Source organism: Dasypus novemcinctus, chromosome 27 (genome assembly GCF_030445035.2).
Source record: "Dasypus novemcinctus isolate mDasNov1 chromosome 27, mDasNov1.1.hap2, whole genome shotgun sequence".
NCBI lineage: Eukaryota > Metazoa > Chordata > Mammalia > Cingulata > Dasypodidae > Dasypus > Dasypus novemcinctus.
The window spans coordinates 20855640-20999818 of record NC_080699.1 but is presented as its reverse complement, the minus strand read 5'-3'; the positions used below and the strand labels follow the sequence as shown (position 1 = coordinate 20999818).

The 144179-nt window shown below is 38.1% G+C and overlaps 3 protein-coding genes and 1 long non-coding RNA gene across 10 annotated transcripts in view; 2 read left to right on the top strand and 2 right to left on the bottom strand.

Annotated features, from left to right (window-relative positions):
- Positions 1–27609: 27609 nt before the first annotated feature.
- Positions 27610–44538, top strand: LOC101427332 (NXPE family member 4-like). 2 transcript variants are annotated; one of them, XM_058289009.1, is made up of 8 exons: positions 27610–27704; positions 27819–27894; positions 29640–29885; positions 32595–32700; positions 37993–38726; positions 39186–39247; positions 40621–40827; positions 42181–44538. In XM_058289009.1, the coding sequence occupies exons 4-8, from the start codon at positions 32605–32607 to the stop codon at positions 42714–42716; spliced, it is 1635 nt and encodes a 544-aa protein (XP_058144992.1). In that variant the 5' UTR covers positions 27610–27704; positions 27819–27894; positions 29640–29885; positions 32595–32604; the 3' UTR covers positions 42717–44538. The 2 variants fall into 2 exon arrangements, with proteins under 2 accessions (XP_058144992.1, XP_058144989.1); XM_058289006.1 differs by having other exon boundaries at positions 29637–29885.
- LOC131276225 (uncharacterized) lies at positions 29864–87462 on the bottom strand. Its single transcript, XR_009183729.1, has 4 exons — positions 87357–87462; positions 37971–38103; positions 35593–35761; positions 29864–32086 (listed from the first exon to the last, which is right to left on the bottom strand). It is a non-coding gene; the product is annotated as an uncharacterized lncRNA (long non-coding RNA).
- A 154-nt stretch (positions 87463–87616) lies between these two features.
- LOC101436615 (NXPE family member 4-like) lies at positions 87617–115132 on the top strand. 6 transcript variants are annotated; one of them, XM_071212338.1, is made up of 8 exons: positions 94140–94299; positions 95549–95576; positions 96919–96960; positions 97256–97364; positions 108409–109142; positions 109602–109663; positions 111533–111739; positions 113187–115132. In XM_071212338.1, the coding sequence occupies exons 3-8, from the start codon at positions 96950–96952 to the stop codon at positions 113720–113722; spliced, it is 1659 nt and encodes a 552-aa protein (XP_071068439.1). In that variant the 5' UTR covers positions 94140–94299; positions 95549–95576; positions 96919–96949; the 3' UTR covers positions 113723–115132. The 6 variants fall into 6 exon arrangements, with proteins under 6 accessions (XP_058145091.1, XP_058145092.1, XP_071068439.1 ...); XM_071212340.1 differs by lacking the exon at positions 96919–96960; XM_058289109.2 differs by lacking the exons at positions 94140–94299; positions 95549–95576; positions 96919–96960 and adding an exon at positions 87623–87712.
- A 28942-nt stretch (positions 115133–144074) lies between these two features.
- The window catches only part of LOC101426897 (large ribosomal subunit protein eL15-like), a 950-nt gene continuing 845 nt past the window's right edge, over positions 144075–144179 (bottom strand). The window contains exon 1 of the mRNA XM_012528093.3: positions 144075–144179. This exon is cut by the window's right edge and continues 845 nt beyond it. The gene's annotated coding sequence lies outside the window, so the exon portion shown is untranslated.

Here is a 144179-nt window from a genome sequence, read left to right as displayed (position 1 = left end):
AAAGTATGTTCTTAAAACTAACTCATTCCTGTGGGAAAAAAACTATTATAAGTAGGACTTTTTGATTAGGTTACTTCAGTAAGGCATGACCCAGGGCAGGTCTTAATCCTCTTACAGGAGTCCTTTACAAACAGGACAAATACAGAGAGAAGAAAAACCACAAAAGCAAGAAGCTCAAAGCAACAAAACCCAGAGAAGAAGGGAGAAGCCAGCATATGCCACCATATGTCTTGCCATGTGACAGAAGACTCCACAATCACTGGCAGCCAGTCTTCAGGAAGAAAGAATCACCTTATGATGCCTTGATTTGAACGTTTTTCTCAGCCTTGGAACTGTAAGCTTGTAAGTAAATAACTTTCCTTTGTAAAAGGCAACCCATTTTATGGTATCTGCTTGAGCTGCTTTATCAAACTAGAACAATGCTTTGAAACATTTCAATTATCTAAACTTCAGCATAATATACAGGAAATCAATACAAGATGTGCATGATTTTTTAGAAGATGAAACCCTTCCAAGGAACTTTAATGTTATGGAAGGGCCTTTTTTTTTTTAAGCAATGCCCACAGATCCTGGGTTAAAGTTCATTCCTCTCTGTCCGTGGAATACTTTCACAGAGATGTCTGAGCTAAAATCAGAGAAAGTTCCCTGGTACAAATGCAGAGAAAACTGAGAATTTGTGGGAGTATTACCAGCACCCCGTGGGAGAGGTTGCCCTGACCTCATGAACATGATTATCCAGTCTGGTGACAGTGGGGGAAGAACTCACATTTGCTTTGAGGCAGAACATTAACATTAACAACCCACTCCTGGTATTTCCTTCCATTTTGAAGGACATTAATGAATTTTCATAAGAACACACTTCAACTGCCCTGCTTCTGCCTCTACGAGAAAGGTAAGCTTTTCTGCTTCGGGGATTCAGCATTAGAAAGACCACTTGCCAACAGATATAAGCCACATTCTCCAATCTCAGCTCTTTTATACATAAAGAGAATTTGGGGGGCATGGTTCCCCATTCGCTTACTCTTTTCTAATCTCTCAACTCACTCAAAACTTGGCCTGGAAGAGGGATGGTATTTATTAGAATCCCTTCTAAAAAATCAATAATTTTTTTTCAATACTCAACTATGTGCCATCAATTACACTTGCACTTTTTGTTCATCTTCTCATTTAACTCTTAGAAACTTGGAAGGTTAGGTTATTATCCCCATTACATAGATGGAAAAGGGGAGACTTAGAGAAGTAAAATATTTTGCTTTTCCCTGGGTCTGGGTCCAAGCCAGGGGTTAACAAACCATGGTCCATGTGCCATATCTGATTCATGGCCTATTTTGTAAATAGTTTTTTTGGAACACAGACACTCCCACTCATTTACATATTGTCTTTGATGGCTTTGGTGCTACCACAGGAGTGTGGAGTAGTTGCAAAAGAAATCACATGGTGCACCAAGTTTAAAATATTTTCTATCTGGTCCTATAAAGAAAAGGTTCACCAACACGTGGTCCATGCAATATAACAAATTTTTGGGTCAGTAAAAGTAAAAAAAAAGTGTGTGAACTGCAAGAAGAAAAGGTGGTTGTGATCACAACGAGAGGTAATGAGTTGGCAGGGAATTTATGGTTAATGACAAGTTGTTATGTTATCCATGGGTCTGATTATCTAAAGCGGTGTAAAGGAGAAGGTCACCAGATTGAGGAGAGACAAAAAAATTATGAGCATTACGGTGCCAGATGAATCATCCACCTGGCCATTAAAAACACCCAGGATGAGGGTAGGATTTGGGGTGGGGAGAAGGTCAGCAGCTAAATAAACAGCCAACTGTTTTACAGTGTAGGGGAGAGGTTGACAGATGGCTTACAAAGGAGGGTGGAGACGACTATTAGAAGAGAAGGAGCCTCAAAAAGAGGAATTTCATAGAAGAGGGTTGAGATTTCATTGTGTGAAGTGGCTCTGCTGATGACAAACCTTGTTTTCCACTGGCTCCTTGCCACTTCTGTTGAAATATCTGACACCCGGTACTGACTTTAGGCTATTGTAATTCAGACTGGTCGGTCATTTCATATGTGCTTTTATAACACTAACAAAATTTCTAGGCATTCTGATTTAAATTATTGTTACACACCCTTTGAAAATCTCTCAATTTCCAAATACATCTATATAGCATATAACTTTCTGCATAAAAATGTTTATATGACACTGGTAGAAGATAACACGATCCTTTCCTATGCCCCAGTCCCATGGTGAACCAACCTTAAATTCCAATCTCAGAAAACTGACAAGTGACAATCTGTGATAGATTTTGGGGGTTATTTGGGTATAGATGGAACAAAGAACAATTAACCGATGGCAAGAACTACTGTAGCATTTCTCAAAGTGCATTCCATGGAAACCTGTTCTCATTGCACTGCACACTCTGGGTACAAAAGATTCTGCAGTGAAATAAGGTCAGTAACATTCTAATGCTCATTACTATGTAAATGGTTCTGGGAGGATTTTCAGAAAACAAACTTGTTTCACTTTGTATAACTGAACATTTTATAATGTGGTTTGACCAAAGAACTGCCTTTTCTCCCGCAGAGGGAATATTAACATTTTGGGGGATATACTTTGAAAAAGTCTGATAAACTGAATTTGGTTGTTTTTCTCATCAAGCACTCCTGTGGTTTCTCATAGAGGGGATATAATAAATCTTTTCCTAAAATCCAGAGAAGGCCTCACACAAAGCAGACTTTTAAACAAGATTGTTTCTTATTAGATAATTCATTTAAAACTATTGTACTTTCTCTACTTCATATTTTGTACTCTCCAGCTATAGGCAGAATGTACTGATTTTCCCCTCAATTTGTTCCCAGCATGTGATCCATTCCATTATTAGAACATAAATCCACGAAATGGTGATTCATTTCTTTGTTTTTAACAACTCTATAGAGTTATACCATACATACCATAAAATTTACCTGTCTTGAGTGTACAATTCACTGAATTTTAATAAATTTACCTAGTTGTGGAACCATCCCCACAATCCAATTTTGGAATAGTTCCATTATCTCCAAAGGCTTCCTGGTACTCATCTGTAGTCATTCCCCATTCCCCCTCCAGTCTCAGGCAACCATGAATCTGCTTTTGGTTAATATAACTTTCCCTTTTTTGGATATTACTGATAAAATAGAATCATACAATATGTAGCCTTTTCTATCTGGCTTCTTTCAGTTAGTATGATGTTTTTGAGGTTCACACATGTTGTAGCACAAAGTACTTTATTCCTTTTTATTGCTGGCTAATATCCCACTGTATTAGTATACATTTTATTTGTCCATTTATCTTTTGATGGACATTTAGATTGTTTCCACTTTTGGGCTATTATGAATAAGGCTACATGAACATTTAAGTACAATTTTTTATGTGTTTTTATTTGTCTAATGTATACCTTGTAGTAGTAATGTCAGGCCATATAATAACTCTATGTTTAACAATTAGAGAAAGACCCCAGCTGTTTCCCGAAGCAGTTATTTTATATTCTACCAACAGTATATGAGAGTTCCAATTTCTCCACATCCTTACCAACACTTGCTATTACCTGTCTTTTTCATTATAGCCATTTTAGTGGAGCAAAGTGGTATCTTATGTTTCTGATTTTCATTTCCCTAATGACTAATGATATTGAGCACGTTTCCATGTGTTTATTGGCTATCTGCATATCTTCTTTGGATTAATGTCTGTTCTGATACTTTGTCTATTTTTTAACTGATAGATTTTATTTTTAGAGCAGTATTAGGTTTATAGAAAAATTGAGCAGAAAGTACAGAGCTCCCATATTATCCCCTTTCTCTGCACATATTTCATCCTATTATTAACATCATACATTAGTGTAGTGCATTTCTTAAAATTAAAGAATAGTGATACATTGTTATTAAGTAAAGCCCATAGTTTACATTAGAGATCACTGTTTGTGTTGCACAGTGCTATGGGCTTTGACAGATGCGTAATGCCATGTATGCACCACTCAATATTATACAGAAAAGTTTCACTGCCCTAAAAGTCCCCTATGTTCCACCTATTCCCTCCTTCCTCCCCCTGCCCCCACCCCAAATCCCTGGCAACCAATGATGTTTTATTGTCTCTATAGTTTTGGCCTATCCAGAATGTCATATAGTTGAATGATATAGTATGTTGCCTTTTCAGACTGGCTTCTTTCACTTAGAAACATGTAATTAAGGTCCCTCCATGTCTTTTCATAACTTGATAGCTCATTTATTTTTATGACTGAATACTATTTCATTGTGTTTACTTACCTCAGTTTATCCATTCGCCTATTAAAGGACATCTTAATTGCCTCCAATTTTGGCAATTATGAAGATAGCTACCATAAACACTCATACAAAAATTTTTGGATGATCATCATTTTTAATTCATTTGGATAAATACTTAGGAGTACAACTGCTGGATTGTATGGCAACCTGATATTTGACTTTATAAGAAACTGCCAAACTATATTCCAAAGTGGCTGTACCATTTGCATTCCAACCAGTAATGAAAGATAGTTTCTGTTGCTACATCCTAGCCAGTGTTTGGCATTTTTAGTGTTTTGGACTTTAAGCATTCTAGTAGATGTAGGGTATTTCATTGTTGCTTTTATCCATTTCTAAACAGAATTATTTATTTTTTTATTACTAAGTTGTAAGACCATTTTATGTATTCTAGATACAAACCCTTTATTGGGTATATGAGTTGAAAATATTTTATCCCATTATATAAGTTGTCTTTTCAACTTATTGATGGCATACTTTAAAGCACAAAGTTTTTATTTTGATAAAGTCCAGCTTATCCATTTTTTTTCTTTTGCCACTTATGCTTTTGGTGTCTTATCTAAAAAGGCTTTGCCTAACCCAGTCACAAAGATTTCTATATATTTTTCTAAGAGTTTTATAGTTTTTAGCACTTACTTAAGTTTAGGCCTATGATCCATTTTGAGTTAATTTTTGTGTATATTCGGAGAAAGTAGGGTCCAACTTCATTCTTTTTCATGTAGATATCCAGTTGCCTCAATTGCATTTGTTGCAGAAATTATTTTTCCCCCATTCAAAGGTGCTTGCACCCTCCTTAAAAATAAATTGCCTATAATTGTAAGAGTTTATTTCTGGACTCTCAGTTCTAGTCCCAATAACTAAGTAACAGACACACTACCCATCTGCCTAGACTTACCCGCAATGCCATTTCTAAGAAAACTTCCTGAACATATTTCTTCCTAGTCAAGGCTGGGGTTCTTCTTTGTATACCCATAAAACCTCAGTCCCACTTGTATTATTTCACCTTTCACAATTTTTGTGTTTGCCTGCTTTTCGGGTATTTCAAAAAAGTTCCTGACCTTAGATCAAAAACTGTCTCTTACTTCTGTTGCCTCTGTGTATTAGTTATCTATTTCCGTATAAAAGATCACTCAAAAATTGAAAGGCCTAAAACAAGACACATTTATTATCTCACAATTTCTGTGGTCAAGAATTTAGTAGCTTAGCAGGTAGTTCTGGCTCAGGGTCTCCCACGAGGCTGCTGTTGAGATGCCAGGCAAGGACGCGGCCGTCTGAAGGCTTGAGCTGCACGATGGCTTACTCCCCTGACTGTTGGCTGGAAGCCTCAGTTCCTTGCTGTTTGTTGACAAGGCACCTCAGGTCCTCACGACGTGGACCTCCTCACTGAGGATCCTCATGACATGCCAGCTGGCTTCTTCCAGAGCAAGCAATCCAAAAGAGAAGCCAAGGAGGAAACCACGCCGCTGTCTATGACCTAGTGACACACCATCAGTTCTGCCAAATTATTTGCATTAGAAGCAAATGAAGTTCAGACCCACTCAGAGGAGGGGAATTAGACTTCACTTCTTGGAGGCACGAGTATCAAGGAATTTATGGATATGGTTAAAATCCACCACACCCTATCCCTAGCACAGTTTCCTAATTTGTAAAATGTAAAGAATGAATTAGAAAAGTTTGGAAAGATCCCTTCAAGTTCTAGAAAAGCAAAAACAACTCCATCACTCTCTGTCAGTCAAGATCTGGATCTTCATGTAAATACTGTTGGACACTTAAATAATTCATTGGACCGTATGGCATCACAGCATAGGTAGAAAAGCCACGAGTACAGAGTAGATGCTCAATAAAATTTTGTTGAATCAATGAAAGAATGAATACATACATACTTTAAAGGTAAGGTGCTTAGATTTTTTTTTTCAGCTTTGTGTTTGTTTTTCACAGGTGTGGGTATGGGTGTGATGTGTGTGGGTGTGTTTATGTATGTGTTCTTTATATAGAAGTATGTATATTGTGAATAGGATGTTCTATTTGTTTTATCCTTCAGTAATTCTGTCTGTTATGACTGAAACAAGAATTCAGTTCAAGCAAAGGCTATAAATGCATGGAAAACAAGTGCTAGCTATTATGTTTTATCACATCCATGTACTAGCAATCTAAAGTGAGGTTTAGGTCTCAAAGACCCATTAAAAATTAATTGTTAAACCATGCCTGATTTTTCATAGTGAGAAGCCAAAGTTCAAGTGGCTATATGATTTTCATAAAGCTGTATAACTGATTATAAATATATTTATGATAAAACAGGTCTCTTGATTACCAGCCCAGTGAATTTCAGTTATACCATGGTATTGTTTCTGAAAGAAGAAAAAACAATTATCATTTTTTGAGAGTACATAAATAACTTCTAAAACCAGTTCACTACTGATCTCGGGACATACATTTTAAATCTTGACAACAATAATTTAATTGAATTACCTTTAAGGAAAAAAATATTCCTCCCTCCCCAAATCATGCATAATTATAGAAGTGCAGTGCTTTCAGCGTTAAGAAGCCCTAGGCCCAGGCTAGCAAGGAATGTTGTGAAAAGGGAAATACTGTTTTATATCCAGGAAGCCAATATCGTAAAGAAAAATGAACCAAAGTGTGTAAGTTCCGAAAAAGTAAAGAATAGAAAAATGTCAGACAGGGCGCTAGAGAGCAGGGACCAGCCTTTCCTGAGGTCTAGAATGTGCTGGAACTCATAAAGGGAGGAACCAAGGCCATGGAAAGAGCAGCCTGGCTGTCTGAAGATATGAAGAGACTCTTCAGGAGTCTGGATTGTGCATGAGCCAAATAAGCCTGAGAGCTGGGCGGTTTCTAGAAGATGCAGGGGAACCAGCAGGAGCATTGGAATCAAAAAGTTGTAGATTCAACTCCTACCACTAGCTGAGTCCCCTTATTTATAAGATAAGAATAAGAATAACTGCACAAAGATTATTCATGACAACCAAATGCTTAAGAGCAAACAAAGGCTAGTGCCTTGTAGGTTGTCAGTTGGAACCATGTGATGTAAGAAGGAAAGTTCCACGGAAGAACTCCTAACCTCCGTAGTATTAGAATTCTGAGTCCCTGGATTCTGACCTTGATTTTATCTCCGTACCTTTTCCACCTGCACAGACTGTCTTTCTGACTCATTCCACGTTATCAATGTTTTTCTAAGGTGCTGAACTATCTTCCACCTACATCAGCTCAAAGCAGTCAGTTCTGGCTCTCTGTCCCGTCCTGCTCATATTTGATGCTAACTATGTGGGCTTCAAGAAGTTGTTCAAAAGTTGAAAAAGGTACATGATTCCTTGCATGCTTGCGAATCATCATACTCTTCAAACCCCTTCATTTTTAGATGGATATATGGAGTGATAGTGTATGGGTGATTTTTATCAAAAGATCGTTGGTATTTGAAACATTATGATGTAATCCTCCATAAACAATCACTGCTAATGGGATAAAATACATGTACTATATTCATAAAGTTTTAAAATTTTGGACAAGGTTCAGGACATATATTTTTGTTAACAGGTTATCAAGACCTAATGTGCTTAATAACCACAACATTCTAATTTGAGAGACTGTTGGGAAAATTCAGTACTACAAATTTATGTTTACCACATAACTGAATGAGAAATTTTTTTAGGCAATAACAAACATTCTTTTAACTTATCTTAAATAGATATTATGTCCATATTTTTCCAAGGTAATAAATAGCATCATCATAAAGAAAATGGGAAAGGAGTAGGGAAGTGATTTTGTATATCTGTAATGAAATCCTAACGTATGTTTTGCTTGGAATATGGGGATATATGGTAATATTTGATGCCAAATATTCAAACACATATGTGTATGTCCCTTTAAGGGAACTCCTTTTTTGGGGGGTGTACAGAACAGTCTGACAGAGGACAAATATGGAAAATGACACTGTCCAATTTTTTTTAAGTCAATTTATTGAGCCATGGTTTATATACAGTAATATGAAACTTTTTAGCATAAGTTCTGTGAGTTTTGAAGTTAGTGTAACAACCACCATGATCAAGGTAAAGAACAGTTCTATCACCCCAAAACATTATTTCACGTCCCTTTGTGGTCAATCCTCCCCCCTCCCCCCAACCCCCTCTGTTTGCTTTGGGTTTGATTTGCTCTTCTTTTTCTAGTTTCTTAATGTGAAAACTGAGGTTATTGATTTGAAATCTTTTTTTCCTTTCTAATGTAAGTATTTAATGCTATAAATTTACCTCTATGTACTGTTTTAGTTGCCTACCACATATTTTGATATACTGGATTTTCATTTTCATTCAATTCAAATATTTTCTATTTCCCTTTGTCATTTCCTGTTTGTCCCATGGGTTATTCAGAAGTGTGTCATTTAATTTCAAAACAGTTGGGATTTTCCAAATACTTTTTTCTGTTAGACCATTTGATATTGATCCACACTTTTGGATATTCTGTTCTGTGTTTTGCTTCATTCATTTTTCATTTTATTTCAGTAAGGCAATTTCCATTGACATATCTTCAAGTCATTGTCTTTGATCTTCTTTGTCAAGTCTACTAATGAGGCCACTGAGGTCTTACTTCATTTCTGTAACTGTTCCTGACTGATTCTAGCATGAGGGTCATCTCTGAGTCTGATTCCATTGACTGCTTTGCTCTTTACCATGCATTGTTTTCTCTTGCTTTCTGCGTATGTCTCATAATATTTATTGTTGGACATACTGTTTAGAACACTAGAGAATGAGGTAAATAGTATTTACACATAGAAGAAGACATACCTCTTTCCTTCTAGGCCCTTTGTGTAGTCTAGTTAGCAGCAGAGCTGAGCTTGAGTTTTTATTGCTATGACTACCTACAGTTAAGCATCAGGTTCAAATTTTTCTGGAGTCACTCTGTGCCGAGGGAGGCACGTTTTTACGAAAGATTTTTTCTCAATGTCGCTGCTTTACCCTTAGCTGAATCCTTCCCTTTGTGCCTGTTTCAGAAAGAGTCTCTGTCCGTATTCTGACCCCTTCTCAGAGACAGACTGCCATCAGTGTTATTTGGAGCGGGCTAGCCTAGGTGGAGACATGGAGTGGGAGTCTATTGTTCTGGGTCAACCTAGATACTAGGTAGGCCCTGCCTCTCTGGTTTTTGGAGGTCGGGATGTTCACAGTGATCCTGTCCCCCTCACCACAGCATGAGGTCTCTATTCGTCTGGGCCCAGGGTGTTTCCTATCCCTCCCCAAGAGTATACGGGCTTTCTTTCTCTTCCATTTCCCCAGCCCCAGTGGGCCTTCATAGGTGCTCTGCGAGTGGCAGTGTTTGCAGCCCTTCCCCCAGTGGCTTAGGGCTTTTGCTCCTGGGGAAAGAAGGGGGTAGACCAGACTGTGCCTACACCTTAAGGCAGCTACCCGCCCCCACCCCCACCCCAGGCCTGTACCATTGAGCGAGACTTTCTCCTTCTCCTGTCTTGTCTCCAGTCTTCCTGAGAGTCTCCATGGAGATACAAAGAGAAGGGCCTGCAGGTGGGTAAAATGGACTTTATGTCTGTGCTCCCAGGAGTTCTATACTCTCACGCTAGCCCACCCTCAGCTTAGCAATTCATTAAACATTTCAGTGATTCTTCTTACCAATTTGTATGGGAGTATCAGATTCTTCCCCTGATCACTCAAAGTTGAGTGTTCATGTCCCTTTTGTTTTGGGAGGTATCTGTCCTTCCTTCGATATCAGTCCTGATGGTTAGCCTGCGACTTCCATGCTCTGAGAAGTTAACAGAAGTTATCGGTAGATAATCTAGCTTTTTCTTGTCATTAGTGTGGGAGTGATGATGCTCTTTCCAGCTCTCTACATCCTAGACTAAAACTGGAAGTTATCCAGTATTTATTTTAAAGTAAACAAAACTTATGTAATGATGTTTCAATAAACGTACAACTTCTCTAATTAAAAATATGTGCTAATGTTTGCATCCCAAAAAAAAATTATGCTAGGGATACAATCCAGGATCCATTGACCAAGAAGACAACCCTAACTTAAAGAAAGCACATGTTCAGTGAGCTAACTGGTGAGCATTATTTGTGTGTTATATTCTCCTTTTGGTTAAGAGATATAGTGATGTTAAATGAGACAATGAGAAATTTGGGTCAGAATGTAAATTTGTGGCTGGAGGCTGATGTTTAACTTAAAAAAGTTTGTTTACCTAACTGAGTAGAACTTTAAGTACATTAAAAAGATATTGGGGTCTAGCTGATTAAAACAATTTTGTTTAATCATTTTTTGTTAAAGATATATATGTAAATAGAAGTATACATATACATTCTGAGAAAAAGATAAAGGCTGTGGTTATTTGTGATTATAATCATTTAAAAATTTTATTCTTTTTTAAGTTTATTTACATGGTCTTTATTTTTCCTGCATAAACATGTAGAAAAAATATTTCAACTTCGAAACTTTCTATTAAGAAGATAATGAATAACTATCAATAACTAAAAATGTCACTGTTAAATACAGAAGTTACCTTTAAGGTAAATAGTTGATAAGTGAGTTAAATGGGATTATATAACATTACCAATTCAAACTCAACAAGTGTTTATTGAATCTATACTACATAGAAGCACTTTGCTTGATATTAAGATTCAAGGACTAAGGCATGAATCCTTTTCTTCCAGAAACTTCCAGTGTAGCAGAAGAGATAAACATATGTATCAATAACTATATCACAAGGCAAACTGGGATAGATGGAATAATGGAGACACAAAGCACTATATGACTATGGGGGAAGAAGGAATTAATCTGGACCAGGAAATGTCTGGGAAGGCTTTTAGAGATAGACAAACAGCTGGGCCTTGTGGGACTTGAAGACTTTAGCCAGATTGTGTGGGGATGGGGTGGGGATTTCAAACTGAAGGGACTTCACTTCATTCACATTCATAATTTCATTCACTTACTCATTCAGTTTATGTTAAACATCTATCACAGACCAGATTAAGATGGTGCTAGCCCAAAGAAAACTGAGGTAATAGACATTTTCAGAACTCAAAATGACCTCAGAGAGTATTTCCTGCCTGGGGGATTGGGAGGAGTGAAGCAAACTATTAAAATATGCTATGGTAAGTGCTAAGACAAGGGTCCTTAACCTTTCTTTTTCTTTCATGGTATAAGGACCTTTTCTCAAAACAATGTTATTAAATGCAGGAATTAATATATATGGGATTACAAAGGAAACCAAGTATATTGCATTATAGTTTTCAAAGTATTTTCATTATGACACAGTAATACATTTTCTTCTTTATTACATGAAATAAAAATATCTAGTGGGGGATCTAACAACAACTATAATTCTTTAGGGGTGAGAGTAAATGATATTTCATGATATTTGCAACAATTGTAACACAATACAAAATATTTTTATTTCTATGGGTACAAATCCTAGATATTTATAATACTATTGAACTTTATTACCTACAATCAAATTAAAAAAGAGAAATGCTGGATTCCAGTTAGATATTAGTGAAAAGAAAGAGGCAATCTTTTATCCCTTCCAAGTTCACAGATTCCTCTGAATTCTGTCCATAGATTCCCCCTCAAATTGAGTTGAATGAGGAATTAGTAGAGTTTGACAGGCAAGGGAAATTTCAGGCAGTAGTAACAGCATCTGCAAAAATCACACAGGTGAAGATGAGTGTGGTACATTTTAAGAACTGAAAGGAATTTGGTATTTTGAAATACAGCTACTAATATTACTAAAAAATATCATTTATTGAGGGCTTTTTAGATATATTAAGTATATTATAAACATTCCTCAAGTAATTAAGTCCTCACAACATGATTTTGAGGGAAGTATACTTCATCTCCACTTTAGAATTGAGGACATTTGGGTCCAGAGAGCTTGAACAACTTTTCAAGGGTCAAGTCACCTGTATGTGGTGGAGCATTATATAATTCCAATCTGTTTCATTCAAAGTTCATGAGGACCTTTATGTTTGTCTCAGTTTGTGTGGAAAGCAGGGATTTCAGTCCAGAAATAATCAATGATGAAGAGCCTTGTACCCATACTACGGTGAGTGAACCCACTTTACACCTTCATCTCCTGCCTCTTAACCATCTTATAGCACTATTATTCCCAAACATAATTTGATCTTCTTTCCTCTGTGCCTTTGTACATGCTATTCCCTCTGGCAGGTGTGCCCTCCCACATTCATCTCCTGGCTAATAAGAACACATCTTAAGACTTCCAGGAAGACGGAGGATTAGAGAGGCAGAGAGATCACTTCTCTCCCAGAAAAAAATAGCTAGAGAACAGATGGAGAATGTCTGGAGGACTTCTCTGGGACTCAGAACAACAGGGGAAGGTGAGACACTACCTGGGAGAGAGAGGGACAAAGAAAAGAAGTCTTGGCTGGCTGAAAAATCCCATAAGTAAAGCTGCAAAAGCAGCAGCAGGCACCCATTCCCCCACCTTCAGAGCAAACAGCAGTCTGAGGACTGCAGCAGATGTGGACTGCAGTGGCTGCAGACCGAGGGAGTGGCAGGGGTGGTCTTCCCCAAGAAAAGGAAGAGCGAGGGATACAACCTACAGCAAATTCAGCTTTTGGCCAGCAAACTCTGTCTACTGCATTTGTGGGGCTGCACATTTCTAGGCCCAGTGTTTGTACTGAGAGCCAGGAGAGAACTAAAGATAATTCGCCCTCTCAAACCCTCCCTACTACCCTGGGCTGGTTGTTAAGGAGGCAGAGGGAAGGAGGGCCCAGCCAGCCAAAGGCGGAGAACTGTTTCTTAAAAATGTTTATTTGTGAGGCTTGGCCAGCCCTGAGGACATTCCTTCTGCTTGGCCTGCCCTTCTGCCTACAGAATCAGACTGAATCCATTCTCCCTAGCACCTGGGGTCTAAGCTGAGAGGTCTGCCAAAGAGCACCGTCTACTGACTAGAACAGAAAAGTGCACAAAAAAGGAAAAATAAAAGAAGAAAGCAGGTGCCTTTACTGTCCCCCTCTCCAAGGTCCTTAGAAACTGGCCTGCACCCCATTACTAGGTCCTTAGCACTGGTTTGAGCAGTTAAACAGGGGCAATCCTAAATATCTAGAACAAGTTGAACCAAGAGTTAAAAAACAGTGGTAGCTACACAGTTATTTATCAGTAAATCCCTAGGCAAGAGAGAGAGACTGAACATAAGAGTAAACTCAGCATCAGAATCAGATGCCTAGACATCAGCAAAAAATTACAAGTCATACTAAGAAAAAGGAAAATATGACTCAAGCAAAGGAATAGATCAAGGCTCCAGGTGAGACACAGGACTTGAAACAGCTAATCAATGAAGTTCATACAAATCTCCTAAATAAAACCATGGAGTTGAATGACAACATGGCTAAAAGAGTAAAAACCATTAAGATGACACTGAGTGAACATAAAGAAAAAATTGAAATCTTGGATAGAGAAATAACAGTCTCTATGGGAATGAATACATGTCCAGGAAAAACAACATACTCCAATTAGAATAAATCCAAATTAATAGAACTACTCCAAGACACATAATATTCAGAATCCCAAATTGCAAAGATAATAAGAAAATTCTGAAAGCAGCAAGGGAAAAGCACAACCTCACATAAAAAGGACATCCAATAAGACTTAGTACATATTTCTCTTCAGAAGCAATGAAGGTGAGAAGACAGTGGTATGAAATAATTAAGGTACTGAAAGAGGAAAACTGCCAGCCCAAAATTTTCCATCCAGCAAAACTGTCTTTCAAATATGACAGTGAGTTTAAAATATTCACAGATAAGCAGAAACTAGGAGACTTCATAAACAAGAATCCAGATGTGCATGAAACACTAAAGGGAGTTCTGTAGCCAGAGAAGGAAATAGAAGAAAGCAAGGGTTGGAGTAAAGTGTAGAAATGAAAACTATAACCAAAAAGATAAAAAGATGGACAAAAATAAGATATGACATATGAAAGCCAAAGGATAAAATGGCTGAAGTAAATAATGCCCTTCCAGTAATAACACTGAATATAAATGGGTTAAACTCTCCAATCAAAAGACAAAAACTGACAATGGATAGCAAAGCATGAGCCATCCGTATGCTTTCTGCAGGAGACTCACCTTAGACTCAAGGACCCAAGTAGACTGAAAGCAAAAGGTTGGAAAAAGGCATTTCACACAAAATAGTAACCAAAAGAGAGCAAGGGTAGCTACATTGGTGTCAGACAAAATAGTCTTTAAATGCAAAAAAGTAATAAGAGATGTAGAAGGCCAGTATATATTAAGAAAAGAGACAATCCACCAAGGAGTAATAGTCATAAATAATTATGCACCTAAACAGGGTGCCCCAAAATACACGAGGCAAAACTGAAAATATAAAAAGACATCTGTACAATAGTAGGTGGAGACTTCAACACAACACTCACATGAACAGATAGAACAACTAGATAGAAGATCAACAAGTAAACAGAGAACTTGAACGATATGATAAATGAGCTGCACCTGACAGACATATACAGAACATTGCACCCCAAATCAGCAAGTTATACATTCTTCTCAAGTACTCATGAATTTTTCTGCAGGATAGATCACATGTTGGACCACAATACTGCACTCAATAAATTTAAAAAGATTGAAATTATACAAAGTACCTTCTCTGATCACAATGGAACAAAGCTGGATATCAATAATAGGCAGGAAAGGGGAATTTTTGCAAATATATGGAGGTTAAACAGCACACTCCTTAACAATCAGTAGGTCACAGAAGAACACACAAGAACATGACTTATCAAAACTTATGGGATACAGGGAAGGCAGTGCTGAGAGGGAAATTTATAGTCTTAAATGCCTATATTTTAAAAAGAAGAAAGGAGTAAAATCAATGATCTAACTGAATAACTGAAGAAACTAGAAAAAGAACAGCAAACCTATCCCAAAGTAAGCAGAAAGAAAGAAATAACAAAGATTAGAGCAGAAATAAATGAAATTGAGAACAACAACAACAAAATAGGGAAAGCCATCAAAGCCAAAAGCTGATCCTTTGAGAAAATCAATAAAACTGACAAACCTTTAATAAGAGTAAAAGAGAAAAAGAGAAAGAAGATGCAAATAAATAAATTCAGGAATGGAAGGGGGGATGTTACAACTGACTCCAAAGAAATAAAATGGATCATAGGAGGATATTATAAAAAACTGTATGCCCACAAACTAGACAACCTAGGTGAAATGGAAAAATTCCTAGAAATGCACCAAAAAAACCTACATTGACTTTACAAGAAATACAGGAACTCAATAAACCAATCATAAATAAAGAGATAAAATCAGTCATCAAAATTTTTCCAACAAAGAAAAATCCCAGGACCAGATGGCTTCATAAGTGAAGAATTAATTCAAGAATTAATACCAATCCTGTTTAAACTCCTCTAAAAAAATTGAAAAAGAGCGAAAATTACCAACACATTTTATAAAGTCAACATCATCCTAATACCACAGCCAGATACAGATACTACAAAAATAGAAAATTATAGACCAATCTCTCTAATGAACATAGATGAAAAAATTCTCACCAAAATACTTGCAAATTGAATCCAACAGCATATAAAAAGAATTATACATCACGATCAAGTGGGTCTTAATCCTGGTGTGCAAGAGTGGTTCAACATAAGAAAATCAATTAATGTAATAAACCACATTAAAAAATCAAAGGGAAAAATCTACATAACCATCACAATTGATGCAGAAAACTCATTTGACAAATTTCAACATCCTTTCTTGATAAAAAACCCTTCAAAAGATAGGAGTAGAATGAAAATTTCTCAACATGATACAGAGCAAATATAGAAAACACACAGCCAGCACTGCACTCAATGGGGAGAAGTTGAAAGCTTTCCCTCTAAGATCAGGAACAAGACAAGGATGCCTACTGTAGCACTGCTTTTCAACATGGTGCTAGAAGTTCTAGCTAGAGCAATTAGGAAAGAAAACGAAATAAAAGGCATCAATATTGGAATAGTAGTGTTTCTAAATACTAACAGTAATGAGCAAACTGAAGAGGAAATCAAGAAAAAAATCCATTTACAACATCAACAAAAAGACTCAAAAATCTAGGAATGAATTTAACCAGTGTGTTGGTCAGCCAAAGGGGTGCTGATGCAAAATACCAGAAATTGGTTGGTTTTTATAAAGGGTATTTATTTGGGGTAGGAGCTTACAGATACCAGGCCATAAAGCATAAGTTACTTCCCTCACCAAAGTCTCTATTTGGAGTAAGATGGCTGCCAACATATGTGAGGGTTCAGGCTTCCTGAGTTTCTTTGTTCCTGGGGCTTGCTTTTCTCTGGGTTCAAGGTTTCTTTCTTCCTGGGGCTGGCTTCTCTTTCCTCTGTGTGTTGACTTCCCAGGGCTCCAGCTTAAGGCTTCAGCATCAAACTCCAACAACAAAACTTCAACATCAGAAAACCCTGAACTCTGTTCTTTGCCATGCCTTTTTTCTGTGAACCCTCACCCACCAAGGGGTGGGGACTCAATGCCGTAATCATAACTCAATCATGCACAGGTACAGATCAGATTTCAAGCATAATCCAATATTTCTTTTTGGAATTCATCAATAATATTAAACTGCTGCAACCAGGAATGTAAAGGATCTGTATTCAAAAAACTATAAAACACTGCTGAAAGAAATCAAAGAAGACCTAAACAAATGGAAGGATATTTTGTCTTCATGGATTGGAAGACTAAACATCATGAAGATGTTTACATCTACAAAACTGTAACAAAACTGATTTATAGATTCAGTGCAATATCAATAAAAATTCCAACAGCTTACTTTACAGGAATAGAAAAGTCAATCACCAAATTTATTTGGAAGGAGAAGCAGTTTTGAATAGCCAAAAACATCCTAGCAAAGAAGAGCAAAGTCAGAGGACTCATGCTTCCTGAACTTCAAGTATTATATATCTACAGTGGTCAAAACAGCATGGTATTGGCATAAAGATAGACACATTGATCAATGGAATCAAAGTGAGGGTTCAGAAATAGACCTTCACTGCTATGGTCAACTGATTTTTTAATAAACCTACCAAGTCCACTTTTCTGGGACAGAACAGTCTCTTCAACAAATGGTGCTGGGAGAACTGGGTATCCATAACCAAAAGAATGAAAGAGGACCCATCTCACTCCCTATATAAGAATCAACTCAAAGTGGATCAAAGACCTAAACATAAAATCCAGAACCATAATACTCCTAGAAGATAATGTAGGGAAACATCTACAAGAACTTGTAGTAGATGGGGGTCTCTTAAACCTTAGATCCAAAGCACAAGCAACAAAAGAAAAAATAGATAAATGAGACCTCCTCAAAATTATACACTTCTGTACCTCAAAGGACTTTGTGAAGAAGTTAAAAAGGCAGCCTACCCAATGAGAGAAAATATTTGGAAATTATGCATCTGACAATGGTCTAATATCCATGATATATAAAGAGATCCTACAACTCAACAATAAAAAGACAATTGACCTGATTGAAAAATGAGCAAAAAACCTGAATAGACACTTTTATAAAGAAGAAATACAAATGGGGGGAAAAAAACCACACATGAACAAATGTTCAACATCACTGGCTATTAAGGAAATGTAAATCAAAGCTACTGTGAGATACCATTTTACACATACTAGAAAGACCACTATTAACAAAACAGAAAACTACAAGTGTTGGAGAGGGTGTGGAAAGATAGGAATGCTTATTCACTGTTGGTGGGAATATAGAATGGCACAACAACTATCAAAGTCTGTGTGGCGGTTCCTAAGGAAGTTAGATATAGATCTAACTATATCTGTATCTCAGAAGAATTGAGAGCAGTGACACAAACAGACATCTGTACACCAGTGTTCATAGCAGCGTTACTCACAATTGCCAAAAGATGGAAAGAACCCAGGTGTCCATCAACTGACAAATGGGTAACCTGTGATAAATTCACATGATGAAATAATATTCAGCTATAAGAAGAAATCATGTGAAGCATATGACAATGTGAATGAATCTGGAGGACATTATGTTGAGTGAAGCAAACCAGGCACAAAAGGACAAATATTGTATGATTTTGCTATTATAAGCTAAATATAATGAACAAACTCATGGAGTTAATAGCCAGAACATAAGTCACCAGAGAATAGGATGTGGTTAGAGAATAGAAAGCTGAGGTTTATTCGTAAAAAGTTGTTTGAAAATCAATAGAAATGGTGAAGGCACATCATAGGATTTGTAATTAGTAGCACTAACATATGGGTATGATAGTGGTCTGATTTTGTTTTCTTTTTTTTTTTGGAGTAATGAAAATGCTCTAATATTGATTGACTTTATATATGCACAACGCAGTAATTATACCAAATTTCATTGGTTGTACACTTTAGATAAATTGTATGGTTTATGAACAAAAAAAAATAGGGTGAGTTGGGGGGAAACTACACTAAATGTAAGATGTGGAATATAGTTAGTAGTAATACCTTGATGATGCTCTTTCATAATTTGTTACAAATGATTCTCAACAATGCAAGTTATTTGTGATGGGGTGATGTATGGGAGCCTTTTATGATGTTATGCATGTTTGGTTTGTAAATTCACAACTTTTACTATACACTATGTGTGTTCATGTATGAATGATATACTTCAATAAGTTGTTTTTAAAGTGAAAAAACATATACGTCCTTCAAGACTTCACTCGGAGTTCCTCTCTACTTTACAAAAGTAGATGTTGTCTCTTGTTTATGAAATCTGGAATCCCTGATTTTCCAGAGGCAGGTGGGAAAGAAAGCAAAATAAAAGCAGTCCTAACAGGAATAGGGAAGGCAATATAGAGAAAGAGCAACAAAGGTTAAAATAATGTTAAAGTTGCCATAAATGAGTATCTACTTGTAGATATTATTTTTCCTTCTAGAATCAGAAAAATGTAGTCAGAAGAGAAATACGGAGGAAAATTAAATCGTCTGTTTCCTGCATAGCAAGATAGTCAAGCTTAGAGGGAAAAATAAAGGTAGCATAAGCTAACTGACAAAACTGCTGCTTCCTTAATCAACCCTGCCTGGAATTTAGCCCTATATAATATGTTTATGATGTTTAAGTTTCTTCTTACATCTCTAATCTTAGATTGTTAAATATAGGAACAGGAACATTATGTTTTAAATTTCCTTTCTGTAAACTTTTTTTTTAGGCGGTACCAGGGATTGAAACTGGGACCTCAAACATGGGAAGCAAGAGCTTAACCACTGAGCTACACCCACTCCCATCTCCAAGCACTTTTATAAGTTAGTGTGGGTATATGTACTTCATAGAAACTTTTTTTCAAAATTCCAATCTTTCAACCAGCATTTAATGAAGGCCTAAAATGCGTAAGGCACCATGGGATGATGAATTATACAGCAGTTGAATCTGACACATAGGTTGTAAATTCACACCTCACAGTTATATTTTGTTTACTTAAGATGTTTTTAACTAGAATTTGTCACCAATATTAAAAATTCAGGTTCCACAAAAAGTTAAACATAGAATGACTGTATGGCCTAGCAGTTCTTCTTTTGGTATATCCCCAAAAGAGTTTGATTTAAAAACAAACATTAAACAAATAAACAGCTCAAAAAACTTTCAGGAGATTTCACATAATAATCTGAATTCTGGCTTCTATTGAAAAAATGATGAATTGGCCCTACTGGGCTGCATTCCCAAATGGAATGGGCTGGAGCTGAATGGGATGCCTCTTACAGACCAGGTGTGTTACAGACCAGGCACATGCTTTCCAGTTCACCATGGGTACCACCACTCTGCCAACCTCAGTCTCAAAATGTAGAGCCATTTTTTACTCTTCTTTCTCATACTTTATATTCCATCAGTCAACAAGTCAACTCAGTCTCTACAATAACCTTCACCTCCATCTCCTCTTTTCCTTTCTAATGTCAACTATGATTCCACAGCTTAATTACCTCCTGATGACCTCATAACAGAGCTTTGAGACCTATTCCATCATAATCCTCATCTTACAGTTGAGAAAAATGAAGCACTAAAAGCTTAACACACCTGCCCAAGGTTGCAGTCTACAAGTGGTGGAGTCTGAGTCTACAGATGGTAATCTTACCCTACAAATCATAGCCTCCATAGTTTCAAACTTGGATACAAATAGCTCTAGTGCCCATGAAACCATTTCAAGTCGAAAGGAATAGATCGTTTTAAGGGACTAATTTCCCACTCTAAATCCTCAACTTCTAAAATCTTTCATAAAATGGATCTCTTGCTAATTCAGCTGAGGTCTAGGAGAATCCCTTATTTTTAATTCCCTTCTCTCACTACTTACCCTCACCCATTTTGGTTATTACAATGGGGTATTGCCACAGGGTAAAAACACTAGGCAGTGACTATTTGAGACTATGTGAAATATTGATGCAGGTGTTGAAAAAATGAATGATTCTATCCATTGCGTAGCAAAACCTTTTGAAATTCAATTCAGATCCAACTGCCACATCAACCTGAGATGCAGAAAGCTGGAGTGTCACTGCTATCCTAGCAATCCCCTTATTTTTTTTTTTGCTATTATTATTTCCAGGGTACCACAAGCTTTAATTAGGGTAGGGACTGAGATGTGAGTTGGTTTCCCCTCGGTGTTCCTACTTCTTCCTCAGCTCTCAGCCCTTTCTGCAGATCACCAGTCTCCTCCTCCATCAGCAGTAGACTGCTGTTGTTACTTGGTGCTGGGCTGGAGGGGCGGGAGGTGGGGAAGAGGTTCTCTGTTTTCCTAGTCCCGCCTGTGGGATAGGCAGGTCCTCTGTGCCTCACAGGAGGCTTTCTCAGAGTTCCTGCTCCACCTTCCCCTGGCAGTCACCCCTTACCCTGTGTCCATAGTGGGTCTTGGGTGGGAATTGCCTGCCTGCCCCTCTCTATAGTAGCAGACTTCTGCTCAGTATCAGTGTAGAATCATAGATTTCAGGTGGTTTCCTGCTCCTCCCTTATTGGTAGAGGGGTTATCCATCTACCTCTTTCCTTTGCCTGGGCCCTGGGAATAAGAGTGTTTGCCACCCCTCCTCCAGCAATTTAAGGATTTTGCTTAAGGGTAAAGGGAAGGAAGTCCACTGGGCTTTATGCCCAACCCTTAACTGTGGCCAATAGCCTCCTCAAGTCTTCACCAAGCAGGGTGCCCCATTCAGTCTCCTGAACACAAGTAGAGAACACTGGTAACAAACTTCTTAGTGACTGGGACCTCACCCTTTCTCACACCCCAACTGCTCCAAACTGGGACAGTCATCCACATCCAACCTTTAATAACTTTAACATTTTTGCTGGTTTGTTCTTTCCTTTAGCACTTTTCTATAGTGCTCTCTTGCTTGTGTTTTGCTAAAGATGAAATGGTTTATGTATTTTTTCTCTTCTTGGAAGGGCCTGTCCCTCTTCAGAATTCAGGTTATTTGGTTGTCTTGTAACTTCAGGCCTCTAAAGTGTTCAAGACATTTAGGCTTTTGTATACTATCTGGGGGAATTGTGGGAAGATGGGCATTGGAGTAGGCAGGCAGGGCCCAACGGGAGGCAGGGCCCAACTCTCTCACAAAAACAATAGAGAAAGAGCCAAAACCTGTCTGAGGGACCTGCTTTATGGGTCAGCAGACCAGGAAATTGCTACACAACTCCCAGGAGGGTGAGGAACAGTGAGACAAAGAACGTGAAACAACAAATATGAGCACCAAACACCTGAAGCAGACAGGAAGTCTCCCCTCTCCCACCATCGAGATATTAATATTAAACTGGTGTAAACAAAAGAAAACAGAAAAAGAAAAAAAGCTGGTGTAAAACTCCTGGTTCACTGCAGCTGACTGAGGGGAAAAAACATCTTCCTCCCTGTCAGCTGTTACAAAGGAAAAGGGAGGGGGAGTCGGGAGGCTTCTCTTCATTGAATTTGGGCAGCAGAGCCCACTTTAAATCTTGGCTCTGATGAGACCACAACACAGGAAGGCAGAGACTGAAACACTTCTGTAGAAAGGTGTGCCTACGAGTGCCATCTGCTGGCAAGTCTGGAAATTGCATGGACAAAAACTGCTTTTGGGGAAACGGACTTTGGCCCAGTGGTTAGGGTGTCTGTCTACCATATGGGAGGTCCGCGGTTCAAACCCCGGGCCTCCTTGACCCGTGTGGAGCTGTGCTGATGCGCGCAAGGAGTGCCGTGCCACGCAAGGGTGTCCCCCGTGTGGGGGAGCCCCACGCGCAAGGAGTGCGCCCGTGAGGAGAGCCGCCCAGTGTGAAAAGAAAGTGCAGCCTGCCCAGGAATGGCGCCGCCCACACTTCCCGTGCCACTGACGACAACAGAAGCGGACAAAGAAACAAGACGCAGCAAATAGACACCAAGAACAGACAACCAGGGGAGGGGGGGAAATTAAATAAATAAATCTTTAAAAACAAAAAACAAAAAAACTGCTTTTGGTTCTCTCTGTATCCTAGGAGAAAATCTGCACCTCATTAGTGAGTCCCTAGCCTGATTTTGATAACTTAAGCTGGGCAGTTTTAAAGACTTAGAACAAGTTGAACCAAATATCAAAGAAGAGCTATGAAAAAAACAAACAAGAGGCGACAGAGAAATTGGCCGTCAGAATAACATCACCCAAGTATTCAGATGCCTAGACATCAGCAAAACTTACAAGCCATACTAGGAAACAAGAGGAGATAGCTCAGCCAAAGGAACAAACCAAATATCCTGAAGAGATATAGGATTTAAGATAATTAATCAGTGATAATCACACAACTCTCTGAAATCAATTCAAAGAATTGAAAGAAAATATGACTAAAGAGTTAAAGGATATTAAGAAGACACTGGATGAGCATAAAGGACAGTTTGAGAGCCTGAAAAGAAAAATAACAGAGCTTATGGGAATGAAAGACACAATAGATGGGATTAAGAATATGCTAGAGGACCAATCCAGTGTCCACATAGAAGAGGTGGCATTGGATTGGGAAAAGTGGACATAATGGACAAAGGGTATGGGGAAAGGCAGGAAGAGATGAGAGGTGGAGGCGTCTTCGGGACATGGAGCTGCCCTGGATGGTGCTTCAGAGGTAATCACCGGACATTGTAAATCCTCACAGGGCCTACATGATGGAATAGAGGAGAGTATGGGCCATGATGTGAACCAATGTATATGAGGTGCAGAGGTGCCCAAAGATGTACTTACCAAATCCAATGGATGTGTCATGATGATGGGAACGAGTGTTGTTGGGGGGGGGGGGGAGGGGGGGGGTGGGGGGGTGGGGTTGAATGGGACCTCACATATATATTTTTAATGTAATATTATTACAAAGTCAATAAAAAATAAAAAAATTAAAAAAAAAAAAAAAAAAAAAAAAGAATATGCTAGAGGGAAGTGGCTGTGGCTCAAGCAATTGAGCTCCCATTTACCATATGGGGGACCCTGGTTTGATCCCTGGGACCTCCTGGTAGAAAAGGGAAGGGAGGGGAGGGGAGGGAGGGGAGGGGAGGGGAGGGAGGGGAGGGAAGATGTCCCAGACCTGCATGGGGAGGTACAGGCCCCGCACAGCAAAGCAAAGCACCAAAAAGATGATAACACAACAAGATAGGGAAAAAAAAATACATTAGAGGAAGCAGATTCAGCTCAGTGGTTGGGCAGCCCTAAATGCTAATCAGAACAAAAATTCTCAGTGGCAGGGGCCCCACCCCCAGGGTGGGTAGAACCACACTCAAGCAGTATAAATTTGTTTCTCTTCTCGGTGCAAAGTGGGGCATGCAAAGCTGCCATCCATGGACCCCACCCACAGCAATTTTCAGCCACCCCAGGAGACCAGCTGATGGGACTTCATCCCCTGATCTTTGGACATTATATGCTATATAAAGGAGATTTACCCTTTCTGGACTCTATTCTGTTCAATAAAGGGATCATATGCTGAAAGTTTCTGTTGTGCCCTGAACCTATGTTCCCATGAGGCACCACTGTAACCACTCATTCCACAACAGGATTATTAGTTCTGTTTAAACAGTCAAAAGTTTTTTAAAGAAACACATTTATCCTTTCTTGTGTTCTATTTTTTTTAATTCATTTTTTAAAAAAATATTACATTCAAAAAATATGAGGTCCCATTCAACCCTACTGCCCCCACCCCCCACTCCCCCCACAGCAACACTCTCCCCCATCATCATGACACATCCCTTGCACCTGGTAAGTACATCTCTGGGCATCGCTGCACCCCATAGTCAATGGTCCACATCATAGCCCACACTCTCCCACGTTCCATCCAGTGGGCCCTGGGGGGATCTACAATGTCCCGTAGTTGTCCATGAAGCACCACCCAGGACAACTCCACGTCCTGAAAATGCCTCCCCATCTCATCTCTTCCTCCCATTCCCCGCACCCAGTAGCCACCATGGCCACCCTTCCCACACCAATGCCACATTTTCTCTGTGGACACTGGGTTGGTTGTGTCCATTGCACATCTATGTCAAGTGGGGTCTTAGATTCCACATGGATACTGGATGCAATCCTCCTGCTTTCAGTTGTAGGCACTCTAGGCTCCATGGTGTGGTGGTTGACCTTCTTCAACTCCATGTTAGCTGAGTGGGGTAAGTCCAATAAATCAGAGTGTAAGAGCTGAAGTCTGTTGAGGCTCAGGGCCTGGCTATCATATTGTCAGTCCAGAGATTCAAATCTCCTAAATATATCTGAAACCCTAACACCAACTACAATTCCAGTAAAGTAGCTTGAAAGTCTTGTGAAAAGAGATCCCATCTGAGTCCAGTTCTATCACGCAGAAACACCAGCTCCAAAGAAGGGCCATCTGACATGGCAGTGAACCCCATCTGCCATGACCATAGAACCCGTGGGTCTCTTTATCCCTCAAAAGAACCAATACCTGGGGTTGTATCTACTTTATCTGTCTCTGAGTCTCTGCTCAGGTGTGCATAAGCGCAATCCTTCTGACAACCTCTAGACTCTTTTTTAGAGACTCGTAGCCATATAAACTCATTTCTCCTTTCCATTTCCCCCTTGCATTAGGTCAAAGAGCATTTTGAAGTCATGTTATTATATGTAGACAGGGATATTCTGCTGATCCACATTGACCCTTTAATTCAAGGTCATTTTCTAGTTGCATCTTCAGCTGGTATTTGGTAGTGATCCCTCAGTGCCAGGGAGGCTTATCCCTGAGTGTCATGTCCCACACTGGGGGGAATGCACCGCATCTACATGCTGAGTTTGGCTTCGAGAGTGGCCACATTTGAGTAACATGAAGGCTGTCAGGAGGAAACTCCCAGGCACAATGCTGCTCTAGGCCTTTTTCTTATTGTTTCTTGTGTTCTTTATTCCTCTCACAGATGTAGTATTCATATGGTATCATATGGCATTATATGGTATCATATTGTATTGTTTCTCTTCTAAAGAACTTTTTTTAGTATTTCTTGGTGTGAGCATCTGCTGGAGATGAATTCTCTCAGCCTTTAGCTGTAAATGGTATAAGCTTTAAGAATATATTTACTAATTATAGACTCCTAGGTTGATAGGTTTTGTTTTCTTTTGCTTTTTGGGTTTTTGGGGGGCTTTTTTGTTTTTTGTTTTTGTTTTTGGCGTTTTACAAATGTCATTCCTTTGCCCACTTGCCTCCATTCTTTTTTGTTTTTTGTGTGTTGGTTTGTTTGTTTGTTTTTTGATGAGATGTCAAGCATTCATGTCTCAGGGTATTTCCTTGTATTTTAGTATGTCTTTTTTCCTTGGGCTATTTTTAAGATTTCTAATCTGTGTCTGTGATATAGTGACTTGTAGAAGTCTTTGTATTTATTGTTCTAGAGTTCATTGAGCTTTTTAGCCCTTTAGTTGATGTCTTTTATCAATTTTGGGAAATTCCCAATCATGATCTTTTCAAATATATCTTCTGCCTCTCTTTTTTAGCCTCCAATTATTTGTATGCTATACCAATACCCATTGTCCTACAAAAATTCTGTTCTTGTTTTTTTTTTTTTTTTTCACTTTTTTCTTTTGGTTTTGTTTGGATAATTGCTATTAACCTTTTGTCAAGTCTGCTGTTCTTTTCTTTTTCTAGGTCTAGTCTTCCTTGAACCCATTAAATTAATTTTTCATGTCTGCATCATTACTTTTTCCCTTCCTGAATTTCCATTTCGGTTCTTTGTAATAATTTCAATCTCTGCTGAAATTCCCCATCCACATTGTCCAATTTTTCCACTACATCCATTAACATATTTATCACAGTGATTTTAAGGTCTCTGTCTAATAATTTCAACAACTATTCCTCCTACCCAACTTACTTATTCAATTTTTTATTTTTATCTGCATGGAATTATGATGATTTGTTTTATCCTATGGGATATATTCTAAAAATATTATTTATTTTATAGTTCAAATTGTTCCAACCTTGGCTATTGGACCCTTTCAGGTGAGCTTCTATAACATTTTGACATGTTCTTAGCCCATTTTTTAGCAATTCCTAGCACCAAAAGGTGCCACAGAATCATCTTGTATTTCACCTTGCCAAAACACTGAAATCAGCCACTTATCGAAAGAGCTCTTGTTCCTTATAGAGGAGAATGATATTTAGAACCAACATCTGGGCACTAGTATCATTAATTCTAGGGTCTTTTTGGTGGATAGCACTTAGAAATAATATATATGTGTACATATTATTTATATATACTATTGCATTTTTATTTCCACACCTATCTATCTGTATATCTATTAAAAAACAAGAACATGAGTTTCAACTGGTAATTCCATTCCAGTCAAACACAACAAGATTCATTCTAATATACCCATTTTGCTATTTGTAATTTATTTTTCCTAAAATACTTGCTATCTGCCTCCTTACAGAAAAGATTGACCCCTAGTTTAGACCATTCAGATTTCATGTGACTTTTCATATATTTAGATTAAAATCTATCTTGATAGCTGTTTTATATTTGTTCCATTTCTTTTTTCTTTCCTCTTTCTGTGCCTTTTGTTGGAATAATTGAGCATTTTTATGATTCCACTTAATATTCACTATTTCTTTATGATTTATGCCTCTTTTTAAAGGAATGTTTAGCAGTTGCACTAAAGGGATACACCTTTAATTAATCAGAGTTTATAGTCAAATAATATTATACAACTTTACATACAGTGTAATTGTTTGTTCAAGTTCCTCCCTTCCACTCTTTATTGTTAACATTTTACTTTAACATATACTCTAAATACACAATATAGTTCTAGTAAACTACAATATAGTTCCACTTTTTAGAGCAATTAAAAATATGGTAAATGAATTTTATTATACTTGTGTTTATCATACCTTCATTTATTCCATTTCAGCACTCTATATTTCTTTGTGAGGACCCAAGTTTGTCTCTGGTATATTTCCCTTTGCCTGAAGAACTTCCTTTACTATTTCTTTGAGTGTAGCTCTGCTGTGCTGGTAATGAATTCTCTGTTTTTGTTCATCTAAAAGAATATTTCTACCTAATTTTTCAAATGTATTTTCTCTGGGATAGAATTCTGGATTTGCAGAGATTTTTGTTTTTCCTTTTAGGACTTCATGAATTTCACTCCATTGTCTTCTCTTTCCATGGCTTCTGATGAATAGTCTGCTATAATTCTTATTACAGGTAAGTGTCCTTTATCTCTGGCCACCTTCGGGATTTTTCTCTTTTGTCTTTTCAACAGCTTGAATGTGACATGCTTCTGCGTGTGTGTTTATGCATATAGATTGATATAGATGTAGAAGTAGATTAGATTATAGGTAGACATAAATGTAGATACAGATATAGATTATAGCTATAGGTGTAGATATAGATACAGATGTAGGTTATAGATGGATGTCAATGTAATATAGAGAGATAGAAAGAGAGAGAGAGTATATGTTATTCTGTTAAGTGTTCCCTGAGCTTTTTGAGTCTATAGTTTGATATGTGTCATTGATTTTGAAAAATTCTCAGCCATTATTTCTTTAAATATTACTTCAGATCTGCTCTCTCTCTACTCTTCTTCTGGTATTCCAATTACAAATGTTGGATGATTTGATATTTTCCCATAGTACTTGGGTTGTTTGTTCTGTTTTTTCCTCACTCATTTTTTCTCTTTGGGTTTCATATTTTGTCATTTATATTGGCATATCTTCAAGTTCACTGATATCTTACCATAACTGTATCTAGTCTCCTGATGAGCCTCTCTAAGGTATTCCTCTCTGTCATTGTGTTTTTCCTTTCTGTCATTTCCATTTAATTCTTCCTCATCCACCACTCTGCTGAAATTACCTATCTGATCTTACATGGTGTCCACCCTTTTCGTTAGAACATTTGCCATATTAACCATAGTTATGTTTAAATCTCTGTTAGATAATTCTAATACATGTGTCATATCTAAGTCTAGTTCTGTTGATTTCCTACCTCATAGAAGCACACCATCTTTTTCTGCCTTTGAGTATGCCTCATAATTTCAAGTTAAATTTTAATATCTTGTGTATAACAGCAAGATCAAGGCAAATATTTTAATGCTTTTAAATAGGAATAGCTTTCCTTTCCTTCTGCTAGGCCAATTGGGATAGACATGAAATTTGTTGTTGCTTTGGTTGTCCTCAATATACCAAAAACTTCAAATTCATTTAGCAATATCTCATGTTTGGAGTGGGACCTAATGTATCATAGGATTTTTCTCAATATCTATTCCAAACTGAACTTTAGATCTTCCCTTTGTACAGCATCTCATCGAGGGTCTGACTCTTTCACCTTTTTCTGTGGTATTCCATTGTCATTCATTACTCAATACCTGTTAGCCTGCTAGTAATGGTGGGTATCTAGAGGTGGTTTCTGGATAAGTCTCAGGTAAGTTTCATTCCATTTTGCCCTATCTCAAGCACAACTGAATTCTCTGCTTTCAATTTCCCAAGCACAGCTGAGACAAAGCTATAAATTTCATCTACCATCAGTTCAGAGATAACAGAATGGAATACAAAATGAAAAAATAATTTCTAAGTTCTATTAAATGTTGCTATGCTCAAAGACCCTAAGCCCAAAGTAGACTTGTTGCATCCATCACTATCATTCCTAGGAACAAACTTATTCTCCAAAATAATGAGATTGCAAGATTCTTCTTAACTTTAACTCCAGGTCAAAGTGACACATAGGGTCCCAGGGAGGTAAGAAAATTACTTACCTCCAAATTCATAATGCCTTATTAGTTCTCAGTTCTTATCTTAGAAGTGCTCTCTTTCTAGGATAAATGACAATGGGACATACTCCCATGTAAAATTCAAACCCCATCAACAGGAATCTAGTTTGTCCCCTGGCTCTTAAGAGGCAATTACACAATGATCTATCTTTAATACATTTCCAATTACTGCTTTATTCAGTAGCAAATAATACCAAGTCATGGAATTCAAGAGCCCAATCTCGTTTCTGCTGAGTCAAACCTAATCCAGTCTTCAAGTCTCTGTTGTGGCCAGAAATGAATGGGGAACCAGGCCTGCATGTCTCTCTTCTGATCATCAAGATCTCTATTCACAATCAACTGTGAACAATTGCTTAAATGAGAACAGAAACAACCCAAAAAGGCAAGCAGCAATTTATGTGCATGGAGCCATTCAACAATGTATTGAGAGGTAAGATTACCCCCAAAAAAATAAGAAGTCCTGTAGAGAAATGATGCAGTTTAATGTCACATCTATTTATTTATGAAATGGAATGCTTTTTCTGAAACATCTATATTTAGGTTGTTCAACTTCATTCATGTTTTCCCGAAGAACAAGGGATGTATTCTTGCTTTATAATTGTATATCTAAAAAACCCTTGGTGGTAGGGGAATTCCAGACCATCAACCTTGAAGTACAAGTCTGCTTGCAATTTTAAAGTAAGTTTTTCCTCATTATATGTTTGGAGATAAAGTCTGAGCCAGGCAAAACTGTTACATAGAGTTTGACCAAAAATTTATTGGGATGGATTTATGCTTCATTAATATGTATCAATAAAATTGATTTGTTAAAAAAAAAATTGAATGGATGACCAGATGCCCATATTCTCCTGTCAAAGTTGTGCAAATCCAATAAAACTGTTCTGGAAACCAACCACAACCTGTTTAAACAATCATGCTCGTTCATCTAAGAAAACATCAGGCACCTATTGTTAGTTTTAAGGTGTCAAAATCACATGTGTTTGAACAGATGGTCATGGATTTCTTGTGTTTTATTTTTCTTCTTGATGGATATTGTTTTGTGCTGCGGTGAACAAAAATGCAGTGACTTAGGCTTACAGTTTTTGTAGCTGGGTTCATGGAAAGTCAACAGTTTTTCTCATTTTAAAATCCTATATGAAAATTTGGGGATGAGATAAAATTCTTCCTCCTACATTCTTAAATACTGCTGAAAAACTGGAAGGGTCTATAGGACATGAAGCTGCTCTAGTGAAGGGTTTGAGAGCACTTCAAGCAGCAGGCATGAGTCATTGTTGTGCTCCACCACTGCAGGACTCAACTACTTTCTGCCTCTGTTTCTCATACTCTCTCTCTTAACATCTAACTAATCTATACTGTCTCTCTACTTCATAGCTGCATTTACTCTTTTCCTTGTCAGATATTTATTGTAGACTTACCAGAATTAGACTAATAAAAGACCTTAAAATCTTCTAATCTAATACACAGAAGCACTTCTCCTTCCTACTCTGTTTCAACTGTTAGCTATGGTTTGTGATCCAGGTCCCTCCTTAAGGTGCAGCTGGCTCAGCTGACATTTTGACCTTAGTTGACACAAGAATAAGGCTGTGAAGCTCAGCTAAAAATATCCAGACTGCAGTTTACAGCTCTGATTTGTCTTGGTACAGAGGGCAGGAAAACCAGTCGCACACTTGGCTTCCTAACAAAGCTGCAACACCAGCCTACCATACTTCCTTTGTATGGGGTTGAACAAAGACTTTAAATTAAAGGTATGAAAAATTGTAAATTGGGCAGATGGGGGAAGGGGTAACATTTATTCTTGGATTCAGAAACATATAATACCTGTATATAAACAGTGGATCCAGGGTAGAAGGTGTTTCTAGGGGAGATAAACTTTGAGGGATATAATATTTAGAAGGGCAGTAGTCAAGCAGTTTGATTTTTAAAGATAGCTTGAAATCCCAGGACAAAGACCAAAAGTAAGATGTAGACAAAGAAAAAGATTGACAAAGCCTGGAAATTTGATTTTATAAAAAGAAATGCGAGGGAAGCAGCTGTGGCTCAATTGATTGGGCTCCTGTCTACCGTATGGGAGGCCCTGGGTTCATGTCCCAGGGCCTCCTTGTGAAGGCAAGCTGGCCCTGCCCACGAAGAGCTGACGGCCCATGCCTGTGGAGAGCTGGTGCAGCAAGATGATGCAACAAAGCGAGACAAGCAGACACAGAAGAACACGCAGTGAATGGACACAGAGAGCAAACGGCAAGCCACAAGGCAGTGGCGGGATAAATAAATAAAAAATAAATCATTAAAAAAAAAGAAGAAATACAAGTTTTAAAATAATTTGTTCAACCTTGAGGAGTGCTAGAAAGGCTCCACACATTAGGAGACTTTCAAGGAGGAAGCTGGAAAATGGATTTACATTGGAAAAACACTGTCACACTGTGGTTCTCAGTGAAATTATCTGCTGCAAGGTTTTCTGCCTTCGTTTTGTGTTGGAGGGAGGCATAGGTCACATGGAGCCTGGAGATCTCACTGAGACATCCTTGAGCACTCAGCTGCTCAGTTTCTTAGAGCCCACCATGGTCTCCATGGCTCAGGCCTCCCTCTTCTGCAGAATGTACAAGCTGGTAGCCAAAAGATGGCCAGAAGATGAGGCTAAAAGAGAAAGGAAGCATAAAATTTTCTTGCTGATAATGACAATTTAAAAAAAAAATAGCTTCTGGGTTTTCTCAGAACCAATGCAAAAGCTGGAATCTCTGCGCTAGCGTGGAATCATGCCGCAAGCATCCTTTTTGGGAAGTACCTATCTAGGTGCTCGGCCCAGAAAAGCCAAGAAAGCCTCTGGTTAAGCACGTCCAGCCCAATTAAAAATAAACCCCTGCTTACCCTTATCCCACCCCTACAAAACTAACAGGTCCCTGCTCCAATCAACAGATCTTAGCTCATTTCCTTCCCATTTATAGAACTGCCCATGCTCTGGAAGCTGCTTTCGCTTTTGCAAGTGAATGGTTTCCTTGCTGTAGCAAACTTGGTGTCCCTACCAAAATACTGCAAACTGCAACTTGACCCCAACTTGTCTTTCGGTGGTGTGACCCTGTGTATGTTTTTTTTTTCTGTTTTGTCCTGTTGTGCTGTGTGTTTATTTTTGTCTTGTCTTTTGTAGGATCCTCATCATGAAAATAAGTGCGGCAAATCGCAGGATACTGCTGGTCCTCTTGTTTATACTAGCCTCCTGGATCATTTTTACAGTTTTTCAAAACTCCACAGAGGTAAGAACTGCTTTCCTTCAGTGTTTTATAAAAACCTAGCCTCGCTTAATCTCTCATCTGTTCAACATACAAGACCTGTATATTGTAGGAGCGATGCCAACAGCTGATGCAGGCTTTAAGAGCCAAAGTACCTGTGCATCACTGAAAGCAAATGGGAAAGGGTAATGTTTTATGTGCGTGTAAACATAGGCCTCACAGCTTCCTTTGCCACGTGCACATGTGTTGTAATTATTCTCTCCTAATTTTTAGCGTGGCTTTTCACTTTCTTTAAGGGAGCTTCAGACAAAGCTTTTTCACTTTTATATAGTAAAATTTTTTTGTCCTTTTATAATTAATGCTTTTTGAGTATTGTTTAAGAAACCATTCCGATCCTTCCCTACTCCAATGTCTGGTTAATTACTGAAATATTTTACAACAACTTTTAACATTTGCTTTTGATAAATAAACCTTTCATATATCTAGATTGGGGGAGTTTGCTGGTTTTTCTTTTATTTCGACATGGATAACCACTTTTTCAGGTCATTTTATTTTATAGTCCCTTCTTTCCAAGCTGACTTGTCATGGCACTTGTGTGATATAGTAAACTTCAAATAAACCTGACTCACTTTCTGGGCTCTTTGTTCTGTTCTACTGGTCAATTTGTCTTTCCAGTGCCAATACCACATGGCTGCAATTAGTATAGTTTTATAATTGGTCCTGAAAATGGACAGATCAAGTTACCATTGCTTATTCTACTTCAGAAGTTTCTTAGGTATTTTACATTTTAGAGTCAGGCTATCAAATTTGATGAAAAGCTCCAGTTAGATTATATGTGCCTTACTTTAACTTTGTATTAATAGATCAAATTGGAAAAATTGATGTTTATAGTATTGTTTTTCTCCTTAGCAACCTAAAATTTCCTCTTGCTAAGAAATTGTATGGTCTTTCCATAAATTTTACAAATTTTTTGCTATGGGTCTTATGTATCTTTTGTTAGATATATATCTTAGTACTTTTATAGTCTATGTTGCTATTGTAATTGATATAAATGTTATTGTTTTTTAAATTACATTTTCTGAATCCCCGTTGTCGGTGTAGTGGGATGCAATTGACTTTTGCATATTAAACAGCCAAGATTTAACTTTCCAGGATTTCTAATTCATTATTTAATGGATACAATAACTTCAAGTATCTCTCTGCGATTAGAAAGTATACTTATTCCAAAGTTCTATTTTGTCTTCTCTATTAGTTCTGTTCCCTTGAGTGTCTTCTCTTTATTGAAATTGATACCTCTCTTTCATGAATTGGCTTTCATAAAAATTGGTCTAATTCTTGATTGTATGCACCCCTATATTTGAGATTCCTTTGTAGCCAGTCTGTGAATTCTGTTATCTACTCATTCCAGCTTCTTTGTAATATAGGTACAAAAAGCACTTTGAGGCAATAAATGTTCCCCATATGTCTTATGTGTTGCCCTATCCCACCTCTCCAACCTAAATACTTGTAGGTGTTACTCCCATCTGTTACCAATTGCCTTGTCCTGGGCAGGTGAGAAAATAGGGAAGCAACAACCTGCCTGGCTTGTCCTGTGGACTGTCTCTTCACCCATCTTGCTCCAGTTATCTGCTTCCTTTAGGCTTGTAGCATTCCTGGAGAGGCTTCTGTCTTCTGCAGAACCCTCATCTATCTGTGTTTGGAGTTGTGCTTTTCATTCTTGATATAATCTCAGCTGTCTTTCATTTTTTAGTGGTCCAATTAAGGTATCTCTTCCTGTTTCCCAGAAAAGTTCAAGATTTTTAAAGTTCTTTCCTGTTTTGTTTTGTTTTTTTAAAGATTTATTTATTTATTTCTCTCCCCTTCCCCCCACCCCCACCCCAGTTGTCTGTTCTCTGTGTCTATTTGCTGAGTCTTCTTTTGTCTGCTTCTGTTGTTGTCAGCGGCACAGGAATCTGTGTTTCTGTTTGTTGCATCATCTTATGTCAGCTCTCCGTGTGTGTGGCACCATTCCTGGGCAGGCTGTACTTTCTTTCGCACTGGGCGGCTCTCCTTACGGGGCGCACTACTTGCGCATGGGGCTCCCCTACGCGGGGGACACCCCTGCGCGGGGGACACCCCTGCATGGCATGGCACTCTTTGCGCGCATCAGCACTGTGCATGGGCCAGCTGCATACGGGTCAAGGAGGCCCAGGGTTTGAACTGCGGACCTCCTATGTGGTAGATGGAAGCCCTAACAACTGGGCCAAGTCCGCCGCCTCTTTCCTTTTTTTATAGCATTTGGTGGTAGGAATTTGAGGCTGCAATATGTGCTTAGTTCTCCTTTGGGAGACAAATTTTTCCTATTATATTTCTATTAAGAATTTTTTGCTGAGAAAATTATTCTTCCATTCTAAAAGTTATTTAAAATTTTCATTTAATGTTGTAGAAATTGAGAAAACTGGCATTGTAGTGTAGTGTAATAGCTAAAGGTCAATGCTATAAAAGTGTTGTTCAATCCTCTAAGTCCTTCCTGATTTTTCTCTCTAGTTACTGTAGTAACTACTGAAAGAGGAGTTTTTAAATATCCATTAGTAATGGTGGATTTTTTTATTTCTCCCTTTAATTATGCCAACTTTTACTTCATACATAAGTATATGTGTATGTGATCACATACACATATGACTGCTGTATTTTCTGACAATTTGATCCTTTCACCATTATGAAATGATCATCTTTATTTCCGGTGATATTCTTTGTGTTAAAGTCTAGTTTAAAATTAATATTAGTTTCTTTGTGCTTACATGGTATATCATTTTCTATCCATTTACTTTCAATTTATCTGAATCTCTATACTTAAACTGCATTCCTTGTAGACAGTAAAATAGTCTACATTTCTTTTAAATGTCTGCCTTTTAATGAAGAATTCAACCTACTTACCTTTAATGTAATTTTTAATATGTGTGGTTTTAGGTTCACCACTTTGTTTTATGTTTGTTTCCTCTGTTTTTTGTTCCTCTGCTCCTCTCCTGCTTTCTTCCAAGTTAGTTGAATATTTTTAGAATTTCTTTCTTTTAGCTACAGCTTCTTTTTTAAAAAGTGGTTTCTCCTGAAATTATGACACACATCTGTAAGTTTTAGAGTTAATATTGTACCCTTTCAAGTAATGTGCAAGAATTCTTCAACCATATAGTTCCATTTACTCCTGATCCCATTCTTTAAGCAATAGTGGTCATATCATTTCAAAATTATAATTATACTTTAAATAATTATATGTATTTTTTCAAAAGATTTATTTTATTTCTTTCTACCCACTCATTGTTTGCACTTGCTATGTCCATTTGTCTTCTGTGTTTCCTTAGGAAGAATCAGAAATCGAACCCAGGACCTCTAATATGGGAGAGAGGCACTTAATCACTTAAAGCCACCTCCACTCCCTGCTTTGTTGTGTCTCTCATTAAGTTTTCCTCCTGTTTCTTGCTGTGTCATCTTGTCGCATCAGCTCTCTGCGTCTGCCCATCACACCAACTCCCTGTCTTCTTTAGGAGGCACTAGGAACTGAACCAGGGACCGCCCATATGGTAGGCGGGAGCCCAATCACTTGAGCCACATCTGCTTCCCCCTAATTATATGCATTTTAAAGAAATTAAAAGTAAAAACAGATAGGCTTTTATATTTATCCAGATATTTACTATTTTCAGTGCTTTGTACTCCTTCCTGAAGATCTGTGTTTCCATCTGGAGTAATTTCCTTCAGCCTAGAGAACATTTATTAGCCCTTCTTACAATGAAGCCTATTGCTGGTTCCTCTTCCAGGCAGAGATTCTCTCCAGTTTTTGTCTGCTTTTGATCACTCTCCAGTGCTCTTAGAGCACTGTTTATTAAATTTTTGTCCAGAATTGATCATTATTATTTGCAGGAGAATTGGTCCAATACAAGCTATTCTATCTTTAACAGAAATTCCGAGATATTATTGTGAATAATATTACTATTTGATGATTTGACATATTAAAATATTTTAATGAAAGCACTTATTTATCAAATAATAGAGATAATAAAAAAACTCTGAGTATGTGTTAGGTACCATTCTAAATGTTTTTCATACGTTAACCCATTAATCCTCACAATAATTACATGGGGTGTTTATTTTTATGATCCCAAGTTGTATTTGATAAAACTGGGTCATGAGAAGTTAAGAAATTTGACCAAGGTCAAATTTGACCAGGGTAACAGGGCCAGATTTCAATTCCAGGCAGATAATTTTTGAAAATGAGCAACCCAGTGTTACAAATATACACTATGATTAGGATTCTCATTCAATGCTGGTTTAGTGTAAATTGGCACTACATTTCTAGAAAATAATTTCATATCATATATCAAGGCCTTTGACAATGTTATCACAATTTACAAATAATTCTGTCTTGATCTTCTCAATAAATAATATGAACTACAAAGAAAGATTTATACCAAAAATGCTCTTTATAGGAAAAGCAGGGAGCAATAATATCCAAAAAGATCAGAACAAGTAAATTATTGAGCTATATCCATAGGGTGGCTATTATCTGAGCCTTTAAAATAAGGTGGAGAGTTTTTAATGACACCATTTAAAAAATCAAACTTCAGTAATAAATATGCAACTTATTCACAATCAAGTAAAATTTAAAAATATATTAACAGTAGTTATCAATGGTTGGTGTGATTATGGGTGTTTAATTTCCTATACAGATTTCACACTATTTTTATTAATAAATCAGTGTTCTTTCATTAGAATATAAATATCTTAATAAACATATGCTTCTGCATCTCTTAAGTTTATAAAATCAATCTGACAAATACCAATAAATTTTATAGAATTTTTAAGCAATGTATAAAGATGAAACTGAAAAAATAGATGATTCGTAGTTCACATGAACGTCTCATGCATTTAAACACTTTCTTAAGTATTTCTTTAAATGACTGAATTTGAGTTTTATGGTAAAAAAAATAATAGAACAATAAATATTGCTTCTATGCTATGCAGTGAAAACATATTTTCTCAAATGGTCTTCACAATTGCCCTGTAAGGTAGATTTTATCACCACCATTTTAAGGAAGAAGATCCTAAGGTTTTTTGAGATTAAATGGTTAGGCCAAAACAAATTAACAGGTGGGAAGTAAAGTTCCATCACCAGAATTTCTCAGAAAAATCATTTTGTCTATGAAACATATATGATCATAAAATCTCAGTATCATTTTATTGTATTTTTGTACCTGCCATTATTCTATAAAAGAAGGAAGATGGCTAACCCTCCAAAAATTAAATAAGAACATTTACTATACCTTCTATTCATTATCATATCAGTTTTGGACTGCCCTCAAGTTGCCCATCTCCCTCCATCAGTGGAATTTCATCATGAAGTCCCCATGTCCTGAAGCACCACTGAGACCAGTGATATCACCAGGAGAGAATGACCTGAGAATAAAGGAGATCACGCAGAAGCTAGACCAGCTGATCCCGCCCAGACCTTTCGCCCACCTCATCCTCACCACCAGTGCAGCGCACAGCAGAGCCTCCATCCTCAACCCCCGAGACCCCTACTGCAGGGGGGAGCAGCTCGACGTCCTGCTGGAGGTGAGGGACCACTTGGGACGCAGGAAGGACTACGGCGGGGATTTCCTCAGGGCCAGGATGTCTTCCCCAGCCCTGCAGGCAGGCGCTTCAGGAAAGGTGACAGACTTCAACAACGGCACCTACCTGGTCAGCTTCACTCTGTTCTGGGAGGGCCGGGTCTCTCTGTCTGTCCTGCTCATCCACCCCAGCGAAGGGGCGTCAGCCCTCTGGAGGGCGAGGAACCAAGGCTATGACAGGGTCATCTTCACAGGCCAGTTTGCCAGTGGCTCCTCTCATGTCAATACCGATTGTGCCCTGGTCTTAAACACAAGTGCTGAGCTGTGCCAGTACCTAGATGCTCAAGATCAAGAAGCCTTCTACTGCGTGAGGCCTCGGCACACGCCCTGTGCTGCACTGACCCACATGTACTCCAAGAACAAAGAAGTTTCTTATCTTACCAAACAAGAGAGGAGCCTCTTTGAAAGGTAACTATTTCTGGAGACCAAGTGGGCAAATATGGTAGTGATTTGACCTACAAGTCCTTTGAGTATACCAACTTTGGAGCTCTTCTGAAGAGCCATTGAGAAATATCCTTGAATTCAGTTGTGGACAGCAGTCCCCAGCCTTTTGGGATATGTAACCCTTATTACTGAAACAAAAAGTATACACAGAAGGAAGACTTTAAAGAGAATAAAAATATATGAGCATGTTTGTGCTCTAATATTATTCTTTCTGCATTTCAATAATCCATCTTGCAAACCTGGGTATCTGTATCCTGAATACTAGTAAGTAAAGAAATGAAAATTTAGTAAATGGTCTGAAACTTTGGGCACAGTGGTCAACTTTTCACCAACAAATAACTAAAGCACTGGATAATCTGGTTTCTTACTTTTCCTGGTCTTTTGGGCCACCTGCAGACTAATTTCTGTATTTGTTTATTTAAGGTCAAATGTGGGTGTAGAAATTGTGGAAAACTTCAACACCATTAACGTCTCCACATGCAACAGTAAGTTCTCTTTGTGTCTGATGGGTGGTGCTTGGTACAGGACCTCCTCAAGGGCTTTCGCCTTTCTGCTGGGCTTGTTCACTATTATCAGTCCCACAGGCTCCAGGCCAATATAGCAAGATACAGTTATGTAAGTGAGGGAATGGTTAGAATCATAAGGATATCTTCAATCTGTGTTACTGACTGTGAGTCTCATCATCGATCTATGTATCAGGCAACAGATTATTTGCCCATCTAACATAATATCTTTCAAATATTGAAACTCTTTCTCAGTTCTTTGCCTAGTTTCCTACCTACCCACACCACCACTGCTCACACTACTAACTCCACCACCACTATCCTCACTTCCTCTCCATCCCTCCCCACACCATATCAACACCATCACCACTTCCCATATCACTATTGGGCCAAGAATCACCATCTAGAGGCTTCCAATCTGCCATCCAGGAGTTGAGTCATTAAACTTTTCTCCTCGTAGACTTTGCCTACTTTCAGTTTTAATGTACAAAATAGTGCTACCACAGTTAAGTTTACAAATTTCTCTTTAATATCTTTGACTCCAAACAGCCTAGGAATTACCCACCTAACACGATTTAAGGTAAGATCTTTTATGACTCTTTTATTTCACCTCTAAAGCTTGCTAATCACTAATATTGTCTTTACACTAAACTGTAAATATGAACGTAGAGGTGGAAATGACTTGTTTTCATAAAGAATACACGGGCACACTCATATCAATTGGAAAAATAGTAAACTTCCCTTTGTTTGTCCAAGCTCCCCAAGGGCTCCTTACCATTCTGTCCACATCAGCCCCTTAGAATCTGAAAATCCTCTTAAACCAGTGATACTCAGTTAACACCAGGCACATGTTGGACCTCCAAGACCCTGCTTCAGCCAACAATCATATCCATGAGAATTGGCCAGTTCCCAAGCCAACTAGTTGTTAATATTTTTTAATATCACCCTGAGTATAACTCAGAGGATTTAGTTTGATGATGGCATTTAAGTGTAGCAGTGTAACAACTTGGGAGTAGGATGGACTAAAATGATAAGATAATTGAGCTTTCATTTCTCTGCAAGAATGGATAACTTGACTTTCATAGGAAGGTGACCAAATATTTTAAATTTGCCCAGAAGATCTTTTTTTTCTTGGAGAAAACATCTGTTCTTATTAATGGAAACTATTTAGAAAATTCACTTTAGAGAATAATATTACTAAAAAATAGGTATTCCATTAAGAGGATGCTTCAATAAGACTTTTCTATCACTGTTATCATCCTTGCCTCCCTACTTATAAAAGACAGTAGGTTCTGAATAACTGTTTGTGGTTAATTTGATGTTTTAGAAGATCCTTCTTGCTTTTTTTTTGGCAGAACAAACAGTTCGAATGAAAAAGAAATGCAAGCTTGGAATGACATCCAAAATACCAAGTGGGCATGTCTGGGAGGACAGCTGGATTCCCACATCCTGTAGTTTGATTCCAATCGAAATGAAAAAGTGCCTGAGTGGAAAGTTCATATATCTAATGGGAGATTCCACGATCCGCCAGTGGATGGAATACTTCGTAAAGAATATCAACAGTATGCCTCAGTCTAAACTATTATTCTCATCCTTTTCAGAAACTTTTTTCATTCAAAAAGAAGAAAGAAATAAGGGGAAGTCCTCTTCTTTTTCATATTCTTTAACTGGAACTCACTGAAACTTTTCATGAGACATTCTTATCTTTCTAACAATGCATTTATCTGACTGAGAGGGAGCCAGAGTAGCAAAAGGTTTATCACAACCCTCTCACCACAGAGTCCACATTTCAGTTTTTACCCACCATGCTCAGGAAATCATTGAAACAGCTGAAGGTAATTTAAGAGTTACCAATCATCTTTAGCTAATTTTTTAAGTTGTGTGTAAGGAAACAACTGTTTCACATCTTGTCAAAAGTCAAATTCTATGGCAAGTGTGTGTTTTATAGAAGAGAACTGAATTTGGAAGCAGCATGAAGAAAATAGCCCTGCCATTTTCCTCCTCCCTCTCTTGTCCCTTCCATATTCAAGGCTCACTGGGTTAGGATTTCAAATGTAGCCCTTTAATTCTAAGAGGGTACGTGCTAGAAAGCATTATTAATCCTTTCCTAAATATATTCCTCAGAAGATGTAGCTATAAAGGATCTGCCCTTGATATTTCTTTAAGAGTTTAATTAGTACAATGAAAAATGGGAGCATTTCATTTTATGCTATTCATTTCATGCTTCTTTTCAGAAGTGTTAACATCTGGTAGACTATTTTCACAAGAATTGGAAAGAACTTCAAGTTAAAGTGCTGGTTCTGTCACTTACTGGATGTGTAGTGTTGGGCAGGTCATTTCCTCTTTTGTTTCTCTGTTCTATACCATGCCAATGATGTAATACAATGCTATAGTATAGTAATAATATAGTTATATATATATATGTAAAAGTATATCTGTGTGTGTTTATATGTGTATATATATATACATATATACATATATATGGAGCTTTGAGGTGCTCATCAAATAAATACTTTGTCAACTGTAAAATACTTCTCAAATGAATAGTAATACCATTATTATTTTAGGTGATATATTCAGTACCATTCCAGGTACGGGAGTAGCAAATGCAGAAGTATAGAATGCAATCTCCCTCATAAGGTGATTTACAGAGTGGTTGGGGAAATAGGCTTACTTGTTTTGATGAATGTAAAGAGGATCAATTAGTACATTTATCCTCAAAATCGCTTAGTCTACAGTTAGGAATATGTACAGAAATAATACCTATAAACCTGACCTTATCATCCCTCAATGAAGTTACCTCAATGATTAGCTTATTCAACTATAAGCTCCAAATCTTCTCTTCTATCTTCATGACCAGTCAATCTTTGTAACTCTATTCTCCTTTCATTTTGGGGTTACACATCCATCATCAGCACTGAAGTCAGTGGATCTGCATGAATCTGGAAAACTTCGACACCAACTTGCTGTGGACTTGGATAGGAATATCAACATCCAGTGGCAAAAGCATGGCTACCCCTTGATTGGATCACTGACCTATTCAGTCAAAGAGATTGAGTACATCACCCGAGTCATTGACAGAACTGCAGGGGAAAAAAATACCATCATTGTTATTTCTCTGGGCCAGCATTTCAGACCCTTTCCTATTGATGTTTTCATCCGAAGGGCCCTCAATGTCCACAAAGCTGTTCAACGTCTTCTTCTGAGAAGTCCAGATACTGTGGTTGTCATCAAGGCAGAAAACACCAGGGAGATGTACAATGATGCAGAGAGATTTAGTGACTTCCATGGGTATATTCAAAATCTCATCATGAAGGACATTTTCCATGATCTTAACGTGGGCATCATCGATGCCTGGGACATGACAATTGCACATGGCACAAATGCTGTGCACCCACCTCAATCTGTTGTCAGAAATCAGATAAATACACTGTTAAACTACATTTGCTAGATAATGCGCATCTCTACAAATCATTCACTTAATTAAAAGCATTTATTGTGTTTGCTAGCATGTCAGATGCAGAGTTTGGCTCTGAACTCCCAATTAGCATAAGGGGATAATCCGATCCATGAGCCACTAAATCAGCCAAATTAGTTATTTCTAATCTTAGCTTCCAATTAAAAACAAAAATGAAAATATTCGTGAAAAGGACCTTTCCTTCTTGACCAGAGCCATGCATCTCCTCACAAATGGGAAATTAAACAATTTAAGTTAAATGCGCTCCACTCTGATGCACAAAAAGTCACAGCAATAAAGAAATTGCAAGATTAATACTTGGAGAAAGCAGTCCCATTTCCTTACTTTTTCCACTAAATCTAAACTCAAGATCATTTCCAAGTGAGGAGAGGTGGAGCCTTGTGAGGCCATTCTCCATAGTCCACAGGCTGGAGGTGGGGGTAGGGGCTGCAGAGTCCCAGGCAAGGCCACCTGGGTCGCGGAATGCTCTGACTCTTCTCTCCTTATATAAGCTCAACTGCTAAGAGCTAATCTGATCCTATAGCACTTATCCTTCAAGAATGTAGGATAACACAAGCGAAAATACATTGCACCAGAAGTTGGAGGGAGCTAGGCTTTATTCCTTCTCTGTGAGCAATTTTAAGACATTGGATTAGTCACATCAGCCAACTGTGCCTCAGCTTCCCAAATGAAGTGGTCAGTGGAAAAGTGTTGATTTTCAAACCTTGCCCCGTGCAACTTTGGATGCCTCAGATAGGACTTGAGATACTGATTTGGGGCACAGGAGTGAAAATCAGTGCCTTGTGGACAGGGTACACGTGCCTGTACCACACCTTCATTCAGAATATCAGCCACTTTCACTTATCTGTGTACTGGACTTCTGGGTGAAATTTTATATTATTTAATTTTAAAAGATTATATTTTCAAATAGTATAAACATTTTTCAATTACTTCGTGAAAGATTCATGTGAAATAGCCATGATAAGTAACATGTTATTTTTAGTTAGGGAAACAGAGGGACAGGAAATGATTGTCTTTCAGGAGTAAAACAAAACACTGTACTATCTTGGCTATTTCCTGTGAATCTGTACTTATTTTAAAAGAGTTAAAAAATATTTCAATTGATGCCCAAAGCACCATAATTATGGAGAACATGTAGCCCACTAATTAGTACTTATACAATAATCTAAGTACCATTCAGGAATAAAAGGAAGAAAAAAATAACATCTTATGTGGATTGCATATTGGGGAAAGATTCTTACAGATACCTATGGCCCATCGATCCTAGTCTTTTATTTCTACCAACCAACGATCCCTGCCAGATACACATCCCTGAGAACTCAGGACAACTGGAAAAAATTAAGTTCTTGGGGTATAAGGCAAGTTTGTTTTCATCTTGTCCAGCATTGCACATTTTCTGTCTTCGGAGATAAGATTTGTATGTGCAGTTTCAATATCTAGTGTGTCTTTTACCTGAAATATGATCATTTTCTGTAACTTAAAATACTATTCGTGTGAACTGATACATTTTTTTCCTTATTTCATATGAAAATACTGCTGGGGTATTTAGATTTCTGTACCTGTTGTAAATACTTTCAATACCTGTCAGTAACCCTAGTTCTGACAGTATTCTGATATTTTACTCATTAGATGTTTTAGTGTTTTTAGTATTTGCAGCTGAACACATGAGATAAATGATTGGAACTAAATAAATGAATGAATAAGTTAATAAGTATCCTGTGACTGATGTGGGGAGGAAGTAAAATTTCAGAAAAGTGAACTGACAGATAAAGAGAAAAGTAAAGGATTAAAGCTTGAAGACGCGATCATTATTTTATCTCTCTTCACTTTATTGCCTCTTGTATTGTACATCTTTGGTTTTTGTCCTGCCCAATATGCCATCTGGTAACAGAGCCCCTCTTTTCCTGGAGAACTGTACCTTTCCAACTTTGTTTCATACTAGTCTTAGTCCCAATTACGTGACCCTGCCTCTCTCCTTGGCTCCTACTTTTCAACAAAGCACTCTTCCTCCACAAAGTGATGGGTCCAAGGAGAATCATTTGGGAGGTGTAATTTTTTCTGTGATTTAATACGAATTCTGAGAGGAAATTGTCGTTTCTCTTTTTTTTTTTTGGACTTAAGTCACCAGTGATTTTATTTCTTAGATGGCTGATTACATCTACAATCAACCAAGGAGAATGCCACCAGCAATTAGTGATGTTTTATCCAATCATTGAAGGTCTTAAAAAAGGAAGTGATTCCAGCATTGAAAGAGAATTTTCCAGTTCAATATCAGACAACCAACTTCTCTTGGAAACTCATCAAGAACCTTCATTGGACAGGTGACATATGGCTGACAGGGAGCTATACAGGGCATATGTCCAGGGTGCATGGTAATGTTTGGATATACTCATAGGGGCAACAATTAAAAACTACAGCTGGGGGGATACTGGGTTCCTGGCTGGGGGTGCTCTGTCGTGGTCCCTAGGGGAGCAGCAGCAGTCCCCCAGGTGCAACGGTAAGGACCAGGAAGGAATGAGGGTCCAACAGTGAGCCCCTGATACTAATGACTATGCTTGTGAGCCTATACGCCTGAAATAAGAACAAGGCCTAGAGCAGCACTGTGTCTAGGAATTTCCTCCTGACAGCCTCTGTGTTACTCAAATGTGGCCAGTCTCGAAGCCAAACTCAGCATGTAAATGCAACGCCTTCCCCCCAGCGTGGGACATGACACCCAGGGATGAGCCTCCCTGGCACTGAGGGATCACTACCAAGTACCAGCTGATGATGCAACTAGAAAATGACCTTGAATTAAAGGTTCAATGCGGATCAGCAGAATATCCCTGTCTACATATAATAACATGACTTTAAAATGCTGTTTGACCTAACATCAGGGGGAAATGGAAAGGAGAAATGAGTTTATATGGCTACGAGTCTCTAAAAAAGAGTCTGGAGGTTGTCAGAAGGATTGCCCTTATGCACAACTGAGCAGAGTCTCAGAGACAGATAAAGTAGATACAACCCCAGGTATTGGTTCCTTTGAGGGCTAAAGAGACCCACGGGTTCTATGGTCATGGCAGATGGGGTTCACTGCCATGTCAGATGGCCCTTCTTTGGAGCTGGTGTTTCTGCGTGATAGAACTGGACTCAGATGGGATCTCTTTTCACAAGCCTTTCATGCTACTTTACTGGAATTGTAGTTGGTGTTGGGGTTTAAGATATATTTAGGGGATTTGAATCTCTGGACTGACAATAGGATAGCCAGGCCCTAAGCCTCAACAGACTCCAGCTCCTACAATCTGATTTATTGGACTTACCCCACTCAGCTAAGATGGAGTTGAAGAAGGACAACCACCACACCATGGAGCCTAGAGTGCCTACAACTGAGCAGGAGGATTGCATCCAGTATCCATGTGGAATCTGAGCCTCCTCTTGACATAGAGGTGCAACAGACGCAACCAATCCAAGGTCCACAGAGAAAAGGTGGCATTGGTGTGGGAAAAGTGGCCATGGTGGCTGATGGGTATGGGGAATGGGAGGAAGAGATGAGATGTGGAGGTGTTTTTGGGACTTGGAGTTGCCCTGGATGGTGCTTCAGGGACAATCACCGGTCATTGTAAATCCTCCCAGGGCCCACTGGATGGAACGTGCGAGAGTATGGGCTATGATGTGGACCATTGATCATGAGGTGCAGAGATGCCCAGAGATGTACTTACCAAATGCAATGGATGTGTCATGATGAAGGGAGTGAGTGTTGCTGGGGGGGGAGTGGTGGGGTGGGAGTGGTGGGGTTGAATGGGACCTCATATATTTTGAATGTAATATTTTTACAAAATGAATAAAATTTAAAAAAAAGAACCTTCATTGGAGCCCCTAGTTTGCAGCCTGCCTGCAGAATTTGGACTTGTGCATCCCCATGGTCATATGAAAGAATTTTATAAAATCTCATACTACTTACAGATATCTACAGTTGATTCTGTTTCTCCAGAGAACCCTCACTAATATAGCTCGGTACTGGGAGCAGGGTCTTGAGGAACAGAATTGTAAACATGGGATTTCTGGAGTGGTTCTGGGAGTTTTGAATTGGCTCTCTACACTAACTGGACACAGAGGTACTAATGACTCCCTTCCCAATAATCACAAGGCCACTGACAGTCCATGGCATGAGTTGCCAATGGAGATACACAAAATGCCATCACTGGATTCCCCTATTTCCATGCTTTTAAGAAGCAAGGATATAAGTGAGAGTGTTTTCAACACCTTAACAGAGTTGTTGGGGTTTTTTTTCCCACTTTTGCTTTTTTTTTTTTTTTTTTCAAATTCTACTCAATTTATTCATTTTTTAAAAAGATAGTACATTAAAAAAAATGAGGTCCCCATTCGCCCCCACCGCCCCCACCCCACCACTCCCCCCGCAATAACACTCTCCCCCATCATCATGTCACATCCATTGCATCCGGTGAGTACATCTCCGGGCATCGCTGCACCCCATGACCCGTGTTCCACACCACAGCCCACACTTTCCCATGTTCCATCCAGTGGGCCATGGGAGGACATACAACTCCGGCAATTGTCCCTGGGGCACCACCCAGGACAACTCCAAGTCCCAAGAATGCCTCCACATCTCTTCTCTTCCTCCCCTTCATTCCCCACACCCAGCAGCCACCATGGCCACTTTTTCCACATCAATGCCACATTTTTTCGACATTAACCACAATAGTTCATGAATAGAATATCATTAAGTCCACTCTGATCCTTACTGTATTCCTCCTTCCTGTGGACCTTGGCTTGGTTGTGTCCATTCCACATCTATGTCAAGAGGGGGTTTAGATTCCACATGGATATTGGATGCAATCTTCCTGCTTTCAGTTGTAGGCACTCTAGGCTCCATGGTGTGGTGGTTGACATTCTTCAACTCCATGTTAGCTGAGTGGAGTAAGTCCAATAAATCAGAGTATAGGAGCTGTAGTCTGTTGAGGTCAGGGCCTGGCTATCATATTGTCAGTCCAGAGATTCAAATCCCCTAGATATATCTTAAGCCCCAGCACCAACTACAATTCCAGTAAAGTAGCATGAAAGGCTTGTGAAAAGAGATTCCATCTGAGTCCAGTTCTATCACGCAGAAACACCAGCTCCAAAGAAGGGCCAACTGACATGGCAGTGAACCCCATCTGCCATGACCATAGAACCTGTGGGTCTCCCCAGCCCTCAAAAGGACCAATACCTGGGGTTGTATCTACTTTATCTGTCTCTGAGACTCTGCTCGGGTGTGCATAAGGGCAATCCTTCTGACAACCTCCAGACTCTTTTTTAGAGACTCATAGCTATATAAACTCATTTGTCCTTTCCATTTCCCCCTTACTTTAGGTCAAACAGCATTTTAAAGTCATGTTATTATATGTAGACAGGGATATTCTGCTGGTCCGCGTTGAACCTTTAATTCAAGGTCATTTTCTAGTTGCATCATCAGCTGGTACTTGGTAGTGATCCCTCAGTGCCAGGGAGGCTCATCCCCAGGTGTCATGTCCCACACTGGGGGGAAGGCATTGCATTTACATGCTGAGTTTGGCTTTGAGACTGGCCACATTTGAGTAACACAGAGGCTGTCAGGAGGAAATTCCTAGACACAGTCCTGCTCTAGGCCTTGTTCTTATTTCAGGTGTATAGGCTCACAAGCATAGTCATTAGTATCAGGGGCTCACTGTTGGACCCTCATTCCTTCCTGGTCCTTACCGTTGCACCTGGGGGACTGCTGCTGCTCCCCTAGGGACCACAACAGAGCCCTCCCAGGCCAGTAATCTAGTACCCCCCAAGCTGTTGTTTTTAATTGTTTCCACTATGAGTATATCCAAACATTTCCATGCCCCCTGGACATATGTCCCGTATAACTCCCTGTCAACCATATATCACCTGTCCATAACATCCCATACCATTATTCCTCCGCTGCCATTGTTGAACCACTCTGTGATCCAAAACTTCCTGAAAAGTGTAGCCCAATATAATGTCAGGTTCCCTTACTAGTAAAATGGAATATAGCGATGAGTTTAAAGGTTAGATATAGAATACATATTGATTTGGGAAAATTCTACATCCTATCTTTTTCTTTTCTTTTTTCCTAATTATTGAGCTTCTCTTCACAGGAGCCCTAGATCACAGTAATTCATATATACAATATACAGTACTCCCACACATCCACCATAAAACCTTTTTCCTTCTACAGCGATAATCTTTTAACTTATTCATATCATATTTACTGAAACTGATGTACAGACTCCGAAACAATAGCTTTCAAACAAGGTGACATCTGTGCTTACATTGTCTTCCATACTTTAGGATATACAGTTTTCTAAATTTTTTTAGTTATCCTATGTTTTACATTATGGTTTACATTATTAGTCTGTTGTCCCCTGTTTTTGGTGTAATATTACATGTTTTATATTCATCCTTGTGTACTCTCGCAAAACTCCTCTCTTGCCCCCACATTTACCGTGGTTCCAGCCATTCAACATCCATTTTCCCCTCCCTGTGTGGCCCACAGCGACAGCCAATCTCCATTTCCCAAGGAGCCACGTCTAGAGATACTTGCAATAATGTTCAGGACCTGACTTGCTCAACTGCCCTAATGCCCTGGGAGCCACCCTTTCTCTCGAGAGATACAGTTCCCTCTATTTGATGGCATTAGTCCTCCCCAGGATGTGGGTCCACCCCCACTCTCACTACTTGGGTCTCTACCCAATGGTACAACCCACCCTGGCAAAATGAGCATTCAGACATTCCCCAGGAGTCCGTCCCGTGTCAGACCATCCCCTCCGAGCATCCTAAACAGGTAACCCTCCTAATTATATTTTGATACGATTTTCTCAGCATTTTACTCTCAACCAACACCTGATACTCTCCTATGTTCATATGTTGCCCCTCCCTCCCCCCAATTTTTTGGGCAATATTACCCCTCCAACCATCCCCAGCCCCCCTCAAACCCACAAGGCCCCACCCAAAGGCAACCCCTTGCCCCCATTTTTACTCTTCTTTGTGCTCATACTTACCGCCAGCTCATCATAGATTCCACCCCTGCAGACGTCAGCTCACATCCTTCCTCCACCCCCTGATTTCCTGTAAGCCTATCTTCCAGTCTCTAGCTCTCTGACGCAGCTTGCTTATTTCATATCATTGAGGTCATGTAGTATTTGTCCTTCAATGCCTGGGTTGCTTCACTCAACATAAGGTTCTCAAGATTCATCCATACTATCACGTGTGTTTGTAGTGTATTTGTTCTTACAGCTGAGTAGTATTCCATTGTATGTATATATCACATTTTATTGATGCACTCATCTGTTGATGGGCATTTGGGTTGATTCCAACTTTTGGCGATAGTGAACAATGCTGCTATGAACATTGGTGTACATATATCAGTTTGTGTCCTTGTTTTCAGTTCTGCTGGGTATACACCCAGCAGTGGTATTGCTGGGTCATATGGCAAATCTATGGTTAGTTTTTTGAGAAACTGCCAAACTGTCCTCCAGAATGGTTGGATCCTTCTGCATTCCCACCAGCAGTGGATGAGTGTTCCCCTTTCTTCACATCCTCTCCAGCATTTGTATTCTTCTGTTTTTTTCCTAGCTGCCAATCTTATGGGAGTAAGATGGTATCTCATTGTAGTTTTGATTTGCATTTCCCTGATAGCTAGAGATTTGGAGCATTTTTTCATGTGCTTTTTAGCCATTTGTATTTCTTCTTTGGAGAAGTGTCTGTTTAAATCTTTTTCCCATTTTTTAAATGGGTTGTTTATCTTTTTATTTTCAAGATATAGGAGTTCTTTATATATGCAAGTTATAAGTCACATATCAGATATATGGTTGCCAAATATTTTCTCCCATTGTGTGGGTTCCCTTTTTACTTTCTTGACAAATTCCTTTGAGATGCAGAAGGCTTTAATTTTGAGGAAGTCCCATTTATCTATTTGTTCTTTTGCTGCTCATGCGTTTGGTGTGATATTCATGAAGCCATTTCCTATTACAAGGTCCTGTAGATGTTTCCCTACACTGCTTTCCAAGGTCTTTATGGTCTTGGCTCTTATATTTAGGTCTTTGATCCATCTTGAGTTGATTTTTGTATAAGGTGTGAGATGGTAATCCTCTTTCATTCTTCTACATATGGATATCCAGTTCTCCAGGCACAATTTGTTGAATAGGCTATTCTCTCCCAGTTGAGAGGGTTTGGTGGCTTTATCAAATATTATATGGCTATATATATGAGGTTCCATATCAGAACTTTCAATTCAATTCCATTTGTCTGTGTGTCTCTCCTTATGCCAATACCATGCTGTTTTCACTACTGTAGCTTTGTAGTATGTTTTGAAGTCAGGTAGTGTGATTCCTCCAATTTCGTTTTTCTTTTTCAATATGTCTTTGGCTATTTGGGGCCTCTTTCCTTTCCAAATAAATTTCATAGTTAGTTTTTCTAGTTCCTTAAAGAAGGCTGTGTTGATTTTTATTGGGATTGCATTGAATGTGTAGATCAGATTTGGTAGGATAGACATCTTAATATTTTGTCTTCCTATCCATGAACAGGGAATATTCTTCCATTTATTTAGGTCTTCTTTGATTTCCTTGAACAGTCTTGTATAGTTCTCAGTGTATAAGTTTTTTACATCTTTAGTTAAATTTATTCCTAAATATTTGATTTTTTAATTTACTATTGTAAATGGTATTTGTTTCTTGATTTCCTCCTGATCTTGCTCATTATTGGTGTACAGAAATGCTACTGATTTTTGCGCATTGATCTTATAACCTGCGACTTTACTAAACTCATTTATGAGTTCTAGAAGCTTTGTTGTAGATCTCTCAGGGTTTTCTATGTATAGTATCATGTCATCTGCAAATAGTGAAATTTTGACTTCTTCCTTTCCAATATGAATGCCTTTTATATCTGGTTCTTGCCTCAGTCCTCGAGCAAGTACTTCTAAGACAATGTTAAATAGAAGGGGAGACAGTGGGCATCCTTGTCTTGTTCCTGATTTTAGGGGGAAGGGTTTTAGGATTTCTCCATTGTAAACAATGTTGGCTGTAGGTTTTTCATATATACTCTTTATCATGTTCAAAAAATTTCCTTGTATTCCTATCTTTTGGAGTGTTTTTATGAAAAAAGGGTGCTGTATTTTGTCAAATGCTTTTTCTGCATCTATAGATATAATCATGTGATTTTTTCCTTCAGTCTGTTTATATGGTGTATTACATTGATTGATTTTCTTATGTTGAACCATCCTTGCATACCTGGAATGAATCCCAGTTGGTCGTGATGTATAATTCATTTAATGTGTTGTTGAATACGATTAGCAAGTATTTTGTTAAGTATTTTTGTGTCTAGTTTCATTAGAGAAATTGGTCTGTAATTTTCCTTTCTTGTGGTGTCTTTGTTTGGCTTTGGTACTAGGGTTATGTTGGCATCATAGAAGGAGTTAGGCAATGTTCCTTCTGTTTTGATTTTTTGGAATAGTTTCAGCAGGATTGGTGTTAGTTCTTTCTGGAATGTTTTGTAGAATTCACCTGTGAAGCCATCCGGCCCTGGGCTCTTCTTAGTTGGGAGGTTTTTAATGACTGATTCTATCTCTGTACTTGTGATTGGTTTGTTGAGATCATCAATTTCTTCTTTCATCAATATGGGCTGCTTATGTGTTTCTAGGAATTTGTCCATTTCTTCTGAATTGTCATTTTTGTTGGAATATAGTTTTTCAAAGTATCCTCTTATGATAGTCTTTATTTCTGTGGGGTCAGTGGTGATATCTCCTTTCTCCTTTCTTATTTTGTGTATTTGCCTCTTCTCACTTTTTTTCTTTGTTAGTCTCGCTAAAGGTTTGTCAATTTTGTTGATCTTCTCAAAAAACCAGCTCTTGGTCTTGTTTATCTTTTCAAGTGCTTTCTTATTTTCTATTTCATTTAGTTCTGCTCTTATCTTTGTTATTTCCTTCCTTCTTCTTCCTGTTGGATTACTTTGTTGTTTTTTTTCTAATTCCTCCAAATGTGCAGTTAGTTCTTCAATTTTTGCTTTCTTCTTTTTTGATATATGAATTTATGGCTATAAATTTCCCTCTCAGTACTGCTTTTGCTGCATCCCATAAATTTTGGTATGTTGTGTTATCATTATCATTTCTGTCAAGGTAGTCATTGATTTCTTTTGAGATTTCTTCTTTGACCCACTGTTTTTCTAAGAGTGTGCTGTTTAATTTCCAAATCATGGTGTGAAATCTGGGCCTCTTGCCCTTGCAAATTTCCAGCTTCACTCCACTGTGGTCAGAGATATTATTTTGTATGATTTCGATCTTTCTGAATTCATTAAGCCTTTCTTTGTGCCCTAGCATATGGTCTATCTTGGAGAAAGATCCATGAGCACTTGAGAAAAATGTATATCCTGCTGTGTTTGGGTGTAATGATCTGTATATGTCTATTAGATCCAGCTCCTCTAATATACTGTTCAAATATTTTGTTTCTTTACTGATTCTCTTTTGATATATTCTGTCCAGAGTTGATAGCGGTGTATTAAAATCCCCCACTATAATTGTAGATGCATCTATCCTTTCACTTAGTTTTTCCAGTGTTTGCCTCACGTATTTAGAGGCACCCTTGTTAGGAGCATAAATATTTATGATTGTTCGATCTTCTTGACAGATTGTCCCTTTCACTAATATGTAGTATCCTTCTTTGTCTCTCACAATTGTTTCATATTTAAAGTCTATTTTGTCTGATATTAATATAGCTACTCCTGCCTTTTTTTGGTTATTGTTTGCTTGTGTGATTGTTTTCCAACCACTCACTTTCAGCCTCCATGAGTCTCTGGGTCTAAGATGTGTCTCTTGTAGACAGCATATAGATGGGTCATATTTCCTTATCCAACGTTCCAGTCTGAATCTTTTGATAGGTAAGTTTAATCCATTGACATTCAGTGTTATTTCTCTCAAGGAATTATTTGTGTTAGCCATATTTTGATTGGACTTGTGTTTTTCATATTTTGTTTGTTTGATTTTTCCCCCTTTTTTTTTTTTTTTTGTCTTTTTTGTTGCTCTTACACTCTCCTCCAATTCTGCCTGTCCTGTTTTTTCCTTTCTTCCTGCAGAACTCCCTTTAGAATTTCTTGAAGGGGAGGTTTCTTGTTTGCATATTCTTTCAGTTTCTGTTTATCTGTAAATATTTTGAACTCTCCATCATTTTTGAATGCTAGTTTAGCTGGATAGAGTATTCTTGGTTGGAAATTTTTTTCTTTTAGTACCTTGACTATATCATACCACTGCTTTCTTGCCTCCATGGTTTCAGATGAGAAATCAGCACTCAATCTTATGGAGCTTCCCTTGTATGTGATGGTTTTCTTTTCTCTTGCTGCTTTTAGAACTTTCTCTTTGTCTTGAGCATTGGATAATTTGACAAGTATATGTCTTGGGGTGGGCCTGTTGAGGTTTATGACAGTTGGGGTGTGCTGTGTTTCTTGGATATGTACATCTGCCTCTTCCAGTAGATTTGGGAAGTTTTCAGCCATTATTTCCTGCAACACTCCTTCTGACCCCTTTCCCTTCTCTTCTCCTTCTGGAATGCCTATAATACATATGTTTGAGCGTTTTGTATTGTCATTCAGGTTCCTAAGTCATAGCTGGATTTTTTTCTATCTTTTTATCGACCAATTCTACTATCTGTTTGATTTCCGATGTACTATCTTCCACATCACTAATTCTCTGCTCTGCCTCTTCTAGTCTGCTGATATTTGCTGCAAGTGTATTTTTGATTTCTTGAACTGTGGTGTTCATTCCCATCATATCTGTTATCTTTTTGCGTATGTCTGCAACTTCCCCTCCAAGTGTTGTCTTCATGTTTTTAACCTCTTCCTTTACTTCATTAAATTTGTTGGTGATAAATGTTCTGAAATCTTTAATTACTTGTGTGAAGTTCTGCTCCCCTTCCTGGTTTTTAGTTTGTTCATTGGATTCAGCCATGTTTTCCTGATTACTGGTTTGGTTTGTAGATTTTTGTTGCTCTCTGGTCATCATTTTATCTTGACAGGTTTAATCAGTTCCTTAGCTTCTTTGTCTAGTCTTGGGGATTAATTAGCTGTTGTTTTAGCATAAGTGTTATATCTTCTCTTTGTCACTTTGTTCTTCTTATTCTAATTTCTTATTGCTGGTTGAGTTCACTTTAAAGGAAAGTATTAGGGTCAGGGAAAGGCAATTGTGTAAGCAAGGAAAAAGTGTAAAGTAGTATTGGTGATAAATGTTAACAGAGCAACAATATGAGATCTGGGAGGATGGATATTAGATTCATGTAAGTTGTGTAGAGTTATAGCAGTAGGTAGAGTACCTATAATGAGGTAGTTGACTGAATATGGGAGGAATATGGTATGAATTAAAAAGCTATTGTTTTCGTGTGAGAGGGAAAGAGAAAAGAGAGGCAATAGTTTCAAGAGTGGATAAAAGACAGAAAACAAAACAAAGGTATTAAAAATTAAGAGTTAGACACTTTGGGGATCAAAGAAAGGGAGGTGGGATATAGGAGAGATATTAGATGATAGGGGATATCAAGATGTAGGGGAAAGGGGATATTATAGGTAGCCAAAATCAATTCACACAGAAATGAGGCAGCGGAGGATGAGGAAACCCAGCAAATTGAGGTGTTCCCTGTAGCGCCTATTGTATAATTAAGATAAAATAAAATAAGAAGAAAATGAGGGACAAGAGAGAGAAGAAAGGAAGAAAGAAAAAGGGGGTGGGTAAAGGGAGGGGAACAATTAGGGAAAAGAAAAAAAAAGATATAGAACAACCACAACAGCAACAACAACAACAACAACAAAAAACCTAAATAACTGAAAAAAAACAAAACAAAAAAAGACTTTGGGGGATATACTGGGAGAAAAGACTAGAGATAATGCAATGTTAGCAATCAGGACATTAAAAAATAAAAATAAAAACAAAACAAAAAAAAAAGAAAAAACGCAAACGTTGAGGGCTAGGACACTCAAGGACCTCAGATGGACCACAGGGCATGATGGATTCAGGCATGGAAAGTCTGATATATTGAAGACTCAAGAGGTGTGAGTCTCTGGGCTATGGGCCACCAGGGTTTAGGGGACTCAGACCTGGCAACCTCAAATCTGGCTAACAGGGAGCCTGGGAGCACTGCAGTGCAACACAGTCTTCAGGGATCCCCGCAGCTGGGTGCCAGCCCTATGGGTGAGGTCACATCCGCAAACTCTATCTTATGTGTCTGAACCCTGCAATTCACTCACTCACTGGGGTCTATTCTGTGGATGTATCACCAATTCGGCTTCAGGACACCTCCCACCCTGTAAGCCCGCAGAACAGCCACTTGGGGGCGCCTCTACACTGCAGCCAATTTAATGACAGCAGATCAGTAGCCAGGCCCGGGGGTGGGGCTCCAGCCGGAAATGCTGATAACAGAGTCCAAAACCGAAATTCCCACACTTCACAAAATATTCCCCTAATCGGCTTCCAGACGTCTCCCACCCTGCCAGACCCTGTAACAGCCTCCTGATGACATCTCTTTATTGCTGGCAATTTAAGTCCGCTGCAGATCAGCAGCCGGGCTTGGGGGGTGGGGGGGCGGGGCTCTAGGCGGAAGCACTATTATTTGTGTCCACAATCAAAAATTCCCCACTTCACACTCCCGTTTGTCTCCCCAAATTGGTCTGCAAAGGCCTCCTGTCCTGTTAACCCCCCAATAGCCTGCTCAGGGCTTATGAATTCCTCAGTACCGCAGAGCCTCCCGAAATCGCTGCCGCAGCGCCACCACCGCAGCGCCACCATTGCAGCGCTGGTCTCCTTTCTTATTCTGACATCTTAAAAACTAAAAACCAAATACAGTTTAAGCTCCTTGGGACTATCTTTGCTGAAGTATGAAGAGGATCAGCCTGAAGGTGAATCCAAGAAAAGAGGTCATTGGGAGCCTAGGGACTTACAGATAAAGTTAGATTACATTATTTGAGCCCCTAGATTCAGTCTTACCTAAAGCTAGATCAACACCTAAGACTTCCAATTCAGATGAATCTTAAGTTCCCTTTTCCTTTAGTAGATATGATTTGGACACTACAACTGAAAAAATGGCTTGGATAATGACTTAAAGTCATTTTTAACTTAGCTCTGTGTAGTAATAAATAAGAGTGAGAGATTACAGGTTATATATGCACTTGTGAAAGTAATTACAGACCATAGGAAATTAGCAGAATCAAGCAATCCCAGGACTTATGATTGATACCAAAAAGAACTTTCTGAATACCCTGAAGGGAAATATTTTAAATGATAATATTTCTGTCAATCATTTGCTATGAATCTTACTTGGATCAGTAAAGGTGGACACAAAGAGAGTTTGAATGGAGAATGAATGACTTTATCTCACAGATTCCACCTGAAAGAAAGACTGAGAGAAACAGACTAAAGAATTATTAAGCAGAATTCTGGCTGACCAAGATGGCAGTTAAGAGACTCCAGGGTGCCTTTCCTCCAAAGAATCTTAGAACAACTAGCAAAAACTGGTAAAGCCATCTTCCTCAAAACTCCAGAAAATAGTTAAAGGGTTGCAGTAACTACACAAGTGTCAAATCAAGAAAACACAGCTATGCAAATGGTAGCACTATTGCTAGCCCCTCCCTCAGCCCTTACACAGTGTGATGTGTAACCAGACTGCACTCCCATTGTGGGTCCCTAGACCTAAACTGGGAGGGAGCAGAGTAACCCCTATGTTCATAGTAGGGCACCTGTATGTTGGTCCTAATCTATCAGGTAGCAAAAGGAAAGACTGAACTATGACACCCAACTCTGGTCCACCAACTCAGAATTGGCCGAGTAGGCATAAACCACTTGTAGAGCTAAAGCAGTGGATGAAACAATTAAGCAACTAGGTCAAAGGATTATTGATTGTAACACATACAATAAAGCACCTGAGGGTGGTGGGCAATCTATCTCATAGGGAGTACAAGGGATATTCAATTCCTGTAAATGAGTGGATTCCTAAAGCTATGAGTAAGCATAAGTCCAGGAAAAGACACATGCTCAAAGGAAAAAAAAAAAAAAGATGGAGAAACTCTGCACTTCACTTTCAGCTAAGCTGATCTTCTTGGTAGGAGGGTTAAACTCAGAAGGAAAGCAAAGACTGTGAAAGATGTTTTTTGCATTGGTTTGTTTTGTTAGTTTCTAGCACTCAAGGAAATCTCTGTTATATCAATAATTGGGTACAAACTTAAGAAACAGAAGCTCAAGGACTAAATCCCTGAGTTAACCTATTAAAATATTAAAATGTACTGCATGCAACCAAAGACTACAAGACAAACAAACAAACAAAAAACCCACAAAATATTGGCCCCACAAAAGGAAGTAGACAAAACTTCAGAAACCAATAATATGCACAAGGCCATAAAGGAAATCATGGAGGAAACTAAAGGATATGAGGAAAACAATGAATGAATAATATGAGAATCTCATAAACAGAGAGAAATTTTTAAAAATTTTAAATTTAAAAAGGAACTAAAAAGAACTATCAGAGTTGAAGATTAGAAAAACTGAAATGAAAAATTCTCAGGAGGTTTACAAAAGCAGATTGGAGCTGGCAGAAAAAAGAATCAGTGAACATGGAGACAAGACAATTGAAATTATTTTGGTTGAGGAACAAGGGAAAAAAGAATGGAAAAAGGGAGCAGAGACTAAGTGAGATTTGGAAGACCATCAAGTGTATCAATATACACATTAAGGGAATCCTAGAAGCAAAAGAAAAAGAGAAAGGAATATTCAAAGGAACTATGGCAGAAAACTTCCTAACCTTAATGAGAGAAATAAATATACACAAACTCCAAACAGGATAAAATTAAAGACAGCCATTCTATGATGCATAATCATCAAACTGTTGAATTCCAAGGACAAGGAGAGAGTTCTGAAAGCTGTGAGAGAAAAGCAATGTTAGCTATAAGGGAACTCCATTAAGATTAAGCTCTGATTTCATATCGGAAACCATGGTGGTGAGGGCGGTAGGATGAAATAGTTAAAGTGCTGAAAGAAAATAATTGCCAAGCAAGAATTTTATATCCAGCAACACTGTCCTTCAAATATGAGTGGGAAATTGAGACATTCCCAGATAAACAAAAGAATGGGGCGTCTGTCACCACTAGAACTGCCCTACAAGCAATGCTAAAGATTATTCTTCAGATTGAAAAAAAGGAGATAACATATTGGATCAAAACAGCATACTTCCTGTAAAGGTAACCATATGGATAGTTATTAATATCAATACCAGTTCTACTATATTGTATTTGTGGTATATAATCCACTTTAAATTTTATAGGTTCTAAAATGCAAATGCATACAAAGTAATGGGAAACACATGGTTTTCGACATACAAGGTATAAAGGTATCATTAATAACATTTACAGCAAAAAGGTGAGGGGATTGAGGGGTATAGTGAAGGTGTTCATTATTGAAGTTAAGTTGGTAGCAAATCAAATGTGATTGTTATAGGTTCAGGATGCTAAATTTAAGTACCATGGTAAACACAAAGAAAATATACATGCAGAAGGAAATCAGAAGGAAATCAAGATGGTACACTACAAAAAATCAAATAAACATGAACATAGGTATAAATGGAAGAATTGAGGGACAAAAAAGGTATATGACTTATACAAACAAAACAGCAAAATGCAGAAGAAAGTCCTGCATTAAATGGATTAAGCTCTTCAGTCAAAAGGGAGGGACTGACAGACAGATTAAAAAGCATAACTCAACTATATTCTGTTTACAAGAGACTCACCTTAAATTCAAAACACAAATAGTTTGAAAGCAAAATGGCAGAAAAACATATACTATGCAAATAGTAACCAAAAGACAACTGGGATAACTATACTAATACCACACAAAATAGACTTTAGGGACATATAATGTCACTATACACTGATAAAGGGGTATATTCAACAAGAAAATATAATGATTATAAATATATGTGCACCTAATGGCAGAGCCCTAAAATACATGACATAAATATTGACAAATTTGAAGGGAGGCATACACTATTCCACATTAATGGTAAGAGATCTCAATACACTACCTTCAGTAATGTATATGGAACATCTAGACAGATCAATAAGGAAAGAGAACACTTGAATGGTACTATAAACCAACTAGACCTAAGAAGCTTAGATAGAACACATCATCCAACAGCAGCATTCTGTTGAATCTAGTTGGTTTAGAGTATCATTTCATTTACAATAGCAACTGAAAAATCAAGTATGTAGGAATAAACTTAACCAAGGATATAAAGGACATAGACATTGGACACTACAAAACATTGTTTAGGAGAATCAAAGACCTAAATAAATGGAAAGACATTCCTTGCCCATGGAGAAGACTAAATATCATTAAGATGTTAATTCTACCCAAAACAATTTACAGTTTCAAAGCAACCCCAATCGAAATTCCAATAGTCTTCTTTGTTGAATAGAAAAATCAATCATCAAATTTATATGGAAAGAAAATGAGCCCCAAATATCCCACACCATCTTAAAAAAGAACAAAGTTGGAGGACTCACACTTTCCAATTTTAAAACTTATTACAAAATCTCAGAAATGAAAACAGCATGGTACTGGTGTAAGGATAGACTGATAGATCAACTGAGATTTCAGAAATAAACCCTCACATATATGGCCAGTTAATTTTTGACAAAGGTACCAAGTCCACTTAATTGGAAACGAATCGTCTCTTCAACAAATGCTGAGAAAACTGGACATCCATTTGCAAAAGAATGAAGGTGGACCCCTACCTCACAACATATACAAAAATGTAATTCAAAATGAATCAAACTTCTAAATATAAGAAGCAAAATTATAAAACTCCTAGAAGGATACATAGGGAAGAACCTTCAATACTTTGTATTAGACAATTGTTTCTTAGACTTTATACCAAAAACAGAGGCAACAAAAGAAAAATATATAAATTGGAATTCATTAAAATTAAAAACTTTTATTCATGAAAGAACTTCATGATGGAAGTAATAAAACAGCCTATGGAATGGGAGAAAATATTTGGAAACCACATATCCAGTGAGGGTTTATTATCTAAATATATAAAGAAATACTATAACTCAACAACAGAAAAGACAAAACAATCCTATTAAAAGTGGGCAAAAGACTTGAATACACATTTCTCCAAAGAGAATACACAAATGGCCCATACACATAAAAAGATGCTTAACATCATTAGCCATTAGGGAAATATAAATTAAATCCACAAAATGATACCATTTCACACCCATGAGAATGGCTACTATTGAAATCACATGAGTTGCCGAGGATGTAGTGCATTCTTTGTTGGTGGGAATGTAAAATGGTACAGCCTCTCTGGAAAACAGTTTGGTAGTTCCTCAAAAGTTAAATATACAACTACCATAGGACCAGGCAATCCCACTACTACATATATACCCAGAAGAACTCAAGGCAGGGATGAAAACAGACATTTGCACCCTGATGTTCATAGCAGGCATTATTCACAATTGTCAAAAGATGGAAGGGGTACAAGTGTCTATCAACCAATGAATAAATAAGCAAAATGTGGTATATATACACAATGGAATAGTATTTGGCAGTAGAAAGAAGTTCTGATACATGTGACACCATGGTTGAACCTGAAAAACATCATATTGAATGAAATAAGCCAGCTCCAAAGGAATAGATATTGTATGATCTCAATGATATGAAATAATTAGGATAAGCAATTTCATAGAGTTAGAAATCAGAATACCAATTACCATGGAGCAGGGTAAGGGTAGGGAATGGGGCATTAATGCTTGTTACAGAGTTTGCGTTTGAGATGATGGAAAAGTTTTGATAAAATGGATGATAACGATGCTAGGGAAACATTTAGAATGTAATTAACAACACTGAATTATATAGTTGAATGTAGTTAAAAGGGGAAATTTTAGGTTGTATATGTTACTAGAATACATTTTAAAGTACTGTGCAACACAATTATTAAACCCTAAAGTAAACTATATATTATAGTCCATAATATACATATAATAAAATTGTTTCATTATTTGTAACAAAGGTACCACACTAATGGAAAGAGTTGAAAATAGAAACTATGGGGAGGATGGCATCATTTTATGCAAATTCTGTATTTCCTACATGATTTTTCTATAAGCATACAACTTCTCTAATTTAAAAAAATGAGTTGTTTCTCTGAGAAGATTAATAAAATTTACATATCTATTTAATCTGATCAGGAAAATAGAAGATACAAAGTGCCAACATCAGAAGAGAGAGATGCAACAACATATGACTTCTACAGATATTTAAAGGATAACAAAAGAATGTTCTGAACACCATTATGCCAATAAATTCCACAGCCTCAGATAAAATGAATAAATTGCTTGAAGGACACAAATTAACAAAGTTCACTCAAAAAAGAAATAAATAAACTGAGTAGCCCTGTACATATTACAAAAACTGATATTCTTTGTCAGAAATTTTTCCCACATAGAAAACTGCAAGCTCAGATGGTTTCTACCAAAAATAAAAAGAAGTAATAATATCAATTATACATAAAATATGCCCCAAATTTTAAGATAAGGGGATATTGACATTTGAATTATCAATGTTCATAGCAACATTACTTACAATTGCTGAAATATGGAAACAACATAAACAAAATGTGGTATATATATACAATGGAATAATTTTCAGCTGTAAGAAGAAATGAAATAGGAAGCATATGACAACATGGATGAACATGAGGACATTATGTTGAGTGAAATAAACCACTAATATGAACTAAATAGGATGAGTAAACTCATAGAGGTAAACTCTATAGTATAAGTTACTAGGATATAAAATGTTGATTGAGAATGGGAGCTGATGCTTAATATATATAGAATTTTTAATAAGGTTTATTGTAAAAGTATGGAAATGAATAGAGTTGATGGTAACACATTACAGTGAGTATAACAATTTATCACTGCTGATTTATAAAAGTAATTGTGGCTGAAAGGGGTAGTCTAAGAATGTAAATGTCAATTGAAAGGAACTTGGAGGATAATCTAGGGACTGTATAACAGTGATTTCACTGGTGGATAAGATTGTGGTTAATAGTATAAATATAAAAATGCTCTTTGACAGAGTACTAAGAATATGGTGATACATGGGAAAATTATAACTAATATAACTTCTGGATGATAGATAGCAGTAATATCATAATATTTTTGCAGCAGTGGCAAAGAAGAAATTATATCAATCCTAAGGAACAAAAGTAAATATATTAGTCAGGGGTCTCTAGCAAAACAGAATTAACAGGAGATATCTGTAACTAGTAAAAGATTTTATAGAATTCTCTCACATGACCATTGGGATGCGCAAGTCCAAAATCTGCATGCAGGCTGCAGCCAGGAGCTCTGATGAAGGTCCTTGATGGATTTCCAAGATACATGGGCTTTCCTAAGTCAAGCTGGAAAATTCTCACTGAATGCTGAAATCACTTTCCTCCCCCCCCCCCCCCACTCTAATCCATATTTTATTCCTCCATCCTCAGGGCCCTGGGATGGTAATGTCTGCTCCACCTCTAAATCAAAAGGGGGCTTAGATCCCACATGATGGGTGGGATTTTCCTGCTTGCAGTTGTAGACTCTCTCAGTTCCCTGGTGTGGTGGTTGACCATCCTCACCTCCCTGTTAGTTGATCTGGGTAAGTTTAGTGAATCAGAGAGTAGGTGTTGCAACTCTGCTGAGGTTCAGGGCACAGCTGGTACATGGACAGTCCAGAGATTCAAATCTCCTGAGCATACGCCAACCCCAGCACCAACCAGAAGAGGCATGTGTAGAAAGGTCACATCTGAGTCCAACTCCATCATACTCAGGACCACAGGTTCCAAAGTAGGGGGCCCCCTGGCAAGGCATGAACTCCGGAGCCATCTCTCATGACTGTAGGACCTAGGTGTTTCCATAGCCCTAAGGAGGACCACTTCCTGGGGTTGTATCTACTTTGCACGTCTCTGAGATCCTGCTGAGATGTGCATAAGCATGACATGACCCCTCTGATGACCTCCAACTCATTTCGAAGTCTCTTAGCCATATGAACTCATTCATCTTTACCATTTCCCCCTTTTATTCAAAGTCTTTTTCCACTTTCCCTTTTAAGGTATTCAACTGATTGAATAAAATGTCACTCATTGCTGACAGCAATCTCCTTGGTTGACTATAGATGTAATCAGCCATCTATGCAGTAAACTCACTGATGAATAAAGTCCATAAATTGAATTACAATTAGCCCAGGGTTTCCTTGACCAAAAACCTGGGTGCAATCACCTGGCTGAGTTGACACATTAGCTCAACAATGACAGTCCAACCTTTGTCAATTTGGCAGCCATACAGATCACCTTAAACCATACTTAATCTCTAAATAAAAACAGTAACAGACATGAGTATATATATTCCCACCTAACAATATTCAACTGCCCTGCACACAACAGGAAATGCATCAATTCCCTACAGAATAGGGTGCAAATTCTTGGGTAATAGTCACTCTTAAACTTGACATCCTTAAATATTATAACATGAAACTAATACAACTTGTCATATGATAAGGGAAAAGGTTAGAGAAGAAATGAAAGACATTTGCTTTATGTATGTACACAATCATACTCATAACAAAGCAAAGAAAAAAGTTTCATGAAAATTACAATACTCTTTCTGTAACTGGTCATGTGGTCAAAGTTTATATTTATCACTACATTCTTCCACTACCCAGTCCATGTTTCCTTTACCCTCACCAAGCACCTCAGCTGGCCATGGTTCTTTGCCTGGTGGGGTGACTCAGACTTTCATTCCTAAAGATTCTGGACCATTGTTAGTCTTATGTAGATTGGGTTGTTGCAATTTTCCCATTGACTTCAATCACGGGGTGTGGCAGTCCAGGAGATGCCCTAGAGGATCTCCTGTATTCCAGGCAAATTCTTCTTTATCCCTATTATGAAGATGCAGTCCTATTTCCCTTGATAGTCAGGATCAGTTACCCCAGCCAAGACAGTAATTCCCTTCTTTGCCTATTGATTCAGAAGCACTAGGAGCCCAAAGTGCCCAGGTGTCAGTCTGAACTTCCAGTTCAATGGAATCATTGTTGTGTTCCCTGGTGGAAGCACTCCTCCTTTTGGAACTAAAGCCAACAGAATTTAAGGCTGCAGGGACAGGAAACAAAAATTTTCCTCGTGGATCACTAGGGGTAATAGTGAGTACTGCCAATCCCATTTCCACCCTTGATTCCTGGACCCATGCATCCTGACTATGGGGGAAACACCACCATAGAGTGGATGCTGATTTAGAGCATACACAGCTTCGGAGAACATTGTCACAGCCCTGCAAGGTATTGTGTCCAGTTCCTGTTGTATTTGAGTCTTCAAAAGGTCATTTCACTGTTCTATCAATCAACATGCTTCAGGATGATGGGGAACATGGAAAGACAATTGACCTCCATGGGCACATGCCCATTCTCACATATCATTTGCTGTGAAGTGGGTTCCTTGATCAGAAGCAATGCTGTGTGGAATACTATGGCAGTGGATAAGGCATTCGACAAGTCCAGGGATGGTAGTTCTGGAAGAAGCATTGCATATGGAGACAGCAAACCCATATCTGGAATATGTATCTATTCCAGTTAAAAAGAAATTGCTAGCCCTTTCATGAGGAAGTGGTCCAATATAATCAGTCTGTCACCAGGTAGCAGGCTGATCGCCTTGGGGAATGGTGCCATATAGGGGGCTGAGTGTGGGTCTCTGCTGCTGGCAGACTGGGCACTCAGTAGCCAAGACAGCCTTAGTGAAGGGAAGTTCATGTTGCCGAGTCCATGCATAACCTCCATCCCTACCTCCATGGCCACTTTGTTCATGAGCCATTTGGGCAATGACAGGAGTGGCTGAGGAAAGAGGCTGAGCATTAACTACAGATGGGGTCACCTTATTCACTTGATTATTAAAATCTTCCTCTGCTGAAGTCACCCTCTGGTAAGCATTCATGTGGGACACAAATGTTTTCATAGTTTTTGTTGACTCAGAAATGTCTATCAAGATAGCTCCTCCCAGACCTGTTTGTCACCAATTTTCCTATCCTGTTCCTTCCAAGTCCCTGACCATCCAGCCAAACCATTGGCAACAGGCCATGAATCAGTGTACAAACACACATCCGGCCATTTTTTTTTCACAAGTAAAATGAACAACCAGGTGTGCTGCTCAAAGTTCTGCCTACTGGGAGGATTTGCTCTCACCACTATCCTTCAGGGATGTCCCAGAAGGAGACTGTGGTCTTGCAGCTGTCCACTTTTGGGTGGTACCTGCATATCATGCAGAACCATCTGTAAACCAGGCCTGAGTTTCCTTTTCCTCAATCAACTCATTGTAAGGAACTCCCCAAGAGCCCAAAGCTATGGGCTGGGAAAGGAGAAGGTAACATGGCAGGGGTCGTAACCATGGGTGTTTGGGCTATATCCCATGTAACTTACTTGTGCCTTCAGGACACGTTCAAGCCCTCTCTTGTTGATGTGATGTGGGGGCATTTTTGGGACTTGGAGTTGTCCTGGGTGGTGCTTCAGGGATAGTTACCGGACATTGTATGTCCTCCCATGGCCCACTGGGTGGACTGTGGGAGAGTGTGGGCTATGACGTGGACCACTGACCATGAGGTGCAGCGGTGCTCAGAGATGTATTCACCAAATGCAATGAATGTCTCATGATGATTGAGGAGGTTGTTGTGGGGGCAGAAGTGGGAGGAGGGGGGTGGGGGATATATGGGGACCTCATATTTTTTTAATATAACATTAAAAAAATAAAGACAAAAAATAAAATAAAATTAAATTAAAAAGCCCTCTCTTGTATATACCACTTTCACTTTATTATGGTGTGCTGTTGTGCATGCCCAAATTTATGGTTTGGTGGGTCAGAAAATCCCCAGTTCATGGCAAGCAACTCAGGTCTCATGGTAACTTGATGGCCCATGGTTAAGCTTTCAGTCTCTACTAAGGCACAGTAGTAGGCCAAAAGCTGTTTCTCAAAAAGAGAGTAGTTAACTGAATAGAATGGCAGGGCTTTCCTCCAAAATCTTAAGGGACTGCATTGTGATTCTCCCTTAGGGGCCTGTCAAAGTTTCTAGATGGTATCTTTATTTGCCACTGAAACTTTCAGCACCCTTGGATCTGCTGGGTCATATGGCCCAAGTGATAGTGCAGCTTGCACAGCACCTGGACCTGCCACAAGGCCTCCTCTTTTTCTGGCCCCCAATCAAAACTAGCAGCTTTTCTGGTCACTCAATAGATGGGCTGGAAAAGCACATTGAAATGAGGAATGTGTTATCTCAAAATATGAAGACACAACTAAGCATTGTACTTCTTTTTTGGTCATAGGAGGGGCCAGATGCAGTAGCTTGTCCTTCACTTTAGAAGCAATATCTTGACATGCCCCACACTCCTGGACACCTAGAAATATCACCAAGGTTGAAGGCCCCTGTATGTTTATTGGATTTATCTTCCATCCTCTCTCATGCAAATGCCTTACCAATAAGTATAGAGCCATTGCTACCTCTTGCTCACTAGGTCCTATCAACATGATACCATCAATATAATGGACTAGCATGATGTGGGAGGCAGAGGCAATCAAGGTCCCTGCAGACGATATTATGACAAAGGGCTGGAGAGTTGATATATCCCTGAGGCAGGATAGTGAAGGTATATTGCTGGCCTTGCCAGCTGAAAGCAAACTGTTTCTCGTGGTCCTTACTAATGGCAATTGAGAAAAGCATTTTCCAGATCAATAGCTGTATACCAGTTACCAGGAAATGTGCTGATTTGCTCAAACTATGATACCATACCTGGGACAGCAGTTGTGATTGGAGTCACCACCTGCTTAAGTTTACAATAACCTACTATCACCCTCCAAGATCCATCTGTTTTCTGCACAGGCCAAATGGAAGAGTTGAATGGGGATGTGGTGGGAATCACCATTCCTGCATCCTTCAAATCCTTGATGGTGGCACTAATCTCTTCAATCCCTCCAGGAATCTGGTATCACTTTTGGTTTACTATTTTGCTAGATGGGGCAGTTGTAGTGGCTTCCACTTGGCCTTTCCAACCATAATAGCCCTCACTTCACAAGTCAGGGATCCAATGTGGGGATTCTGCCATTTACTGAGTATGTATATTCCAATTATGTATTCTGGAACTAGGGAAATAACCACAAAATGGGTTCAGGGACACACTGGACCCACTGTGAGCCGAACTTGAGATAAAACTCCATCAATCACATGACCTCCATTATCCCCTACTCTGATTGGTGGACCACAGTGAAGTTTTGGGTCTCCTGCGATTAATGTCACTTCTGAGCCAGTATCTAGTAATTCCCAAAATATCTGTTCATGTCCTTTTCCCCAGTGCACAGTTACTCTGGTAAAAGACTGTAGGTCTCCTTGAGGAAAGCTGGGAGGAAGATTAAAAGAAAAATTTTTGGCAGTGTAACAGGATCCTTCGCCAAAGGGATCTGGCCTTCCCTCAAGGGGCTATGGGTCTGTAAAGTGTCTCAAATGTGTGGTTAAGGGGCCACGAATCTCTGTATCTGTAATTCAAGTTAGGGTTTTGTTCACTTCACCTAGAATTCTTCTGCTTATAAAGATCAAGAAAGAATTTAGTAGACTGCCCATCTATTTCACTTCTAGGTACCCCATGATCTATTATCCAATGCCATTAATCTACGTGACTCAGACTCTGGATTGCTGCTTTGAGTCTGTCTTTCATTGCAGTAGCCACACCTACCTTGTCTTTGGCAATTAACTAACAATATTCAACTTTTACTGTTCCAAGATTTGATCATCCTCATAATGTTTAAAGATTCTAGTTCCATCACAGCAGTTCCTACAGTAGTACCTAGACTAGCAGAGAAGAACAACCACAGAGCTCTTCAGGAAGATGGAGTTAGTCTTACAAATTTATTCCTCATTGTTAAAGGTGTGTCCTCTGGATATCCCTGGGATGCATGACCAGGTCTTAAATGGTAAGTTCTTTCTAGCATTCCAATGTCTCTAAACATTTGAATTCTCTTTTCTACTCTATGCCAGGGTAAATTGGGCATCTCAACCTCAGACATGCTAAGCTATCTTTTGGTCCATGATTCAGTCAGCCACCAAAACAAACTATTAGAACCCTTTCTGACCCCTCAAGCTACAGAACTGAAGCCATAATTCTGCTTAGTGGGGCCATATCAATAAATTCAGCATGAACCAACTTTATATTCCTTCCACCATTATCCAATACCCTTAGTATCCATTCCCACACATATTCCCCTTTTGTGATTTTAGTGTAGTAATACATTTCCTAGAGCAGAAGTGTGGTGGGGGTGGGTAAGGAGAAGGATTAGACATGTCTTGCAAAATATTGACCTCGGGGCATCCCTTTGCATTTTCATCTGGTGAGACAAGGTTAATCTCTTCAGGCAGGGATTAGAAAGCAGCTTCCTCATGGCAGGGTGGAGTCTGGGCAGTGCAGGATTTAGTCTGTCTGGTACCTGCCTCAGGTGTGGAAGGAGGTCTAGACTCTCTGGGGACAGGCTGGAGCCTGGTGATAGAAGGTTGAAGTTACATGGTCTCCACAGAGCAGGCCATTGCAGGTTTGTCTGGCAAAATTTCATTAGAATTCGGGGTTCTAGTATCCCCACCAATATCACCATCATTCCATATGTCCCCATCCCAATCCTCAGAGTTCCACTCCTTTCTTTCAATGCCTTCATTTTAACAACAGACACCCTGCCAGGTTGAGATTTTAGTTTTCTTTGTAACTCTGCTACTCATACAATGAGACTCTGAGTCTGGTTTTCAGATTTCTCTAGTCTGTGGTGGCATGAAACAATATTTTCTTTCAGAGAACATATAGAAATTTTCACATCATTCATGTGGCATTTGAGTTGCAAATTTGAAGACTTTAGCTCATCCCTTTCTTTTTTAACTGTATCCAGAGTATCTACGAGGAGCCAGCCAACATCATTTTACCTTTTGATTTCACAAAACTCTGTTAAGGTATTGAAAACACTCTCACCCAGATCCTTGCATGATGATATTTTGCACATCGCCACTGCCAACTCACACCATGGATTGTTAGTGGCCTCTTGATTATTAGAAAGGGAGTCATTAGTAACCTTGAGTCCAATTAGAGTAGAGAACCAATTACAAAACTCCCAGAACCACTTCAGAAATCCCATATTTAAATTCTGTTTCTCAAGGACCAGTCCTTATACAAAGCTGTATTAGTCAGTGTTCTCTAGAGAAACAGAATCAACAGGAGATAGCTATAAGTAGTATGAGATTTTATAAAATTCTCTCACGTGACCATGGTGATGCACAAGTCCAAATTATGTGGGCAGGCTGCAAACCAGGGCCTCTGGTGAAGGTCCCTGATGAGTTCCCAGGAGATATTGGCTGTCCAAGTCAAGCTGCAAAACTCTCTGAATACTGAAATCACTTTCCCTTTTAAGGCATTCAACTGATTGCATAAAATGTCATTCATTATTTAGGGCAAAATCCTTGGTTGACTGTAGCTGTAATCAGCCATCTATGCAATAAACTCTCAGATGACTGAAGCCCATATATGTCTTTGTATTACAATTAGCCCAGTATTTGCCTGACCAAAAAACTTGGGCCGATTTGACACATTAGCATAACCATTACAGAGGAGTATAAGGGGGGTATGGGATTTTCACCTTGTGAGCAATGAAATTACACTAAAATTGACTAAGCTGATGAGAGCACAACTCTGTAATGATAATGACCTACTGATTGTACACTTATCTGTACAAGATATGGGACTATATAACAAGTGACTCCTATGGTGGAAAATGAACTTGTGGTTAACAGACCAAATATGAGAATGATCTCTCATGAACTATAAAAAAATATATAATACTAATATAGGTTGTTAATAACAAGGTGGGTTGGGAGAAAAATACACCAAATACTTACATATGGGCTAGAGTCAGGGGTGAGATTTTGATGATGCTCTTTCATAATTTGTAATAATTGTTTCACAACAGTGCATGGTATGGATGGTGGAGAAATGCATGGGAGCCCAATATGATGATATACATGTTTGTTTTGTAAGTTCACAACTTTTACTATACACTTATTGTTTATGTATATTCATGTACAAGTGGTATAATTCAATCAAAATTTTAAATTAAAAAAAGATAAGGTGATGCTTTTCAACTTATTCTATAAAAAAGCCTCACTCTGTGATCCAATTATCAATTACTGTGTAATTGTCTCTCTCTTCCAAATTCACTGTTTTTTGGCTGTTCTGTAGAAATGGGTATGGGCCCTTTAAATATTATTCCTTTCTCAGCTGGCACTAAAGTTTTGTTAATAGAGAGACATTACTGGAAGAAAGTAGTTCTATTTCCTGGTTCCTTGTGCAAGGAGGTCAGCAGCTTCCAGTGGGCACTCTTGCAGCACAGTGCCTTTGGTACAACATACCCCAGTGAACAGCATTACCCAGCAGCATCCTGGAGGGCAGATTTCAGCAAGTTCCTCCTGTGTGACACCACAGTGATTTCTTTGCCAATCAATGAATTAGTGCTATCTCATCTCCAAAAAAGCCTGGATCCTTGCTGTGGTGTGGGTTTTAGGGGCTCTTTCTTGGGTGCTCTTATCAGCTCTAGGGTTAGTGACTGATTTTTATATGTTATTCCTACAATATGCACTTCTTACTAGCCAATCCTTCATTATTGTAGTTCCCATTACAGTTAATAATTCTTCATATTAAACTTTCACTGTTCAAATTACTGTATGGTTTCTTTCTCCTGTCTGGACCTCGATTGACACACCAGGGTATCTCAGCCAGACAAAGGCACTTCAAGGAGGGGGGAAAGAAAAAACAAAAATACATCCCTCATGAACATAGATGCATAAATTCTAAATAAAATGTTGGCAATCAAATGCAGCATTATATTTTAAACACACACACACACATCATGACTGATGGGATTTTAACCTAGTAATGCAGAGTTGGTTCTACCCTCAAAACTCAACTCACCATACTAACCAACTGAAAAAGAAAAACGATATAATCATGTAACAATATTTAACATTCATTCCTGATTTTTTTAAAAAACTCTCAGCAAATTAAGAAAAGAAGAAAACTTTTCCATCTAAGAAAACCCTACAGCTAACATCATACTCAGTGATGAAAGACAAATTAATTCAAAATGAATCATAGACCTAAATGTAAAATCTAAAACAATAAAACTTCTAAAAGGAAACATTGGAGGTGCTGCGGTGTTCCCAGGCCCTGTGTTAACCGGATGCATGGTTCCTAGGTCTGTGTGCCCTAAACCCTGGTGGCCCATGCTCCAGAGACTCACACACCCTTAGTCTGCAATATCATGGACTTCCCATTCCCAAATCCACCATGCCCTGAGGTCCATCTGAGGATCTTGATTACCCTAGCCCTCAGTGTTTTGTGTTGTTGTTGTTGTTGTTATTTTCTCTCTCTCTCTCTTCTTGAACTTGGAGGAGTGTACCAGCTGACTTGGGGAGAGTCTGGGAGGAAAGGAGAGGTGAATCTGCTGAGAAAGCCCAATTTACCTAAATGTCCTGGGATAGGAAACTTGGTCTGGGAGAAGGTGGAGTCAGAAAATTAATTACACTTCTCCTAGCACACCTAAGGGGAAGGGACTATAGGAGGTGCTATCCAAGCTTCCAATAACATATTTGGGGTTTCTGGTGAGGTGTAGGTGCTCTCACGCTGGAATTAAAGAGTCATAGTCTTCTGTGTTGAGTTGGCTCAACAAGGACCTACTTAAATCTCCTACTGGACCTCTCAGGCAGCTTTCCTGCTGCCCTGGGAGAGAGAGACGTGAGGAAAGGAGAAAGGGGGAAGGTCAGATCCCTAAGGGTATTATTCAACTACAAAGAGGATTCCTAGCTTGAAATGTTGGGGGTTTTTTTTGGCATGGTTGCTAATATTGCATTGTCTCCTGTTTTATCCCCCAAGGTCCTTTTTCATTTATTTGGTTTTTTCTCTCTTTTTCTTGCTTGTTCCCCCCTCCCCCTTTTCTTTGCCCCGACCCCCTTTTTCTCTTCTCTTTTCTCTCTTTTTCTTCTTTTTTTATTTTATTTTCTTTATGTAATAGGTGCTGCAGGGAGTGCTTCACACTTGCTGTGTTTCCTCATCCTCCATTTCCTCTTTTCTGTGGTATTGATTTTGGCCACCTACACTATCCCCTTTCCCCCACATCTTTCTATCATCCATCATCTGCTGTTTCTCTTATACTCTACCTCCCTTTCTTTGGCCCCCAAATGTCTGACTGTTTATTTCTAATACCTTTGTTCTGTTTTCTGTCTTTTATCCACTTGGATATTATTGTCTTTCTTTTCTCTTTCTCTCTCTCATGAAAACACTGACCTTTTAATTCATACTATATTCCTCCCCATATTCAGTTGACTGCCTCATTATAGGTACTCTATTTACTGCTATAACCCTACACAACTTACATGAGTCTAATACCCATTCTCCCAGATCTCACATTGTTGCTCTGTTAACATTTATTACAAATACTACTTTATACATTTTCTTTTCTTACTCATTTTGCTTTCCCTGGCCCTAATATTTTCCTTCAAAGTGAACTTAGCCAGCAACAAGAAAATAGAGTAAGAAAAACAAAGTGACAAAGAGAAGACATAACACTTATGCATGAACAAAAACTAATTAATCCCCAAGGCTAGACAAAAAAGCTAAGGAACTGATTAAACCCATCAAGATAAAATGATGACCAGACAGCATCAAAAAACTACAAACCAAACCAATAATCAGGAAAACATGGCTGAATCCAATGAACAAACTAAAAACCAGCAAGAGGAGCAGAACATTGCATAAGTAATTAAAGATCACAAAACATATATTAGAGACCAACTAAAGAAGTAAAAGAAGAGATTAACAATATGAAGAAAACAAATGGAGAGGAAATTGTAGACAAATGCAAAAAGATAAGAGATATCATGGGGATGAACACCACAGTTCAAGAAATCAAAAATACACTCTCAGCAAATAGCAGATTAGAAGAGGCAGAGGAGGGAATTAGCGACGTGGAAGACATACATCTGAAATCAAACAGATAGTAGAACTGATCAATAAAAAGATAGAAAAAATCTAGCTAAGGCTTAGGGACCTGAATGATAATGCAAAACACACAAACATATGTATTATAAGCATCCCAGAAGGAGAAGAGAAGGGAAAGGGGACAGAAGGGGTGTTGGTGGAAATAATGGCTGAAAACTTCTCAAATCTACTCAGAGATGGATGTACATATCCAGGAAGCACAATGCACCCCAAACACCATAAATCCCAACAGGCTCACCCCAAGACATATACTTGTCAAATTATCCAATGCTCAAGACAAAGAGAAAATTCTAGCAGCAAGAGAAAAGAGAACCATTACATACAAGGGAGGTTCCATAAGATTAAATGCTGATTTCTCATCTGAAACCATGGAGGCAAGAAGGCAGTGATATGACATAGTCAAGGTAGTAAAGAAAAAAATTTCCAACCAAGAATACTCTACCCAGCTAAACTAGCATTCAGAAATGATGGAGAGTTCAAAATATTCACAGATAAACAGAAACTAAAAGAGTATGCCAACAAGAACCCTGCCCTTCAAGAAATACTAAAGGGAGTTCTGCAGGAAGAAAGGAAAAAACAGGAGAGGCAGAGCTGGAAGAGAGTGTAAGAGCAACAAAAAAGACAAAAAGAGAAGGAAAAAAAACCCAAACAAAATATGACAAACACAATTCCAATCAAAATATGACTAACATAAATAATTCCTTGAAAGTAATAACACTGAATGTCAATGGATTAAACTCACCTGTCAAAAGATTCAGACTGGAAAGTTGGATAAGGAATATGACCCATCTATATGCTGTCTACAGGAAACACATCTTAGACCCAGGGATTCAAGGAGGTTGACTGTGAAAGGCTGGAAAACAATCTTACAAGCAAACAATAACCAAAAAAAGGCAGGAGTAGCTATATTAACATCAGACAAAATAGACTTTAAATGTGAAACAATTGTGAGAGACAAAGATGGAAAAAACATATTAGTGAAAGGGATAACCTTTCAAGAAGAACAAACAATCATAAATACTTATGCTCTTAACAAGGGTGCCTCCAAATATGTGAGGCAAACACTGGAAAAACTAAGTGAAAGAATAGATGCCTCTACAATTATAGTGGGAGACTTTAATACACCACTATCAACTTTGGACAGAATATCTCAAAAAAGAATCAATAAAGAAACAAAAACTTTGAACAGTATATTAGAGGAGCTGGATCTAATAGTCATATACAGATCATTACACCCAAATACAGGAGGATATATATTTTTCTCAAGCGTACATGGATCATTCTCCAAGATAGACCATATGCTAGGCCACAGAGAAAGGATCAATGAATTCAGAATGATTGAAATCATACAAAATAGTATCTCTGATGACAGTGGAGTGAAGCTGGAAATCTGCAAGGGCCAGAGGCCTAGATTTCACACCAAGATATGGAAATTAAACAGCACACTCTTAGAAAAACTGTGGGTCAAAGAGGAAATCTCAAAAGAAATTAATAACTACCTTGAAACTAATGAAAATGATAACACAACATACCAAAATTTATGGGATGCAGCAAAAGCAGTACTGAGAAGGAAATTTATAGCCATAAAGTCATACATCAAAAAAGAAGAAAGAGCAAAAATTGAAGAACTAACTGCACATTTGGAGGAATTAGTAAAAAAAAAAAATAAAGTAACACCACAGGAAGGAGAAAGAAAGAAAGAACAAAGATAAGAGCAGAACTAATGAAATAGAAAATAAGAAAGCACTTGAAAAGATAAACAAAACCAAGAGCTGGTTCTTTGTGAAGATCAATAAAATTGACAAACCCTTAGCAAGACTAACAAAGAAAAAAGAGAGAAGATGCAAATACACAAAATAAGAAATGAGAAAGGAGATATCACCACTGACCCCACAGAAATAAAGACTATCATAAGAGGATATTTTGAAAACTGTATTCCAACAAAAATGACAATTCAGAGGAAATGGAAAATTCCTAGAAACACATAAGCAGCCTATATTGATGAAAGAAAAAATTGATGATCTCAACAAACCAGTCACAAGTAAAGAGATAGAATCAGTCATTAAAAACCTCTCAACTAAGAAGAGCCTAGGGCCAGATGGCTTCACAGGTGAATTTCACAAAATATTCCAGAAAGAACTAATGCCAACCTTGATGAAACTCTTCCAAAAAATCAAAACAGAAGGAATATTACCTAACTCATTCTATGATGCCAACATTACCCTAGTACCAAAGCCAAACAAAGACACCACAAGAAAGGAAAATTACAGACCAATTTCTCTAATGAACCTAGACGCAAAAATCCTCAACAAAATGCTTGCTAACCATATTCAACATCACATTAAATGAATTATACACCATGATCAAGTGGGATTCATTCTGGGTATGCAAGGATGGTTCAACATAAGAAAATCAATCAATGTAATACACCAGATAAAGAGATTGAAGGAAAAAAATCACATGATTATATCTATAGATGCAGAAAAAGCATTTGACAAAATACAGCACCCTTTCTTGATAAAAACATTGCAAAAGATTGGAATACAAGAAAGTTTCTGAACATGATAAAGAGTATATATGAAAAACCCACAGCTAACATCGTTTACAATGGTGAAATCCTAAAATCTTTCCCTCTAAGATCAGGAACAAGACAAGGATACCCACTATCACCTCTTCTATTTAACATTGTCTTAGAAGTACTTGCTTGAGCACTGATGCAAGAACCAGATATAAAAGGCATTCAGATTGGAACGAAAGAAGTCAAAATTTCATTATTTGCAGATGACATGATCCTATACATAGAAAACACTGAGAGGTCTACAACAAAGCTTCTAGAAGTCATAAATGAGTTTAGTAAAGTTGCAGGTTATAAGATCAACGCACAAAAATCAGTAGCATTTCTGTACACCAATAACGAGCAAGCTCAGGAGGAAATCAAGAAACAAATACCATTTACAATAGTCAATTAAAAAAAAAACAAATACCAAAGAATAAATTTAACTAAAGATGAAAAAAACTTATACACAGAGAACTACACAACACTGTTCAAGGAAATCAAAGAAGACCTAAATAAATGGAAGAATATTCCCTGTTCATGGATGGGAAGACTAAATATTATTAAGATGTCTATCTTATGAAAACTGATCGATACATTCAATGCAATCCCAATAAAAATCAACACAGCATTCTTTAAGGAACTAGAAAAACTAATTATAAAATTTATATGGAAAGGAAAGAGGCCCTGAATAGCCAAAGACATATTGATAAAGAAAAACAAAATTGGAGGAATCACACTACCTAACTTCAAAACATACTACAAAGCTACAGTAGTGAAAACAGCATGGTATTGGCACAAGGAGAGACACACAGACCAATGGAACCAAATTGAGAGTTCTTATATAGATCTTCATGTCATATAATATTCCATAAAGTCACCAAACCCTCTCAACTGGGAGAGAACGGCCTAGTCAACAAATGGTGTCTGGAGAACTGGATATCCACATGTAAAAGAATGAAAGAGAATTGCCATCTCACACCTTATACAAAAATCAACTCAAGATGGATCAAAGACCTAAATACAAGAGCCAAGACCATAAAGACTTTGGAAAGCAGTGTAGGGAAGCATGTACAAGACTTTGTAATAGGAAACGGCTTCATGAACTTCACACCCAAAGCATGAACAGCAAAAGAACAAATAGATAAATGGGACTTCCTCAAAATTAAAGCCTTCTGCATCTCAAAGGAGTTTGTCAAGAAAATGAAAAGAGAGCCTACACACTGGGAGAAATTATTTGGTAACCATATATCTGATAGGAGACTTACTACCTGCATATATAAAGAACTCCTGTATCTTGAAAATAAAAAGACAAACAACCCATTTAAAAAATGGGAAAAAGATTTAAACAGACACTTCTCCAAAGAAGAAATATAAATGGCTAAAAAGCACATGAAAAAATGCTCAAAATCTCTAGCTATCAGGGAAATGCAAATCAAAACTATAATGAGATACCATCTTTCTCCCATAAGATTGGCAGCTATGAAAAAAAGAGAAGATGACAAATGCTGGAGAGGATGTGGAGGAATGGGAACACTCATCCACTGTTGGTGGGAATGCAGAAGGATCCAGCCATTCTGGAGGACAGTTTGGCAGTTTCTAAAAAACCTGGCTATAGATTTGCCATATGACCCAGCAATTCCACTGCTGGGTATATACCCAGTAGAACTGAAAACAAAGACACAAACTGATATATGCACATCAGTGGTCATAGCAGCATTGTTCACTATTGCCAAAAGTTGAAATCAACCCAAATGCCCATCAACAGATGAATGGATAAATAAAATGTGGTCTATACATACAATGGAATACTACTCAGCTTTAAGAGCGAATACACTACAAACACACGTGATAACATGGATGAATCTTGAGAACCTTATGTTGAGTGGAGCAACCCAGGCATTGAAGGACAAATACTACATGACCTCAGTGATAAGAAATAAGTAAACCAAGCTGCCTCAGAGAGCTAGAGACTGGATGATAGGCTTAAAGGAAGATGGGGGTTAGAGGAAGGATGTAAGGTGACACCTATGTGGTTGGAATCTAGGATAAGCTGGAGGTAAGTATTTGTACAAGGAAGGGATAAAATGGGGGAATAGGATTACCTTTGGGTGGGACTTTGTGGGGGCTTGAGGGGGACTAGGGATGGGAGGATGGGTAATATTGCCCAAGAAATTGGGGGGAGGGTGGGGCAACATACGAACATAGGAGATTGTCAGTATATTGCTGAGAAAACTTTTTCAAAAATATAATAAGGAAGGTTACCTGTTTAAGATGCTTAAAGGGGATAATCCGACACAGTACAGGCTCCTAGGGAGCATGTGAATGCTCATTTTGCCATAGTGGGTTATATCATTGGATAGAGACCCATATAATGAGAGTGAAGGTATATTCATATCCTGAGGAGGACTGATGTTCTCAAATAGAGGGAATTGTATCTCTTGAGAGAAATGGTAGTTCCCAGTGCATTAGGGCAGTTGAGCATGTCCAGTCCTCAACACTGTTGCAAGTATCTCTGAACATGGCCCTTCAAGCAATGAAGATTGACTGTCACTGTGGGCCCTAAGGGGAGGGGGAAAGAGGTATTGAATAGATGGAACCAATGTAACTGTGTGGGCAATAGAAGTGTTCCACAAGAGTATGCAAGGATGGATATAAGACATGTTAAATTACACCAAAAACATATAGGGGCTGATAGCCTAAAATGTAAATCAAGATGTAAAACATAAGATAACTAAAAATTTAGAAAATTGTATAGTCTAAAATATAAACCACAATGTAAACACAAATGTTACCTTGTTTGAAAGCTATTGTCTCAATATCTGTACATCAGTTTCAGTAAATATAGTAAGAATGTGTAAAAAGATTATTGCTATGGAAGGGAAAAGGGTTTTATGTTGGATATGTGGGAGTACTGTATATTGTATATATGAATTACTGTGATCCAAACTTTTGTGAAGATAAGCTTAATACTTAGGGGAAAAAAAGAAAAAGATAGGATGTAGACACTGAGGAAAAGATGGAAGTAGTTGCCTTGCCAATTTGTATACAGGGCAACACTTATTGCAGGGATGGAAGGCAAAATATCAAAAACAGATCTTTCGCATTTTTAAATTTTTTGATACCCCAATTTATTTTTACCTTAATTTTTCTAAATTAGTAGGCATTCTATATCTAACCTTTAAAGTCATCACTACATTCCATTTTACTATTAATGGCACCTGGCAATATATTGGGCTTTACTTTTGAAGAAGTTTTGGATCACAGAGAGGTTCAACAATGACAGGGGAGGAATAATGGTGTGGGATGTTACTGACAGGGGACACATGTTTGGCAGGGAGTTCTACAGGGCATATATCCAGGGTACATAAAAATGTTTGGGTATTTTCATAGTGGTTACAATTAAAAACAACAGCTGAGGGAGTGCTGAGTTCCTAGCAAGGGGAGCTCTATCACAGTCCCTAAAGGAACAGCAACAATCCCCCAAGTGCAACAGCAAAGACGAAAACAGAAGGAAGGTCCAACAATGAGCCCTTGACACTAATAACTATGTTTGTGAGCCTGTGCACCTGAAATAAGAACAAGGCCTACAGTTTCAGGGTGCCTAAGAGTTACCTCCTGAGAGCCTCTGTGTTGCTCAAATGTAGCCAGTCTCGAGGTCAAATCAGCATATAAATGTGTTGCCTTCCCCCCAGCATGGGACATGACTCCCGAGGATGAGCCTCCCTGGTGTAGAGGGATTACTACCAAGTACCAGATGATGATGTAACTAGAAAATGACCTTGAATAAAAGTGTCAACTCAGACCAGCAGAATATCTCAATCAACATATAATACCAGGAGTTAAAAGTGCTCTTGACCTGAATAAAAGGGGGAAATGGAAAGGACAAATGAGTTTACATGGCTATGAGTCTCCAAAAAGAGCCAGGACGTTATCAGAGGACTTGCCCTTATGCACACCTGAGCAGAGTCCCAGAGACAGATAAAGTAGATACAACCCCAGGTCTTGGTTCTTCTGAGAGCTACAGAGACCCACAGGTTCTATGGTCATGGCAGATGGAGTTCAGTGTCATCTCAGTTGGCCTACTTTGGAGTTTGTTTCTGTGTAATGGACTTGAACTTAGATGTGATCTTTGTCCACAAGTCTCTCCTTTTACTTTTACTGGAACTGTAGTTGGTGCTGGGGTTCAATGAATACCCAGGGGACCTGAATCTCTGAACTGACCATGAGATAGCCAGGCCCTTAGCTTCAACAGACGTGCAACTCCTACACTCTGGTTTATTGGACTTACCCCACTCAGCTAACATGGAGGTGAAGAAGGTTAACCACCACACCAGGGAGCCAAGAGTGCCTACAACTGAAAGCAGGAGAATTGCATCCAACATCCATTTGGAATCTAAGCCCCCTCTTGATACAGATGTGGAGTGGACACAGCCATTCTAAGGTCCACAGGATGGAGGAATAGAGTATGGATTAGAGTAGACTTACTGATATTCTATTCATGAACTATTGTGATTAGTAATCGAAGAAAATGTGGCATTGGTGTGGAGAAAGTGGCCATGGTGGCTGCTGGGAGTAGGGAGTGGGAGGAAGAGATGTGATGTGGGGGTGTTTTCCAGACTTGGAGTTGTCCTGGATGGTGCTGCAGGGACAGTTACTGGACATTGCATGTCCTCTCAATGCCCACTGGGTTGACTGTGGGAGAGTGTGGGCTATGATGTGGACCATTGACCATGAGGTGCAGCAGTGCTCAGAGATGTATTCACCAAATGCAATGAATGTCTCATGATGATTGAGGAGGTTGTTGTTATGGGGGGAGGAGTGGGGTCAGGGGGGTGGGGGGTATATAGGGACCGCATTTTTTTAATGTAACATTAAAAAAATAAATAATGACAAAATTTTAAAAAAGGAAACATTGGAGAAAATCTCTGTGACAATGGGTTAGGCAAAGATTTCTTAAATATAACATTAAAAGTACAGCCTGTAAAAGAACAAATTAATGTTGGATTTCATTAGAATTAAAAATTCCTGCCCTTCAGAAGATAATTCTTAAAAAAGGAATGGTATGGCATATATTGGGATAAAATATTTGCAAAGCACGTAACTGATAAAGAAGTTTTCTCCAGCATATATAAAGAATTCTCAAAACTGAATAAGAAAATAAGGAACTCAATTGAAAAATAAGTAAAAAATTTGAAACAAATACTTCACCAAAGAAGGTGTATGCCAATATAAATACACATTTGCAAAGATGTTCAACATTATTAGTCATTTGGGAAACAAGATGGTACTTCATACATGTTACAATGTCTAAAATGAGAAATACTGACCATACCAAGTGCTGCGGAGGATGTGGAGGAACTGAGACTCTCATACACTGCTAGTGGAAATGTAAAATCTATAACTATTTTTTAAAAATGGCTTGGTAGTTTCTTACAAAGTTAAACATACATATTCCATATCATCCAGTCATATATATCTATACAAAAGGACAAAAATTGCACACAGTTGTTTGCAGGCAACTTCACTGGTAATAGTCAAAAGCCGAAAACAACCCAAATCTCTATCACAGAGGATTACATAAACAAGCTGTGGTATATCCATATAAATTAATACTATGCAGAAATTTAAAGGAATAACCTATTGGTATATCACAACATGGATGAATCTCCAAATAATTATGCTGAGTGAAAGAAACTAGATCAATAAATACATACAGTATCATTCTATTTACATAAAAGTCTAAAAAATGCCAACTAATCTAATGACAGCAAATATATCAGTTATTGCTTTGGGATGGGAGTCAGGGAGGGTTGGAAAAGATGAGTAACAAAGAAGCACAAGGAAACACTTAGAGATCATATTTATATTCACTCTCTTGATTGTAGTGGTAATTCCATGGTTTTTTAAATGTGTCAACATGTATAAAATTGTGAATTTTAAATATGTGTAGTTAATTGTAGATTATACCTCAGTAAATCTGCTTTCTAAAAGAAGTACTAGGGAAGCAGATGTGGCTCCCATATACCATATGGGAGGTCCAGGTTTCAATTCCTGGGACCCCCAGTGAAGGCGAATTGGCCTGCACAGCAAGATGATGCAACAAAAAGAGACACAGAGGAGAGACAATAAGAGACAATAAGAGAGTTCCTCTCTCCCACTGCGGAAGGTCCCAGGATTGGTCCCCAGTGCTGCTGAAAAGAGAAAACAAACAGACACAGAAAAAACACACAGTGAAAGGACACAGAGATCAGACAATGAGAGGGGGAAAGTGGGAGGAATAAACACATCTTTAAAAAAAAAAACAAAAGAACTACTAAAGGATATATATATTTCAGGAGAAAGAAATTCAATCCAGAAGGAAGGAGTGGCAAAGAAGAAGCAAAGGTGAACAAAGAAATAGTTAAACTTGTGGGTAAATCTAAAGAAACATGGTCCACCGCTCCCCTCTCACTTCTCTTGCCTCATTTCTGTGATCCTTCCATCCACACCACTCTAGCCACACTGACCTCCCTGCTGTTCTTTGAACACACCAGGCATATTTCTACATTAGAATCTTGTACTCTTTACCTTCTTCTTGGAATTAATTCTCTCAGATATCTTCATTGCTCACTTTCTTACCTTTTTCCAGTCAACTCAAATAATTACCTCCTCAAGGAAATCTACTCTAACCACACAATTTAAAATATCAATCCATTGTCACTGTCCCACTTTTACTCAACCCATACTCTCAACTTCCCTTACTCAATTCTCTTTTATCCATAGTAAAAATCATCTTCTAATGTGACATAAGATGCAATTTGTTTGATTATGGTTATTGTTTATAATGTGTCTCCTCCACCCTAGAATGCAATCATGATGATGGCAGGCATCTGTGTCTGTTTATTCGTGTATGTTAACATGGTAAGCATGCAATAAATTTGCTAAGTGAATAAATGGTATTAAATAATATAATAATATTGACTAAAGAGTGGGAATTTAAAACAAGGTTGAAATAAATACTAGATAAAACAATAAGATGTAAGGCAGGAAGGGGTAATGGAAGAGGAGGGGTATACATACTGATCAATTTGAAATCTTTTAAAATATGCATGTTAAAAATTTTTTAATTCAAATAACTATATAAATAAAGAAGGCAAAACTTCTAAAACTATAGGAAGAGTGGGGAGGGAAGGAGAATAAAGAAAATAGTAGGTGGAAGGGAAAGAGATAAAAAGAGCACGTTGAATATAAAGCAAAGAATAAGATGGTAGACATTCATTCAAGCATATCAGTAATCACAATATTATAAATGCACTAAATTCTCCTGTTAAATCTCATTGATTCCAAAATTAGAATTTCAAAAGATAAAATCTATCTTTAAAATGTCCAAAAGATTTATCTAAAACATATGGATACAAAAATGTTAAAAGAAATGGAAACATTTAAAAATATAAAAAAGTGGCATTTTCTTCCATTTGTTCCCCCAGAACCTAACTTTTTCATTTTGTCTTCAAAGAAGTTTTAGGTTACAGAAAAGTCATGTACCAAATACAGGGGACTTTCATATACCCAACATCCTCCCCCTTTTCCCCCTTTGCCTATTAATATCATTTTATATGTGGATGGTACATTTGTTACAACTGATGTACAAATATTGAAACACAGCTACCAACCATGGTCAATGGTTTACATTATGGTTTAATTTTGGACCATACCCTTTTATAAATTTTGATGAAATCTAACATGGCCTGTATCCATAATTGCAATATCATGTAGAATACTTCCATCTCCCCAAAATTGTCCCCAGTTCCACCTATTCTATTCCTCCTTTCCCCTCCCCTCGGGACCCAGAGCAACCACCAGGCTTCACTCCTTGAAGGACAAGATTCATACACACCGGTCTGTCCAACCCTATTGGGTACTGCCCAAGCTCTCAAGAGACCCCTGCCCTTCTATTTGAAAACATAATGGACCTCCCCATGATGGAAGTCCACCACTTTCCAGCTCATTATGTGGGTTTCCACGCACTGATATAGCACACTATGTGAAGATAAATATTCACATACTCCCTAGAAGCCTGCCCCAGGTGCACCCTGTCCCAAACTACCCCCACATACAACACCCTGAACCAGTAACCCTCACTTGCCATATTGTCAAAAGAGCATTCCCAATATTGTAGTTTCAACAAGATACCCACCAATCCCCAGTATTCACCTGCTCACTCCCCAAACCCTCCCCCCAGTTCCATAGATAGTCCAACCAATCCTCCCCACCCTACCCCGCAATGAACCACTACCGCCCAACTCAATGCAATCACTGCACCACTGTCATGCCCCTCTGTTGCACAACTACATACATCCACCTTATCATAGATTGTACTGATATAGGCATTGGCTCACAACCTTCTTCTCCCTTTCTATTTCCTGTAAACCTATCTTTCATAGTCTCACTCTGTGAGTCTGCTCAATTTGCTTAATTCATATCAGTGAAGTGATGTAATATTTGTACTTCAGTACCTGGCTTGCTTCACTCAACATAAGGTCCTCAAGATTCATCCATGTTATCCTATGTGTTGATACTGTATTCCTTCTTACAGTTGAGTAATATTCTATTGTATGTATGTACCAAAACTGGTTTATCCATTCATCTGTTGACAGACATTTGGGTTGATTCCAACTTTTGGCAGTAGTGAATAATGCCACATTGGTGTGCATATGTGTGTTCATGTCCTTGCTTTCAGTTTCTCTGGGTATATATCCAGCAATGCAATCACTAGATCATATGGCCATTCTATAGTTAGTTTTCTGTAGAACCGCCAAACTGTCCTCCACAATGGCTGCACCATTCTACTTTCCCATCAACAGTGGATGAGGTTTGCGGAGAGGTTTTTGGATACAGAAGGGCCACAACTGTGAGGCAAGGATCACTGGTGCATGATGTCAGTAATGAGGGGATGTGGGAGGCATATACCTGGGACATGCCTCTAAGGCATATGAATATGTTCAAGTGTTCATGGGGCACTGTCTCAGTAGTGGGAGACCCACACAATAACTGAAAGAATATTGAATTTCCATCCTTGGGAGCTCTGCTATATTCTCTAATAGGATGACAAGAATCCCCTGAGTACAAGGACAGTGTCTAGTGAAGGAATATAGACCCTTAGTTCAGGCCTTTGATATTAATGATTGTCCTTATGAACCTCTTCTTGTGAAATTGAAATTTAGCCTAGTATTGTATATTGCCTAAGAGTAACCTCCTGAAAGCCTCCTTGTTGCTCAAATGTGGCATTTCTCTAAACCAAACTCAGCATGTAAATGCAGTACCACCACCACCACCACCCTGGCATGGGACATGACTCCCAGAGATAAGCCTCCCTGGCACTGAGGGATTATTACCAGGTACCAATTAGCAATGCAACTGGAAAAAGACCTTGACCAAAAGGGGGAAATATTAAACACAGATGAATTTTTATGGCTTAGAGATGTCAAAGTAAGTCAGGAGGTCATTCCAGAGGTTATGCTTATATACATCTCAGCAGGATTGTGTGGACTACCACATTAATGGTGCATCAAACAGCAGGGTTCCTGAGGGTTCTAGGGACATCAAGACACTATAAGCAGGCAGACAAGCTCAGGAATTCAGCAACCTGTCAGTAGGCCTTACTTTGGAATTTATGTTCCCCAGTGTAACAGAGTTAGACTCATTTATAGTTTCACTAAACACAGCTATTCTGCCCTTTTTATTTGTACCTATAATTAGCACTATACTTGTTAAATATATGTCCCAGAGACTTAAATCTTTGGTTTGTTCCTGTGCCATTTGAGCCCTGAATCTCAGCAGACTTGCAACACAAACTTGTCCATTCACTGAACTCACCTGGAACAACTAACAAGGAGATGATAATGGACAATGATCATCCCAAGAAACAGTGTCTGCAACTACAAGCAAGATAGTTCCATCCATCTTCCCCATGGGATCTAAGCCCCCTCCCAATTAGAAACAGAGTGGACATCACCATCCCAAAATCCTCAAGATTGGGGAATGAACACTGGACTAAGCTAGACTTATTATTATCCTATTATAGACTTATTATTCTAGCAATGGAAAAAATTTTATATTTGATGTAAAGGCAGTGGCCACCAGAAGTTCTCAAGAGAGGGAGAGGGAAGAATAGGTATAATATGGGGGCAATTTCAGGACATTAGAATTGGCCTACATGACATTGCAATGATGGATACAGGCCATTATATATTTTGTCATAACCTACAATATTGTATGGGACAGAGTGTAAACTATAATGTAGTCCACAGTTAGTAGCAATGCTTCAATATGTGCATCTCAATTGTAACAAATGTACCACACTAAGGAAGGTTTTGTTAATGTAGGAGAGTGTGGAAGGGGCTGGGAGTGGGACATATAGGAATCCCCTATATTTTTTGGTAACATTTCTGTAATCTAAAACCTCAAAAACATTTTAAAATAACAACACATAAAGAACTTGTCTTTCCCAACCTATAGTTTGAGAAGCATTGCTCTGGGGTGGTTTGCTGAGTACATGTCACTTGTGATCCTCAAAACCAAATCTTAGAAATAGGCTCAAAGGTTTGGGCAGCCAGGCCAATAAAGGAGATGAAGTTGGAGTATATTTCAGAGTGAAGCTCTAGTCATGCAACAAAACCGAAAGTGCTAAGGGGTAAGGGCCTGAGGCATGGGAGACAAAGCTTCTCAACAAGAAAAGGAATTGCACCCCTCTTTCTCTATCCCACAGAGAAATAACACTTCCCCTTTTATTAGAGATTTTTTTCAAACTGATAGAAATATCTCCTGCACCCACGAGCTTGATGTCCTTGACAATATGTTCTCTGATTTGGAGCTGCCTTGAGACCCCAGGTTTTCAGAGGAAAGTTTACCCATACAGTAGAGCCATTAGGCATATACTCACCCTATGATACCAAGGACCTTTGCTGTCTTAGAACTCAGGGACTTCCTTTCCCGAGGGTCTCTGGATAACACCTGGGGAGAGCCTCAGGGATCCTAAGAAGTTTCTGGGAAACACCCCATTGGCAAAGCCTGTAGAAATATATTGTTATCTAATTGTACTTGTCTTTATTGTCTCTCCAAATTTATGCCCCAAGTTAATAATAAACGAGAACAAGAATTACAGACTGATGGGGGGGGGGGGGCGCGAATAAAGCAAAATCCATTCACAGACGAAGAACACCACCACAAGAGCCAGTTCAGAACTCAAAGATATTTTTCAAACTACCAGGTGGGAAAGAAAGAAAGACATTAAAACAGGTGAGTAAGCAAAACCCTGGAGACACTGTTACTCTCTATGTCTAATCTTGTCTGTGTTCACTGAGGAAGTGAAAAAAAAAAAAACTAAGGAAACTAAATTAGAAAGACTGTGTCTTCTCTCAAATAAGAGAAAAAGAAGACAAGGAGGAGCAGTCAGAAGAAAGAGTGGGAAATAAGAAGTGATAATGAGAAAAACAAATCGCCTCTTGTCCTGACATGGAAGGCTGGTTTTGACTGTGACATGACCTGAAGAGAAAATACCTTTCTAATAGTCAACGTACACAGCACCTAATACCCTGTGGGGACAGTCATATGGATGCATCTATAGTCACTCAGCCTAATGTCTAGTTGAAGAAAGGGAGACTTGAGCCCAAAATACCTGTTTATAGCCCATGATAGTCTTGGTCTTGTTTCATGTGAGATATTGGAGACATTATCTGGGTGGGAGATATATAAATATCCCACAGGAAATTAGACTATAGGGGAGATAATGTGGTCTAGAGTTGCTCTGGAAAGGTTTCTGTAGAGAAGGGTCCTAGGTTGGGGGCTGATTAGCTAGAGTTTGTAGAGGTGCTGAAGGCAAGCCGTCCCAGGTGTAGGCAGGGTGGTCATAAACAAAGACAGAAATTCAGGAAGATTTTCTTTTTCTTTGTATATGTGTGTACCCTTGTTTATATTGTGTGTGCATATTTAAATTACATAAATAATGATGTGATAAGAATTTGTGATGTTATTACTTTCTTTACTTTGTACTGTTTCAAGAACCCTCCATGTTATATGTAAACCAAACAGTTGCCTCTAATTGCTCTAGAGCACCTTACAGTACATATCACTGTTTCCCTAACATTTCAGAGTAATACATGGTAAAGTCTAAGTCCCCACAACTACACACACAAATATACAAACAAATGAAATAAAATGTTGTACATGAGAGTTTATGTTCCTGACTAAGAAGTTCTCTGTGATAGATCCAAATTGGGCTGTTTGAACTTAAGGGTATGGGTATACCTAATTACCAAAACCACTGCTTCCACACTGCTTTTAAAAATGATTATATTAATTTGTACTCTCACCAACAGTATAATAGCGCAATTTTTTAAAAAGGCAATATAAATTATGACCCTGTTGGATTAACTCAACAATGGTAGAGTGGTTTAGCTTTAGAAAATTTATTATTGTAATTCACTACATTTTCAGTAAAAGGGAGAAAAATCATATAATTACCCCAAAGAACCTGAAAAAGCCTTTGACAATAATTCAACATCCATTAATAATTTGAAAAAACATTTAGCAAATTGTCAACAGAAGAGAACATTCTTAATCCAATAGAAGGCACAAGAAACAGCTAATACCAGTTACATTGAACCACCTACATTTGATCAAACATGGTGAATATTGAAATTAATACTGGGAATTAGACAAAGGTATCCAAATAGATACTTCTAATCATTTTTGTACTGAATGTGTGCTCATATAAAAATAATATAAAAATAAATCACTTGTATTTCTGTAAGCCAGCCACAAGCATTTATAAAGTAGGATTAAAATGATACTATATATATAGTATATACATATATGCATATATATGTATGCACACACTCATGTAATTTCTGCTTCTAAAAATAACAGACTAACTTGTATTAGACTAAATCTTTTGAGAACAACTAGAAAACTAGATAAATTATTTTTTAAAAATTTGTTTGAAGCATAAGAGAGCTCCCAAGGTCTTGAGGTCTTGAGAAGCCCAGATCCAGAATGAAAATAAGAGAAGAAAAGAGAAGAGCAAAGAGTAATTAGGGAAATAAAAGGAAATGGAATAACATCTTCAAAGCTTTGTCCAAAATAAAACAAAACAAAAACCTGTGGATATAGAATTAAATACCAGCAACTGCATCCCTCAAAACTGAAAAGAAATAATACATAATTTTAAGAATTTATTACTAGAAGATTTTGACATGCAGAGATACTAATGCTAGGTCTTCAGGCAAAAGAAAAATACTCCCAAATGACAGGATGGAAATGCAAAAAAGGAGTTAAAAGCAATTAAAAAGGAAATTGAATGTGCAACTCTAAATGAGTATGTATTACACAAAATGATAGTAATAATATAGCATGATGTTTTAAATATTTATAGAATTAAAAAACAACATTAATAGCAACAAAAAAATGAGGGTTTCAGATGTGAATTGTGTTATTGCTTTCCAAGGTCCTTCAGTTTGTAGGAATTACTAAAAGTACCCATTTGCATTAGACTTCATTAAATCAAAGATGCATATTGAAATTTCTAAAGTACTGTAGACAAATATATAACTGATAAGCTAACAGAGTGAAAAAATGAAATATTTTATTAACAAAAAAGAGTCAAAGGATGAAAGAAAATGGAATAGAAAACAGGTGGGAAAAATAAAAACCAAGTGATAAGTTAAAATTACACAGATATATCAATAATAATATTAAATGTAAGTAGACTAGAGTCCCAGTTACTATACTATAATAGCAGGAAGGTTATAGGGACTTTCTTGTAAATGAGAGTATTGAACTCTGGAACAAAATACTAAAAAACAATTGTCCCAAAAATTTTTCAAAAAACAATTATTTGAAAACACTAGAGAATGGAAGAAAAAAAAAAAACCTGGCAGAAACTGGAGGGGATATGAATTCAAAGAAGGGAATCATCCAGGGTGAGAGCGACACATTAGTGGCTTTTCCCCTATGGACATGCCCTAGTCTATACTGTACAGGGCACCTAAACCCAAGCAGAAACCTGTGGGCAGATGGCACATGGACATCATATGAAGAGTCCAAGACAGTGAGAGAGGCTGGAAACTAAGTTGGGAAATCTCAGGAAAGAGAGAAGCTCAGAGAGAAAAGCCCCAATATCAGAGTATAAACTATTCTGAAATTCTTGACTGACCTCTGAACTATGCGTGCACAGTTGAGACTCTGAGGACCCTAGCCGGAAACAACAGTCTGAAATAGTCAAGCAGGGATTTCATCTCTTGTTCATGTCAACTTGGAAATTACAAACTGACTTGTAAAGCAACAAAAGCATTTATGAGAGGTCTCAGAATTACAATTCAGGGAACACACAATCAGGTAGGAACCCAAACTTGCTTGGGGTTTCCAAGCAAGAGTCTTTAAGGAAAGAGCTGTTTGGAAAGAATTTGAATTGGTGGATATTGGGGTTGAGGGGATGGCTTTCCAAATGTCCTTCAAGTTAGACAGTTGAATGAGCTTTATATCTTGCAGTTATTTCATGGCATCCAGATGTCCCAGACACATTGCTGCTTGTGGTTTTGCAGACCTTGGCAGTTTGTGAGATCTGGGTGAGAAGGTCATAAGAATAATCTCCCGAATGGCCTCCTAATTCCATTTTAAATCTCCTCACCATAGCTATGAACTCCATTTTGTTTTATCTCTTTTCTCACTCATGGCAGTGGAGAGAGTATGTGGTCTGAGTCCCAGTAAGGTAAAAGACTTTGGTAAAAACCTTGGACTTTCCAAAGACTCACCCTAAAATATATAAAACCCAGCCTCCACACATTCAAAATGAGAGATAAATTACATTCATGAATTGGAAGGCACCATGTTAAGAGAGCAATTCTCTCCAAATTTATCTACAGACTTAAAAGAAATAAATTCTGGCAGCCTTTTTCTGTACATGTGTAAAAAAAAAAAAGTTAAACATTTACTACAGTCCACCCAGTCATGTCAGTCTCAGGTATTTACCTAAGAGAAATGAAACTATTTGTTTGTCCAAAGAACTACAATCAAAGCAGTCCTATTCTCAATAGCTCCAAATTGGAAACAAACTAAATGTTCATCAACTGATGAATCGATAAAAATATGATGATATACCCATACATATCCATAGATAAACCAACTGAGTATCCCACAACTCAGGAATGAAAAGGAACAACATACTGATACATGCAACAACATAAATGAATCCTCAGAAGCGTTACACTGAGTGAAAACAGCCAGACATGAAAGAGTACATTCTACATGATTTCATTTATATGAAACTCTACAAAACAAATCTAATCTATAGTGCCAGATGACAGATCAATGGTCGTCTGGGGCTAGAAGTGAGGGTGGTGCAGGAATATAAAATTGGCTGGGAAAAAGAACAAGGGAACTTTGTCAGGTAATGGAAATTATGCTATATGTTGATTGCTATAGTTACAAGGTGTATACATTTTCAACCCTCATAAAACTGCACGTTTATAAGGCCTGTATTCTTATGCTATGTAAATTATACTTCACTAAAGTTAATTTTTAAAAACTTACTGCAGCTATTCCTAGGCAGCAGTTCCACATGATCTGAAATAGGCAGTGGTGGTGATCTTAGGAAAAGGACCACATAGTCAAGAGATATTGAATAGGTAGATAAAGGTAGGCTGTACTGCAGGTGGAAGGAAGAAAGGGAGGGAGCGTGGCTAAAATGTAAGGATTTCAAACAAAATAGTGGATTATTTCTTTCTCATGTAAATGTCCAGGGAAAGGCTTGCCCCTTGAGTTTGCCCAGGAAGTCAGGCATCACTGAAGCTCTGACATCTTCTACCAGTGGTCTTTACCTGGGTATATGGACCCTCAAATGGAACTACGGATAGAATTAAGGAGGTCTTTGTACTTGGATGACAAAAAACCACACCTCTGATTTCACTGATCTCTAAATGAAACTTTACAATCCCGACAGTAATAGGAGAACCTGTGGCTTAGTCACCAATTGAAATTGCAAGTATTTTCATATCATTATACAATTATGGCCAAAAACTCGAAGTATTATTCACATTGCTGAAATTATCATAAATATTTGACTTGCCACTAAATCATGTTATTTAGTGTGCTAGTCAAGAATTGCTATATCACAAATTAAGTTTTTTAAAATAGGGATAATATCAATTCAACATAATTGTTTTAGTTATCAATCTATTGAAATATTAATTAATTAATCAATTGGTTATATTTAAAAATATCATTTGGAGAAGAGCTCTAAAGACTTCTCCAAACTGTCAAAGGGGTCCACATTACAAAAATGTTTTAAGACCGCCTTGCTTTAGCATATTGTCATCTTCTCCATGACTAAAGCTTGGCTGCTGCCATATCTAGTTTTAAGTAGGTAGGAAGAAGAAAGTTGGCATGGAGGAGGTATACTTTTGCCTTAAGAAAAGGTCAGACAGCAGGAAATATCACCTCTGTTTACATTCCATTTCCAAGGACTCAGTCCCATGGCCAAAAATAATGGAGACCGAGAAGCATTATGTAACAGGGCTACCATGAGCTGAGCTACATTTCTGTCACTACTGATGAAAGGGACAGCTTACAGTCTCTACACATTGAAGCAATAGTGTCTGAGAATGACTGGATATGAGTATAAGGCAGACATGGCCAGGTTTCTGATTGGTGGTACCATTCAAAAAAGATAGAGGAAGGAAGAGAGAGAGGACATATTGAAGAAGGGAAAATAATCCACTTGGACAAGTACAATTCAAGAATCCTGTGACCATGAGTATACTAATAAACCTGCTCCCCAAGAAACATAAATAAATAAAACTGAGGCAGGTTAGTTTAGGGAATGAGAAGACGAAGCTAAAACCTGGCAGAAAAACATGGCTGTGAAACTTGTGGCCATGGAATTCCACCTGGAAATACCCTGAGAGAAATACCTCCCAAGAAGGCTGCTGGAAGAAGCCCACGAGAAGCCCCATTTGGAACAAGATTTTGTCCGGAATCAAGGAAAAGCCTCAGACATTCTCAAGGAGTCTTATCATTGTGCGCCCCCCCCCCCCACAATGATGGTGGGGTAATCAATCAAAAGTGCAAACAGCTGGGACCACTCCCCCAAACATTAACAAGGGGAAGAATAATTAATGGTTTAAAAAGCAAGTGCAGAGGGAAGTGGCTGTGGCTCAATCAGTTGGGTTCCCATCTACCATATGGGAGACCTGGGGTTTGCGTCCCAGGGCCTCCTTGTGAAGGCAAAGCTGGCTTGTGTGCAGCAGAGAGCTGAGGGCCTGTGCACCACAGAGAGCTTGTGCAGCAAAATGGCCCAATTAAAGGGAGACAAGCAGATACAGAGAAAACGTGCAGCAATGGACACAGAGAAGAGACATCAAAAGAAAAGGAACAAACCACAAGGCAGGAAATAAATAAATAAATAAAATCGTTTTCAAAAAAAGCAAGTGCAGAGGCTAAATAACTGCTTCTCTGCCTGAACCAGCTCACAAGTACACCTGCGAATCAATAATATCCCATTTCTATTCTCTTCTCTCATGTCCTTAGTAAACTACTGGCTTAACTAAACCAGTGTGTTCTTAAATTCTTTTATATAGTATAGCCAAGAACCTAGAGGAAATCTGGCAACAAAACCTGTTAGGAGTGTTTGCTGGTTACCATAAGGTAAACAGACACATGGTGGCTGATTTCAAGCCACCAACAGGACGTTACTGAAATGGAACTTAGGAAGAGCTGTGCGCAGCTTATGCGCTTTCATAAGCTGGCGTGAGTTGGCTCCAGCACACCTCGGCCTGTGAGGATTTCCAAGTGGAGATGTGCTAAAGACATTTGAATATACAGAGCTGAAGGTAAGGCATAGAATCTGGGTGAGACTGATTTCAGAGTCAATAATATTATCTGGTGACAAGGGTCTAAGAAGAATTCTGATTTGGAGTTCTTTTTAATTTAGGCAAATGTGATTGAGAATAAGGATTGCAAGTAGAAAACAGCTACAGAACAATTATGGTGCCTCCAAAGAAATTATTCTCTAGGTATACAGAGGATGGGATTATTTCCTTTCTAAGACCTTGACATCAGTAAAATACCTTCTTTGATAGAATCATACTAGTCACCCTTAGATGAGTCAACTCTAGCCAAGATTGGTTCTGCGCCAGTAAAAGCATTAGACCAGGGACATAAGCAATAGAAGCAGCTGTTTTCCAGGAGCGAGACTGGTGGTACACATACTTGTGGAGGGGCTTGCCTCAACAGGTGACCGTGGGAACAGAGGGTCAAGGCACAACAGAAACTTTCAGCAAATGATCCCTTTATAGAACAGAGCGAAGAGTCCAGGAAGGGCAAATCACCTTGTCACTTACATGGAAGAAATCCCATCACGGCTGCTTAGCGTGTGTTTGTGACTTCCCCAGAGAAAGAGGTGGGGTAGGTGAGTTCTGGGAGAAGGCCACGTAACAGATGTCTGTTTCCCCAACACTATTTGTAATTCACAGTGGTTGGGTTCAGTCTGAGGTGACTGCACACAGAGGAAATCTCCTTTAGGATGTCCATCAGTTAAGGAAGGAACACTCAAGTCGATGGATACAGCACAGTGCACATGTTATATAACAAAAATATGTATCATGGACTAGGGGAGCACAGAGGAATAAACGATTAACTACAACTATTGGTATCAGGCACACATTCAAATGATGCACAGGAATTTTCCCATTTCCAGGTTTCTCAGGGAGCACGGGTTAGTGCGGGAGGCGAAGTGGAGGAAGAGGCGAGGACTTCTGGCGGAACAGTACAGCTAAGGCCTCGGGGCAGGGGAGAAGAAGGTTGGTTCCGAGAGCAGCAAGACTTTGGCCCTCTACTACAGGACGCTAATGCTACATAAATGTTCATTTAATTAATTTTATCAGTTCTCTTTACTCCAGTCTACTCCTTGGTACCTGACACATATTGAGTAACTATTAAATTTTCAAGTAAATCAATAGACAGGATAATCTTGAAAGTCTATAAAAGGAGGCTGAAAGCCTAAGATTCATGAAAATACAGTCATAATCATATTTTCTTTTTAAATATTGCTGAAACTTATCTAAATCGATTACTTTCTAGGTAAGGAAAAAGGACCAAACCAGATACTGTAAGTCACATGTTATAAAATTCACTTAAAAATCAGAAAACCTGGGTCACTCTCCTAGTGGGGATGGGGAGCAGGGAATTCAGAGTAAGCCCTTGACTCTACTTCCTTGCCCTATTTAACATGCTATTTGTATATTCTGGGCCAGTAGTTTAATTGGTCTAAAAAACAGGACTCTTATTTGAAATTCATTCCACAAATACTGTGCTTGTGCAGCACTGTGCTAGGTCCTGAGAACACAACACCAAGTGGGATACAATATTCCAATTCTTTAGTAATTGACAGTCTTTTGGCAGTCATAAAGTAAACAGAGCAGCAGGTGTGGCTGAAGTGTTAAGTCCCTGCTTCCATTTGGAGGTCCCAGTTTGGTTCCCGGTGCCTCCTTAAAAAAAAAAAAAAAAACACACAAGCGACCAAATGAAAACTCAAGGGAGCCAATGTCGGTCAGTAGTTGAATACCAGCTTCCCAATGTTGAAGTACACAAGTTCAATCCCTGGCCCTGATACCAGAAAGAAGAAGAAGAGAGAGAGAAAGAGAGAGAGAGCAAGAGAGAGAGATTGCATCACAGCTCACAGCGTGTAAACCCAGATCAGAGCTGGGTCCTGTTCCATTCTCTTGCTTGCATGCACACAAACCCTATTATTACCCCACACCAGTCTGGACCCTGAACTCAACAAGTTCCCTACACTGTGAACTCATGATTTAGACTCAAGGTTATCACTTAGTAGGACATGCAGCTGTGTCCTACATCGAGCTGAAAACACTTTCATCTTGGACTCCCCAAAAGATAAATAGATGTAAGCTGACCCTTTGTTCTCTAGATTTTTTTTCAAGTGCAGCCCCTGTTTCTGCTCTACACCAACCAGACTCAAAACATACAACCTCGTTGGACTCCACCAAAACTTACTCACCCAAAAGCATTTCACACAATCTGTTCTCCAACAACTCTTGATTTAATGGTAAAGGACAGAGAGGAGAGGCTTTACATCTTGCACCCCCAAACTGTGCTATTTAAAATGATGCAATCTTAGTTCTGTTCTCCATGTCATACTAATGTGGACCTGGTGGGGAGCGCTTCTCTCTCGCCCTCTTCCCCCACCACTACCTCTTCCTCTCTCATTCCTTCTGTGTTTCCTCATACACTACTTAGTGTTGTTGGATAATCTCCTCTTTAGTAGACAGAGTAATTCCGTTCTCAAGTTCTACTTCCAAATTTTGAACTTGGTGCTCAGTCAAACAAAAGCTTTCCCCCACCACCCAGTTAACAGGGCCACTTTCTTTAAGGGCATTTCACAGATTATCTTTTGTAACTTAATCGTATTCTTGCTTATTCTTCCCCAAAAGACATTCTGATGGAGTATTTTTCCTGCTTCTCATGCAACTGTGGTAAGTGATATGACTGAGAAAATAGGGAGCACAGTGAAAGAGCACATGAGGCATCTGACACCTCTCCTTCAGGGTTATGGAAAGAGAAAGCAACCAGCCCTCCACACGTGGATACAGAATAGTCAGTAGGTGGGCAAACAAGATGGCCGTGGGTTGCTAATGGGAGGGAAAGAGGAGAGCAGTTCACAAGAGAAGAGCATCCCAGCAGCAAATCACAAGATAAAAGTAAAAGACAAGGTGAACACAAAGGGATTCACCTCTCACGTGATGCCCTCTCTCGTGTCGTCTCTCCTAGGACACTCATCATGTTCTCAAATATGACGCTTCGAAAAATTCTGGTGATGTTGATGTCTTTATTGGTGGTCGCCTGGGTCTATTTTATCATTTATCCGGAATCCACAGGGGTAAGAATAGTTTTCTCCCACCTGACTCAAAGCCCCTATATGAGTGACCTGTCTCAAGTGGGTCCCAGCCAGGCAATCCTTTCCCTGCTTTCTGACTCTTACCCTGCTCGGCCTTGTCTCGTTCTCTACCTAATTTCTCAGAAAACTGTGGGCACTGGCTGTCTCCATTTCCTCACTTCCCATTCATCCTGAGTCCATTCTTATCAGGATCTACCTCCAACATACCCCCAAATGGCCGTTTTTAGGCCAGCACTAAATCCAAGTGCATATATAATTTGACCACATAATCTAGTCTGTCTTTATTTTGTATATTTTCTCTTGTGTCACACAAAAGTTATTTTTAATTCCTCAATTGCCCTTATTGTTTCTGGATGTCAAATCATAATTAGAAGTTTTTCCTACTCTGAGGTCAAGTTGACTTCACCCACACAGTCTTATTTTTTTGCATGTGTTATTCCATTGTCCATATTTAAATATATGATCCATTTGGAATTGATCCTGTTTAATGAGGTAGGAAGCTAATTTCGCCTTTTACCATAAGGCTGTCCAGTTATCTCAATTCCCCCTGATTTCAGTGCTGTCTCTATCACAATCTTAATTTGCATATACGATGAGATCTATTTCTGATTTTCTATTCTGTCCCGCTGTCTTTTTAATTCATATGTCAATACCACACTATTTCAATTATAGAGACTTTACAGGTAAGTTTTAATATCTAGGAGGGCTAACCACTACCACATCTACCACCCCTGCTTTCATTTTTTATATCCCCAAGGTGTTCTTGGCTAGTTTTTCTTATTTTTTTCCTCCAAATGAAGTTTATAATTGACCTGTTCAGCTCCAGAAAATATTGATGATACCTTACTGTAATTGTATTAAATGTGTAACTTACCACAGGAAGAAACAGCATCTTTATGATAAGTTTTTCTACTCAAGAACATGTTTTCCTTTCCATTTGTGCAATTCCAATTTTGTTTCCTTCAGCACTACTTTGTGAATCTTCCTCATGTAAACCCTGAAAACTTCATAACTTCATGTTAAAGATATCCTTAAGTATTTTATTGTCATTTTCTGTCATACATGGGGTCATCTACTATATCCTCACTCTGGATTTTGTAGAGAGATCTATATATATACACGAAGTCTCTTCACATTTATGCATTAATTTTTTAACCTGTTCTTTCACTAAATTCTTTCATTTTTTGTAGTCATTTTCCATTGATGCACTGGGGTTTTCTGTATATCTATAACTAGTCGATCTGAAAAACAGAGATTATTTAAGTCCTTTTCTTTCCAATTCTTATATCTTGAATTGCTCTCTCTTGTCCAACTTAATTAGCGAATACTGCCTAGCCAATGTTAAACAGCAGTAGAATTGTGGGCATCCTTCTCTTGTTCCTGACCTTAGTAGGAGAGTATCTATTCTTCCCCCTTAAGTAAGATGCTGGCTTTTGTGCTAAACTATATGTGAAGAGTGTATCCATACATTTCTTTTTGTTAAAAACACATGAATCAGTGCTAATTTTGTCAAAGTCCTTTTCTGTATTTATGGAGATAATCACATACTTTTCTCATTAGTTGTATTAATATGATGGATTATATTAAAGATTTGCTAAAACTGAAGCAAGTTTGCATTCCTAGAACAAAACTCACTGGGTCATGATATATACTTTTTCTAATTTTCATTTAGATTCTGTTTACTTACATTTCATTTAAGATTTGGGCATCAATATTTATAAATGAGATCAATCCATCATTTTCTTTTTAAGTACAATTTATCAGGTTTTAAGAAATACATTATACTTACTTTCAATCTAAAATTGTTTAAGAAAAATTGGGATTGACTGATCTTTAAAGTTCAGCAGAATTTTCTGTGAAGTCATCTGGCTGGTGATTTCTATGGGAGTGCTCTTTTACATTTTTCTCTAAATATTTTCCTATGATAATCATCTATTTAGATTCTGTCTCTACTTAGGTCAATTTTGGAACCTTGTGTTTTCTTAATTATTCTTTTTATCTGGAGTGTCAAATGAGTTATGCATTTTATCTACACTTTCAAATGCTTAAAATTGTGAAAAATAGTTTCTTGGGGCTTAACCTTCTCCCTTTTTTGATGTTTTCCTCTTATGATTTCTAATTTTGCATATTTATGTATTTTTCCATTTGTATTGATTAGGTTAGCTGGTGCCTTACCTATTTTAGTTTTTTGTTTCTTCTACCATTTTCCTGTTTTTTAAGGAGTTAATTTTGCTTTTACCTTTATATCAGTTCCTCCATCGGCTTTTTAAAATTTACTTTGATTTCCTTTTACAACTGTTTTAGTTAGGTGTTTTATTGATTAATATGCTTTATTGATTCTTACTGATATTAGTACTTAGTGCTATAAATTTTCATCTGATAATTGTTTAGCTGTATTTCATGGATTCTGTTATACCTTGTTTTAATTATGGTTAATTTTGGTTATTTTTGCATTATTCTTCTTGACTCAAGAGGTTAGAAACTATTTTTTTAATTTTCAAGCAAAACGGTATTTGTTTTTATCATATTTTTATGAAATTTATATAAAATATTTGCATTATAATCAAATAAAGCTGCTTCTATTATTTCTATTCTTTAATATTTATTGAGGTTTTCTATGTGACTTGCAAAGGTTTCATATGTTCTTAAAATGAGGGAGTATTCGCTATTACTAGAATTCAGAATTCAGTGTATATGCATAAGATTTGCTTTACTTGCTGTGCGTTTAGGTCTTCCATAACCTTATTAAGTTTTGTCCACTTGATATGTCTTAGATATGGTGCATATTAAACACACATATCACTTGTGGGAATTTTCCTATGTCTCCTTGAATCTCCTAGAGTTTCTGCTTTGTAAATGTATTGCTACCTTGGGTGCATAAATATTAATCACTTGTGAATTATCACCTGCAGCACATAAAATGTCCTTCTTTATCCTTTAATACATTGTCTGAATGCTACCTTGTCAAATACCAAGATTGCAACCACTGCTTTCTTTCCTTTCTTTTTCTTAATTGGCATATACTTAATATATTATTGCCCAACCTCTAAATTTTTTAAGACTTAATAAACTTTTTATTTTAGAATACTTGCTGATTTTTTAAAACTTTTCTAAAGTATTACATAGCTCCTCTATACCCTACACCCAGTTAGTCCTCTTTTTAACATTGCAGTGGTACATTTGTCATAAATAATGAACCATATTGATATGTTACTACTGTTGGAGACCATACTTTATTTTGATTTCCTTAATTTTTACCTAAAGTCCTTTTTCTGTTTCAAAATCCCATTCAGGATACCACATTACATTTAGCTGTCATGTCTTCTTAGGCTTCTCTAGATGGTGACAATTTTTCAGATTTTCTTTGTTGCAGATGACCTTTACAATGTTGAGGAGTACTGGTCAGATATTTTGTAGAATGTCTCTCCACTTTCATTTGTCTGATATTTTTCTCACGGTTAGATAGAGGTTACTGGTTTTCAGACAGAAGCCTTCAGAGGTAAAGTGCCACTCCCATCACATCTATCAAGAGTCCATGCCAGCATCATGACTCATCACAGATGGTACCGACCTTATGCCCCTGGATGAGATAATGCCAATCATGTATACACACTGTAAGACTTTATCAAATATTTGTTGTGCCCACATTTTGTCTCAACCTGTAGCTTGTCTTTTCATTCTCCTACCAGTGCCTGTCGCAGGGTACTTTTTAATATTAACAAACTTCAACTTATCATTTTCTCTTTCATGGATTGTGCTTTTGTTATTTTTCTAAAAACTTATTACCATGACCAATATTACGTAGATTTTCTCCTATATTTATTTATAGATGTTTTATAGTTTTAGATTTCACATTTAGGTGTGCATCTATTTCAAGTTAAACTTTGTGTAAAGTGTGAGGTCTGTATCTAGGTTCATTTTTTTGCATATGGATGTCCAATTTTTCCAGCACCATTTGTTGATGAGACTATCATTTTTCCATTGATTGTCTTTGTACCTTTATCAAAAATCAGTTTACTATATTTGTGTGAGTTGATTTCTGGGGCCTCTACTCTCTTCCATTGATCAATGTGTCCACTCTTTTGCCAATACCACACTGTCTTGATAATGGTAGCTTTATAGTAAGTCTTGAAATCAGGTAACATAAATCCCCAAACTTTTTTCTCCTTTTTCAAAATTGAGTTGGCTACTCTAGGACCTTTGCCTTTCCATAGAAAATTTAGATTCAGTTTGTCAATATCTATGAAGAAGTTTGCTGGGATTTTGATTGACAATGTGTTGAAATGATCGATGACGTTGGAAAGAATTGGCATCTTAACACTACTGAGCCTTCCAATTCATGAATATGAGTTATCTCACCCTTTATTTAACCCTTTTTTTATTTCTTTCATCAGTGTTTTTGAGTTTTCCATATACAGATCCTGTACATGTTTTATTAGATGTATACCCAAGTACTTCACTTTTTTGGGGGGGCTGGGGGGCGGGTGCTATTATAAATGGTAATTTTTAAATTTCAAATGCCAGTTGCTCATTGTTGGTATATAAATAATCAATTGGCTTTTGTGTATTGACCTTGTAGACTGCTACCTTGCTATAGCCACTATTAGTTCCAGGAGTTTTTTTGTGCATTCTTCAGGGTTGTCTACATAGGCAATCATGTCATCTGAAAACAATGACAGTTTTGTTTCTTGCTTTCTAATCTGTGTACCTTTATTTCTTTCCCTTGTCTTATTGCACTAGCAAAGACTTCAAGTTCAATGTTGAATAGGAGTGGTAAGAGAGGACATCTTTGCTTTATTCCCAATCTTAGAGAGAAAGCATTGATCTCTCATATTAAGTAGTATCCTTTTATTGTTTTAAAATTTCTGATTCAGTGCTTTAAGTAAGTCTCTTGTATAAAGAATAGTTTTGAATTTTGCTTTGTTAACCAATCAGAAAACATTTTAACTGTTTATATAAACCCGTTATTGAAACTGATAAATGTTTGATGTCAGTTTGAACATATTATTTTATGTTATAATCATATACATCCATGTTTTTTATACTTTATTTGATTTGGTCTATCTTTGAGTTCTTTTTCTCTGCTATTTAGGAAAGTTTACATCTTTGTTCTATTACTCCTCCTTTTTATCTTGATTAAATTCTATTGGTTCCCTATAATGAACAATAAATTAGCCTGTAATCTCTTTAATTTCTTTTTCCCCAAAACCTCCCTCTTCTTTAACACGTGACATAAAGTAATATCTTCTCACTCCAGTTAATAACTATAAAGTAATTAGCAACCTAATTCTTCTTTCTGTCTCTCTCCCCATTTTGATAGTTGTACTATATCTACATTCTCACAGACCACAGCTATAGCATGTTATACTCTATTCCTTAAAAGCATCATTTAGATGTATTTCCTTATGTAAATAAATATTTAATTCACACCACAAATCATTAGATCAAAGTTTCCAGTCATTAAGTTGTTTGAAGCCCGTTCTGTTTAGTAGAATCCTTCAGAAGGACTCAGGACAAAATAGACCTTGAGTTCTTATATATGCATAAGAATTTGCCTGTGGATCTTATAACAGAAGATCAGTTTGTCTCATTATAAAATTTCCGGCTCATATCTGACTTCCTTAAAAACTTCGCTACACTGACTTCCAGCATAAAGTTTTGAGGTTGAAAAGTAGAGAAAATAAGATTTAAGGAAAAAGGTATATAAGAATAAAATGATATGCTACCTAAGGAACAATTTACAAGGAAGATACAATATTCATGAATTTAGAGGTCCCTATAAACTAAAACCTAACATACAAAAGCAAACACAGTCATAATTACAAGCTAAAATTGTGGGAAGTTTTATTATACCTCTATCGGAAACTTACAATGAAGCAGAGCTAAAATTAGTAAATATATATGAGGTCTGAACATAAATGATAGGATTGATCTAATAGCTAAACTTTGGGAAGTGGAAAGTCAGTTTAGCATAGTGGGTTAAGAAATACGTTTTTTATTTTAGATATTATTTTGTTCTGTTCTATTTGATTCCTTTTTAAAATAATTTTTTCTTTATTTTTAAAGGAGCTTTAGATTACATAAATGCTACATCAAAAATATAGGGATTTCCAAATACCCCACCCCTTCCCCCTTCCCTACTTTCTGTTAACTGTGTCTTTCATTAATGTGTTACATTTGCTATAATTGATGAATGCATATCATTTGGTTCTTTTTCTATTTTCTGTATCTCTGCTGAAATCTTATCTTATCCATTCATTACCACATATTTTCCTTTTTCCCTTTGAGCATTGTTACAATAGCTTTAAAGTCCTTGTTTGATAATTCCAACATCTAGGTGTCTCACGCATACTTGGCTGCAACTCAAATATTACTTGAGTTCTTTTAGCTTTAAATGCAAACTGATTTGTATCTACCACACAGTATGCTTCAGGGGTCAGCTAGAGATATGAGCAGAGTTCATAATCAGAATTCGGCACGTGCCTTTCTCTAGCTCTCTCCTTTCTGGGGCAACACTCTCTTTCCAGTGCCTAGGTTGACATAGGCTCTATTCTCAGCTTCTTTAAGGCCAGAAAAAAAATGGTGAATTTCTATTGGTGTTTTAGCTACTCTCTGATTCTCCCATGGCCTTCACTTGAGTGAACACAGCAAATAGGAAACTCACCTCTTAATGGCTGCTTCTTCCAAGTTTCATCTCCCCTCCAAATGTGCTTATTTTCGTTCACTATTCATAGACTTTAGGTAGTTGGGTTTTTTGTTTTTTGGGGGGGGTTGGAGGGGGGGACAGATTTTGCTCATAGTAGATAGTTATTATTCAAAGGAGAAGCAGTCTGTTAAAAGCTACTTGGCCGTACCTGCAGCAGAACTCATTTTTGTTTTACTTTATTATTTTTCACAATTATTCCCCATCCTTCTATCTTTCTCTTTTCCAATAGGCACCCACTCCATAGTATTTAATGCTCCTAATATTCCAATTGTCATGCAACACATATATTTGGGTTTATGTGTGGCCTTGAAAGATGTATAATGCCATATTAGTATGTATATTTTTTTAAAAAGATTTATTTTATTTATTTATTCTCCCACCCCTTGTGGCTTGTTTTGTTGTCTGTTCTCTGTGTCCATTCATTGCACATTTTTCTGTGTCTGCTTGTCTCCCTTGGTTGCATCATCTTGCTGCATTAGTTCTCCACAGCGCATGGGTCGTCAGCTCTCTGCGGTGCACAGGCCAGTTTGCCTTCACAAGGAGGGCTCCCCATATGGTAGACAGGAACCAAACTGACTGAGCCACAGCCGCTTCCTGTATTTATTTTTTAATATGATTTTATTAGAGAGGTTGTGAACTTACAAAACAATCATGCACACGTGTGGAATTCCCATACAACACCCCTCTACGAATACACTGCATTGTTGTGGAGCAGTTGTCACAGATTATAAAATAATATCATCAGATTATTACCACTATGATCTATAGCTTACATTTAGTATATTTTTTCCATACCCCCTATTATTAACACAGTACATCTTTGGCACTGATGCAAGAACAATTCATTTTGTAAATTAAAAGAAATACATTAAAAATACAATTCATGTATTTAATTTACAAAATTGTTTCTTACTTTTTTCATTCAAAATTGATTTCTGAGATCTAATCATGTTGTTATACCTAAATCTAATTCATAATGTGATAGCAGCATGCATTCTGTTATGTGCATATACCAGAGTAACTTATCCATTCTCCTAGTAAATTGTAGCCATCCCTTTCCTAATGCACTCAATTATGGGATAAACCTTTTTATACATATTTCCTTGGTATATCTGGATGAGAGTTTCTCTGGAATATATACCCAGATTTCCCTTCATTGAATTTTCCATTTATATCCTTTGTACATTTTTCTAATGGATTAGTGACACTTTCATTTTTATTTTCAGTAGTAACTTTTATATTTTAGATAGTAATTCCTTACAAATTTTAGATGTTGCATTTATTTTTCCCAGTCTATCATGTATCTGTTAACCTTGGTTTGGTGCCCTTTATTAAGTAAAATTTTTTATTTTTAAATAATTGGATACATACACATTTTTCTTTATGTTTTATGTATTTGTGATCTTCCTGATCTGAGGCCATAAAGAAAATACATATTTATTGACATTGTACTCGTAGCTTTAATATTCATTAAGATTCATTAATTCATTTGGACCTTTCTATGTGGCATGTGGTAGGAATCTTTATTTTTTTCTATATAATGAGACAATTTTCCCAACACAATTTTCTAAACAGAATTTCTTGATTTGCGATGTTATCATTAACATATACTATATTGCCATATATAAACAGGTTTGTTTCTGGAGTGTCTATTCTCTTTGACTGGTCTCTGATTGATATTGTACTTGTACAATACTATTCTATTACTATAATTTATGAGAGTTAGTATTATTATTTTAAAGTTACTAGCTATTCACAGACTACTATCCTCCATAAAATTTTATACTCAGTTTACCAGGTTCCCTCTGCCTCTTGGGACTTTATTAGAAATACACAGAATTTTATAATATTTTAAAGGAGAATAAAAGATTTTTATAGTGTTAAACCCTCTAACATTTCAAAATGGCATAGCTCTTCATCATTCTGGTCTTTTTAAAATGTCCTTAAAGAGTTTTAAACTGCCTCCATAAAGGTTTTATGTATTTTTATTAGGCTAGTAACTGGATACTTTGCAGGTTTAGTTGTAATTGTGAAAAAGAGTCTGTTTTTCTCTTGTATTTTCCAGTCTATTATTACTGGCATAGAGGAATGCTATTGATTTTTGTAAGTTTATTTTGAATGGAGCTCTTTTCTTACTCTCTTAATGTTAATTATTTGCTAACTCCATTTGGTTTCTACATTGACAATCACAACACCTGCAAAAAGTGAAATAAAATAAAGAACATTCTTGTATTTGTGGTTAATAGTTCATGGAAGAAGAATGTCCTTCTATGAAGCAGAACAAATCTATGTCACTATTACAAGGTGATAAGAATATCATGATGCATGGGCAAAATATAATTAATGTAACTTACAGACTATAGTTAACAGCAATATTGTAATATTCCTGCACCAGTGTCAAAGAAGGTACTATGTCAATGCTAATGGCCAATAATAAGGGGGTATGTGTTTTGTTTTTGTTTTTGTTTTTGTTTTGGAGAAAGGAAAACGTTCAAAGGTACTGAGGTGATGACTGCACAACTCTGTGATGAAAGTGTGAGCCACTGCGTATGCATTTTGAATAGGCTGTATAAGTTATAGAATTGTATAACAATGTGAACCACGTGATAGAAGATGGACTGTGGTTAACAGTACAAACAGGAGAGTGTTCTCTCATGAATACAAAAGATGTACAATGCTAATACATGGTGTTAATAATAGGGGGTGTGTGGAAAAAATATACCAACAGTATACTCTGAAACATAGTTCGTGGTCATAGCCTGATGACGTTCTTTCATAATCTGTAACAAATGTTCCAGAACAATGTAAGGTGTCTTGGAGGGGTGATGTATGGGAATTCTGTACATTATGAATGATTGTTTAGTAAACTCACAATGACTTTAATAAATATATATTTTAAAATAACAATATAAAAAATAAAGAGACGCAAAAAAAAGAGTTTGTTCCTCCCCTTACAATTCTTGTACCTCTGATTTGTTTGTTTTTATTTTATTATCCAACTCTTTATAAAATTGTGTTAAACATTAGTTCATTTGGTGGTAGCTAACACCTTTCTCTTATTCCTGAATTTGAAAGGAAACTGCTTAAGATTCCCGTTTATTGAACTTCAATGAGAAATAAATGTTGAAATACGGGAAATGCTTTTTAGCAACTAAATTTTGTTGGTCCTGTAATTTTGTCTTCAATCCATTAAGATATAAATTACACTGAAAGATGTTTCTCTCTGGGGTCATCTTTGTAATCCTGAATTAACTCATTCACACCCGTGGCTAACGGTCAAGGTATGTTCTAAAACATGTGAGAGGCTGGCAATCACTGGTCTATGCCCTTGTTATCAAGTGGGCCTGATGGTAAGATTGCCTCTGAGACTTCAGAAAAACTATACCGCTGGGTGATACATTCAGTCATGAAGACTCAGCGGATCTGGAGTGAGGCCTAAGAATCCAAATTCTTAGAAGCTGGGCAGGTGCCCCTAACAATCAACAGGGTTTGGAAATCAATGATTTGAGTTTTTAAAAAGACACGTTTTAAGACTTCTCTAGCATTAACACTTTTAAGAAGTGACCTCTAAGGTTGTAGTGATTTCTAAATTAGAAGTTAACAGATGTTTAGGAGTGGTAACAAAAATGTGGAGGTGTGAGCAATCCAGGAAGAGGAAAAGTATTAGGAAAAAACAAGAATTGAGAGAAAGGAAGGACAGCTCCTGAAAATAAAAGTAGTCTCATTAAAACACTGAGTACAAAAGAGGGAGTGGCAGAACCTAGAGAGTTAAAAAGAGGCCACAGCATGAAATCAAGTTAAGGAGATGGACTTTACCCCAAAAGTAATGAGATGCCATCCAAGGGGGTTAAGCAGAGAGGAGACATGAATAAATTCATACTGTAGAAGGACTGATGGAGAGACAATGGAGGAAATTAACTGGAGAGGAAACAGGATGGAAGACAAAGTTTTCAAACTTGAGGAGACTATTATAATGCAGAGTATGAATATTGATGGCTTGACTTATGATATAATTGGGCAAGAAAATACTATTTGACATAGACCAAAGGGACCTAGAGATAGACTCAAAAGAACTTAGTGATGGCAGGCTGGCAGGCGCAAAGGAAGAGGAAGAGAAAATGCACCTGTATCAAGTTATTACTCATAAGTATCCTCTGAGTGATACAATTTGGATTCAATATTTAGCTACAGTATATTTAGGTAGAAACACAAGTTTTTACATTTTATACAAAATGGTCAGTGACTTTAAATAATATTTATGATGACACATAAACTAGGGCAGGTTCATTTCATAGCATGTCACATTCCTTGTCATTTCAGTTTTGGTCTGCCTTAAACTTACCCATCTTCTTGCAACACTGGAATACCTCCACGAGGTCCTCACACCCTAAAATACCAAATAATCCAACCAGGACACCAACAGAGACTGACCTGAGAATAAAGGAGATCACGCAGAAGCTAGACCAGCTGATCCCGCCCAGACCTTTCGCCCACCTCATCCTCACCACCAGTGCAGCGCACAGCAGAGCCTCCATCCTCAACCCCCGAGACCCCTACTGCAGGGGGGAGCAGCTCGACGTCCTGCTGGAGGTGAGGGACCACTTGGGACGCAGGAAGGACTACGGCGGGGATTTCCTCAGGGCCAGGATGTCTTCCCCAGCCCTGCAGGCAGGCGCTTCAGGAAAGGTGACAGACTTCAACAACGGCACCTACCTGGCCAGCTTCACTCTGTTCTGGGAGGGCCGGGTCTCTCTGTCTGTCCTGCTCATCCACCCCAGCGAAGGGGCGTCAGCCCTCTGGAGGGCGAGGAACCAAGGCTATGACAGGGTCATCTTCATGGGCCAGTTTGCCAACAGTACCTCCCAGGTCCTGTCTGAATGTGGCCTGGCCCTAAACACGAGCGCCGAGCTGTGCCAGTACCTGGACCCTCGAGACCAAGAAGCCTTCTACTGCGTGAGGCCGCAACACGTGCCCTGTGCTGCGCTGACCCACATGCACTCCAAGAACAAAGAAGTTTCATATCTTACCAAACAAGAGAGGAGCCTCTTTGAAAGGTAACTATTTCTGGAGACCAAGTGGGCAAATATGGTAATGATTTGACCTACATGTCCTATGAGTATACCAACTTTTGGACTCTTGTGAAGAGTCATTGGGAAATACCTGTAAGTTTGTTTGAGGACAGCAGTCCCCAAAATTTTGTGATATTTAACCCTTATTACTGAGACAAAATGTATACACAGAAGGAAAACTTTTAAAAGGATAAAAATGTATGAGCATGTTTGTGCTCTAATATATTCTTTCTGCATCTCAATAAATAACCTTGTACACCTGGATGTCTGTATCCCATATACTAGTAAGTAAAGAAATGGAAATTTACTAAATGGTCTTAAACTTTGGGCATAGTGGTCAACTTTTCAAGAAGAAATAACTAAAGCACTGGAAAATCTGGTTTCTTGTTTTTTCCTGGTCTTTTGGGCCACCTGCAGACTAATTTCTGTACTTGTTTACTTAAGGTCAAATGTGGGTGTAGAAATTATGGAAAACTTCAACACCATTAACGTCTCCACATGCAACAGTAAGTTCTCTTTGTGTCTGATGGGTTGTGCTTGGTAATGGACCTCCTCAAGGGGTTTCGCCTTTCTGCTGGGCTTGTTCACTATTATCAGTCCTACAGGCTCCAGGCCAATATAGCTTGCTAAGATAGACCAAGATACCAGTTATGTTAAGTGAGGGAACAGCTAGAACCACAAGAATATCTTTAATCTGTGTTACTGACTATGATTACCATCATCATTCTACGTATCAGGCAACAGATTATTTGCCCATCTAACCCAATATCATTCAAACATCAAAACTCTTCCCCAGTTCTTCGCCTAGTTTCCTACCTACCCACACCACCACTGTGCACATTACTGACTCCAACACCACTATCATCATTTCCTCACCATCCCTCCCCACCCCGTATCAACATCATCACCACTTCCCACATCACTGCTGGACCAAGAACCACTGATATTCTATTCGTGAACTATTGTGATTAGTAATCGAAGAAAATGTGGCATTGGTGTGGAGAAAGGGTCCATAGTGCCTGCTGGGGGTAGGGAGTGGGAAGAAGAGATGTGATGTGGGGGATTTTGTGGGGGTTGGAGTTGTCCTAGGTGGTGCTGCAGGGACAGTTACCGGACATTATATGTCCTCCCATGGCCCACTGGGTGGACTGTAGGAGAGTGTGGGCTATGATGTGGACCATTGACCATGAGGTGCAGTGGTGCTCAGAGATGTATTCACCAAATGCAATGAATGTCTCATGATGATTGAGGAGGTTGTTGTTATGGGGGGAGGAGTGGGGTGAGGGGAGTGGGAGGTATATGGGGGCCTCATATTTTTTGAATGTAACATTAAAAAAATAAACAAAGGCAAAAAATAAGTGAATTAATAGGATCCATTAAAAAATAAATAAAATAAAAAGAAACACGATCTAGAGGCTTCCAACCTGCCATCCAGGAGTGGTCATTAAAGTTTTTCCCTTAAAGACTTTGCCTCCTTTCAAACAGTTTTAACATACAAAATAGCATTTCCATACTTACATTTACTAATTTCTTTTCAATACCTTTGACTCCAAACAGCCTAGGAATTACCCACCTACACATGATTTAAGGCAAGATTTTTTTATGGCCCTTTTGTTTCAGCTCTAACAGCTTGCTAATCACTAATAACTGTATTCACACTTAACTATAAATATAAACCTAGTTGTAGAAATGGCATGTTTTCATAAAGAATACACAGGCACACTCATACCAATTGGAAAAATAGTAAACTTCCCTTCGTTTGTTTGACCAAGCTCCCCAAGGGCTCCTTGCCATTCTATCCACCTCAGCCCCTTAGAATCCCAGAATCCTCTTTAACCAGTGACTGCCTGGTTAACGCCGGGCACTTGTTGGACCTCCAAGACCCCACTTCAGCCAGCAGTCATATCCATGAGGATTGGCCAGTTCCCAAGCTGTTAATATATTTTCAATATCACCCTGCAGTTAACTGAGAGATTTAATTTGATGATGGTATATAAGTGTGGCAGTGTGACAAACTGAGAGTAGAGTGTGCTAAAATGATAAGGTAATTGGGCTTTCATTACTAAGCAAGAATTGATGACTTGACAACTAAATATTTTACATTTTACCCAGAAGGTCTTTTTGTTCTGGGAGAAAACATCTCTTCTTAGGATGAACCTTGATGGGAATTATATAGAAAATTCACTTTAGTGATTAATTTTACTGAAAAATAGCTATTGCATTAAGAGGATGCTTCAATAAGACCTTTTCTACCACTGCTACCATCCTTACCTCCCTATTAAGAGGTAATTTAAAAAGAAATAGGCTCTTGATAAATACTTGTGGATAATTTGATGTTTTAGAAGATCCTATCTTGCTTTTTTTTTTTTTTGCAGAACAAACAGTTCCAATTAAAAAGAAATGCAAGCTTGGAATGACATCCAAAATACCAAGTGGGCATGTGTGGAAGGACACCTGGATTCCCACATCCTGTAGTTTGATTCCAATTGAAATGAAAAATTGCCTGAGTGGAAAGTTCATATATCTAATGGGTGATTCCACGATCCGTCAGTGGATGGAATACTTCATGAAGAATGTCAACAGTATGCCTCAGTCTAAGCTATTATTCTCATCCTTTTCAGAAACTTTTTTTTTTTTTCATTTAAAGAGAAGAAAGAAATAAGGGGAAGTCCTCTTCTTTTTCATATTCTTTAATTGGAACTCACTAAAACTTTTCATAAGACATCATTATCTTTCTAAGAATGCATTTATCTGACTAAAAGGGAACAGAGGGTAGCAAAGTTTATCACAATCCTCTCGCCACAGAGTCCACATTTCAGTATTTACCCAGCAAGCTCAAAAATTATTGACACAGCTGAAGATAATTTAAAATTTACCAACCCTCTTCAGCTAAACTTTTAAGTTATGGTAAGGAAAAAACTGTTTCACAAATTGACAAAAGTTAGATTCTATGGCAAGCATATGTTTTATAGAAGAGAACTGTAGTTGGAAGCAGGATGAAGAAAATAGCCCTACCATTTTCATCCTCCCTCTCCTGTTCCTCCCATATTCAAGGCTTTCAAATGTAGCCCTTTAATTCTAAGAGGGTATGTGTTAGAAAACATCATTAATCCTTTCCTAAACATTTTCCTCAGAGGTTCTAACTACAGATAAGCTGCACTTGATATTTCGATGAGAGTCTAATTAGTACAATGAAAAATAGAAGGGCCTGCTTTTATGCTATTCATACTATGCTTGTTTTCAGAAGTGTTAACATCTGGTAGATTATTTTCACAAGAATTGGGAAGAACTTCAAGTTAAAGTGTTGGTTCTGTCACTTACTAGATGTGTAGTGTTGGGCAGATCATTTCCTTTCTTGGTTCTCTGTTCTATAACATGCCGATGATACAATACAGTATTATACTATAGTACAAGATAGTAATATGTATATATGTAAAGTATATCTGTGTGTGTGTATGTATGGAGCTTTGAGAGGCTCCTCAGATAAATTTGTAAACTGTAAAGTACTTCACAAGAGTAGTAATACCATTATTATTTTAGGTGATGTACTGAGTACCATTCCAGGCATAAGAGAAGGAAATGCAGAAGTATAGAATGTAATCCCACCCAAAAGGGGATTTAGAGAGTAGTTGGGGAAATAGGCTTACTTGTTTTGCTGAACATAAAGAGTATCAATTAGTACAGTTATCCCCAAAAGTGCTTAGTCTACATTTAGGAAAATGTACAAAAATAATACCTATAAAACTGACTTCGTTGTCAGGTATTGAAGTTACCTGAATAGCTCATCATCCCCAGCCTACCTGACTCTATATGGTTCTACAAGGGAGGATTCATAATCTCTTACAGTTGTATATCAATTTTTAATTTTTCAAAGAACTTTCAAAACTATTCCCTCATTTAAACCTACAATAAATCAGACATGATTAACTTATTCAATATAAGCACCAAACCTTCTCCTCTATCTTCATGACCAGTCAATCTTTGTAACTCTATTCTCCTTTCATTTTGGGGTTGCACATCCATCATCAGCACTGAAGTCAGTGGATCTGCATGAATCTGGAAAACTTCGACACCAACTTGCTGTGGACTTGGATAGGAATATCAACATCCAGTGGCAAAAGCATGGCTATCCCTTGATTGGATCACTGACCTATTCAGTCAAAGAGATTGAGTACATCACCCGAGTCATTGACAGAACTGCAGGGGAAAAAAATACCATCATTGTTATTTCTCTGGGCCAGCATTTCAGACCCTTTCCCATCGATGTTTTCATCCGAAGGGCCCTCAATGTCCACAAAGCTGTCCAACGTCTTCTTCTGAGAAGTCCAGATACTGTGGTTATCATCAAGGCAGAAAACACCAGGGAGATGTACAGTGATGCAGAGAGATTTAGTGACTTCCATGGGTATATTCAAAATCTCATCATGAAGGACATTTTCCACGATCTTAACGTGGGCATCATCGATGCCTGGGACATGACAATTGCACATGGCACAAATGCTGTGCACCCACCTCAATCTGTTGTCAGAAATCAGATAAATACACTGGTAAACTACATTTGCTAGATAATGCACATCTCTGCAAATCATTCACTTAATTAAAACTGTTTATTGTGTTTACTAGCATGTCAGATGTGGAGTTTGGCTCTGAACTCCCAGTTAGCATTAGGGGATAATCTGATCCATGAGCCACTAAATCAGCCAAATCAGTTATTTCTAATCTGAGCTTCTACTTAAAAATGAAAATATTTATGAAAAAGATTGTTCCTTCTTGACCAGAGCCATGCATCTCCACACAAATGGGAAATTAAACAATTTAAGTTAAACACTCTGCACTCTGATGCACAGAAAGTCACAGCAATAAAGAAATTGCAAGATAAATACTTGGAAAAAGCAGTCCCATTTCCTTACTTTTTACCACTAAATCTAAACTCAAGATCATTTCCAAGTGAAGAGAGGTGGAGCCTTGTGAGGCCATTCTCCAGAGTCCACAGGCTGGAGGTGGGGATAGGGGCTTCAGAGTTCCAGGCAAGGCCACCTGGGTCCTGGAATGCTCTGACTCTTCTCTCCTTATAGAAGCTCAACTGCTAAGAGCTAATCTGATCCTATAGCACTTATCCTTCAAGAATGTAGGATAACACAAGCGAAAAGTACATTGCACCAGAAGTTGGGGGGAGCTAGGCTTTATTCCTCCTCTGTGAGCAATTTTAAGACTTTGGATAAGTCACGTTAGCAAACTGCCTCAGCTTCCCAAATGAAGTGATCGGTGGAAGATTGTTGACTTTCAAACCTTGCTCCATGCAACTCTGGATGCCTTAGGTAGGACTTGAGATACTGACTTGGGGCACAGGAGTGAAAATCAGTGCCTTATGGACAGGGTATACGTGCCCCTACCACACCTTCATTCAGAATATCAGCCACTTTCCCTTATCTGTATACTGGACTTCTGGGTAAATTTTAATTTAATTTAATTTAATTTTAAAGAATTATATTTTCAAATGGTATAAACATTTTGCAATTATTTCCTGAAAGTCCCACCCGCCCCTCAGTCACATCCAGGCTGTGCACCTGATGGGGAGGTTTAGCCTCATCACTTCCCGGGCTGTGATTTTCACTCCTGTGCCCCAAGTCAGTATCTCAAGTCCTACCTAAGGCCCATCAAAGCGCTCTTCCTCCACATAGTGATTGGTCCTAGGAGAATTATTTGGAGGTTTTTTTTTTTCCTTTCTGTCATTTCATATAAATTATGAGAAGAAGTAGTTCTTTCTCATTCCCAGATCTTAAACACTAAAGCCCATGTACGGTTTAAACTTCTAGAGACTATCTTTGCTGGAGTATGAAGAGGATCAGCCTAAAGGTGAATCCAAGAAAAGAGGACAGTGGAGCCTAGGGACTTGGAGATAAAGTTTGATTACATTATTTGAACTGCTAGATTTAGCCTTACCTAAAGCTAGATCAACACCTAAGACTTCCCATGCATACAAGTCTTTAAGTTTCCTTTTGCTTTAGTTGATAGATTTGGACTACAACTGAAAAAAGGCTTGAATAATGACCTAAAGTCACTTTTATCTTAGCTCTGTGTAGTAATAAAAAAGAGTGAGAGATTACAGATGCAGTTGTGAAAGTCATTACCGATCATAGGGAATTAGCAGAATTAAGCAGTCACAGGACTTATGGTTGATCCTGATAAGAAATGAGGTATCAACCATACCAAATATTGATATGGGAAATATTTTGAATAATTATATTTCTGTCAATCTTTTGCTGCGAATCTTACTTGGAACAGTAAAGGTGGATACAAACAGAGTTTGTATGGAAAATGAATGACTTTATCTCACAGATTCTACCTGAAAGAAAAACTGAGAGCAACGGAATAAAGAACTATTAAGAAGTATTCTGGCTGACCAAGATGGCAGTGTAAGAAGCTCCAAGGTGCCATTCCTCCAAAGAATCTTAGAACAACTAACAAAAACTGGTGAGGTCATCTTCCTCAAATCTCCAGAAAATAGCTAAAGATTTGAAGTAAATGAAAAAGTTTCAAATGAAGAAAACATAACTCTAAAAATGGTAGGAGAAGCTCATAGCATATTTCCTGGCCTCTCCCTCATTCTTTACCCAGTGTGATGTGGAACCAGGCTGCACTCCCATTGTGGGTCCCTGGCCCTAAACCAGAGGGAGCAGAGTAACCACTACGTGCATAGTAGGGCATCTGTATGTTGGTTCTTATCTATCAGGTAGCAACATGAAAGACTGAACTATGACACCCACTTCTGTCTCACCCACCCAGAACTTGCGCAACAGGCAATAAGCAGCTTATAGACAGCTAAAGTAGTGAAAGAAACAATTAAGTCAAAGCAGTCCAGATCAAAGGATTACTGTTTGTAACACATACAGTAGAGCATTGGGGATGGTGGGTAATCTATTTCATAGGGAGTACAAGGGATATTCAGTTCCTGTAAATGAGGAAATTCCTAGTACTATGAGTAAGGACAAGCCCAGAAAAATATGCAGCCTCAAAAAAAAAAACAAAAACAAAACAAACAAACAAAAAAAAACAAACCAGAGTCTCTGCACTTCACTTCAAGCTCAGGTTGATCTTTTTGGTAGGAGGGCTAAACTTAGAAAGAAAGTAAAGACTGTGAAAGGTGTTTTTTGCATTGATTTGTTTTGTTAATAATACTCATGGGGATCTCTGTTATATTACTAATTGGGTACAAACTTAAGGAACAAAAAGCTCAAGGACTAAACTCCAGAGTTTACCTATTAAAATACTAAAACGTACTGCATGCAACCAAAATCTACAAGACAAAAACAAACAAACAACAATACCAACAAAAAAAACACACAAATTATTGTCCCAACTAAAGGAACTAGACAAATCTTCAGAAACCAATAAGGAAGAAGGCCAGACTTGGGACATACTGGAAAAAGACTTTAAAACAGTGATCATCAATATGCACAAGGTGATAAAGAAAATCATGGATAAAACTAAAGGATATGAAGAAAACAATGAATGAATATGAGAATCTCATAAATAGAACTTTTTAAAATTTTTAAATTTTAAAAAGGAACCAAACAGAACTATTAGAGTTGAAGACCACAATAACTGAAATGAAAAATTCCCAGGAGGTTTTCAAAATCAGATTGGAAATGGTAGAAGGAAGAATCAGTGAAAATGAAGATAAGACAAGTGAGATGTTTTAGGTTGAGGAGCAAGGAAAAAAAGAATAAAAAAAGGGAAAAGAGCCTAAGTTAGCTGTGGAAGACCATCAAGTGTACCAATATACACATTATGGGACTCCTAGAAGGAAAAGAAAAAAGAGAAGAGACAGAAGGAATATTTTTAAAAATGACAGAAAACTTCCTAAATTTAATGAAAGAAATGAATTTACATATTCAAGAAGCTTGGCAAACTCCAAACAGGATAAAGGAGAAGACAGCCATGCCATGATACATAGTCATTAAACTTTTGAATTCCAAGGACAAGGAGAAACTTCTGAAAGCTGTGAGGAAAAAAGCAATATGTTAGATACAATGGAACTCCATTAAGATTAGCTCTGATTTCACATCAGAAACCATGATGGCAAGAAGGCAATAGGATGAAATATTTAAGTGCTGAAAGAAAATAATTGCCAAACAAGAATTTTTATATCCAGCAACACTATCTTTCAAAAGTGAGTGAGAAATTGAGAAACAAAGGCAAAGATTTCATAAACAAAGGCAGAGGGAGTATGTCGCCACTAGAACTGCTCTACAAACAATGCTAAAGGTTGTTCTTCAGACTGAAAAGAAAGGACACTACACATTGGATCAAAGTAGCCTACCTCCTGTAAAGGTAACCATATGAGTAATTATAAATGTCAGTACAACAATGTTGTATTTGTGGTATATAACTCCACTTTTAATTTTACAAGTTCCAAAATGCAAATGCATACAGAGTAATGGGAAATATATGGTTTTGGATATACTAGGTATAAAGGTATCATTTGTAGGAATTACAACAAAAAGATGAGGGGATTGAAGGGTGTTCATTATTGAACTTAAGTTGTTATCAAATAAAATGTGATTATTATAGGTTTAAGATATTAAATTTAAGTGCTATGGTAAACACAAAATACATATATGCAGAAGGAAATGAGAAGGAACTCAAAAAGGTACACTACAAAAAAATCAAATAAACATGAAAGTAGGTATTACTGGAAGAATTGAGGGACAAAAAAAGATATAAGACTTGTAAAAATAAAATAGCAAAATGCAGAAGAAAGTCCTACTTTAAATAGGTTAAGCTCTTCTGTCAAAAGGGAGAGACTGAAAGAATAGATTAAAAACGCATAATTCAAATATATGCTATTTATAAGAGACTCACCTTAAATTCAAAAACACAAATAATTTGAAAGCAACATGACAGAAAAATATATACCATGCAAATAGTAACTAAAAGAAAACCAAGATAACTATACAATATCACGCAAAATAGACTTTAAGTCAAAGACTGTTATGAGGGACAAATAATGTCACTATATACTTATGAAGGGGTCAATTCAACAATAAAATTTAATGATTATATCTATATATGCACCTGATGGCAGAGCCCTAAAATATATGAGGCAAATATTGACAAATTTGAAGGAGGAATATAATGTTCTACATTAATGGTAAGAGACTTCAATACACTACATTCAGTAATGTATATAAAACATCTAGACAGAAGATCAATAAGGTAATATAGCACTTGAATGGTACTATAAACCAACCAGACCTAACAGGCTTATATATAACACTTCATCCTATAGCAGCATTCTGTTGGATCTAGTTGGTTTAGAATATCATTCCATTTACAATAGCAAATCAAATATGTAGGAATAAACTTAACCAAGGATGTAAAGGACTTTCACACTGGACACTACAAAATATCATTTAAAATAATCAAAGACTTCAGTAAATGGAGAGACATTTCTTGTTCATGGAGTAGAAGACTGAATATCATTAAGACATTAATTCCACCCAAAACAATTTACAGTTTCAATGCAATCCCAATCAAACTTCCAATAGTCTTCTCTGTAGAAATAGAAAAGTCAATTACCAAATTTATATGGAAGGAAAAACAGTCCCAAATATCCAACACCATCTTAAAAAAAGAAGAACAAAGTTGGAGGACACACACTCTCCAATTTTAAAATGTATTACAAAACCTCAGAAATGAAAACAACATGGTACTGGCACAAGGATAGACTGAGAGACCAAGAGTATCAAATTGAGATTTCAGAAATAAACCCTCACATATATGGCCAGTTGATTTCTGACAAAGGTGCCAAGTCGACTTAATTGGGAATGAATAGTCTCTTCAACAATGGTGCTGAGAAAATTGGAAATCCATTTGCAAAAGAATGAAGGTGGACCCCTACCTCACAACATATACAAAAAGTAACTCAAAATGAATCAAACTCCTAAATATAAGAAGCAAAACTCTAAAACCCCTAGAAGGAAATATAGGGAAGAATCATCAATACCTTGTACCAGGCAACAATTTCTAAGACTTTATACCAAAAACAGAAAGCAACAAAAGAAAAATTAGATAAATGGGAATTCATTAAAATTAAAAACTTTTATTTATCAAAACACTTCATTATGGAAGTAATAAAACAGCCTACAGAATGGGAGAAAATATTTTGAAACCATATATTCAATAAGGGATTAATATCTAAATATGTAAAGGAATTCTATAACTCAACAGAAAAGATAAACAATCCAATAGAAAATGGGCAAAAGAGGAAGCACATGTTGTTCAAGCAATTGGGCTCCCATCTACCATATGGGAGGCCAAGCTTTGATTCCCAGGGCCTCCCGATGAAGGCAAGCTGGCCGTGGCAGGTGAAGGCCTGTATCACTGAGGAGAGCTCAAAGGAACAAGTAAGCACAAACAATGGGGGGTGGGGGGATAAAAAAAGTAAAATAAATCTTTAAAAAATATATTTTTAAAAAATGGGCAAAAGACTTGAATAGACATTGCTCCAAAAAAGATACACAAATGACCAAAAAGCACATAAAAAGATGTGCAACATCATTAGCAATTAGGGAAATGTAAATCAAATCCACAAAATGATACCATTTCACACCCACTAGAATGGCTACTATTAAAAAATGGAAAATCATAAGAGTTGCCGAGAATGTGGTGCATTCATCATTGGTGGGAATGTAAAATGGTACAGCCTCTCCGGAAAACAGTTTGGTAGTTCCTCAAAAGTTAAGTATACAATTACCATAGGACCAGGCAATCCCTCTGCTACATATATACCCAGAAGAACTCAAAGAAGGAATGCAAAAGACATTTTCACACTCATGTTCATAGCAAGCATTATTCACAATTGTCAAAAGATGGAAGGAACCCAAGTGCCCATCAATCAATGAATGAATAAACAAAATGTGGTATACATACACCATGGAATAGTATTTGGCAGTAGAAAGAAGTTCTGATACATGTGACTCCATGAATGAACCTAAAAGACATCATCATGTTGAATGAAATAAGCCAGACACAAGGGAATAGATATTGAATGATCTCAATATATGAAATAATTAGAATAAGCAAATTCATAGAGTAGAAATGACAATACCAATTACTAGGGAGCAGTGTAGGGGTAGGGAATGGGGCATTAATGCTTAATTGGTACAGAGTTTCTATTTGAGATGATGGAAAAATTTTTGTACTGGATGATGGTGATGCTATCGCAACATAGAATGTAATTAACACCACTGAATTATATATTTTCATGTAGTTAAAAGAAGAAATTTTAGGTTGTATATGTTACTAGAATACATTTTTTAAAGTACTGCACAACGCAATCATTAAACCCTAAAGTAAACTATGTACTCTAGTCTACAGTATACATATATTAAAGTTGTTTCATCATTGATAACAAAGCTACCACACTAATGCAAAGAGTTAAAAATAGAAACTGTGGGGAGGATGGCATCATTTTATGCAAATTCTGTATTTCCTGCATGATTTTTCTATAAGCATACAACTTCTCTAATTTAAAAAAATGGGTTGTTTCTCTGAGAAGATCAATAAAATTTACATATCTTTATTTAATCTGACCAGGAAAACAGAAGATACAAAGTGCCAACATCAGAAAGGAGAGATGTGACAACATATGGATTCCATAGATATTAAAAGGATAACAAAGAATATTATGAACACTATTATGGTAATAAATTCCACAGCCTTAGGCAAAATGAATAAATTACTTGAAGGATACAAATTATCAAAGTTCACTCAAAAAGAAATAAATAACCTGAGTAGTCCTATATCAGTTACAGAAACTGAAATCCTTTATGGGAAAATTTTTCCCACATAGAAAACTGCAGGCCCAGATGGTTTCAGTGATGAGTTCTACCAAAAATAAAAAGAAGAAATAAAATCAATTATATATAAAATATGTCCCAAGTTTTAAGGTAAGGGGATACTGACATTTGAATACTGAGGTTTATAGCAGCATTACTCACAATTGCTAAAATATGGAAACAACCCAAATGTCCATCAACCACTGAATGGATAAACAAAATGTGGTACATACATACAATGGAATATTTTTCAGCTATAAGAAGAAATGAAATCAGGAAGCATATGAAAATATGGATGAATCTTGAGGACATTATATTGAGTGAAACAAGCCAGACACAAAAAGACAAATACTGTATAGTCTCACTAATATGAACTAAGTATGATAAATAAACTCATGGAGGTAAACTCTATAGTATAAGTTACTAGGAGATAGAATGTGGATTGAGAATGGGAGCTGATGCTTAAAATATGTAGAATTTTTAATAAGATTTATTGTAAAAGCGTGGAAATGAATAAAGTTGATGGTAACACCTTATAGTGAGTAAAACTAATACTGTTGATTTATAAATGTGATTGTGACTGAAAGGGACTATCTACGGATATCCATGTCTATTAAAAAGAAGCTTGAGGATAATCTAGGGACTTTATGACAGTGATTTCAGTGGTGGATGAAGACTGTGGTTAACAGTATAAATATAAGAATGTTCTTTTACAAAGTAGTAAGAATATGGTGATACATGAGAAAATGACAACTAATGTAACTTCTGGATGATAGCTAACAGTAATACTGTAATATTTTTGCCAAAATGGCAAAGAAGAAATCATATGAATTCTAAGGAGCAACAATAGAGGAAGTGTATTAGTCAGGGTCCTCTAGGGAAGCAAAATCAATAGATCTCTGTGAAAAGTATGAGATTTTATAAAATTCTTTCATGTGACCGTGAGGATGCACAAATCCAAATTTCACAGACAAGCTGCAAACCAGGGGCTCCACTGAAGTTCCCAGGAGACGTTGGCTGTCCAAAATCAAGCTGGAAAATTCTCTCTGAACGCTGAAATCACTTTCCCTTTTAAGGCATTCAACTGAGTGGAAAAAATGTCACTTATTGCTGATGGCAATCCCCTTGGTTGATTGTAGATGTAATCAGCCATCTACGCAATAAGCTCACTTATTATGACTAAAGCCCATAAATGTTCTTGTATTACAATTAGCCCAGTGCCTGACAAAAAAACTGGGCACAATTACCTAACTGAGTTGATACATTAGCATAACCATCACAGAGAGGTGTAAGGGGGTATGGGATTTTTACTTAAGGAATAATGAAATTGTACTAAAATTGACTGAGTTAATGACAGCTCTACTCTGATGATAATGAAAGCCACTGAGTGTACACTTTACATGGACTGTACAAGGCATGGGACCATATAACACAGTGAATCCTATGGTGGAAGATGAACTGTGGTTGACAGATCAAACATGAGAATCAGCTCTCATGAACTATAAAAAATATATTAATACAGGTTGTTACTAATAGGGAGGGTTGGGAGAAAAATACACCATATACAAGATTGGGCTATAGTCAGGAGTAAGATTTTGATGACACTTTTTCATAATTTGTAACAACTGTTTCACAAAAATGCATGGTATTGATGGTGGAGAGATGTATAGGACCCCTGTATGATGGCATGCATGTTTGTTTTGTAAATTCACAACTTTTACTATACATTCATTCTGTATATGGATATATGAATGATATATTGCAATAAAAATTCTTAGTGAAAAAAAAGATAGGGGCATGCTTCTCAACTTATTCTATAAACAAGCCTCACCCTGTGAGCCAATTATCAGTTACTGTGTAATGTCTCTCTCTCCAAATTCACCTTTTTTTGACTGTTCTGTAGAAATGGATATGGGCCCTTTATTATTCCTTTGTCCTGGCCCTAAAGTTTTGTCAGTAGAAGGCATTAGAGAGACATTACTGGAAGAAATGAGTTTTATTTCCTGGTTCCTTGTGCTAGGAAGCCAGCAGCTTCCAGTGGGCAGATCTGTAGCACAGTGCCTTTAGTACAACATCACCCAATGAACAACATTACCCAGCAGCACCCTCGAGGGCAGATTTTAGCAAGTACCTCCAGTGTGGCATCACAGTGATTTCTTTGCCAAGCAATGAATTAGTGCTATGGCAAGCCTGGATCTTAGCACGGGTGTGGGTGGTAAATTCTTTTACTTGGACGCTGTATATCAGATCTGGGGTTAGTGACTGATTTTTATATTTGTTATTCCTATATTATGCACTTCTTACTAGCCAATCCCTCATTACTCTAATCCCTGTTAAAGTTAATAATTCTACATATTAAACTCTCACTGTTCAAATTACTGTATAGTTTCTTTTTCCTATCTGGACCCAGAACGACACACCAGGGTATCTCAGCCAGACAAAGGCACTTCAAGGAGGAGGAAAGAAAAAACAAAAACACATCTGTCACAAACATTGATACATAAATTCTAAATAAAATGTTGGCAAATCAAATGCAACATTATATTTAAAAATAAAAAGAACACATCATTACTGAAGGGATTAACCTAGTAAATCAGAGTTGGTTCAACCTTCAAAACTCTACTCACCATATTAACAAATTAAAAAAGAAAAACCAGATGATCATTTAACAACATTCAACATCCATTCCTGATATAAACTCTCAGCAAATTAAGAAAAGAAGGAAACTTTTCCATCTAAGAAAACCTTATAGCTAATATCATACTCAATGATGAAAGACAAAAAATAATTCAAAATAAATCATAGACCGAAATGTAAAATCTAAAACTATAAAATGTCTAGAAGAAAACATAGGAGAAAATCTCTGTGACACTGAGTTAAGCAAAGATTTCTTAACTATAACAATAAAAGAGCAATCTATAAAAGAAAAAATTAATATTGGATATCATTAGAAATAAAAATTCCTGTCCTTCAAATTCTATTTATAGAATGGAAAGGCAAAAATATTTGCAAAGCATGTAGCTGATAAAGAACTTTTCTCTGGCATATATAAAGAACTTAAAACTGAATAAGAAAGTAAGGAACTCAATTGAAAAATGAGTAAAAAATTTGAAACAAACACTTAACCAAAGAAGATATATACCAATACAGTTACACACCTGAAAAGATGTTCATTATTATTAGTCATTTGGGAAATGTAAAATCAAAACCACCACATGATGCCATTACATACATATTAAAATGTCTAAAACTAGAAAGACTGACCATACCAAGTGTTGGAGAGGATGTAGAAGAACTAGGACTCTCATACACTGCTAATGGAAAACTAAAATCTGAAACTATTTTAAAAAATGGTTTGACCCCTTTATTCAAGGTCTTTTTCTAGTTATATCATCAGCTGGTGCTTGGTAGTAATCTGTCGGTGCCAGGGAGGCTCATCCCCGGGTGTCATGTCCCACACTGGGGGAAGGCAATGCTTCTACATGCTGAGTTTGGTTTACAGAATGGCCACATTTGAGCAACATGGTAGAATATCTCAGCCTACATGTAATATCAGGTGTTAAAAACTGCTTTTTGACTTTGTTTTTTTTTTTTTTAAAGATTTATTTATTTATTTAATTCCCCCCCTCTCCTGGTTGTCTGTTCTTGGTGTCTATTTGCTGCGTCTTGTTTCTTTGTCCGCTTCTGTTGTCGTCAGCGGCACGGGAAGTGTGGGCGGCGCCATTCCTGGGCAGGCTGCTCTTTCTTTTCACGCTGGGCGGCTTTCCTCACGGGCGCACTCCTTACACGTGGGGCTCCCCCACGCGGGGGACACCCTTGCGTGGCACGGCACTCCTTGCATGCATCAGCACTGCGCATGGCCAGCTCCACACGGGTCAAGAAGGCCCGGGGTTTGAACCGCGGACCTCCCATATGGTAGACCGACGCCCTAACCACTGGGCCAAAGTCCGTTTCCCTTGACTTTGGATAAAAGGGGGAAATGGAAAGGACAAGTGAATTTATATGGCTATGAGTCTCCAAAAAAGAGTCGGGAGGTCATCCGAGGGGTGATATTTATGCACGCCTCAGCAGGGTAACAGAGTCAAGCAAGGTAGATGGAAACCCAGGTGCTGGTTCTCCTGAGGGCTGCAGAGACCCACAGGTTCTATGGTCATAGCAGATGCGCTGGAGTTCAGTGCCATGTCAGCTGGCCCTACTTTGGAGTTTGTGTTCCTGAGTGTGATGGAGTTGGAATCAGATCTGACCTTTCTACACATACCTCTTCTGTTACTTTTACCAGACCTGTGGTTGGCGTTTGGGTTGGTATATACTCAGGAGACCTGAATCTCTGGACTGTCCATGTGACAGCCAGGCCCTGGGCCTCAGCAGACCTGTGGCTCCTACCCTCTGGTTTGTTGGATTACCCTGGCCAGCTGACAGGGAGGTGAAGAGGGTCAACCACCACACCAGGGAGCCAAGAGTGTCTACAGCTGCAAGCAGGAGAATTGCATCCATCATCTATGTGGAATCTAAGGCCCCTTTTGATGTAGAGGGGGACTGGACATAACCATCCCAGGGTCCACAGAATGGAGGAATAGAGTGTGGATTAGAGTGGACTTACTGGTGTTCTGCTGGGGAACTATTGTGATTAGTAAGGGAAGAAATTTAATAGTGATATGAAGAGGGTGGCCATCGTGGCTGCTGATGGTAGGGAGACAGAAGAAGAGATATGGTGTGGGGGCATTTTCAGGATTTGGAGTTGTCCTGGGTGGTGCTACAGGGATGGATGCTGGACGTTGTGTGTCCTGCCATGGCCACTGGACAGACTGGGGGAGAGTGTGAACTACAATGTGGACCACTGTCCATGTGGTGTAGCAGTGCTCCAGAATGTATTTGCCAGGTGCAGTGGCTGTGTCATGATGATGGAAGAGGTTGCTGATGTGGAAGGGGTGGGATGAGTGGGATGGGGGATATATGGGGACCTCATATTTTTTGAATGTAACATTTAAAAGAAAACAAAGAAGAAAAAAAATGGTTTGGCAGTTTCCTAAAAAGTTAAACATACATCTTCCTAACATCCAGTCATATATTTCTTTTTTTTTTAAGACTTATTTTATTTATTTCTCTCCCCTTCCCCCCTGTTGTCTGCTCTCTATATCCATTCGCTGTGTGTTCTTCTACATCCACTTGCATTTTCCGGCAGCACTGGGAAAATTGCATCTCTTTTTTTGTTGCATCATCTTGCTGTGTCAGCATTCTGTGCGAGTAGCACCTCTCCTGGACAGGCTGCACTTTTTCATGCAGTGCTGCTCTTCTTCTGGGGCTCACTCCTTGCATGTGGGGCACCACTATGTGGGGGCACCCCTGTGTGAAATGGCACTCCTTGTGTGCAGCAGCACTGTGCGTAGGCCGGCTTAACACATGAGTCATGAGACCCTGGGGATTGAACCCTGGACCCTCCATATGGTAGATGGATGCTCTATCTGTTGAGCCATGTCCGCTTCCCAGTCATATATTTCTATACAAAGTCTTGCACACATCTGTTTATAGGCAGCTTCATTTATTATAGTCAAAAGCTGAAAACAACCCAAATCTCTATCACAGAGGAATACATAAACAAACTGTAGTATATCCACATAAATGAATACTACTCAGAAATGAAAAGGAATAAATTATTGGCACATACCACAACAGAGATGAATCTCCAAATAATAATGCTGAGTGAAAGAAGCTAGTTCAATAGATACATATTGTATCATTCTATTTATATAAAAGTCTAGAAAATGCCAACTAATCTATAGTGACAGCAAGTATATCAGTGATTGCTTTGGAATGGGAGTCAGGGTGGGTTGGAAATGAGGGGTAATAAAGAAGCACAAGGAAACGTTTAGAAGTCTTATTTATATTCACTATCTTGATTGTGGTGGTAATTCCATGGGTTTATACATGTGTCAACATGTATCAAATTGTAAACTTTAAATATGTGTCGATCATTGTAGATTATACCACAGCAAATCTGCTTTTTAAAAGAACTACTAAATGATATATTTCAGGAGAAGGAAATTCATTTCAGAAGGAAGGAGTGGCATAAAAGAAGCAAAGGGGAACAAAGAAATTGTTAAAACTTGTGGGTAAATCTAAAGAAACGTGATCCACCCCTCCCCTCTCACTTCTCTTGCCTCATCTTCTCTGACCCTTCCGCTCACACCACTCCAGCCACTCTGACCTCCTTGCTATTCTTTGAACACACCAGGCATATTTCTACCTTAGAATCTTGTATTCTTTACCCTCTTCTTGGAATTATTTCTCCCAGGTATCTTCATTGCCAACTTCCTCACCTTTTTCCAGCCAATTCAAATAATTAACCTCCTCAAGGAGTCTGCTCTAACCACATGATTTAAAATTTCAATCCACTGTCACTGTCCTACTTTCACCCACACCACACTCTCAATTCCCCTTACTCAGTTCTCTCTCTTTTTTAAAAAAAGATCTACTTTATTTATTTATTTCCCCTTCCTCCCCATTGTCTGCTGTGTCCATTCACTGTGTATTCTTCTGCATCTGCTGGCATTATCTGGCAGCACTGGGAAACTGCCTCTCTTTTCTGTTGCATCATCTTGCTGTGTCAGTTCTCCATGTGTGCGGCAGCACTACTGGGCGGGCTGTGCTTTTCTCACGTGGGGCGGCTCTCCTTGCAGGGCACACTCCTTGTGCATGGGGCACCCTTACGCAGGGGTGCTCCTTCATGGGATGGCACTCCTTGCTTGCGGCAGCACTGCGCGTCAGCCAGCTTACCACATGGGTCAGGAGGCCCTGCAGATCAGACCCTCCATATGGTAGATGTACATCCCATCAGTTGAGTCATGTCTGTTTCCTCAATTCTCTTTTATCCATAGTAAAAACCATCTTCTAAGTGATATAAGATGCAATTTGTTTGATTATGATTATTGTTTATAATGTGTCTCTCCCACCCTAGAATGTAATCATAATGATGGCAGGCATCTGTGTCTGTTTATTCAGGTATGTTAACATGGTAAGCATGCAATAAATTTGCTAAGTGAATAAATGGTATTAAATAATATAATATTCACTAAAGAGTGGGAATTTAAAACAAGATTGAAATAAATACTAGATAAACCAATAAGATGTAAGACAGGAAGGGGTAATAGAAGAGGAGGGGAATAGACACTGATTAATTTGAAATTTTGTTAAATATGCATGTTAAAAATATTTTAATTCAAATAACTATATAAATAAAGAAGCTAAAACTTCTAAAATGGAAGAAGAATAAAGAAAACAATAGGAGAAAGGGAAAGAGAAAAAAAGGTATGGTGAATATAAAGCAAAGACTAGGATTCTAGAAATCAATTCCAACATATCAGTAATCACAATATTAGAAACGGACTAAATTCTCCTGTTAAATCTCATTGGTTTCCAAATTAGAATTTTAAAAATTAAAATCCATCTTTAACATGTTCAAAAGCTTTATCTAAAACATAAGGACACAAAAATATTGAAAGTAAAGGAATGGGAAAAAAATTAAAGGAAAATATAAACAAAGGAGATGCTACAATGTCTATTTTAGTATAAATCAAAGAAATCTTGGAGACCTTAATGTCTAATTAGTTTTGCTCTCTTCTAACAGCTTCTTCTACTCAGACTGTATTCCTGGCTCTATAGCCAACACTAGGGTGTCTCCATTCTGGATCTGACAGCTGGAAGGTGAGTCGCCAAGAAGACTGTTGTCCTCAGGGAAAGCCTAAACATAGTGGACTTCCAGGAAGATGGCAGACTAGAAAGACATGAGAGGGAAGCGCACTTGGCCCAATGGATAGGGCATCTGCCTACCACATGGGAGGTCTGCGGTTCAAACCCCAGGCCTCCTTGACCCATGTGGCGCTGGCCCATGCACAGTGCTGATGTGCGCAAGGAGTGCCCTGTAAGGAGAGCCACCCAGCGCGAAAGAAAGTTCAGCCTGCCCAGGAATGTCACCGCCCACATGGAGAGCTGACACAACAAGATGATGCAACAAAAAGAAACACAGATTCCCGGTGCCGCTTATAAGGATAGAAGTGGTCACAGAAGAACATATAGAGAATGGACACAGAGCAGACAACTGGGGGGGTGGGGAAGGGGAGAGAAATAAATACAAAATAAATAAATCTTAAAAAAAAAAAAAAAGATGAGAATCTCTTCTCCTCCAGAAAAATAGCTAGAGTACAGACTGAAACAGCCTAGAAAAAGATCTTCTAGGGTTTAGGACACCAGGAGAAGGCTAGACATGGCCCAAAGGAGAGAGGGACAAGGGAGGGAAATCATGATGACAGAACTGTGAGTTGAAACCAGCAGCTGCTGCTGCCAACACCCTCCCGTACACTAAAGATACTTCAGAATTCTCAGACCTCTAGGCCTGCAGCTACAAAGGGGTCCCAGGGATCCACCACCCCAGGAAAGGGGAGAGAGATGGACACACCCTAAGGCTGACTCAATTTATGACCCAAAAACTTGGTCTGCTGTGTCCTACCAGCCCTTCCAGGCCAAATGGGACAATACCGCGGTTTGCCCTGGGAGCCAGGGAAGGACTGGAGAACTGGACCCTCGCAATCTCCCTTTCTGGGTGGGATTGATTGTTGAGGACACCCCAGGAAAGGGGAGAGAGAGGGACACAGCCTAAGGCTGACTCAGCTTTTGGCTCACAAATTTGGTTTTCTGTGTCCCAGGACCACTTCCTGCCTTGGGAGCCAGCAAGGGACTAAGGACAGACAACCCTCCTACCCTCTTCACTAACCAGGACTTATTGTCGAGATTCAGAAATGAGTAGAAATGTTTCCTAGCCAGGACAAGGGAGGCGGCTGCCAGAGAAGACTGGAAAATTGCCTCAGAGAAAGTTTGAAATACAAGGCTCTTAGCCTCCAGACAGGAAGCGCTATCACACTGATTCTGTGTTGCAACAAATACACTCGGACCCGGCATTGAACTGAGAGCTGGCAAAGAGTGCCATCTTCTGACAAACCAAGGAAGTGCACATGAGAAAATTAAAAATAAGTAGGAGAGGCTTTTTCCAGCCACTATAGCCTCCTTCACCAAAGTCCTAGGAAATAAGGCAACCACCAATTACTGGGTCCAGTATCCAATTTTGAGAAACCATCAGGGACAATCATAATAATCCAGGTCAAGCCAAGAATCAAAGAGCAGTAGTAACACACAGCCTCCTACCACTAAATCCCTAAAAAAGATAAAGAAATTGAACATCTGAGTAAACGACATCCTATCAGATGCTTAGACATCAGCAAAAAATTATGAGCCATACTAAGAAAATAGAAGACATGGCCCAAGAAAAGAAATATAGCAAAGCTCCAGAAGACATACAGAATTTGAGAGAACTAATCAGTAAGATGTGCACAAATTTCCAAAATTAAATTAATGAGTTAAAAGACTCTTAACAGTTAATATGGTTAAAGTGATAAATGACATCAAGAAGACATTGAGGAACCACCAAACTGTCCTCCACAATGACTGCACCATTCTACATTCCCACCAGCAGTGGATGAGGGTTCTCATTCCTCCACATCCTCTGCAACGCTTGTAGTCCTCTGTTTTTTAATAGCCATCAGTCTAATGGGACTAAGGTGACATCTCATTGTAGTTTTGATTTGCATTTACCTAATAGCTAGTGATGTTGAACATCTTTTCATGTGCTTTTTTAGCCATTTGTATTTCTTCTTTGGAGAAGTTTCTATTCAAATCCCTTGCCCATTTTTTAAATGGGTTGTCTTTTTATTTTTGAGGTGTAGGATTTCTTTATATATGCAGGATTTTAAACCCTTATCAGATATATGGCTGCCAAATATTTTCTCCCATTGAGCAGGCTGTCTTTCCACTTTCTTGTCAAACTCCTTTAAAGTGCAAAAGTTCTTAATCTTAAGGAGGTCCATTTATCATTTATCTACTTTTTTCTTTCACTGCTCCTGCTTTGGGTGTGAAGTTCATGAAAACCTTTCCTATTACAAGATCCTATCGATGCTTCCCTACATTACCTTCCAAGGTCTTTATGGTCTTGGCTCTTATATGCAGATCTTTGATTCATCTTGAGTTAATTTTTGTATACAGTGTGAGATGGTGTTCTTCTCTCATTCTTTGATATGGATATCCAGTTCTCTAAGCACCATTTGTTAAAGAGACCATTCTCTCCCAGCTGAATGAACTTGGTGACCTTCTTAAATATCAGTTGACTCTACACACGAGGGTCTATATCAGAACTCTCAATTCATTTCCATTGGTCGGTATGTCTATCCTTGTGCCAATACCATGCAGTTTTGACCACTGTAGCTTTCTAGTATGTGTTAAAGTCAGGTAGTGTGATCCCTCCAGTTTCTTTTTTCTTTTCCAATATATCTTTAGTTATTCAGGGCCTCTTGCCCTTCCAAATAAATTTCATAGTTAGTTTTTTCAATTCAGTAAAAAATGCTGTGGTGATTTTTATTGGGATTGCATTAAATCTGTAGAGTAGTTTGGGTAGGAGACATCTTAAGGATATTTAGTCTTCCTATTCGTGAACAGGGGATATTCTTCCATTTATTTAAGTCTTCTTTGATTTCCTTTAACAGTGTTGTGTAGTTTTCTATGCAGTACTCTTTTATATATTTAGTTAAATTTATTCCTAAGTATTTTGATTCTTTTAGTTGCCATTGTAAATGGGATTTTTTTCTTAATTTCCTCCTCACATTGCTCATTATCAGTGTACAGAAATGCTACTGATTTTTGCACATTGATCTTATAATGTGCAACTTTACTGAACTCATTTATAAGCTCCAAAAGCTTTGTTACAGATTTCTCAGGGCTTTCCATGTATAGGATCATGTCATCTTCAAATAGTAAAATTTTATTTCTTCCTTGCCTATTTGGATCCTTTTATATATTTTTATTCTCTAAGTGCTCAAGCAAGTACTTCTAACACAACGTTAAATTGAAGCAGTGAAAGTAGACATCCTTGTCTTGTTCCCCACCTTAGAGGGAAAGCTTTTAGGATTTCTCCATTGAATATGATGTTAGCTATGGGTTTTTCATATATACCCTTTATCATGTTGAGGAAGTTTCCTTCTATTCCTATCTTTTGTAGTGTTTTTATCAGGAAAGTGTGTTGTATTTTGTCAAATGCTTTTCTGCATCTTTTGAGATGATCGTTTGATTTTTTTTCTTTCCATCTGTTTATATCGTGTGTTACATTGATTTATTTTGAAACTTCCTTGCATACCAGGGATGAAATCCACTTGCTCATTGTGTATAATTTGTTTGATGTGCTGTTGAATATGATTAGCAAATATTTTGTTGAAGATTTTAACAGTATCTAAGTGCATTAGAGAGATTGGTCTATAGTTTTCTTTTCTTCTGGCGTCTTCATTTGGCTTTGGTATTAGGGTGATGTTGGCATCGTAGAATGAGGTAGGCAATGTTCCCTCCACCTCTATTTTTTGGAAGACTTTAAGCAGGATTGGTGTTAGTTCTTTCCAAAATGTTTGGTAGAATTCATCTATGAAGCTATCTGGTCCTGGGCTCTTCTTATTTGGGAGGTTATTGATGACTAATTATATCTCATTACTTGTGATTGGTCTGTTGAATTCATCAATTCCTTCTTTCATCAATGTAGGCACCTCATGTGTTTATAAGAATTTGTCCATTTCCTCTAAATTATTTATCCTGTTAGCACATAATTTTTCAAAGTATCCTCTTATGATATTCTTTATTTCTGTGGGGTCAGTGATGATATTTCCTTCCTAAGTTTTGGATCACAGAAGGCTTACAACTGTGGCAGGGGAGGATTATTGGTGCAAGGTGTCAGTCATAGGAGGAAGCTCACCTGAGCATACAAATAAGGCATTTAAATGTGTTCAAATGTTCATGGGGCGTTGTCACTGTGGGTGAAGATTCACACAATAACTGAAGGAATACCAAATTCCTATCCTGGGGAGCTATACCACATTTTCTAATGGAACACCCAGAATCCCCTGAGTGCAGGTGCAATGAATGACTAGTGAAGAAGGATGATCCATTGACAGACCCTTGATATTGATCCCTGTGCTTATGAACCTTTACACTTAAAATGGAAACTTAGTGAAGTATTATAGGGTGGGAAAAAGTTGCCTCCAGGGAGCCTCCTTGTTGCTCAAATGTGACCTCTCTCTAAGCCAAACTCAGCATATAAATATATTATCTTCCCCCCAGCATGGGACATGACCTCCAGGGATGAACCTCCCTGGCACCAAGCACCAACTAGCAATGCATCTGGAAAAAGACCTTGACCAAAAGGAGGACAAGATAAAGACAAATGAGTTTATATGGCTAAGAGACTTCAAAGTGAATTGGGAATGTCAGAGGTTTCACTTATGCACATCTCAGCAGAATCTCATTGACTTCTGAAGTATATACTACCCCAAATAGCAGGGCTCCTGAGGGCTCTGGAGACATCCAGACACTATAGTCAAGGCAGATAACTCATGAATTTGGTGCCTTGTCAGTGAGTCCTACTTTGGAATTTATGCTCCAGGATGACAGAGTTGGACTCAGTTGTGGTTTCCCTACACATGGCACTTCTGTTCTTCTATTTGAACCTGTATTAGCACTAGAGTTGGTAGGTGCATGTCCAAGACACTTAAAATCTTTGGACTGCCCATGTGCCAGCTGGGCTCAGAATCTCAATGGATTGCAATACCTACTCTCCACTTCATTATTCTCACCCAGGACAACTAACAAGGAGGTGATGATGGACAACTACCAGAGAAAGGAACCAAGAGAGTCTACTACTGCAAGCAAGAGAGTCCCATCTATCAGCCCTAATAGATTACAGTCTCCTCCCAATTAGAGGTGGCATGGACATCACCATCCCAGAACCCTCAGGATTGAGGAATGAGCTACAGACTAATGAAGACTTACTGGTATTCTACTATAGCCTTATTTTGATTCTAGCTATGGAAGAAATTATATCATTGATGTGGAGGCAGTGGCCACTGGTGGTTTGGAGGGCAGGGAGAGGGAAAAACAGGTGTAATGTGGGGGCATTTTCGGAACTTGGGAATTGTCCTGAATGACATTGCAATGATAGATACAGGCCATCTGTAGTTTTCACTACAAGGTAAACTTTAATTCATGCTTATTGGCAATGCTCTAAAATGTGTTCACCAATTGCAATGAATGTTTCACACCTAATGATGGACATTGTTAATGTGGGAAAATGTGGGAGGTGTGGGGAGTGGGGCATATGGGAATCCCCTATATATTTTTTCATTATTAATTTAAGTTTATTTATCTCTCTGGCTGTTTTAAATTTGCTTCAAATCATAAAATTACTTTTTCCCTTGAATTAGAAGTTGAATAATTTTAATTTTATCAAGCATTTTTATTGGCTATCTTTAACTAAACTCTAGATTAGTATCCGTTAAGAACACAAACATGGACATTTTAATTAATTTATAGCTGGGCCAGGAAATAACCATACTGGAAATCAATTGTCTAAATAAATAAATTCAAATTAAAAGAATTTATGTATAAGAAAAATAGATTTAACTACTAATACACTATAGGAATAGCACATCTCCAATACCAGTCAGGAATGCAAGCCATAAAAGTTTGTAACTAATTAAAATAGTCTGATTTAATGAAACTAAATTGTATTAAAAACTAGTGAATTTTTTTGGTGGCAGTACCGGGGAATGGACTCAGGATCTCATCCCTGGGAAGCAGGTGCTCAACCACTGAGCTACAGCCACTCCCCAAAGAGTAATTCTTTGTTTGTTTATTTGTGTTTATAATTTTTTTGTCTTTTTTTTTAACATTACATTAAAAAAATATGAGGTCCCCATGTAACAACAACCTCCTCCATCATCATGGCGCATTCATTGCGCTTGGTGAATACATCTCTGAGCACTGCCACACCAGATAGTCAATGGTCCACATTATAGTTTACACTTTCCCCCAGTCCACCCAGTGGGCCATGGGAGGACATACAATGTCTGGTAACTGTCCCTGCAGTACCACCAAGGATAACTCCAAGTCCTGAAAATGCCCCTACATCACATCTCTTCTTCCCACTCCTTACCCTCAGCAGCTACCATGGCCACTTTCTCCACATCAATGCTACATTTTCTTTGATTACTAATCACAATAGTTCATGAATAGAATATCAGTAAGTACCCTCTAATCCATACTCTATTCCTTCATCCTGTGGACCCTAGAATGGTTATGTCCACTCCATATCTATATCGAGAGGGGCTTAGATTCCACATGGATGATGGATGCAATTCTCCTGCTTTCAGTTGTAGGCACTCTTGGCTCCCAGGTGTGGTGGTTGACCTTCTTCATCTCCATGTTAGCTGAGTGTGGTAAGTCCCATAAACCAGAGTGTAGGAGTTGCAAGTCTGTTGAGGCTCAGGGCCTGGCTATCACATGGACAGTCGAGAGATTCAGGTCTCCTGAGTATACACTAAACCCCAGCACCAACCATAGGTGTCTGGTAAAAGTAACAGGAGAGGCTTGTGAACAAAGACCACATCTGAGTCCAACTCCATCACACTCAGGAACACAAACTCCAAAGTAGGGACAACTGGCATGGCGCTGAACTCCATCTGCCATGACCAGAGAACCTGTGGGTCTCTGTAGCCCTCAGGAGAACCAATACCTGGGGTTGTATCTACTTTATCTGTCTCTGGGACTCTGCTGAGGTGTGTGTAAGGGCGACCCCTCTGATAACCTCTTGGCTCTTTTTTGAAGACTCATAGCCATATAAACTCATTTGTCCTTTCCATTTCCCCCTTTTATTCAAGATCAAAAAGCATTTTTAACTCCTGATATTACATGTAGACTGAGATATTCTGCTGGTCTGAGTTGACCCTTTTATTCAAGGTCATTTTCTAGTTACATCATTAGCTGGTACTTGGTAGTAATCTCTCGGCACCAGGGAGGCTCATCCCCAGGTGTCATGTCCCACACTGGGGGGAAGGCAATGCATTTACATGCTGAGTTTGGCTTCAAGACTGGCCACATTTGACCAACATGGAGGTTCTCAGGAGGTAACTCTTAGGCACCCTGCAGCTCTAGGCCTAGTTCTTATTTCAGGTGCACAGGCTCACAAGCATAGTCATTAGTATCAAGGGCTCATTGTTGGGCATCCTTCTTTTTAGTCCTTTGCCGTAGCACTTGGGGGATTGTTGCTGTTCCATTAGGGAATGTGATAGAGCTCCTCTGTCTAGGAACTCAGTACTCCCTCAGTTGTCTTTTTTTAACTGTAAACACTACGAAAATATCCAAACATTTTTATGTACCCTGGCTATATGCCCTGGAGAACTCCCTGCCAACAAAGTGTCCCCTGTCAACAACACCCTCACTAGTATTCCTCCCCTGCCATTGTTGAATCTCTCTGTGGTCCCAAACTTCTTTGAAAATGAAGCCTAATATATTGCCAGGTTCCATTAATAGTAAAATGGAATATAGTGATGAGTTTAAAGGTTAGATATAGAATACATACTAATTTAGAAAAATCAAAGTAAAAATAAATTGGGGTATCAAAAAATTTAAAAATGCAAAAGCTTTGTTTTTAATGTTTTGCCTTTTATCATTGCAATAAGTGTTGCCCTGTATGCAATTGGCAAGGCAACTTCTTCCATCTCTTCCTCAGTGTCTACATCCTTTCTTTTTCTTTTTTTCCCCTAGTTATTAAGCTTGTCTTCACAAAAGTTTTAGATCACAGTAATTCCTATATACAATATATGGTAATCCTACATATCCAACATAAAACACATTGTCCCTCCCCCAACAATGATCTTTTTACATGTTCATGCTACATTTACTGCAACTGATGTACAGATATTGAGACAATAGCTTTCAAACAAGGTTACACTTGAGTTTACATTGTGGTTTATATTTTAGACTATACAATTTTCTTAATTGTTAGTTATCTTATGTTTTACATCATGATTTACATTTTAGCTTATCAGCCCCTATACATTTTTGGTGTAATTTAACATGTCTTATATCCATCCATGCACAACCTTGTGAAACACTTCCCTTGCCCCACAGTTACATTGATTCCATCTATTCAATACCTCTTTCCCCCTCCCCTCAGGGCCCACAGTGACAATCAATCTTCATTGCTTGAAGGACCATGTTCAGAGATACTTGAAACAATGTTGAGGGCTTGACATGCTCGACTGCCCTAACATATTGGGAGCCACCATTTCTCTCGAGAAATACAATTCCCTCTATTTGAGAACATTAGTCCTCCCCAGATGTGGGTATAGCTTCACTCTCATTGTATGGTTCTCCATCCAACAATATAACTCACTATCAAAAAATGAGCACTCACACACACCCTAGAAGCCTGTTCTGTGTCAGATTCTCCCCTTTAAGCATCTTAAACAGGCAACCTTCCTTATTATATTTTTGAAAAAGGTTTCTCAACATTATACTCTCAGCCACATACCTGACAATCTCCTATGTTCATATGTTCCCCTACCCTCCACCATTTCTTGGGCAATAGTACCCATCCTCCCATCCCTAACTCCTCTCAAGCCCACAAAGTCCCACCCAAAGGTATCCCTACATCCTCATTTTATCCCTTATTGGTGTACAGAAATGCTACTGATTTTTGCAGGTTATAAGATCCTGCAACTTAACTAAACTAATTTATGAGTTCTAGAAGCTTTCTTGTAGACTTCTCAGGGTTTTCTATGTATAGGATCATGTCATCTGGTCATCTGCAAATAATGAAATCTTGACTTCTTCCTTTCCTATTTGAATGCCTTTTATATCTGGTTCTTGCCTCAGTGCTCAAGCAAGTACTTCTAAGACAATGTTAAATAGAAGAGGTGAGAGTGGGCATCCTTGTCTTGTTCCTGATCTTAGAGGGAAAGATTTTAGGATTTCACCATTGTAAACTATGTTGGCTCTGGGTTTTTCATGTATACCCTTTATCATGTTCAGAAAATTTTCTTGTATTCCAATCTTTTGCAGTGTTTTTATCAAGAAAGAGTGCTGTATTTTGTCAGATGCTTTTTCTGCATCTATAGATATGATCACGTGATTTTTTTTCCTTCAATCTATTTATATGGTGTATTACATTGATTGATTTTCTTATGTTGAACAATCCTTGTACACCTGGAATGAATCCCACTGGGTCATGGTGTATAATTCATTTAATATGCTGTTGAATATGATTAGCAAGTTTTTTGTTGAGGATTTTTTCATCTAGGTTCATTAGAGAAATTAGTCTGTAATTTTCCTTTCTTGTGGTGTCTTTGTTTGGCTTTGGTACTAGGGTAATGTTGGCATCATAAAATGAGTTAGGGGAAGCAGACTTGGCCCAGTGCTTAGGGCATCCGTCTACCACATGGGAGGTCCGTGGTTCAAAACCCAGGCCTCCTTGGCCCATGTAGAGCTGGCCCACATGCAGTGCTGATGTGTGTAAGGAGTGCCATGCCACACAGGGGTGTCCCTGTGTAGGGGAGCCCCACGTGCAAGGAGTGCGCCCTGTAAGGAGAGCTGCCTAGCATGAAAGAAAGTTCAGCCTGCCCAGGAATGGTGCCACACACATGGAGAGCTGACACAACAACATGATGCAACAAAAAGAAACACAGATTCCCATGCCGCTGACAACAACAGAAGCAGACGAAGAAGAACACGCAGCAAATAGACACAGAGAATAGACAACTGGGGCGGGGGTGGGGGGGGAGGAGAGAAATAAAATAAAATAATAAATCTTTAAAAAATAATAAAAAAATAAAAAATAAAATGAGTTAGGCAATGTTCCTTCTGTTTTGATTTTTTGGAGGAGTTTCGGCAAGATTGGTGTTAGTTTGTTATGGAACATGAAGCGCCCAGGGCTCTTTTTAGTTGGGACGTTTTTAATGACTGATTCTATCTCTTTACTTGTGATTGGTTTGTTGAGATCATCATTTTCTTCTTTCGTCAATATAGGCTGCTTATGTGTTTCTAGGAATTTGTCCATTTCCTCTTAATTGTCATTTTTGTTAGAATTTAGTTTTTCAAAGTATCCTCTTATGATAGTCTTTATTTCTGTGTGGTAAGAGGTGATATCTCCTTTCTCATTTCTTATTTTGTGTATTTGCATCTTCTCTCTTTTTTTCTTTGTTAGTCTCACTAAGGGTTTGTCAATTTTATTGATCTTCTCAAAGAACCAGCTCTTGGTTTTGTTTGTCTTTTCAAGTGCTTTCTTATTTTCTATTTCATTTAGTTCTGCTCTTACCTTTGTTATTTCTTTCTTTCTTCTTCCTGTGGGGTTACTTTATTGTTTTTTTTGACTAATCCCTCCAAATGTGCAGTTAGTTCTTCAATTTTAGCTCTTTCTTCTTTTTTGATGTATGAATTTGTGGCTATAAATTTCCCTCTCAGTACTGTTTTTGCTGCATCCCATAAGTTTTGGTATGTTGTGTTATCATTTTCATTAGTTTCAAGGTAGTTATTAATTTCTTTTGAGATTTTCTCCTTGACCCACTGTTTTTCTAAGAGTGTGCTGTTTAATTTCCACATCTTGGTGTGAAATCTGGGCCTCTGGCCCTTGCAGATTTCCAGCTTCACTCCACTGTGGTCAGAGAAATTATTTTGTATGATTTTGATCTTTCTGAATTCATTGAGACTTTCTCTGTGGCCTAGCATATGGTCTATCTTGGAGAATGATCCATGTGCCCTTGAGAAAAATGTATATCCTGTTGTATTTGGGTGTAATGTTCTGTATATGTCTATTAGGTCCAGCTCCTCTAATATACTGTTCAAAGTTTTTGTTTCTTTATTGATTCTCTTTTGAGATGTTCTGTCCAAAGTTGATAGTGGTGTATTAAACTCCGCCACTATAATTGTAGAGGCATCTATTCTTTCATTTAGTTTTTCCAATGTTTGCCTCACATATTTGGAGGCACCCTTGTTAGGAGCATAAATATGTATGACTATTCCTTTTTCTTAAAAGATTATCCCTTTCACTAATATGTAGTGTCCATCTTTGTCTCTCACAGTTGTTTTGTATTTAAAATCTATTTTGTCTGATATTAATATAGCTCTACTGCCATTTTTTGGTTATTGTTTGTTTGTAAGATTGTTTTCCAGCCATTCACTTTCAACCTCCTTGAATCCCTGGGTCTAAGATGTGTTTCTTGTAGACAGCATATAGATGGGTCATGTTTCCTTATCCAATCTTCTAAATCTGAATCTTTTGACAGGTGACTTTAATTCATTGACATTCAGTGTTATTACTTTCAAGGAATTATTTATGTTAGCCATATTTTGATTGGAATTGTGTTTGTCATATTTTGTTTGTTTCTTCTCTTTTTGTCTTTTTTGTTGCTCTTACACTCTCCTCCAACTCTGCCACTCCTGTTTTTTTTTTCTTTCTTTCTTCCTGAATAACTTCCTTTAGTATTTCTTGAAGGGCAGGGTTCTTGTTGGCATACTCTTTTAGTTTTTGTTTATTTGTGAATATTTTGAACTCTCCATCATTTTTTAATGATAGCTTAGCTCGGTATTCTTGGTTGGAAATTTTTTCTTTTAGTACCTTGCCTATATCATACCACTGCCTTCTTGCCTTCATGGTTTCAGATGAGAAATCAGCACTTAATCTTATGGAGCCTCCTTTGTATGTGATGGTTCTCTTTTCTTTGGCTGCTTTTAGAATTTTCTCTTTGTCTTGAGCATTGGATAAATTGACAAGTATATGTCTTGGGTTAGGCCTGTTGGGATTTATGCTGTTTGGGGTGTGTTGTGCTTCCTGGACATGTACATCTATCTCCCTCAGTAGATTTGGGAAGTTTTCAGCCATTATTTCCTCCAACACCCCTTCTGTTCCCTTTCCCTTCTCTTCTCCCTCTAGGATGCCTATAATGCATATGTTTGTGCATTTGCATTGTCATTCAGGTCGCAGCTGGATTTTTTTCTATCTTTTTATCCATCAGTTCTACTATCTGTTTGATTTCAGATGTACTGTCATCCACATCACTAATTCTCTCCTCTGCCTCTTTTAATCTGCTATTTGCTGAGAGTGTATTTTTTATTTCTTGAACTGTGGTGTTCATCACCATCATATCTGTTATATTTTTGTGTATGTCTGCAATTTCCTCTCCAAGTATTCTTCATATTCTTAATCTCTTCCTTTACCTCATTAAACTGGTCACTAATATATGTTTTGAGAGCTTTAATTACTAGTCCAATGTTCTGCTCCTCTTCCTGGCTTTCAGCTTGTTCATTGGATTTGGTCATGTTTTCCTGATTATTGGTTTGGTTTGTAGATTTTTGTTGCTGTCTGGTCATCATTTTATCTTCATTGGTTTAATCAGTTCCTTAGCTTCTTTGTCTAGTCTTGGGATTTAATTAGTTGTTGTTTTTGCATAAGTGTTATGTCTTCTCTCTATCACTTTGTTCTTCTTACTCTATTTTCTTGTTGCTGGTTAAGTTCACTTTGAAGGAAAATATTAGGGCCAGGGAAAGCAAAATGAGTAAGAAAAGAAAATGTATAAATGTATAAAGCAGTATTGATAATCAATGTTAACAGAGGAATAATGCGAGATCTAGGAGAATGAATATTAGACTCATGTAAGCTGTGTAGCGTTATAGCAGTAAGTAGAGTACCTATAATGAGATAGTCAACTGAATATGGGGAGGAATATAGTATGAATTAAAAGGTCAGTGTTTTCATGAGAGAGGGAAAGAGAAAAGAAAGACAATAATATAAAGAGTGAATAAAAGTCAGAAAACAGAACAAAGGTATTAGAAATAAAATGTCAGACAAATTGGGGGCCAAATAAAGGGAGGTGGAATGTAAAAGAACCAGTAGATAATGGAGGATAGAAAGATGTAGGGAAAGGGGATAGTGTAGGTGGCCAAAATGAATACACACAGAAAAGAGAAAAGAGAGGATGAGGAAACACAGCAAATGTGAAGTGCTCCCTGCAGCACTTATTATATAAAAAAATAAAATAAAATAAAAAAGAAGAGAAAGGAAGAAAAGGAGAAAAAAGCAGGAGACAAAGAAGCGGGGGAAGCAAGCAAGAAAAAGAAAAAGAAAAAAACTAAAGAAAAGAAAAAGGGCCTTGGGGGAAAAAAGGGAAGAAAAAACCAGCAGACAATGCAGCAATAGCAACCATGACAAAAAACAAAAACAAAAACAAAAACAAAAACCAGAAACCAAAGTTTCAAGCTAAGAATCCTCTTTGCAGTTAAATAAAATACTTAGGGATCTGACATTCCCCCTTTCTTCCTTCCTCACTTCCCTCTTTCCCCAGGCAGCAGGAAAGCTGCATGAGGGGTCCAGTAGGAGATTCAAGTGGGTCCTTGGTGAACCAACTCAACACAGAAGACAATGACTCTTTATTTCCAGCCTGAGAGCACCTACACCTCACCAGAAACCTCAAATAAGCTATTGGAAGCTTGGATAGCACCTCCCATAGTCCCTCCCCCTTATGTGTGCTAGGGGAGGTCTAATTTATTTTCTGACTCCACCTTCTCTCAGACCAAGTTTCCTAGCCCAGGACGTTTAGGTAAATTGGGCTTTCTCAGCAGATATGCCTCTCCTTTCTTCCCAGATTCTCCCCAAGCCAGCTGGTACATTCCTCCAAGCTTAAAGGGGAAAAAAACAAAACAAAACACTGAGGGCTAGGGTAATCACAGAACCCAGACAGACCTCAGAGTGTGCTGGATTCAGGATTGGGAAGCTTGGGATATTGCAGACGCAAGGTATATGAGTCTGTGGTGCGTGGGCTATGGGTTTTAGGGGATATGGATCTGGGAACCACACATCTGGTAAACATGGGGTTTGGGAACACCAAAGCACAACAAACAGTTTTCAGGGATTGACACAGCTGCCAGCCCTAGGGGGAAGGGCCCTGCCTACAACTTCTAACCTCTGTGTCAGAAACCCAAAATTCTACCTCTTTCTTTCTTTTTTTTTTTTTTTTAAAGACTAAATTTTACACATTTTATTTTTCCTCAAATTATATCAACTGTTTTTGCCATCAAGATTTGACACCTTTTTGGAAGTTATGGTACTTAGTTTGCTTTACCACATTAGCACTAGAAGATGCCAAGAAGCAAACCCTATTTGTCTTAGCTTTATTCCTTCAATTGAACAACCCACACACACATCAGAATGTGGTTTATTGAAAAAACTTTTTCTTAGTAATAAGGAGTTTAGGACACAATGTTTTATTTATGAAGCCTGCTAAGCAATGCTTTCTGGAAATCATTTAAGATTTTCGGGACCTCAGAAGTACAAAAATTGGCTCCAGGAAACCAGCAACCAGACTAAAATCAAACTACCCATTCTTAATTCAGCAACCTTAGAATTTTAAAGAACTGGGGCGATTCCTCCTCAGTATTTCTTAAAAACACTCAAATACACCCTAGGAAAGAGGCCTGGCCTAGTGTTAGACATGATGTGAACCAGGGCAACACAATGTGGTGGTGTGCTCGAGCGAGTAGAGTCGATGGCCCGTGTCTGCAAACTATTTTGAAGGTAGTTTGACAAGAGATGAGTAAACACTTCAGCCAAGACTAGAAACCGTGAACCTACACCAAGAACATATCTCAGCAGCCTTATAGAAATGGGTAACTTGGGTTGATATAAGATCATCTGTAAGGTTGGAATGGAACAAGCAATGATATACTTTTATAGCCAATTCTTTTTCCCTTAGTAAGGCTAGAGGCCTCTTAATAGTCACAAGTTACTAATACAGATAAAGCAAAATCTTGATCATAGCAGCTTTTAATTTTCTCTCCTCACAAATTTGAAAGGTACTATCTAATGGCCACAGGCTTCCCCACACTACCATTTATTACTAGCTTACAAACCTTAAGGTTAATAATTCATTTGTCTCATTTATTAATGCTCAATTACCATCAGTTCCAATATATACCAGTATCAATACCACTGACTAGTCAAAATTTTTTCCTAATTTTTCCTTCTAGTCCAACTTCAAAAAAAAAAAAAAAAGCCACAGGAAAAAAAAAAAAAAAGCCACGGAACAGTAAACCAGGAGAGCACTGCATCACCCCAATAAGGACGCAGGTTTTTCATGCACCAGACAAATCTACATAAAAGAGCTAGTTTCAGTGCTCCTCTTAAAGTATTTATTTTACACCTATTATACCACACAGCATGGCATTTTTAAGCATGACATATAACTCCCTAATAAGATAAAGCAAAAACAAA

Excerpts from the sequence above, each read along its gene's own strand:
- LOC101427332 (XM_058289009.1), top strand. The coding sequence starts at position 32,605 with ATGAAAATAAGTGCGGCAAATCGCAGGATACTGCTGGTCCTCTTGTTT. Across the intron at positions 38,727-39,185 it reads GAGAGGAGCCTCTTTGAAAG|GTCAAATGTGGGTGTAGAAA; the intron begins GTAACTATTTCT and ends TGTTTATTTAAG. Across the intron at positions 39,248-40,620 it reads TAACGTCTCCACATGCAACA|AACAAACAGTTCGAATGAAA; the intron begins GTAAGTTCTCTT and ends TTTTTTTGGCAG.
- LOC101436615 (XM_071212338.1), top strand. Across the intron at positions 109,664-111,532 it reads TAACGTCTCCACATGCAACA|AACAAACAGTTCCAATTAAA; the intron begins GTAAGTTCTCTT and ends TTTTTTTTGCAG. Across the intron at positions 111,740-113,186 it reads CTTCATGAAGAATGTCAACA|CACTGAAGTCAGTGGATCTG; the intron begins GTATGCCTCAGT and ends ATCCATCATCAG.